General features: G+C 41.0%; 3 protein-coding genes and 2 pseudogenes across 4 annotated transcripts; all 5 read left to right on the top strand.

Moving 5' to 3' along the window:
• The first annotated feature begins 3,478 nt into the window (after positions 1–3,478).
• LOC131219287 (cysteine synthase 2-like) lies at positions 3,479–15,615 on the top strand (annotated as a pseudogene).
• A 6,625-nt stretch (positions 15,616–22,240) lies between these two features.
• On the top strand, positions 22,241–74,235 carry LOC131219283 (SKP1-like protein 1A). Its single transcript, XM_058214351.1, has 3 exons — positions 22,241–22,332; positions 73,609–73,644; positions 73,739–74,235. Exon 3 carries the CDS (start codon positions 73,750–73,752, stop codon positions 74,233–74,235), a length of 486 nt encoding a protein of 161 aa, XP_058070334.1. The 5' UTR covers positions 22,241–22,332; positions 73,609–73,644; positions 73,739–73,749.
• Positions 22,546–29,078, top strand: LOC131219285 (SKP1-like protein 1A; annotated as a pseudogene).
• LOC131219284 (SKP1-like protein 1A) lies at positions 73,505–122,703 on the top strand. Of its 2 annotated transcripts, none has more exons than XM_058214352.1 (2): positions 73,505–73,590; positions 122,083–122,703. In XM_058214352.1, the coding sequence occupies exon 2, from the start codon at positions 122,104–122,106 to the stop codon at positions 122,575–122,577; it is 474 nt and encodes a 157-aa protein (XP_058070335.1). In that variant the 5' UTR covers positions 73,505–73,590; positions 122,083–122,103; the 3' UTR covers positions 122,578–122,703. The 2 variants fall into 2 exon arrangements, with proteins under 2 accessions (XP_058070335.1, XP_058070336.1); XM_058214353.1 differs by having other exon boundaries at positions 73,536–73,568.
• Positions 99,166–99,744, top strand: LOC131219286 (SKP1-like protein 1A). Its single transcript, XM_058214355.1, has 2 exons — positions 99,166–99,619; positions 99,660–99,744. Exon 1 carries the CDS (start codon positions 99,166–99,168, stop codon positions 99,508–99,510), a length of 345 nt encoding a protein of 114 aa, XP_058070338.1. The 3' UTR covers positions 99,511–99,619; positions 99,660–99,744.
• Positions 122,704–141,395: the final 18,692 nt, after the last annotated feature.

Raw genomic sequence — 141,395 nt, 5'->3', positions numbered from 1 at the left:
AAACACAACCTTACTGTTTTGATCTTTTTGTCATTTCTTCCACATTGAGTTGGATTATTGCAAGTAATTGCAATTGGGCATCCAAACACATCCATTTTGTTCTGGTATTATATTTAATGTTCAATGAAAATTGGGCTTCACTCTCCCGAAGCTGGTGAAGCACTAAAAATGAAGAGAGACCAGATTATGATTTTGATCGGGTGGAAGAAGCCTAGTTTGATCATTTTAAGAAAGGGTCTGCGATCTGGAGTGCGTAGGGCACTGTCAACGATAGTTAAATGGTAAATTTTCTAGACCTTAAAACCATTACAATGCTTTTTACACAAAGCTTAATGTACAAAGTACATGTAAGTTCATCTTAGTGCATTTAATTGTGTATAAGTTCATCAAAGTGCATTTAAGTGCATATAAGTGCATATAAGTTCATCTAAGTGCATTTAAGCTTATGTAAATGTAAGTGCATCTAAAATTGAAGTTCTTTGATGTACTTGATGAGCTGAAATGCACTCAAATGAACTTAGATGCACTTAGATGCAATTTGTTCGTTAAGCTTAACCTTCTATACTTTGCATTTGATCCTAATTATAATTTCCATTCCGAAGGAAAATTTTGCAAAGTTAGTCCCTACAGCACAATCCAATTCATTGACAGACACCCAAACACATACAGTCTATGGCAGTTGCAAAAGATGTCATGAACATGTAATCTTTAAAAAGATGAAAATAATAATAATAAAATAACAGAACTATTTTTCATTTTGAAATTCTACTGGAACTTCCTTTAAATCTTAATTCTACCAAACAATGCCTTGACTAATTAAAATGACCAAAAAGTGTTTTTAGATGCCTTGTCAACTTTTTTACTAAAAAATGGTGAAATGGATTGTTGTGAGGCCCGCTTAGTGTGTGCATGACATCCAAACCATCCACTAGGTACAACCCACCGTAATGATTAGTCGAGGAAATAAGGTTGATGCAATCACCAGGTGGGCCACACATGAGTTTGGAGGTTCTTGAGTGGTGTAAATTGTTTTTTTTTTTTTAAATGGTGTGTGACAACTAGTGATTGGATTAGCTTGTTTTTCGGTTTGTATGATCATCATAGTGGGGTGCATCTGTTGGACAGGATAGATGTCACACGCATATCACAAGGACCCACAATGCTCCACTTCATAATTATTTTTTTTAAGTTTTAAAAAATGAAGGTCATTTTGGTCATTTCACCTCCCAAAAGTACTTTTGGGTCATTTCAATTAGTCTAGTCATTGTTTGTAAAATCAGAATTCTTGAGGATTTTGGAGGAAATATTCCTGTCACTCCTAATAATAGGCTCTGATTTCACATAACCATGGATATATATGATTGTTGACTGAAGAGGGGTTGGAACCTTCTACAATTTTAAGAGAATTGATCATATTACAATCTTTCCCGCTCATATGCTACACCCGTAGAAATCAGTACCATGGAAATGGTAGGGCCCACCATGAAGATCATCATTCTCGAAGATCAAGCTGATCCACGCAATAGGTTGGCCATGCCTGTATGTTAATCCAATGGGCCGCCGACGTTGACCCAAGCTATCTATGAGTAATCTGGCCTGAACTTTGAGACTCAACTTGATGGGCCAATGAATCCTAGAGCTCGACACAAAACAAGCCAGCACGAAAAGCTCGGCCCAGATAGGTTTGAAAAAGCTCGGCTTAGGTTGGTTTGAATAGAAGTTCAAAACCAAACCAAAAACAAACCAGGTTTAAACCAGTGCATACCAGCTCGGCTCAGCTCAAAGCTCAGCTTGATTTGGCTTTGTTTGATTCAGCTAGTAGATTGTATGCACACCGTCTCTCATGGTGTGAACTTGAGCTTTGGATATGATTCAATTTTAAGATAAAGTCTTAAAATGATATGTAAAAATGGATAGATAGTATAGAAAATACATATACGTGATGATGTGATAATACATAATACATATACATGAATGCATATTGTTTTGTGGTTTGGTCCACTTGAGCTTTAGATATGATTCAAATTTGGATTGTGTCCTAAAATGTATGTAAAAATGGATGGACAGCATGGATAATACATATACATGACGATAAGTCCACAGTTTACTCAGAAGGCTCAAGCCGGATTTGAATTGGCCGGTAGACCCAAAAGCTTTTTGTTTATTGTCAAAGTTTACTCAATGCACTAAAGCGGGATCTGAATTTGGCTAGTAAGCTCAAAAACTTTTTATTCATTATCATTAACTTATGGAAGATATTAAACTTTAGGTTATATTTTTAGTGTTGATACTTTTGTATTAGTCTTTTTTAATGTTATTTTGTAGTGTTATCTCTCTACAAAAAAAAAAAAAAAAACAGAGTTCATATTATATATATTATTTATTATTTTATTTTATTTAAAAATAAAAAATAAAAAATGACCTGACCTGACATGGTATTTCCACGATCAAATAATGTTTCATTGTGGTCGTTGCCAACAAGTCTATTGCTCCTATTAAGCCCAGCCCTAGTAGAAGTGGGTAGCGACACTAGGTGGACGGTCCATCCGCCCTCCTTAAGGATTCTGGACGGAAAGTGAAGAACTAGGTACTAGCCGAAGATACGGGCTCATGTGTCCAGTGCTCCTATTGAGTAAGAAATTTAGCTCAGTTCGGCTCGGCTCAAACTTGAATATTTGGACCAAACTAAACCAAGCTTGTGGTTGTATATTCTAGACTAAATGAAGCTCAAATTCAAACAGTAGGGATAGGCTCGAAGCTTGGCTCATATAAAGCTCCAACAAAGGTGTCGCATAAATTAGCCAATTTAAACTTGGGTCAAATTCGGTTAGGCTCGGCTTGTGCACAGCTCTAAATTGAATCCAAGCCCAAGTATTGCACGTAATGGGCCCCACTACCTGTGGGCCAGTTTGGCCAGTTGACACTTGACACCCTTGATCCTATGCAAGTGGGCCAGGACAGATTTGGGCCTGGGCTAAACCAACAAGGGCTGGACATATTCATGATTTGGAGAATGATAACTGATTCTGCTGGGCCTGATCACCATTGCGAAGGCCCGATATGATATGCCATCGGTTGGGCTTTATGATGGCTTGTGGGTCAGGGCCCATGCCTAACTATCTAGATGGCAGTCCCGCCTAGTTGGGTTAGATAGTTTGGATGGGCCAGACCTGAGTGCAGGGATTTCACTCATGAGCTGGGATTTGATTGGGCCCATCACCACCTGATCAGCAGGGCTGTATCCGAATCTAGACCCGAGTTAGGGAATCTGTTTCGACATGTCGGGTTTGGAAACGTGTCGGGCTGCAACTTGGGTTGGTTCGGGTTGTTAGGATCCGAATTTATTGTTTTAATCCAGAACCGATTAAATTGGGCCGAGAACTCGGGTACCAAGGACCCGGGTTAGCCTCCTATCTACCAAATGACTAAACTACCATCCGATTTCAAATGACCAAAATACCTTCCCAACCATTAGACCTCTGAAAAGGAGTCCCTGCGCAGAGAGTGAAGTAGCAATGGCGCCTCTGAAAGCCATAGGCGCGGCTGCTGCAGCAATTTCCATGTCTATACTATCCATCTACCTCTGCAAATCTCTCTACAATCTGTCAATGAGAAAATTCCAAAGACCCATCTCAAAAACAAAAGTTAGAAAAGGCCTGATTGACTCCATCGGCAATACCCCTTTGATCAGAATTAATAGCCTTTCAGATGCCACTGGCTGTGAAGTAAGTTTTCTTTTCAAAAAATAATAAAAAGAAAAGAAAAGAAAAAATCAGTTTTTTTATATCTTTCTTTTTTTTCCCTTCAATGGATTCTGAAATTTCATGGGCTGTCGCTTAATTCAATACCCACAAGAAGAAAATTGGAAAAATAGAGTTTGGTTGTTGGATTAACACTGAATTTCTGTGTATGTTCTTTCAGATTCTGGCAAAAGCCGAGTTCTTAAATCCCGGAGGCAGCATGAAAGATAGAGTGGCAGTTGAAATCATAGAAGGTGTAAATAACCCATTTCAGTTTTTTCATTAATTTTTTTTTTTTTTTTTGGAGATTTCCCCTTTTTTTTAAAGCCATTATAAGCAATGGTAAATGTGTTTGGATGCACTATCGAATTGAATTGTGATTTATTAGTATTGTAAAGTGGAAATAACCAAATTGTAATACATATATGTATTGAGACAAGCTTTGATATTCTGGCAGAGCGTGATGCTCCATACGCTTGGACGCATGCACAAACCATGGAGCCCGGTGCCTAAACTTTAGACATTGAAATAGTGGGCCCATCATAGATGGATCTTAAGGCAAAAATTACACTCAAACGTAGGATTCGAGAAGTCTGATTGGTTGACATCCAATGAATGGTTAAAGGAGAAAATAGTCAATGGTTTAAATCCAATCAATGCAATCGAGATTGCATGATCATTCTGATTTTGGGAATATGCCTTGGGCAGTTTAATTTGATTTACATGTTTGTCATGTGCACAATGTTTGTGTGCATGCGTATGGCAGACTCGGCCAGATTATTGAGTAATTCTTCATATGTAATGTCTTTTATTTGGTGTTTATTTTTTATATTGCTACCGTAATAGATACCAGAATTCTATGATAAAAATTCTAAATGGTGTGTTTGGATGTGGGATTAGACTGAATGCAATTATTGGCACATGAATGCATTGACTCTAGATACTGTACTGCTGGTAAGACAGGGACTATATATCTCCGAGCTTGACTTCGACCTACGATGATGTTAGCTGGGCTTTTTGTGGTATATGCTGGGTCAGATGAGGGTTTGGGTCTAGGTGGTATTAATGGATTGGGAAATGTATAAGTGTGGCCCACCTTTTGGCTTTGGTGTGTGGTTCTCTTAAACAATTCTTTCGTGGCTCAAGAGGATAGAGCCCGCCCCCCAACCAAATCAGTGGCTTAGAGGTTAGCATGCTAAGATTCAGATCTCCCACTTGCAGTTTGCAAATGATACTCTTACTTTGCAAGGCAGACATGAGGCAAGTTGATACTCTTCATAAGAATCAATATCCAAAAAAGTGAGCTTTTGGGGATCCATCTGAATGATGAAGAGGTGGCATCTTCTGGCAAGTTGGCCAAGCACTCATGGGATGCGGTGGTGGAAAGAATGATGTAAAACTGTCAGATAGGAAGAGCCATTATCTACCTATGGGGAGAAGGATTACTTTAATCAAGGTGGCCTTGGCTAGCATGCCTTATGTCACCCTTTCAATGCCCAATGAGTGTTACCAATGCTATGTTGCTATGAAAGGCTAAGAGCCAAGAAAAGAACTCAAATTTCTTGGTCCAAGTTGATGAGGAAGGTGAGGAGTTGAATGCGTTTCAAGGTCAAGTGGCAATGGAGGCCAAGCTAATTGAATGTGAATTCATGTACTTGGATGTACACATCAACGGGGAGCCTACTCAAGCTTTGGTAGAGACAAGGGAAATCCATACTCCATCTCATGAGAGGAGGCAAAATGACTTGGTCTGACATTGGGGAAGGGCTTGGTCAAGGTAAAGGTAGTTAACTTAGAGGCCAGGGCATGGAATTGGGCATGATCTTCTTGAGGGAGTGAAAGGCAATTCTAGTGGTGAGCATTATCCGTGCATGGTCCCTATGTTGTGCATGGGAAAGGCCCAAATTGGGACAACTTCGGCCTTACAGTTGATCAAGGGTGGCAAGGAGGATAAGACAACCCATTTGGCTGTGGAAGATCAAGGCAGCTCACTTGATTGTAATAGGAATGGGTTGGTGCATGACACAATGGAAGGAACCTAATTGGATTGGCTCATGAAGGTAGGATGACCCATTGTGGGGGTTCAATGACCCAACATGGAAGAACAACGATGAGAGGTCAATGCAATAGGTGGGGGAGATCATCACGTCATGTATCGGACATTTGCAGGAGGCTAAATTAGGGACTTTGCCAATTTTTGGAACTTTCGTATGCTAGAGGCTATGTACATAGCTTGTAGAGACCTCTAAAGTAGGCTAGAAGTATGTAGAGAAGTGTATTGTTCTCTGGAAATTCTGAACTTCTCTAATGGAGTCTTGTAAAAAGGGTTGTGTAATCATCTAGAGAAGTCCTAGACTATTTGTTGAGTTGGATGATTGCCACACGTCACATGCTAGCTATTCATGTAAAGTAGCTAGAAGGTTCATCTTATACCAATTAATTGGGTTGGCTGCATGAATATGGTTATGCCATTCCACTATATCAAGGGCCATACCTTCAGTAACCTAGCCTGACCTTCACTCTATAGCGAGAAGGTTCCTATCCATATATAAGTAAGGGTCCTCATTTATAACCAAACTCAAAAATATTAAAAAGTTTTAAGTTGGAGCTCTTGAGTAATCGAAGCATTCTTCACTTCCAGTCACTCTTGTGTGCTCTCACTTGGGTAGTGGGCTGCCTTGTTCCCAAAGGGAGTGTGTACAAGTGTCGCAAGGTCTACACTCAGGGAAGCATTTAGGCCGTGACACCTGGCTACACCGGCCTTTTGTGGTTTGTATGATGTAACTAATGTATCGGCTATTGGGTTTCTATCTTTTGTTTATGAGTCTTTTGATGTTTAATAATTAATAATTAAGAAGTTCTGAATGCTTTGACAATCTAGATTTTAGGTCATTGTTAAAAGTGTCTCAATTTTGGTGGAGAAATACATGTATATTAAGGGACCAATTTAGAATGATTGGAGTGAATTGCACTGATTTTGATCCCATATAAGTTGAAGGAATTGAGTTTTAGTGCCTTGATCTGTACCCGCAACATGTCTGATAAAATCTGCCACCATTGTTGGGCAAGAAGAGCTCCATTCCTTTTGAGTACCTATGAGCCCTCTTTTGGATGCCAAGGCTACTATCCTTAGGCCTTCAAAAGAGCCACCAAATTTGAGTTCTCATTTTCTCCTCACTGCCTGAAAGATAGTTTCTCCACCTCTTTTCCCTAAAGAGTTGCGAATCTTGTGAATCTTGTATGGGATCTTAAGCACGGTATAATGGGGATGTTCCTCAACAAACTTGATGAGGATTCTCCTATAGAGAAGAAGATAAGCCTACCCCTGAGGCCCGAGCCCATTGCTTTAATGTCTGTTGTAGGGCCCATTTGTTATTTGAAATGGTTTTTGCACAGTTGTTATACACCACCAAAATGGATTTAATTCAATCAGTGTCAGTTCATATATATAGTAGCCATCCGAGACCTACAATTGGATATGAAAGTGTAAGGTAGTTCCTGTATTTCTTTTTAAGAAGCCCATACATGCACTTTGTGCATCAATGGATGGAATTTTTTTATTAAAACATATTTGTTATGTAAGAGCCTTGGTTGGTTAGATTGCATTCCTGATTTCCAATTGTAGGATCTATAAATATTTCTTCCACGGGTTGCTTCCTGCAAAAATGCTTTTGACATTTATCTATATTTTGTGGCGAGACTCTTACATGTTATTAGTTAACTTTTGGCATGCTAGAGAGAGGCACGCCACCTTTCGTTGGCATTGTTGTGGGTTTCCATGGGAGAAGCCATTCGAATCCTCTTCTCCTATGTCTGTGAGGTCCTAGCTGCTCATCAGGTGGGCCCTACAATGCATGTGTCGTGGCTCGAAAGTCAGGCTGGTCAGTTCACTAGGCAAACTGCCAAATGTGGACCACTGATTAAACTTTTTTTTAGGGTAACGAAAGTTTTATTTAAAAAATAAAAAATAAAAAATAAAAAAGAAGAGGAAGCAAGGAGTCATCCCAAATACAAAGAAGTACCTTGAGAATCCCTAAAAACAGCCCCATGGTTGATCTCAAAGACCTTAGATGCACAAGCCCATTTAAGCACAAGATGCTTTGGCTTTGAGAAAAATAACATGAGGACATGTTTGTCTCGGAAAGTATGATTGTTGGGTTCAAGCCACACTGCCAAAACACTACAAGCATAGATAACCACCAAATGATTAGACTCCTTTTGCTGACCTCCCTCCCTCCATGCCAGGTCCCTAAAGATTGTGGCATCACCACATCCGGACCACAAAGCTCGATCCATAATGATGGACAATGCCTATAAGACAAGTGAAGTCTTCACTCTCATCTCGGTCAATTTTTTGTGGAACATTGGAGCCTAAACCACGTCCTCACCTGAAATAGATACATATCGAGATATGGGGCTATCTCCCTCAACTATGTCATCTCCATACCTAAATCACACAGATTTTTTATTTTTATTTTTTGAAAGATGAAATTTTTATTGATAGAAAACAAAAGGGAACAAAAAACTAAAACTAAAACTAAAACAGGAAAAGAACAAGAGAAAGCAGAAACTAAAAAAGAACACAAAACTACTCTACAACAAATGCAATCCCCCATAGAACCGAAGTTAAGGCGCCCAATCTTTGAAGAAAATTACAACTCTCAAAAAAAAAAAAAAACCCGTTGCAGAAACCAAAGTATTTCAGAAGCATTGATTATTTCTTTTAGCCCAAACTGCCCATAGGACAGCCATGAGGACAATTCACTACTGTTTTTTTTTCCCCAAAACTCCTCCTGAGTCTGCCTGCCAACCATAGAACAAGTCATCTATCGAGATCGGCATCACCCAGGAAATACCCACCAACCTTAGAATACTCCACTAGATGTTGGAAGTAAAAAAGGCAGTGTATGAATAGGTGATCGACAGATTCCTCTGCCTGAAGACAAAGGAAACATGCATTCGGTTTATGCATTCCTCTTATCCTCAAATTGTCAACTGTTAGAATTCTTTTTCATCCCACGAGCCAACCAAACGCCACAACCTTAGGAGGCACTCCATAGAACCATACTGAACTGGTGTGGCAGCCTGAGGAGAAAGATGAAGCTGAGAGAGACTTGTAAAAAGATCACACCAAAAATAGAGGAGGCACTCCGTAAAATCATATCGAACCGGTCTGGTAGCATGAGGAGAAAACTAAAGCTAAGAGAGACTTGTAAAAAGATCGCACTGAAACAACCTTAAACCCGTCAGTGACCAACGAAGAGTCTTCCAGAGCCGAAGATATAGGCAAGGTTACCCCCCGCAAATTGGAAAGGAGGGAAGTAAACTCCTCTAGCTCAAAATCTTAAAAAAAAAAAAAAAAAATTCTATGGAAGGGAGGAATCTAGATTCCTTGAACTCCATCGAGACAGAAACAGTCTGACTAGAGAGTTTGGGTCTGAACATAATGCAAACAACGCTAGATAAGATTCAGCTAGAGTACGATCACCACTCCAAATATCCAGCCAAAATCTGATTTTGGAACCCTTACCCAATGAAAAAGAAATTCTTTCAAACATAGCCGGGGCGGATCTAGCTATTCCTCTCCACAAGAATGACGCACAGTAAATGGAGGAATTCCTAGTCCACCACCGAAGACTAGAGCAACCATATTTCACAGATATAATTTAATGCCACGGGCTATCTTCTTCATTCCCAAACCTCCAAACCCATTTGCCCAACAGGGCTTCATTAACCATAAGGAGGTCCTTGATGTTAGCTCCCCCTTCCTCATAAGAATCACACGGATATGACCTTCCCCCCACCACCGATCTATCCAAAACCAAACTTTGGAACAAGTTGGTCAATTTTTTAACCATCCATTTTTTTAGATGGCCCACCTAACGATTGGACTTGCTGATTTTCAGGCAAGAGCTGATAGATGGTGGGGCCTATGAGGTAAACGACCTGGATCTTGCTAGCATGTGTTGGCACACGAGGGGACAGGTAGATTCAGATTGCTTAATCATCACATTTCACACTGAATGAGTCCTTTTTTGTCTTCCATTTCGGCGATCGAATTATTGTTTTTCAGCCATTGTGCATATCACTTTCACGTATTTTATCATGGAAGGTATTACGTTTTGCATGTACAAGATGTTGAAGAAGCTTACATGCTGCACTATTGAAGTGGCATGGTGGAGACCCTATGTTCATATGTTGTTCTTGGTTTTCTTAGCTTTCCAGCACGTTACTCTATATAGGCTTTGGAGTCTGCAAGTCATGTTCGAGGTGTAGTGACTGAGGGGAGCACTGGAAGCACTGCCATTAGCCTTGCTACGGTGGCTCCTGCTTATGGATGCAAATGTCATGTAGTTATACCCGATGATGCTGCCATTGAGAAGGTATGTATAAATCTATTCTCATTCTAATGTCTCTCATGGCCATGATTCCATTCTGGGCCTCTTTTTTTTCTTTTCTTTTTTTTGCTTGAGGTAATATCAAGAGGTATCATGCAATGTTTGTGCAGAAAATTTTTCCACTACTGTTTATTTTTCCTGTTTGTGCATGCAGGCCCATGCTTCGGTGATCCAAAATTTGATGTAATGGGTCTCATTGTGGATGGGCCATGTGCCAACATTCCCCCAGAGTGGAAAATTCCTAACCATTCGATAGGTGGTCAACAAATGTCCCGTTGAAAAAGAAAATACGTCAAAGGTTCACAGTCAACTAAAAAGAGGCCAAATATTCTATAGTTAGGATCTTGTAATCTTGAGGATTTTTGGTGCATGGATCATGATGAGGCCTATCATATCAATGGTTTGGATCACTAAATCATGGGCCCCACTTGTATGACTGAAACTTTAATGGTATTGTTGAAACTTTACGCGCAAGCCTTGCATCGTCATCGTCTTAGCCTCTATCTTAACAGCTTGGGGTTGACTAACCTCATCATCATCATCATCATCATCATCATCATCATCTAGGATGTTACTTCTAATAATCAATACTAGTGGGCAATGTTGTCAAAATCATTATAGTGTGGCAAATCATATAGGGATTGAATTGTATCAAATTGCAAATTTTAAGGTTTTTTTGTAATTTTCTTAAAAATTGAAAAAATATGAAAAATATAAACAAGTAGATAAAAATTTAAAACTCATTAATTATCCTTTTGCCATTAATATTTCACCAAGCAATACCATGTCATGATAGTGTTAAAGGATTCTTATCTTTCCTTCTTTTTTTTTTCTTTTTTTTTTGGTCTTTCAAGAAATTTCCTTTAATAATTTATATTCTTGTTACCTTTCTCGAATGTAGAATCACATTGGAAAAGCGGCATTTGATACTGTAGACCAACAAAAAAAAAAAAAAGATATTTTGATTTCTAAACATCATCCCACAAAATGTGTAACTCAACATATGATTGTAACCATTCATAAAAACATTCCAAATAAGTCATACATCAAGTTGACTAGTTAAGAAGTAAGAAATCATATAAAAAAAAGTTTCATGATTTAACGTTGAAGACGATATATATAATTTAATCTCTTATAAAGAACAGATAAAATAATTTATCTTTTATAAATGATTCTTAAAGTCCCACCAATTTAAAAAAATGAAATGAAAGCCAAGTGAAGCTTAAAATAGAAGAGGACAAGTATAATTTGAATCGTAAATCAGGATTTGAATAATAAATCATAGAATAGTAGGATTCATATAAAAAGGGATTTAAGGTGGGATTTAACTGTTTTTCTTAAGATTCGGCTCACATCGCATATTGTAAATCGTAAAACGTGGGATTTTGACAACACTGCTGGTCGATTTCTTCTCCTGCTCAAATTGCATATTATAAATCAGAAAACGTAGGATTTTGACCACACTGCTGGTCGATTTCTTCTTATCCTTCCCTTTCTCCTTCTCTTTGTACTTCTCCTTCTTCTCTTTTAACTTATAAATGCTTTCTTTGCCACAATTAATGCATCCAAGCTGGCATCTTTCATTGTGAAACAAATAGTTCATCCACTGTGTTCTTTTTAAGATAATCCTGGTTAATGGATACTTGTCTTTTCGAGAAATGGCACATTTGCTGCATTATGTTGAAGATGGAGATGTATAAAGGGCAGCGATCTCAGCTTCATGGAACTTTAGAATGTTCTATTGTGCTATTAATTGGCCCAAGCTGTATATATGGGGCCTACCTTTTGTGATCTGACCCGTTCATATTTTGGCCCCTTGGTGGATGGGTGATAACCAGAAGTGTCCTCCATAAGATGGTCTAAGCCATCCAATTGGACAGCCCTCGTGGGTTAAATGTGGACCATTGATTTGCCCATAGAGGTTTTGACATATAGCACCCTAACGTTTTGTCCGGAAACCAAAAAAAGGTTCCATTTTGTGTTTTTCCAAATATCACCTTTCATTTTCCAAATACAGTATTAAAATAAAAAAATAAATAAATAAATAAATAACCTGCTTGTCAAAAATATTTTAGACAAAAACCTAACCATGGTTAGCTAATTTTTTTTAAAGAAATAACAACATTACCCCTCTCCCAAAGCTAACCCCAACCTCTCTTCTCGCTCTCCTCTCAAACCCTAAGCCTAACGCTATCCCCTCCCAACTCAAGGGCAAAAAGGTCTTTTTCTGTGGTTAACTATCAACAATATGCCTATGACATGATTCTGTCACGTTTTCTCGATGATGTTGTGGTCTGAAAATGGATAACAGGAGGGATTATCCGGGAAAACAAATAGGGGAGGGTGTTATTTGTCTTTGGGCATAATGGGTGGATGCTATATGTCAAAACCCCTTGTCCATATTCACTTCTTGCTGGGATCATCTGACGGGGGAGATATTGGGGCATGGTCTGTTGAATGATGGGGCCTAACAGAGGAATGGCTTAGGCTACCCTAAGGTGGACCCCACCTTTACCATTGCTGGTCTACAGTAACTCTTTATTCACTCTATTTACTTCTTCTCTGTTACTTTGATTGCCACCCTCTCAATTTCAAATACTCGAAGCTCTTGGAGCTACTGTAGAAAGAGTAAGACCCATTTCAATTACACACAGAGATCACTTTGTCAATATTGCAAGGAGAAGGGCATCTGAGTTTATCAAATTAGCATCAAGACAGCGAGAAGCCGAATGCTCGGAACATATCAACGGTCATGTTTCGGAAAAAGGAGACCACCCATGTGCTAAAGATTGTAAAGGTAGTTTCTTTGCTGATCAGTTTGAAAACCTAGCTAACTTCCATGCTCACTATGAAGGCACCGGCCCCGAGATCTGGGAACAAACTGGTTGCTACTTTCACACTTTTGTCGCGGCTGCAGGTACAGGTGGGACCCTCGCAAGTGTTTCGCGGTTTCTCCAGGTTCATTCATTTTCCTTCATTGTATTTTGTTCCAACCATTTGATTGGAATAGTAGAATGTTAATTGTTAAATGCCAAACACAACCATTCATTAGGTGAGCCCATTTGTAAAGACCTAGTTCAATAATCAGTCCAGTCCACGGATTAGGTGGGCCAAATGTGTAATTTGAATGTGGACTGTTGGGTACTCCTTTTCTTTACTGTCCATTTCTTGTACATTTGTGGCCCACTTGATAAGTGAACGGGCCTACCTTTTGATCTACCACACATTTACCATGGGGCATGGTTTTAAGACTGGGACGAGTCTCATGCAATTCATTTGAGTCATCTTGGATTCAATACACCCAGTCATGTTCAATCGCATGTACACACCCCCGCCACCCCTGATTCAGGTGAGTCATGAATCAAACCAACTGGTCTGAGTTGCTAAGTCTAAAAACATGCCGTGGGGCCCACCTAATGAATGGTTTGGATCTTGTCGAAGTGTCAGGTGTTTGTAGTTGGTGTTTTCAAATGGGTGTTTGGAACGTGCTAGTAGCATTCATATTTCAACTTCAAATAAATCATTATTATACATCCCCACAGGAATGGAAACCTAATATCAAGTGCTTCCCAATCAACCCACCCAGTTTGGGTCTCTTCAACAAGGTGACACGAAGGGTGATGTACACACGGGAGGAGGCCAAGGGTCGAAGGTTGAAGAACCCATTCGACACCATAACCGAAGGGATCGGAATCCACAGGCTTACCAAGAATTTCATGATGGCAGAATTGGATGGAGTTTTCAGGGGTACAGACATGGAGGCTGTTGAAATGTCTACGTCAGTTTTCTTTGCCATGGTTAGGGCTCATTTGGCTGCACCAAATATCATGAAATTTCATGATTAATCAGTCTAATTTGGTACAGAGTTTCATTATATTTCATTAAATTTGCAACAACAACCAAACACACCCTAAAAATAATCATAACACCAGTTATAAAGCTATCGGAATCCATGTCATCTTACGGAACAAAAAGCACGGATAAAAATAGCGGCTGTTATTTTTAGAATAACACCTATTGTTTTTAAAACTACAGCCACTACTCACACATATGGCTGTCAGTGGGACAGGTTTGGGTCAGATACTGGTGTAGCAGTATCCATGTCTAAGTGAATCAGATTTGGGTCCCGTCGGGTTTGCATATGGTACCATATATCAGGGTTGTCAATGGGTACCTGATGTACCCAATCCGATTTTAATAGGTCCGAGTGCCATTTATTAGACCCGTTAAGAAATCGGGTTGGATTCGAGTCTCACCTTTTAGACCCAGTTTAAAACTCAGGTCTAGTAAGGTTCGGGTTGGTCCATGTGATGAACCCAGTTAGAGATGGGTCCGGTTCAGGTCCATTTGGTTTTAATATTAAGGATCAGATACTTCAGATATCAGGGTGTCCAGCTATAAATTGACAGCTCTACTTACATAAGGCATCAAATATAATGGTTTCCATCACGGAATGTAATTCCATTTTAAGAAAAAACATGGCTGTTATTTAGAGACTTCTGACTGTTATTCCGGGTGTGTTTGGTTGCACTAAATGCACCTGAATTCATTAAAAATATGAATATATTAAAATAACAATTCAAGGGAATGGCTATCTATGTCCGCCCTCTTGATGGATGCACCTTTCCTCATGTCTCCATTTTCCAGTCACACAACTGAAATTACAATTATACAACTATGAGATCATAATGCCGCCTTTCAAACCTTTCATTGCTGCTCTATCCTTGTAGCCTCAACTGATTTGTTTTTCTTTCATCTGTAATTTGTCACCAGGTTTCTTTTGAGGAATGACGGGCTATTCATCAGGAGTTCTTCAGCCATGAACTGCGTTGGAGCCGTGAGGGTTGCAGAGTCATTAGGCCCCGGGCACACCATCGTGGGATGAGGCATTTGAGTAAGTTCCACAATCCTCAGTGCCTGTCTGACCTTGACTTGACACCAACTGCAATTGGTTTGGAGTTCTTGGGAACTGCTTGAAATGCGGCCACTCAGTTGTTGGTATGGTTCTACACATCTACCAGATCTGACTCAACTCGGCGGAGTTTTCTCAGTTTTGGGCTTTCAATTCCAGCAAGCTGGGATCAGGATTCAGCAATCCAGACCATTGGCCTGTTGGACGCTAGAATGGATGAACCGTGTGGCCCAAAATTCCCCTCAACAGGCCAGCCCCAACATTTCAATTTGTGTCCTGGTAATTGACGATTCTGAAGAGGACTGCAGCAGTGGTCCATGTTCAACTGAAATAGGCGCTAGATCGGCAGCTAGGATCTTTTTGCATGGTTCATCTAGGGTGGGGCAACAAACCAATGGTCTGGATTACTGAACTAAGGGCCCCAGATGTCAGAACTGAAAACCTGAGCATAAGTCTCAGTTTTAGGATCTTATAATTCCTTGTTTGGCACACCCAATATATATACAATTTTGTAACAATGAGATCTGAGTAAAACAGAATGCACCCCAACTATCTTTCACAGGAATTGGATGGCATGGAAAGGTGATCATTAACTTAGTTCATGTGATTGGACCGTACTGTCGTGTTTAGATGTGATATTGAAGGATTGCAATAACTAGTCTGGTAAAGTTGAAAGAGCCAAATTGCGATTTCCTTGCATGGCATTCCCAGACTCCAAATTCTTATTTACTTTCAACTCCGACTTGAAGTCACCAATTTTCAACATTTTCCCTTGATTAAGCTGAACATTTGCAATTATTCAGTTTGTGCATCTGAACGCAATCAATCTCCATTCCAATGGAATTGCAATTATTCAATTCGATAAAGATGGGCTAGCCACAAAAATGCAATTACTATTGTCACAAATCCCACTTGTGATATGTGGAATTTCAGTTGAGAGGAATGATTGTCATGGTAACATCTTGTCGTATCCTCTATAATTTCAGTTGAATGAATTGCGATTGTGTTGGGTTTCTACTCATGGCTTAGTGGTAGACTCACAAGAGTTTCAAGACAAGGTCGTGGGTTTGAGTAGGCATTGTGGTTTGTGTGGGAGTGAGGGTGTGTGCGTTAAAAAAAAGAAGATGAAAGAAAAAAGGAATTGCAATCTTGTTCATAAAACATCCAAATGTCAAATAACCACTTGTTCTTAAAGCTCGAGCTGTTAGAGGATGCACGTGCAACGGTGGAGGCAGGCCTGATTTTCCTAGGCCCCGTGGGAGAATATATTACGGAGGCATATTTGTTGCTCCCAAGATTCAAACACATGACCTTCCACTTTGATACCATATCCAATAATAATGCAGGACAATTAACCACTTACTCTAAAAGCTCAAACTGTTAGAGTATGGCGAATTAATCCATTTATCTCATGGCCCAGGCCCCACATCGCATGGGTTAGGACCTCGGCTGAATCCCCTTCGTGGGCCCCAATTCACATGGGCCGCCCACCCCGAGCATACCCCACTAGAGCCCAGTGTGAAATGCGCATTAATCACCTCTAGTGAGGAGTCCTGTGCCCCTGCATCTCACAGGGGACCTCACTTGAGCCCGGTGTGAAAATGCCCTTGTATTAATCACTCTCGGTGAGGAGTCTCGAACACGAGACCTCCTACTCTGATACCAATTTGATGCAAGACAATTAACCACTTGCTCTAAAAGCTCGAATTGTTAGAGTATGGCGAATTAATCCATTTATCTCATAGCCTAGGCCCCACATCGCATAGGTTAGGACCTCGACCGAACCCCCTTCGTAGGCCCCAATTCACATGGACTGCCCACCCCGAGTGTGTCGCCGCATCTCATGGGTTACCCCACTAGAGCCCAGTGTGAAATGCGCATTAATCATCCCTGATGAAGAGTCTTGAACACGAGACTTCCCCCATGAGCCTCAAATCTCATGGGTCACCCACCCCGAGTGTGCCCCTGCATCCCATAAGCGACCCCACTCGAGCCCAGTGTGAAAATGCCCCTGCATTAAATAATCACTTACTCTAAAAGCTCCAACCATTAGAGGATTGTGTATCCATGTATGTCAAGGGACTTTAACAAATCTTTTGGACTCCACTTTGATGGTCTTGGATGCCAATAAACTGGTCGTCTAGGCTAGCTGTGTTGTTTTTAATACAAACATTTAGATGATAGGGGACTAGAATGTGTTCCCATTAGCATGAGAGTGGCTAATGCATTATGGAGTTTCGGATGTGAGGATTTTAAGAAGCTTTGATGATCAAGCCTGGATTGGCTGATTCAGTACCGACACATTTACTCTTGGTGTGGATGCGGTAGGGAGATGCCATGGTATTTAGAGCGGTGGTGGATCCTATTAGAATTTGATTTTCTCATTCTCAACCTTATATCTTCTAGCTGCGCATAGAGATAAGAACTGTTTGTTGTAATTGCTCCTATAGATAACAATTATTTGTTGTAACTGTTCCTAGAGATAGGGATTAATATCTCTATAGGTTATACACATGATATGGAGAAATACTATCACTGTTTTCTTTCTTTTTCAGATGGTATCATATCACACTATGCTGTGTTCTTCATATGTATATTTTTTTCATGGAACCATTTGTCAATTTTTTAATAAGCATTCTTAGAAAATCTCTTGCATCCCGTATTGCCAGGCATATCTAGAGTGGGAATCAGCAATGAAGGAGCGTTTCAGATACTAAGAATAGAAAGCTTATGCTGTCGAGCTACCATTCTTTTGTGCTGCTGCACGTTTACCACTGAACCGAAATCCATCCATCTCATTGAGATTTTTAACTTCCAAGAACAAAGCATTTGGAAGCAAATATTCATCAGCACTGCCCTCATAGATCTTTTTATCTTTTCTTACCAAAATGATCTCTTCATCTTCCAACGAGAGCTACAATGACCCATTCAATTTTCACTCTTCTTACAAAGAGAGCTACAATGCTCTCTCTACCCCAACCCGAGGGTTTGTGGTCATGTTGCAACACAATGGTCCACGTTTGGCTACTTAATGTCATAACCAAGGATCTTCCCTAGCTATCTACTCAGACACTGTAGCTGTTGTTTGTACTGACGCTCATGAACGGTGTTCACAAGGTAATACTGCACGAGTTTTACCCTGTCTAATGCGACATCATCAACCATTCTACATTACCAAGTTGCAAGTTCTCTGGGATGAGTTGCCCTCCTACCTCATCCTTCCTTTGTGTTCCTGCTCCGCTATGAAAGCTCTTACTGCCCAAGCAAAAATGGCTCATTTGAATCAAAACATAAAATCTGGCTGACTCCAAGACTATCCTAGATGATATCATCTTTGCAGTCTCATTTAAAATTCCCACAGAATCTCTTCTACTGTTTAGTTTAATTGCACATGTAAGCTTCAAGTCAACTTGATATATAATCTTCACTTCAATGTGTATGGCAAAGCCCAACAAGGCTGAACAGCCCCGCATGGTCCAAGATTTCAAAGAGCATGCATCTAATCAAGAACATAGGCAGGGAACTTGACATCATCGGCTCATGGTTTCATAGAAGCCAATGAAGTTGTGGATCCCATCATTATATGTAATCCAATCAGAAGAATGTATGGGCCTTGACCTCTCCAGCAAGAGGCCTGAAAAGTGAGAAATAGATTTTCATCGGTTCAGTGAACTAGAAATTGGATGGTGATTGGAGTTTCTTAGTTAGTGGTACATTCTTTTGGTGGCCCACTCCATGATGATCACCGAGGTTGTAAAATTTCATGTAGTGTGGTGATCGCGATGGTCTGATGAGTGCAATGGATGGTTCTGATTGTTGAAGATGTTTATGGTCTCTTTCTACTATTTATTTAGTTGGATTTGAAATTAGTCTAATGTAAGAAATGTTTTAAGGCAGACCCCACATTAGGGATGGGATGCCCACTTTAAAAACCTTCCAGTTTGTGTGTGGGGCCCATCGGGTATTTTTATCTGCCATCCAATCCATTTCAGAAGATAAGGGTGCGGATGCCCAGGTAGATCCTGAAACTTAGGTGGGACACGCCACCTGACATTCTATCCACACCGTCCACCCACTTTTCCATATCATATTAGTCTACCAAACCAAAAATAAGGCAGATCTAAGTCTTAAGTGGACCACACCACAGGAAGCAGGGGTGCTAAGGTTGTCCATCATTGAAACGTTCTTAGGGTCCACCGTGTTGTTTATTTTCCATTCAACCTGTTGATGTAGTCATATACACATGTATGGAGTGAAAAAAGCAAATATCATCTTGATCCAAAACTGTTGTGACGCCCAAGAATTTTTCAACAGTAGAAATTATATCCCCACTTTGTGGTCTATTTGAGCCCCGGATCTTCATTATTTTTAAGGCTATGATATAAAATGATATGTAAAAATGGATGGACAATGTGGATAAAATTCATACATCATGTTGGCCCCTCAATGGCTGATGCAGGGATGAACGTGATGAGGATAACTACTCGGAATCCACGGAGCTTCTCTGGACTCATCACAAAGACCTCTCAAATCCACGAGGAAAGAAAGCAGAAAATAGAAATAAATTCTAATAAATTCGAAATTGATTAATTGATGAATAAAAATGAGTTCACAACCTTTAAATAGGGATACCAATCAATGGGAAAGAAATCAGAATCAAACTGCAACTCAAACTCCTAGAATCTGCAACTTACTATAAATAGTAAACTTACTATTTATAGACGGTCATGATGTCTACTAGTGCGCAAGGTTTTCGGCCAAAAATAGTAAGTGTCCTATTTGGCTTCACCAAACCGTTCTCCTAATTATTTTAAGCTCTTTTCACGTTGGGCGCAACTCCTAAAGCCCGACGGATGAAGAGTTATAATCAAACTAAAACTTACTATTTATAGTAAAAACGAAATTAAAACAGGGAAACGACTGTCGATCCAGGGGTTTTTCGCAATTCCGATCTGTGCAACCTAGCGTAGCAGGGTTGGTTGGCTAAAGTAGCTCGTTCTACCCCCAAATTATATATTTTACATCGGATAACTCATTCCAGATTGTGAGATACGCCCGATCTAAGGTCCGACAGTCTGGATCACTTCTGTCGTCGACCAGGCCTTTTCTGATCCATCTTGGCCATGAAACTGTCCACGACCTGCTCTACATCAGTGGCCCTCAAAGCCTCCTCATGTCCGGTGTTCCAACAGGCGTGCAGCTGACGCTGCTTGGACACAAATTTCCTGCGCTGGGAACCTATTGAGGCCCACGGTGATGTTTGTAAGCAATTCACCCCATACATCCGTTTTGTGAGCTCATTTTAGGACATAGACAAAACTAAGCTGGATCCAATACCTAAGTGGGCCTCAACGTCCACATTTGAAATATTCGTGGAGCCAAAGAAGTTTTTAATCAGACTAATTTTTCGACATGTAAACATTATTTTCAACCCAGGGAGGTTTCAACGGTAGGAATTTTCCTACCCACCTTTTTCTTTAATTCGTCCCACTTGAGCCTTGGTTCCTGCTTATAAACAGATGGACAGAGTGGATTTCTCACAAACATCACGGTAGGCCCATTTAGGTTTTCAGCGCAGGAACTACCTAGCAGATTGGCTGGTGTACGAATAGATTAAGTGTAAAATAAACGTTATGGTGGGCCCTACGAATGTTTTAACCATTAGAATAATTGTGCTACTGCCATTTGTGGTTTGGACCACTTGAGATTGGATATAAATCGTTTATAGGCTGATGCTCTAAAATAATCTATCTAAATGGACGAACGGTGTGAACACAGTGCCATGTAACTTTGATCTCGTGTGCCATCACCTACCTCTGGTGCTTTGACGTAACAAATTGTTGTGGGCTCACCATAATGTATGTGTTATATCCACACCATCCATCCATTTTTCAAGATCGTTTAAGAGAATTAGACAAAACACCGAGGCAGATCCAAATTACAAGTGTACCACACCACAGAAAGCAATGGGACAATAAAATAACGCCTACCGTTGAAAACTTTGTGGGCCATAGAAACTTTGGATCAACCTAATATTTGTAATTTCACTTCATCCTCGTGTGTGAGACCTCGTGAACAGGTTCGATTTCAAAAAAGCATCATTGTGGGCCCAAAAAAGTTTCGACGGTGGTATGTCGGTAAGCATGCGTAAACCTCCTGCAAACCGACATCAAACTCCTTTTACTGACGGGATTGCGTCTTACCTGCCCGTCTCTTAAATTGAGTAGCCACCGTGACATGTATGGGCCTTATCACACCATCCATCTATTTTTTTCCTATCATTTTAGTTATTAATTTAAAAATTAATAAAATCCAAGGCTCAAGTGGATAATGATTCTCACCGTTGAAACTTTTGTAGTACCCATCCGATGTTTATTTTTGCTGCTGTAGGTACCTGTCGTGCGAAGACGAGCACAGACACTCCTCGAGCTCCGAGTTGTACCAGCGGTTCAAAGGAGATCAAAGTTACATGGCCCCCACAGTGATGTATTTATTATATCTACACCGTTCATCTATTTTTAGAGATCATTTTAAAGCATTATCCGAAAAATGAATTATATCCAAAGATCATCTGGACCACACCACAAATAGCAGCCGAGATAATCATTTTCTCCGTTAAACAATTCGTAGGGCCCACCATAACGTTTATTTTATATCTAATCTGTTCATAAGGTCACAAAGATCTGAATTAAGGGGAAAAACAAATTTTATATTGACCCAAAACTTCTGACCCCACAAAGGGTTTCAATGGTAGACGTTCAATCCCCCACTGCTTTTTGCAGTGTGGTCCACTTGATAGTTAGATCTGTCTTATTTTTTGTCACAAGCCTTAAGGCGAGCTAGCCAAATGGATGGACGGTTTGGATATAACACATACCTCATGATCAGACCCAAAGAACTTGCTAACGTCAATACAACAGCTATATAGCTGTTGTGAGGTACACTAGCCAATCCGCTTCCTATGGAGACGGCCGGGTAGTAAAATCGACGTTTCCTTGTGTCTTTCTAATACTGTAACAGAGCCTATTAAAAACCCACTGCATCCTACTAATACCGTAAGAGAGCCTATAAAAACCTATCGCATATCCGAAAAGAGAAAAAGAAAGAGAGAATCCAGAGAAAGAGAGAAAGTTGAGTTGAAGTGAGAGAGAGAGAGAGAGAGAGAGAGAGAGAGAGAGAGAGAGATTCAAGTTAGCTGATAAGGTGAGTTTCAAGGTTAGCTCAGGTAAGTTGACTTATGCAGATTCTAATTCTAAATAAATTAGATTTTTATAATTTTCTAGTTAAACTATATGAAAGTTGGTTCAACCTGGTAAGGTTTTTTTTTTTTCTTTTGGGTTAGCTTGTAAGTACACACCCATGTCAGTACACACACTCCATGTTAGCCTCCCCTGATAGGGATCGATACCAAGACCTCAAGTGTTGAAACGAGGTATCTCCACTCAGTCTACCAGTTGAGGAGAACTTATGTCAGTTTTCGAACTGGTCTATATCCATGGCTTTGAAGAAGGTGACCCTGAAGAGCTCGGACGGTGAAGAGTTTGTGATCGATGAGGCGGTGGCCCTCGAATCGCAGACAATATCAAGCACATGATTGAGGATGACTGCACGAACAATGGCATCCCCCTTCCAACATCACTAGCAAGATCCTCTCCATGGTCATTGAGTGTTAGGATATGGAGTTTGAGAAACTATTTAAATAAAATAAATTTAAATTGAGAAAAAGAGAAAACTTATCGATTTATAGAAGTCGAGGCGTGACGTGAGTCACTCGGCTTAAAATCGAATTTGCTCCCCTTGGACAGCGTCCCAAGTGCAATAGGTTTCCAAAGCAATCGACCTCCAGGATACAACGACTATAACCCGGTCCCAGCGGTGCACTCATTGTACACAGGCTTGAACCACTTGTAGTCTTAACCAAAACTAGAAAATACTTAAACAAAATTTTTAAAGAGAAAATCAATTTTCTAATCCATTTTAAAACTTAAAATCAAAAGTCTGTTTATAGACTTTGTGAAGACACCATTAAGGGTGTAAAGACACCCTTTCACAAAGGGTTGTGATTATTGGGTTTAAACCCAATTGGTGCGAACCTTAGGCTTCAAAAGACACAACTTTTCAAAACTAAATATGAAAAGATGCAACCTTTCAGACTTAAGTGAAAAGACACATCCATAGGGCACCTATGGCTACAGTCATAGCCCGTCCCAATGGATATTTTGAAACACTAAATTATTTTAAAATAATTTAAAATAGAACAATCCCACACATGTTTCAAAATTTTTGACATTTCAAGTTAAGATGGAAGAGTTGTGCAATGGTGTCGATGTCACCATAGACTTGAACCGACATTAGACTAAACATGACAGGTCTATAGGAATCAGGTGACACCATAGCCTTGAACCTGATTCCTTTTTATGTAGATCGTAAGTACATGCCACTGACACAACTTTTTTACTATAAGTGATTCTGTGGTTCGGTTCATTTCGGTCATACACCATTACCTAGATTTCATGAGTGCTCTAGAGAATTTGTCTAGATTCTCATAGGAAGTGGCTTTCACCTCCACACCCATATAAGTGAATTTCATCAAGTGTACGCAGCAATTTGGTACACCACTAAATATATGGCTATGCATTCATTAAGAGTTCAAAAATTCATCCTTCTTCATTGCTGCTCGCACTGTACACCATAGAAGGGGCTCATTTACATTAGTGCAATCATCTACCTCATGTCTTGTTGTTTACCCATTGAACCTATCTAATAGAATTTCTACTTGTATAGGTTGGGTTACCAACACTAGTAGCTCATATATTAGGCTCAGCCTCATTCCCTTCGATATATCATTGACAAATCTTTTAGAAGGTTATTCGGTCCGATGATTTATGACCCGTAGGCCTTTTATCTCCACCCGTCATTTATCCATCAGGCTTTCGCCTATTACGAAAAATTAACCATTGTTACCTTCCATAATAGTTAGGCCATGTCTTACTCCCAATGTGGCTGATCATCCTTTCGGACTAGTTACGGATCATCACCTTGATAAGCTATTGCTTAACCAACTAGCTACATAAAAACTAGCCTCTGCTTAGGCGAAATCCTCATTTTGCTCCTCAGTCAAATATTTGGCAGTCAGTTGCAACCTCTTTGGCTATTCATATCTCAAGCGAAAGCATACCGAACTCATTTCTAACCTCTCATAGTAAAAAATTACGACTTCATTAAGCAATAGATACTGAGCATCACTTTTATTACAATAGTTGTCGTGTCACTGGCTCTGAATATAACCAACTTTTTTTTTGCCTTGAATATACTCTTACCATTCAACCAACTTCACTAGCCCAACAATTAACCAACTGGTTGTAAAGTCAATTAAACTTATTGTATCTGTAGTACAAAGAGGCTGGAGTAATCTGTCATGCATAGACATATGACAACTGAAATAGAGTATAACCTTCATATAATTATATTATAATATTATCATGTTATTACATGTTCTCTAACACATGAAAGGTTGGCCAATTTATCAATTAGTGATTAGAATTCAATACAATCAATGGATATTTGGCAACTGAATATGGAGGAAAAATGTCCAAGTTCATTATCAAGTATCTTGATTGACGGATTGAACAATGGGCTCCATAAGTGCATAAGTTTGCTCATTAGATACATTTGTTGATAGTAAAACAACATATTTCATTAAATGAACTTATATTATCATATGAATACCATTCTTAAATGTCCAAATCTAGCCTCTAATGAGAATAGAATATAGCCTAAAAATCTCATTGATCCAACAATCATCTTATGAATTCAGACCGCTACCAATATTCTTTCTACCATTCATTTGATGACTACCAATTTGATCATTAAAACATACAATATGTTTAATTCCAGACACCTTGTCTTAAAAATCTACATGTCAATACAAAACATATGCATATTGATCTATAACATTCAACATATAGTTTTCTTAGTGCAAATCTTTAATTTTATGTCAACCCATTTATCAAATACTTATTAACTAAACTTATACTCCATGGGTTAAGTGATTTATCTAAATACATCCAAGTGCACCCCCACAATTTCATATTTTAGTCTCGATAGATATATCTATGGCCCACTTGATAAATATATTAAGAAAAATCTTTCGTAGGAACTATCATATGAATTGACTAGATAACATTTTTTAGAAAGTATGGTGAATGATGCCAAAAGTGAATGTAACTTGTCTCATAAATTAGGCATGCATACTCGTCATCTTATCAACAACTTTATGTATAAGAGTAATAATATGAACCATTTATAAAAAAGTAGCAATAAGTGTGTTAAACAGTTAAGTAATATGTGCCGACGGTCCATCTATTATTGAACCCAATATTCTATATTAATTTTTACATAATAAAATGTAAGTCAGAATTAATATTAAATTAAGACACATTTACTACTAGTCCACTTGAGAAACTCAAGTCATTATTGCTTCATGGTAAGTAAAACTCTAGAGAGACAAGCATTCATATAATGTGAGTTATCAAATACTTAATATTTAGAAAAATAGCACACATGTAAGATCTAGACCTTTCATCTATTGGGCCCGCAAAAGACAATATTTTAAAAATATACCAGCCCAATCATCCCACATGGGCTAATATAATATTTGTATGAATTTATAACTTTGGAACATTGTAGTGTATCTAAGTACATAACTCCCACAGTTTAAAATCTTTATAAATGAGATCTTTTCCATATATGTACAATTTCTGAGTGTCTATGTATTAAGAATCATACATTGTTTAATGTTTTATATTATAATGGGAAGAATATATTTTGTACATGTAACACATGAATACAAGACTCGAACATTTCAATCATCAATCCACATAGGATGGATCAAAGACCACAAGATACATGCAATGATATAAAATGAATAATGTGCGTTGTCTATAGATACACAGTGATAAGTGGGCCCATGGTATGATAGACTTAGCCATTCAATATAACATACTAATTTATTTCTTACGTGCACTCATTATCATAAAGGTCGTTCATACCAATGGTTAGTCAACGTTATAACTTAATTTTTAGGTCACTGTAAATATAAAGGACCCACTAATGAACTACTCATGTTACAAACATGTGTGCAGTGACACCTTAGTGTATAACCGTCCATTGTACTGCATTTCTAAAGATCAACATCAATATAGTTATTCATTCTATATATGCACATCAATCACTCAAAAATCAACTCCTTAACATGCACTTGATCAAAATGACATATTATATTTATTCTAGCACCAACAATATAGGAGGCCTCATTTTTTTACAATTCAGACCATGCACTCTTGTGCCACCCACCATCAGTCGCCATCAAATATCTTTCCAAAATCTCCTATCATAAAGTAGACAGTAAAACATCCACTTGCAGTCCATAAGTTGAACGTGTAAGATTGTCAATTGAGAGAATATTTTGGTGACACAAATTATACATGGTACGACACATTAGCTGAATAGTCTTGATCATTAAAATTAGGTCTGAATTAGATTATCCAAAATATAGAATTATAGAGTGCATGTGTATGAATGACGGTGTTTTGCTAAAGTACACATAAGAGAATAAACCCACGTGTAATTAGGATAGATGATTCTAATCGACATTAAAAAAAAAAGACACACAAACCCACAACTATCCTTTGTCTTTTTTAAATAAATAAATAAATAAATTCCACCGTGAATATCCAAACAACAACACATGTCCAACCCATAGAGACCAACAAAACTCTTTCATATAAGATCTCTAATTTTATTTTATTTTTAAATTAAAATGGTTATAACTACCTCCCTTCTCCATCTTCTTTCAATTGCTAACAACTGATGGTAACCGTTGCCAACACATAAATGATTTCATTTCACCCAACATATCTTCTTCATCTTTTCATTGTCCTCTTTGCGCCACATCCACCATTATTATTAGAGATTAAAATGAATTCATAATTGGAGATGTAATGTATTGGCCACAACCTAACTCGAATGTTGGATCATACCATGTATAGAACTTTTGGAGGATCATAAGATTGACAAAAGACGTTGTGCTCAAAATAGCAGATAATTGTAAGTGGGGCAACGGATTAAGATCTTGTAAATCATATTCAACAACTTCCATACCACAACATGATTATCCAGACCATTCATCTAACAATTCCTACCATAAATAAGACATATCAATATTTATGATACCGTAGATCACACTATGCCCTAAAAGAGTTAAAAACTACAGGCTGAAAAGAACTTTCAAATGTAATTTCATATGAAAGTTGTGCATGCTGAGGATATTTGATCAGTCAGATTTTTTCCTTTGTGTGTTGCACTTGATGAAGATAGTATTTGTGTATACAATACCATCATTGGTTCGCATGGTTCCCACCATTTATGTTTTAAAGATTCTCTATGAAAGTGGCTCTCCTTTGTTTATGCATGCATGGTGGTTGAAAAAGTTCCTGATACTTGTGTCCTACCCTGATATTTTAGTTTTAAAGGAATCCGGAATCAATCCTCATTATACACAAATGGTGAATAGTAGTAGATACCTACTTGTTGTGGCACCACATATGACTTGATCTTGTTGTGTGTGATAGACTAGCATTGTCAGTGACAAACATAAAAACAATCAATAGGCTATAGTACCAGTGCATAATTTAAGCCTTTTAGATGATTTGCATAGGTGGTCTAGAGAATGTGTACAACAAATATGTGTAAGATCCTAACCATTAGATGGTATATGAGGGTTCCAAATTATATGGGCCATGACTCACAAATCATGTTGGTGTGGTTTCCTTTTAAGCTATTCCAACAAGATAAATGCAACCATAATTTTTAAATAGTTTTTCAAACATATTCGATTTCAAGATTGTTGAGATATGGAGTTTGAAAAACTATTTAAATAAAATAAATTTAAATTGAGAAAAAGAGAAAACTTATCAATTTATAGAAGTCGAGGCGAGACGTGAGTCACTCGGCTTGAAATCGAATTTGCTCCCCTTGGACAGTGTCCCAAGTGCAACAGGTTTCCAGAGCAATCGACCTCCAGGATAGAACGACTGTGCACTCACTGTACACGGGTTCGAACCACTTGTAGTCTTAACCCGAACTAGAAAATACTTAAACAAAATTTTTAAAGAAAAAACCAATTTTCTAATCCATTTTAAAACTTAAAATCAGAAGTCTATTTATAGACTTTGTGAAGACACCCTTAAGGGTATAAAGACACCCTTTCACAAAGGGTTATGGCTATTGGGTTTAAACCCAACTGGTGCGACCCTTAGGCTTCAAAAGACACAACTTTTCAAAACTAAATATGAAAGGATGCAACCTTTCAGACTTAAGTGAAAAGACACATCCATAGGGCACCTATGGCAACAGCCATAGCCCATCCCAATGGATATTTTGAAACACTAAATTATTTTAAAATAATTTAAAATACAACATTGAGTACTGCAAGAAACACGTCGAGGCGGATGCTAGCAAGAAACCCGATGACCGCTCCAGCGACGAGGAGCTCAAGGCCTGGGATGCGGATTTCGTCAAGGTCGATCAAGCGATCCTCTTCGATCTTATCCTGGCAGCGAACTATTTGAACATTAAGAGGTTGCTCGACCTAACTTGCCAGACAGTGGCTGACCAGATAAAGGGAAAGACTCTCAGAGAGATCTACCAGACATTCAACATGAAGCAAGATTTCACTCTTGAGTTAGAGGAAGAGGTCTGACGGGAGAACCAATGGGCTTTTGAGTAAATGAAACCTCTGACCACTGCTTACCATGTGTTGATCATACATATACATGACGGAGGTGGCGGTGGTGGTAAGTACAGAGTCATTAAATTAGTAGGGTTGGCGTCTTTGTAGTTTTTAAGTGTATAGAGGGGTTGGTTGCAAGCAAACTATGGATACTCGCTTCCAACCTCAGATTTGCTTTCTTTCTTTTTTAATCCTTCACATTCTACACTTGTGTTTTGGATCTTGCTTTCTAGTCTTCCATGCTTCAGATTCTTTTGATTTTGATTTTGATTTTTATTTTAAAGAACGTTTAAGAGAGAGAAATAAAAGAGAAGAAAACCACGAAGCTGCGACTCAACCTGATGTATGGGCCAAAAATCTGAAAATCTGAAAACCATAATCTGAAAATTTGAAAAGTTAACTTAGATTTGAGTTGTAAAAAGTAAAATGGAAAGTGAGATCTCAATTAGGTGTTCCGTATACCCAAAGGCTATTGATTGGTGTTATGTGGGCCCATCATGACGTATATGTTTCATCCATGCCGTTTATCCATTTTTTTCAAATCATTTTATGATATGAACCAAAAAAAAGAAAGAAAGAAGGTATATCCAAATCTCAAGTGGACCACACAGGGTTGATCGAACGCCCACCATTAGAAACTTATTGGAGGCACAAATAATTTGAATCAACCTTACATTTGTTTTTTCATTTCATCCACAGTTTTATATGACCAAATAAACATATTCAATGTCAAATAAATATTATCGTGTGTCCTAGTAGGTTTTTAACACTTGACATTTTTACCTGAGATTATTATTTTTATTTTTATTTTTCAAAAGAGAGCTTGAATTTCATTATGAACAAAAAAAGCCCAAGGCTATACAGCTCAAACACTAATTCGGACCAGACCAATAACAAAAAGGAGAAGGCACACCTATCCTAAGGAAAAAAAAAAAGGCAACACCTAAGAGGGACGGCCCTATCTTAGATAACCCAAACCAACTCAATCCAGGACTATATTGCCCTTGATGACAGGGGGAAGGGAAACCCTCGATCTGAAAATCATCTCTGCTTGGGTCTCACTACCCAGCCTGGCTAGCCCGTTCACCACCACGTTAGCTTCCCTCGGCGTGTGAGCTATACGAATGTCCAAGGTTCGCCGAAGCGCCTCTATCCTATGCCTCCAGTACCACAAAGCCCAAGGCCCGCAAGACTCCTTAGCAAGGGCCGCTACCACTGAACTGGAGTCACTGGACACCTCGATTCTCGAGAACCCAAACGCCGCACAGTACTACTCGATGCCATACAAAATTGCCTTGAACTCTACCAAAGTATTGGATCCTCCCCCATACCCAAAAGCAAAAGCGAAAAGGAATGCCCCATTACAATATCTACCCACACCACCACCCCCCGAGGGACCTGGGTTTCCCCTCACCGAACCATCGACATTCACTTTGACCCATCCCCGGGGCGGCCTAAATCATTTCACGATGACTGGCGGGGGTTGGATGGGGAGGGGAATGTTGATACCAAGGGTCTCAAGCGACACGCATGGGAAGAGGCAGGGATTGGGCATCGGGAGGCCTTCAGCTACCAATCTGACCCAGGGCAAGACATTCTCAATAATCGAAGACCCCCTCATCATTTGATTGTCGTAAAGCGCTTTGTTCCTCGCTGTCCACAATTCCCAGGAAATGAGGGGAGGGATGAGGCCTTTAAGCAGGGGAAGAGACCGAGATCTCGGCAGGACGCCCACCATCTAGCGGCAATGGAGGTGGCAGCGGACACACCTAAGAGAGGGACGTTGAAAGTCCTAGAGAAGACTCCCCACACTTGGTTCGCCGCCTAGTTATTTACAAAAAGATGATCCACCATTTCCCGTTGAGGCGAAAGAGGGCAGCAAACACACCTAGGCGCCAAACTGACCCCTTTCCTCTGGACAACCACCTCAACTGGCACAGCACCACGGAGAATCCTCCAGGCTAACAGCAAGACTTTGGGCGGAAGTTTGGCATGCCAAACCCACTTGGCCCAGCTCCTCTCAGCTCTAGGCCTAATAGATTATCAAGCCTTACCCACAGCTAGCTCCCCATCAAACGAATCAACCTAGATGCACCTGTCTTCTGCTAGAGAGGTGCAGAAACCTCCCTTCCTGAGGAGTTCTACCACCTGCTGAGGCAGCATAGCTGAGGCAATAAAGTGGGACTTCCAGCCTGCTTGCCCGATGAACTCGCTGACTAGCGCTGCTTCCTGATTAGGGGGCACGGGACGAAGGTTGTACGCGCCGAGGGGGCCCAACCCCAGCCAATCATCAGCCCAGAACCTGATATTACCTGAGATTTAAATGTCTCATTCTTGATATAAAACTGTATAATAATATATAAAATGGATGAACAGTCTGGACATAACACATGCATCATAGTAGGGCCCACATATATAGCACCAGCCACCTACCTAGTGGCAGCGTTACTAGCCAAACCGCATCCCCAGTGACCGTGCAGCCAGCGTAAACCATGTCCATCCCTTTTGGCGGCTGATTTAGGGTATGAATGAATCAGATTCAAATCTTAAGTGGACCACACCTAAGGCAACATTGATGATTGAATGCCCGCCATTAAAAACTTCTTTACGGATACCGGAATGTTTATTTGCCATCCAACCTCTTGATAAGGTCACAAAGACCTAGATGACGCGGTCACACAAATATTAGCTTGATCCAAAACTTTTGTAGCCCCAGAGAATATTTTAATGGCTGGAGTTCAATCACCAAAGTTTCCTGTGGTGGGTCCACCTGAGATTTGGTTTTGCTATACCCTAAAATGAGTGGGAAAAATAGATGGACGGCTTGGATATAAAACACAGACTTTACTGTGGGGCCATAGTCAGGGATACTCTGAAGGCGCGTCCCTCTGTTCATGGCACGTGTTTGCAACTCGGAGCCATGCATCAGGTGATTCATGTGGTAGTGGTACCCTCCGATGAATGGAAAACATAAATATCGGACTGCTCTAAGCGTTATGTGGACCCATAAGAAGTGTTTCTCTCGTGGTTTAGTCCAGCAATTTGTTTAGGATTTTCTGATGGATTTCTGATACTAATGGATAAGAAGACTAAGGGATGTTTACTTGAATTTAAGATCTAATGAACAATTCCAACTCCCTCGTCAATCTAAGGTTTGTAACTCAGGCAAGTACCGGAATGTGGAAGATTTTTGGAAGCATGGGACAGGTTTACATGCTAAGGCCATTTTATCATTCCACCCAACTTCACGTGTGGACGCATGCTTAGAAAATACACTGATATCAAATTCTATAACAATCAATTATATATAGTAAAATATTTCACAGAACTCATAATATATGAGTTGGATCATCATCCTAACTTAGCTAAATCGAAGCTTTTTCAAGGTCCCGATCGCGAAGTAGAATATCCTTGCGGTATTGGTAGCGCTGAAGTGTCACAAGTGTTTCTCTTGCAATAATGTGGAGATCTCTTAATGGTTATAAGAATATACCATTGGTTGCCTGAATGTATATCAAAATGTAGGCAATATGATAGATTTCGGTCCACATTTCGACTTTTTAAGATGGACCCAAAGTGGTTCCTGTTGGATTAAGGTGGAAAGCTTAGGTGATCGGATGCTATTTGGTTACAGCATCATCTGATGACGGCTACAAAGGTAATTACACATATTTTGCAAATGCTAATGCAGGCGATGATTCGGGTGTATTCCACTTAGAAGATGGTAGTAGATTCTGTCTGTGGAAGGGTAACACCGTGGTGTAATAGTTTTTATATATAATAGTTTTTTTTTTTTTTTATTCTTTATTGATAACTGTATTTGCATTAATATAATTTATTTAAACTTGGGAATCAGATGGTCATAGCATATTATATTCAATTGTTCATATCTTGATTTAAATATTTTGATTAATCGCCCACTATTATGTCCATTGCTAAAACCATAGCAAAAGGTATGGACAGCGAGGGAGATTATGGACAAGTAGAATTATATGATACATGGCCAATTGTTTTGTAACGAGATGTATATGTTTCATCCATGCCGTCCTTCTATTTTTATAGATAATTTTACGCTATGAGCCCAAAAATGAGCCAATCTCAAGTGGACCACATTACAGGAAACAGTGCTGATTGAACATCGACCATTAAAAATATTTTGGGGCCATAGAAGTTTTGGATCAATGTGATATTTGTTTTTTCCATTCATCATCTATGTATGACCTAATCAACAAATTGGATGCCAAATAAACAGTACAGTGGACCTTAGGAAAATGGTGGATATCTGATCACTATTGTTTGTTTTCCTGTGGTGTGGTCCACCTGAGATTCATATCCCTCTCATTTTTGGGATCCCTAAAATGATCTTTAAAAATGGATGAACGGCATGCATGTAAAATGTAGTAGCCAAAATTTTGATTTTGCGACGGTCTTAGTCTGTCGCTAATGGAAAACGTCTAGCGCCCACCTTTTCGGAAATCGTTGTAGTTAAAAAAGTGACGGGATTTAGCGTCGAACCACAATCCGTTGCAAATTAAGATTTTGCAATGGATTTTGCCCCGTCGCAAAGTACCACCCCTAGCGACGGATTTTATTTGTTTTTGTGACGGACCATGGTCCCTCGTAAATTGAATTTTGCCCCCTTTTTTTTTCTTTTCTTTTTATATAGAATACGGTAGTAAATTGTTTTATTGCAGTTTAAGAAGTGTTTTTTAATAGAATTTCAATGCTTTAATTGTATTTATTTGTATCAAAGATTATTTTTGTATCAATTAGTTGAATGCAACGATTTTTGTTTTGTTTTTATATTAATTGAGTGGGAACTATTATTAATATTTTTTGTTTTTGTTTTAATAATGATATTTAAATGCTTTGCAATATCACACAAAAAATCCCACCGTACATCCTTCGTATTTTTGGAAATGAAGTTCGAAAAAATTTATGATAAAAAAAATTGATATTTTGATATATAATTGACATTTCGAAAAAGAAAATTGAGAGGTTTAAAAAATTTTATGATTTTGAAAAAAATAATTGAGAAATTTTAAATAAATAAATAAATAAAACAATTAACAATGTTATAGAAAATTTGAGATTTTGAAATAAAAACTGTTATTTAATAAAATCAAGATTTTGAGAAAAAAATTAAGAAAATTAAATAATTTTGATAATTTTGAAAAAAAATAGTTATCGAAAAAAAAATGATATTTTGAAAAATAAAGTTGAAAAGATTAAAAAAAAATTTGTGAAAATTTTGACAACTTCCAAAAAAGAAAATATTTTGAAAAAGAAATTGAGATTGTCTTTTGAAAAAAAAAATATATTTGAGAAGTTCGAGAAGAAATGAGAAGTTAAGAAAAGAAATATTTTTAAAAAGAAAATGGAGAAGCTCGAAAGAATTGAAATTTTGAAGATTAAAAAATCGAGATTTTGACAAAAAACTAACATTTTAAAAAGGAAAATTGAAAAGTTCAAAAAAATTTATGAATTTGAAAAAAAAAAAATTGAAAATGTTCGAAAAAAATTGACATATTGAAAAAAAAAAAAAAAAAAGTGATTAAAAAAAAACACTGAGATTTTGAGAAACTTTGAAAAAGAAAATTGAAAAGTTGAATTTCTCAGAAACATCACCACGGTCCCTCAGTTGCCTGAAGGCTTTGGCAGGAAATCCGCGTCTTCTGTGAAAGCGTTTTTCAGATGGGACCCACCGTGATCTTTTTCAAGAATCAGCTCGTTTTTCAGATGGGACCCACCGTGATCTTTTTCAAGAATCAGCTGTCCATTCATTTTGTGAGCTTATTTTAGGAGATTAGACTAAAATTAAGCACTATCAATATTCAAGTGGGCAGTAATAAAGGAAAAGTGGTTAGGAAAATTCCTACCGTTAATACCTCCCTGGTTTGACAGGATGTTTACATGCCATCCATACCGTTGATAATGTCATTCCTGTTGGAATCAACTGAAAACACAAATATTAACATGATTAAAAACTTATGTTGGCCCACGAATATTTCAACTGTGGACGTTCAAGTATCACGTTTTCGGTCCACTTGAGTATTGGATACGGTTTATTTTTGGCCTTAAATACTAAAATTAACTTAAAAAACGGATGGACGGGAAGGATTTCTCACAAACATCACAGTGGGCCCCACCTGGGTTCCCAGCGCAGGCGAACACCAAATCTGCGCGTTTGGACGTGCGTTGGGGGAGCGGATTGGCTACTTACCCAGCCATCAGCCAATGGCTAGTAGTCAGTGCTCTGTGGGCCATACCATGATGTATGTGTTTCATCCATTCCGTTCACCCATTCTTTCAAATCATTTTATGATATGAGCCCAAAAATGAGGTTGATCAAAATCTCAAGTGGACTGGACAGTGTTGATTGAACGCACACCCTTAAAAACTTTTTAGGAGCCATAAAAGTTTTAGATCAAGATGATATATATTTTTCCCTTCGTCCAACTCTGTACGACTTAATCAACATGTTAGATGTCAAATAACATTACAGTGGGCCCTAGGAGGTTTTTAATGGTAGGCATTCAATCACTACTGTTTTCCCATGGTGTGGTCCACCTGATATTTAGATCTATCTAAATTTTGGGATCAAGACCTAAAATTATCTTTCAAAATTTATGTACGGTGTGGATAAAACACATACAACATGGTGGGTCCACATAGCACCAACCACTAGCCACCGGCTGGTGGCGGCGTGACTAGCTAGCTAGAATTTTGGAACTGTGACCCCACCTTTTATCCAGCTGTTTTTATGAAACAATACAAACTTTGTTTGGGAACTTATACCTGCTCGTACGGACAGTGAATTTGAGGACGAAAATACCCCTTTTTTCACGAAAACAGATGGGGTACTCCCCCTGCCACCAGCCAATGGTGGATGGTCGGTGGTCTGTGGGCCCCACCATGATGTATGCTTTTCATCCATGTCGTCTGTATATTTTTTCACATCATTTTATGATATGAGACGAAAAATGAGGTATATCCAAATCTCAAGTGTACCACATTACAGGAAACAGTGTTGAATGAGCGTCAACCATTAGAAACCTTTAGGGGGCCCACTGTGATGTTTGTGAGAAATCCTCTCTGTCTAAGTTCATTCATAGGGTCACAAAGACCTAGATGAAGAGGAAAAACAAATTTCATAATGATCCAAAACTTCTGTAACCCCTAAAAGGGTTTCAACGGTAGACGTTCAATTCCCCACTGCCTTTTACAGTGTGGTCCACTTGATAGTTAGATCTATCTTATTTTTCGTCTCAAGCCTTAATATGAGCTCTCCAAATATATGGACGGTTTGGATATAACACAGACCTCATGATGGGACCCACAAAAGCAACACAGCAAAAAAAAAAAAAAAAGAGGGAGAGAGAGACTGCCGCGGCACTGCCGCCTGCACAGTCTGGCTACGGATAAAGCTACGGTTGTAATCCGTAGCAATAGATAACCATAATTTGGCAATCAATCTCGACTGCCGCGATTCACCCCGATCTATGGCTACGGATTATAACCATAGCTATAACCGTATCCCTATGCACTTTTTTTTTTACATGGAGAATTTTATTTTACCTATATTTTTCTCTAACACATATTTATATGAAACGCGTGGAAATGACCGTGAAATGAAACAAAATTGCTAGAATTGACCGTGAAATGCATGGCAATGATCGTGAAGTAAAGCGAATTGACCGTGAAATGCATGGAATTGACCGCGAAGTGAAGGGAATTGACAGTGAAATGTATGGAAATGACCGTGAAGTGAAGGGGAATCACCGTAATTGATCGTGAAATGCATGGAATTGACTATAAAGTGAAGGGAATTGACCATGAGGTGAAAGGGAATCGCCAGAATTGACCATGAAATTGACTGTGAAGTGAAGGGAATTGATTGTGAAATGCATGAAATTGACTGTGAAGTGAAGGAAATTGATCGTGAAATGCATGGAATTCATCATAAAGTGAAGGGAATTGACCGTGAAATGAATTAAGTTGACCGCGAACTGATTGAAATTGACCGTAAAGTGAATGAAATGGATTTTCGACCATCGACTTGATGGAAAACAGTGAAAAATAACTAGGTTGGTTGGCTAAAGTAGCTTCTCCTACCCCAAAATCATATGTGGTGAATCAACATGGAATCGCCGAGGAATGACCGTGAAATGCATGGAAATGACCGTGAAGTGAAGGGAATGGACCGTGAAATGCGTGGAAACGACTGTGAATCAACATGGAATCGCCGGGAATGACCGTGAAATGCATAGAAATGACCATGAAGTGAAGCGAATTGATCATGAAATGTGTGGAAATGACCGTGAAGTGAAGGGAATTGACCATGAAATGCATGGAAATGACCGTGAATCAACACGAAATCGCCGAGAATGACCATGAAATGCATGGAAATGACTGTGTGCATATGTAGTATAATATATAGTAAGGTCCACAAAAAGTGAGGGATTTGAATATACCTGCCGTTTGAAGCTTCTTAGATGGGGGGACCATTTTCGTGGGGACCATTTTTGTCCTTTCTTGGGTTCGCAAAAGTTAAAAATGATGCGCGTGGGGTCTGTGTTCTTGACCGGACAAAGGGAAAATACAAAATGAAGAAAAGGGAGGGTTTTACTGGAAGGTGGATAATCACAAAGGGGGAGAAGTAATCAGAGAATCAGATTTGGTCGGCTAGGATGAAGGAGCAGGGAGAGGAAAGAAGAAAAATTTAGCGAGGGAAACATGAAATTGAGCGGGGCAAACTAGAAATTCAGCAGGGGAAACATGAAATTGAGTGGGGCAAACTAGGAATTCAGTGTGGAAACATGAAATTGAGCAGGGCAAAATAGAAATTCAGCGGGGGAAACATGAAATTGAGCAGGGCAAACTAGGAATTCAGCGGGGGAAACATGAAATTAAGCAGGGTAAAGTAGAAATTCAGTGGGCAAACATGAAATTCAGCGGGGGAAACTTGAATTTGAGCCGGGCAAACTAGAAATTCAGTGAGGTAAAATAGAAATTCAGCGGGGGAAACATAAAATTGAGCAGGGCAAACTAGAAATTCAGTGGGGGAAACATGAAATTGAGCAGGACAAACTAGAAATTCAGCAGGGCAAACATGAAATTCAGCGGGGAAAACTTGAATTTGAGCGGGGCAAACTAGAAATTTAGAGGGGCAAAATAGAAATTCAGCGAGGGAAATATGAAATTGACCAGGACAAACTAAAAATTCAACGAGGGAAACATGAAATTGAGCGGGGCAAACTAGAAATTCAGCAGGGCAAACATGAAATTCAGTGGGGGAAACTTGAATTTGAGCGGGGCAAACTAGAAATTCAGCGGGGCAAGCATGATATTCACCAAGGCAAACTGAATCTATGAGGGAAGGAAAATTTTGAGCCTTTTCAGGGATTGCAGATGCAACCCATATGTGACATTTCACGTCACCCTTCTGATGATAGAAAAATAGCAAATATACAATGTATATAACACAATGTATATAACAAAAAAATGGTACATGAGTGGGACAACAATGTACAATGTATATTCAACAATGTATACAGTACAACATTTCAACAAAATTACTCCCATGCCCTTGACAAATATCATCTACAAACTAGAGACAAGCAATCATATGCTATTGACTTCCTCTAATCGGCGGTGAATTTTTGCATGTCTGTTCCCGCCAAGGTGAGACCGCTATATAAAATGTCGATGTATTTCATTACAAATATACCGTAGTCATAACCATTGTCCTACTTTGGTGCTGATTCATCGACTCTGACGGTCCATTTTTTCCCTTCAAGCGCAGTGCTGTCTCCAGTGACATGGAAGAGAATGGGGAGTGCATCGGTCATCTTCTTCATCGTATGATTGTACTTTATTAATGGATTTGTGCTTAAGCTCCACAATAACTATTTCCCTTTCTCTTAGATATATGACCAGCAAAAACCAATGTGAATTTTCATGGTTTATGGGTGCATACACCTGTCCATGATTCAAAAAATAATATATTAGTAAAAAATGAATAGAACACATAACAGTCATAGATGAAGTTCTAAGATGAGTGCATTACCCGTTCATAACACCAAATTGCTTTGGTGTATGGTTTATCTCACTGCTTAGCAATTGCGTAGGCTGAGTTAGCTCGGCTATTAGCTCGGCCTGTTCTGATGCTGATTTCGATGCCCGGTATGCGATCAAAACATGCAAACACCTCTCAAGCATTGGTTGTTACAGACAGACATGATCAAAGATCAATATATGTAAGAAGCTGAAAAAGTAAAACATATTAAGTATTGTCCAAATTAAACAGTCACCACAAAAAATGTTGGACAGAACTTACAATCCTTAGGATACACTATTGCCAGGTCAATCCGCATCTTCTCAAGGAAATCAATGTATTTATCGATAGCCTAATCAATAGGATAGTACGATTTAGCCATATATTAATATAACAAATAATTACATGCCAATCAATGCATATATAGAATAAATTAGTAATACCTACCATGTTATCAACCCACGCATCCTTCACTCATACCGTACCAAACCATAACCCCGCTCCCGTGACCTTGTTCGCTTCATACCAGTCCTCTACCTCTTTCAATTGATGCACAAATAGTATCCTAAATGGATCCATCTGTAGAGGAAATGGTATCGGAGTAGTGGCAAAAGTTGTCGCAGCCTTGGGTTCGAGAACCAAACCAGGGGTTGTATTAAATGCAGACAGGGACAAGTACAGAGAAACCTTATAAATTGATGGCTTCAGTACTTGTAATGCCCTGAAAATCGAGGGTCGAGCAGGAGCCCAACTCCTGAGTCCTAAAATATCACTTATACAACATATTTGATGATGATTGAATGTTGTCTGTATTAGTGCATTACAAATAAGGGGGATTATACCAAATCAGTATATCATACTCCAGAGGCAGTTAAATAACGAAAGCGGAAGACAGAGAGATGTACATAAGCACATATGGAACGTATAGACCATTGCCGGTCTCTAGAGTATGAATACATTGCCAGGTCAAATAATTACATCTATTAGTTCAAAATACAAAATATCAAAAATAGTCCAACTACAAATGATAAGCCGTGTAGCCCCTGTCGATCAGGACGGTCTAAGTAAACCCGCCTGATAACTACATATTGGAGAACTCCTCCTCGTCGTCGTAGAAGTCAGGCTCCGCCTCATACGTCGTGTCGCCATCTGCAACTAAGACAGAGTATGGTTGGTGTTTAAAACATTGTCCCAAAACATGGGAGTGAGTGATCAACTCAGTGGAGCTATAAGGCAAAGGTTAACATGTTATCAATTCAATCAAGTAGAAATGATAAAGCAGTACAACAATCAAGCCCTAAATACTCTCGTTAATGTAAAGATGTATGATATGATGCATGCCCTCACCTGCACTCCCTCTACGAACTTCATCTCACGGTCGTGGCATGCACCACTTTAGACACATGCTACTTCCTTGCCAAAGCACCATGCAATGCAATGTTATGATCGTGTTAACCAAGTTCTTGCTTAGGTTTATTCATACAGTAGGATTGGGAAGCTAAGGTACCTCCCTTATATTAATTTCCAAACAATGATCCATTGTAGGGTGTCAGTCATAGTAAATCTTATACGATGTTGCGGTTCTAGGTCACTACAAAGGGCTCATCACCTGATCAGTGTAGGCCTAGTATATACTCTAGTTACTACGGAAAGGCATGTAGCCTCAACGCAGTCTCAGAGTATACTCGAGGTCACTACAAAGGGCTAGTCACCTGATCAGTGTAGGCCGACAGTTCGAATACAGTGTCTCATACCACCGTATTCAGCTCACGAGGCGGTGTTGCTCACTGGTCACTTTGGGGAGGCTCGTCGCCCCAGCCTAGGCCGACAGCTCGACCACGGTGTCCCATACCACTATGCCCGGCTCATGAGTCTTAGCGGATCGAGGTACCAAAATTAAACGGGTTTTTCACTGGTGAGTTTGGTACCTTAGATTCAAGCAGTAGCCTCCATACATGGTGAACATACATTGGGCTAATCGGGTTACTTGACAAGCTCGACTGGTACGAGCATACGTCAAGCTGATCGACATGGAGCGCGTAAGCACTTCGCGTGGCCTAACCACTTTCGACTAGCAGCGTATGACTCGGATTCCTCGAACGTGTCTGGTGTGGCGAAACAACCTCGGCCGCTAAACGAGGACCTGTTACCGATTGCATGGACTATACCATAGTCCCAAACACATGCTAAAATGATTCCATTCACATGCGATAGTCAAGTTCATCATGTGATGACCAAACCACATAGAGATCTCATTTGAGCATTTCAACAACTATATAGTGCACATGTTAACATACATAGGCATTTCATCCATAATTCACGCCATAGTAAGATAGGTTACGTAAAGGAAATTATAACTACAGATAAGGGGATCGAGAATCTTATCTCAACACCCCTATATCATACATTTAAACAAGCATTTCCTCATTCAGATATTTTATCAAACACTTAGACTACACCTTTCATCATACATGTATTAGACTAGTTGTTACTTATATCCTGGCAAGCCCTTTTACAAAGGAGTTGCCACATACACAACTAGCATATATCCATAGTTAATAATCATGGCAAGCACAAATCTAAATTTCGTACTCATTTAATCATATCAATAAACACGTGGAATACATTATATTCAACATAGTTCATATATATGTGTAAAGCACGGGAAACATCGTATCTAAGCATGTGATAGCGATCAAGTCAGTCTTAAATCATTAATTGACATTGAAAGCCTTGAAAACTATAACCTAAATGTTTATAGTCCGCACCTCACGCCGGTAGACTCGTAACGAACTCAGTTTAAACACTAAGTCTTTGTCTACGGCACAACTGCAACCTATAGTATGAAATATGTTAGCTATTTCATCTAATACACCGTTTGGAAACCTAAAATAGATTAGGGTTAGGATTTCTTATCTAAGAACGAAACCAGAATTGCCGGTATAGCGACATGGTAGGGGTGTTTCAATACTTAGAGCGGCAGGGAACGATCTCTGTAGCAAAACTCTAACTTCCCTCACACTTTATCTCTCTTTCCTTCTCTTTCTTTTCTCTTCTCTCACCTAGGTTAGCAAATTCCTATGGAGTGAGAGAGAGGGGGTTTTAAGCCTTTATATAGGCCTAGGACTGATGGAAATGGCCCCAGGGCCAAGGTATACTTAGGTTATATCTAAAGGGCGTCTGTTTCAGTCCAACGGAGCACTTTTGGTGTCCTCCCTTCAGCATGCGGTCAGACTTAAGCTCCCTGACATTGGATCTAAGTCAAGCTGAGTTTTCGGTCCGATTAGATTTACAAATCGACCATGGTGGACCAGTTTCAGTTCAACAGTCACCGATACTTGATCAGGGCCACAAGTGCACTGACATGAGTTGGAAATTTTCCCTGATCCGAGGGTGTAATTGGGTTAGATTCTGACGTTCTGAATCCTTAGATTTGGCCTACAAGCAAACGACTCAATTCACTTAAATCTGGGTTCGTTTTCTAAAGATATTCGCGTTTCTCACACACTTCGCTCCGGGCTCAAGTTGTGTGTTTCTGGACACTGTTAGGACTTGATTTCTGAGATGGTTGTTAAGCCCAGTAAAGCGGTCATATTCATATAGTTTTGCATTCATCGGACTTTCGACGTGCGGTCCAAGTCCGATACGGAGTTTCAAGGTGCTCCCGAGAGCAACTGGGTCTAGAGATTGATTCTAGATTCCAGGGTAAAGTAGCGCCAATGATTCTGCACATTTTGGGTCATGCAGATCATATTTAAAGTGATTAGTACTAATTTTACAGGTACTCTAGCGTAGCACTAGGTAATTCTCGTCTAATTTCTAAAGGATTTGGTTCTGAGTGATCTCTGTCTGAGGTGATACTCGGGTCTTTGTACGAATTTTTTCGAGAAGTTACAATCTACCCCCCTTAAAAAAAAATTTCATCCTCAAAATTAGTACCTTCTCCTACTCCTCAAGGATCTGAGCGTAGTTCTTGTAGACTTCGGCTTCAGTTTCCCAAGTAGCCTCTTCCTCAGTGTGATGCATCCACAGTACCTTCACAAGTGGGATAACCTTGTTACGCAATACCTGCCCCTTCCTGTCTAAGATCCACGTCAGTCGCAGGATATATGTAGCGTCCTCACTCAACTGTACCTGCTCCCATCTGATAATGTGAGAAGAATCAGGAATGTATTTCTTCAGCATAGATACATGAAATACGTTGTACACGTCCGCAAGTGGTGTGGGCAGAGCAAGACGATATACCACCACACCCACTTGATCAAGTATTTGAAATGGGCCTATGAATTTCGGCGTAAGGTTCCCCTTCTTGCCAAATCGAAGGACTCCCTTCATAGGAGAAACTTTGAGGAACACATGGTCTCTAACCTCAAACTCAAGCAGTCGCCGCTTCATATCGGCGTAGCTCTTCTGTCTGCTGTGTGCTGCCTGAAGTCGACGTCTGATGATATCGATCTTCTCTGAGGTCGCCTATACTAACTCTGGGCCAATCAGACTCTTCTCACCAACCTCTGCCCAGTAATGCGGTGCTCGACAGGGGCACCCATACAAGGCCTCATAGGGAGTCATGCCAATACTCGCCTGAAAACTGCTGTTATAAGCAAACTCTGCATACGGGAGACAGTCATCCCAACTGTCCTTGAAATCAAGTGCACAAGCTCATAGCATATCTTCCAACACCTGATTCACCTGTTCCATTTGCCCGTCAGTCTGAGTGTGGAACGCGGTACTGAAATTCAGTTTCACACCCATCACTTCCTAGATACGAGTCCAAAAGATAGATGCGAATCGCGTATCTCGGTCCGATACAATCTCCAGGGAAACTCCATGCAGACGCACAATCTCCTTGATGTACAACCTAACCAACTCGTCTGCAGAGTTTGAGACTTTAATCAGGAGGAAGTGGGCCGATTTTGTCAACCGGTCCACAATCACCTAAATAGAGTCATGTCCTTTCCTCGTCTTCGGTATCCCTGAGATAAAATTCATAGAGATGAAATCCCACTTCCATTCAGCTATGGGCATGGGTTGAAGCAGTCCAGGAGGTTGACGGTGTTCAGCCTTGACCTGTTGGCACGTGAGACAATGGGACACATAATCCGCTATATGGGCCTTCATATTGTCCCACCAGTATGATCTCTTCATATCTCGATATATTTTCGTGCTTCCAGGATGCATCACCAATTTCGAACTATGTGCAACCTCGAGAACCTCCTGTCTCAAGTCATGAAGATTTGGGACGCATAAGCGGCCATGGTAAAGTAAGCCCCCATCCGTACCAACTCTCCACTCGGCGTTCTCATCGTCGCTAGCCTGCTCTCGAAGTTTAGACAATCGTCCATCGTCCTTCTGGGCCTCAATGATCTTATCATCAATAAGTGGCTGCACATGAACGTGCGCGACGCTTTTGAACGGCTCCTCCACAGTGAGCTTCTGCTCGAAGTCTCACACGAACTCTACCATACCCTATTCTGCCACTATCAGCGGAGCCACAAACTCTATGGTCTTCTTGTGGCTCAACGTGTCAACCACAAGGTTTTCTTTGCCCGGATGGTAGAAAACCTCAAACTTAAAGTCCTTCAAGGTTTCCATCCATCGCCGCCGCCTCATATTTAGGTCCTGCTGATTGAATATGTATCTGAGGATCTTGTGATCGCAAAAGAGCTCGAACTCCTCTCCGTAGAGGTAATGTCTCCAGGGCTTCAGTGCAAAGATGACGGCTGCCAACTGTAGGTCGTGTGTAGGGTAGTTCTCTTCGTGTTTCCTCAACTGTCTCGAGGCGTAAGCAATCACCCTGTCCTTCTGCATATGGACACAACCCAGACCAACGCGAGACGCGTCGATGTATATAGTATACTTAATCCCTTACTCTGGCAATACTAGCACAGGGACGGACGTTAGCTTGTCCTTCAGCTCCCGAAAAGCTGCTTCCGCCTTCTCATTCCAGGCGAACTTCAGATCCTTCCGTGTCAACTGAGATAGTGGTCTAGCAATCTTAGAGAAGTCTCTAATAAATCGACAATAGTACTCTGTCAGACCAAGAAAGCTCCTCACCTTAGTAACCGAACCAGGTTGCTCTCAGTCCTAAACAGCGGCTACCTTCGTGAGGTCAACTGTTATCCCTTCCTTGGACACCACATGTCCCAGGAACTTGACTTCTTCTTTCCAGAAGTCGCACTTCTTGTATTGTGCGAACAACTGGTTCTTCTGCAGAGTACCCAAGACTGCTCGCAGGTGTTCCTCGTGCTCTTCTCGACTCTTAGAGTATATCAGAATGTCATCTATAAACACGATGACGAATCGGAATAGAAATGGCCGAAACACCTTGTTCATCAGGTCCATAAATACGGCCGGTGCGTTCGTAAGGTCGAACGACATTACGAGAAACTCAGTGTCCAAAACTAGTCCTGAAAGCCATCTTCTGCATGTCATCATCCCTGACGCGCAACTGACGATACCTTAACTATAGATCGATCTTCGAGAAGTATCGTGCCCCCTTCAACTGATCAAACAGATCATCTATCCTGGGCAAAGGATACTTGTTCTTCACCGTCACCTGGTTCAACCTGGGATAATTAATACATAATCGCAGTGAACTATCTTTCTTCTTCACGAACAACACAGGCGCTCCCTAAGGGGACACACTCAGTCGTATGAAACCTGCCTCCAACAAGTCATCAATCTACCTCCTCATTTCCTCCATCTCGCATGGAGGCATGCGATACGTTGGTAGGGAAATGGGTGTTGCACCGGGCGCCAGGTCGATAGTAAAGTCGATCTCTCACTGAGGAGGTAGTCCAAGTATCGCCCTGAACACATCTATGAACTCCTATGCCACTAGCGTGTTCCCCAACGTCGGGCCCAACTCATGCTCTAACAAGGCAATGTAGCAATCAACTCGACAAGGCCAACTAACCTGAACTGGGAAAGTAAAGACCGTGCCCTCAAGTCCGTAGGCTGTCACGACCCTGGTCTCACAATCTATCTCTGCCCTCATCTCGGTGAGCAAATCCATACCAAGGATAATGTCGTAGTGCCACAGCGGGGCGACGATCAGGTCGACACGCACTGTCCTGCTACCTAAGTCTAATGAACACGCATTTAAATTCAAGCAGCTTCATGTATTTCATTTACCAAAATTTGTCACAATACATGAGATGCAGTATTACATGAATCATGACAGAAGATACATGAGAGCTAAGACAATCAAGGCTTCAAACACTAAAACATATTACCAAACTACCACACACTAAGCCTATCGAGGTTACACATAGAAACAAGCAAACAAAGTGAAATAAAAGATGACTACATGTACGACTAGTCGTCAGAATCCGGCGATGGTGGAGGTGCACCCTTGTCCTGTACACAGCACAGGATAGCCCTCAAGGTGCGAGGCACCTTCTTGAAATTTTGTTTCATGAAGGCCTCGTTCTCTTCAAGCTTAGCTCGGGTCTCTCTAAGCTCGACCCGGACCTGACAGACCTCTTGTCGCAGGGCGGCTTGGGTCTCCTCGATTCGAGCCCAGTGGGCTTCTGATGTAGCGCGATCACTGTCATGCTCATGTGTAGTAGGAGGAGAGGCCACATCAGGGCCTTGGGCCTCTACTTCTTCCTCTTCTGGCCCTTCCTCCTCACCTTCGCTGTCTTCCCCATTGCCATCCTCACTACTCCCTTCTTCTTCATTTCCACTTTCTTCCTCACCCTCGCTCTCCTAGATATCCTCACTTTCCCCTTCGACATCAACACTCTCCTCTTCTGTATCGTCACTCTGCTCCCCAAGGCGGGTTCGGCGCTGCCTTTCACCAATCCCCATGTAGTCAAGCGTGCCTGCATTGATAATGTGGATTGGGGCGACGTCATCCATATGGAGTCGGAAGCTATAACGGCGGGCGATCTTGCAAATCAGTCGGCCGAATGGCAGCACAGTGCTTTCCCTATTGGACCTTGCCGCCTTGATTATCTGCGTCAAGATGAGAGTGGGCAGACATACTTTGTCCCCCTTTCCAACTCGAAACAAGAAGTCCACCATGAACCTCATGCAATTGATGCGGTTACTTGATCGGGGATACACGTTATACATGCATATGTTGTGGAGCAGACGGAAGTCATTTGTTATCTTAGTTAAAGCGAAGCCAGTTACTTGCCTCCAGTGCTCGGGCTAGCCATAGAGGAATCGCGTGCGGAGTCTTTTCTCCCGCTTACTAGCTCAATTCTTCTTGCTAGCATGCACCAATCCCTTCTCAACACCCATGACACGAGCAATATCACCCACACTAATCGTAATCTCCTGCATACCCAGAGGAATGGTAAACTGAAGGGGCTTATACATCGAATTTTGAATGAGGGCATAGAAAGTGCGCACAGTGTTTACACTTGCAGGTTCCTTTCCCTCAAATATGGGCCCCCACCCATTTTTCACGAGAAAGTCAATGACTAGGTACATCCCAAACATCTTCTCATCGACGTGTGCTTTAAACACGACCTTGTGATTGCGGAACTTACCTAGACCGATGTTCGGTAGTAGGGATCTATCCAACGGAATCCAAGGATCGAGTTCCTGCTTGGACCTCCATTCTCTCCCGGCACTAGCACTTGCTTCGGCGTCCGCCCTCCTCGCAGGACGACATGGTCGGCTTGGCCCAGCCTCATCCAGGGCCGCTCTTTTCCTCGCCATGAGAGACAAGAGCGTAAAGATGGAGAAGATGGCAGTGACCACTGTAAAGAAAGCCATGAAAACAAGATGGGTTGGTGGGTATTAGAGTTTTGAGAAACATAAAGGGGTTTGTGTTCTTGAATGGGAAGGAAGGAGGGAAATGATGAGAAAAAATGGGAAAAAAGAGGTGTTCTAGAGTTGAGAGGAGATTGAAAGAGGTAGTAGGGTTTAAAGCACTTGGAATGATAAATGGGAGAGTTGTGATGAAGGAGAAAGAGATTTGAAGCTTGGAAGGTGGGTTGGTGTAATGGATTAGAGAGGAAGAAGGATTTGGGAGGTTTGGAAGAGGATATGGAGTAAGGGGGTTGGAGTTTTTTACAAAAACCACCCAAATGAGAGTTTTTAGAGTGGGAGGGGAGGTCCCACACGTGCGTGGGGGTCCATATGATCGGTCGGCTGGTGGGGCCCTGCCGAGCGGGCGGAGGCTCCGCCCGGGCGCTGTGTGTCCAGACGGGGCCCCGCCGATCTGGCGGAGGCTCGGCCCAGGATCTGTGTGGTCGGCGGTGCCTCTGCACGGGGCCGATGTCCACCCCCCCTCAGGGTGCCAGAAATGCGTGGGACCCACCTCGGATCCAACCGGAAGTTGGTGCATGGTCCCCCGCACTCATTCGGTGTACGTTCAAGCTCAACTTACGAGTATTCACGCTTTTGGTGTGCTTTGCACATGGGGTTGACTGAATTTACATCTTTACTCATCAATTAACGGACAAGAGGGAGATTAGGATCATTCTACACGGTTAAAGATGCCTACGGGGTGAACTACGATGATCAGTTTCGATCGAATTCAACGACTGACGAAACTGTGAATCCTATAACCGTTTCTACATTTTATCGCACCCTCCTAAGTGAAAGTACGTCAGGGGGCATCGTGTGACCATAACCTAGGTCCAGTTTAATCTAAATCATGCTCTGATACCAACTTGTAACGCCCTGAAAATCGGGGGTCAAGCAAGAGCCCAACTCCCGAGTCCCAAAACATCACTTATGCAATATATATGATGATGATTGAATGTTGTCTGTATTAGTGCATTGAACATGAGGGCGATTATACCAAATTAGTATATCATACTCCAGAGGCAGTTAAATAATGCAAGCGGAAGACTGAGAGATGTACATAAGCATATATGGAACGTATAGACCATTGCTGGTCTCTAGAGTATGAATACATTGCCAGGTTAAATAATTACATGTATTAGTTCAAAATACAAAATATCAAAGATAGTCCAACTACAAATGATAAGCCTTGTAGTCCCCGTCGATTAGGACGGTCTAAGTAAACCCGCCTGATAACTGCATAGAGGAAAACTCCTCCTCATCATCGTAGAAGTCAGGCTCCGCCTCATACGTCGCGTCGCCATGTGCAACTAAGACAGATTCTGGTTGGTGTTTAAAAAACTGTCCCAGAATATGGGAGTGAGTGATCAACTCAGTGGAGCTATAAGGTAAAGGTTAACATGTTATCAATTCAATAAAATGGAAATGATAAAGCAGTAAAACAATCAAGCCCTAAATACTCTTGTCAATGCAAAGATATATGATATGATGCATGCCCTCACCTGTACTCCCTCTGCGAACTTCATCTCACAGTCGCAGCATGCACCACTCCAGACACATGCTACTTCCTCGCCAAAGTACCATGCAATGCAATGTTATGATCGTGTTAACCAAGTTCTTAGGTTTATTCATACAGCAGGATTGAGAAGCTAAGGTACCTCCCTTATATCAATTCCCAAACAATGATCCATTCTAGGGTCGTCAGTCCTAATAAATCTCATACGATGTTGCGGTTCTAGGTCACTACAAAGGGCTCATCACCTGATCAGTGTAGGCCTAGTTTATACTCTAGTTACTACGAAATGGCTCGTCGCCTCAATGCAGTTTAAGAGTATACTCGAGGTCACTACAAAGGGCTTTTCACCTGATCAGTGTAGGCCGACAGCTAGAATACAGTGTCTCATACCACCGTATTCGGCTCACGAGGCGGTGTTGCTCATTGGTCACTACGAGGAGGCTCATCGCACCAGCATAGGCCGACAGCTCGACTAGTGTCCCATACCACCATGCCCGGCTCATGAGTCTTAGCGGATCGAGGTACCAAAGTTAAACGGATTTTCCACTGGTGAGTTTGATACCTTAGATTCAAGCAGTAGCATCCATACATAGTGAGTATATATCGGGCCAATCGGGTTACTTGACAAGCTTGACTGGTACGAGCATACGTCGATCCGATCGACATGGAGCGCATAAGCACTCCGCGTGGCTTAACCACTGTCGACTAGCAGTGTACGACTCGGATTCCTCGAACGTGTCTAGTGTGGCGAAACAACCTCGGTCGCCAAACCAGGACCAGTTACCAATTGCATGGACTATACCATAGTCCCAAACACACGCCAAAATGATATGCAATATATAAAATGATGAATGTATGTTGTCTGTATTAGTGCATAAAACATGGTATAGATTAAGCCAAACTGCAAACATAATCCAGGGACAAGTGAAATATGCAAGCGGAAGACTGAAGAAACATATATATATATATATATATATATATATATATATATATATTGTAAGACCTGTGTCCTAGTCCGTACCGTTCCGTTGGCTTCCGCGGTCCTTCCGATCAAATTCCAGCAACCTTCGCACCGTATTCGACGTTTACGCACGATCCTAAGGCAGGTCCCGCACACCGACGTCGGCTCGATCAGAAACCTATGTCTTGGAGACCGCGTCATCGCCGCGGTTCCAACGCTGTGACTTGCGCACCGAACCGATACCCAAGCAAGAAGATGTCGATCTGCGTTTATTCTGAAGAAACACCGCACGTTGCGGATTTCGAGGGAATCTCTACAATTAGTCCCATCAATCAACCATAAATGCAACCATACCTCAAGTACTACAACCCATTCTCTCCTTTTTCAAAAGTCCACCCTCTTTCCACCTCACCATTCCTCTTTTTCCTATTTTCAACAACAACCATACCCCTTTTACAAATTTTCAACCCAACCCATCACCCATCACACCTCACCCATCCATATCATCTCTCTCTCTCTCTCATTTCTTAAATCTTCCAAGCAACTAAGAACCCCTCTCACATTCAAGCTTCCCTCTCCCTCCCAAGTGTGGTCCACCTTCTCATCTTCCATCTACACCCTCTCATCTCTCATCCACACCATTAATCTCCCATCATCCACCGTCCAAGGCAAAGGCAAGGAGCATTTGAGGCCAAGGGAGCAAGGAGGAGGCTTAAAGGTGGGTGATCCACCGTTGAAATCTTGATCTTTAGGGCCCACTTGTTGTGGACCCATTTTGATGTATGTGTTGTATCAATGGAGGGCCCATAGTGGCGGGGTCCCTCCTCTCTATCTCACCGTATATTTCTCTCTCTCTCTTTTGTTGTGATGGTGTGGATCCCACCAATATGTGTTATATATACCCCGTCCATCGGCATCAGACGGTGTGGCCCACCCTATTGCAGGTGATGATCCACACCATCCACTGTTTGGATGGGCCCAATGCATCTTTTATATATATATATATATATATATATATATATATATGTTATATCTTATATAATATATATAATATAATATGTATTATATAATATATATAATATGTTTATGTATATATATATAATATAATATATATATTATATGTATATATGTTGGTGGGCCACATCTACGTGGGACCCACCACAATAATATGTTTATGTATGCCGTCCAGCGTCCCTGGACGTTGGACGTTGGCACACAGACAGTGAAGTGTTAACTGGCATAGCTGTGTGCTTTAAAAAAAAAAGAAAAAAAAAGAGAGAAAGAAGTGGTGGGCCTCTCATGCAAGCCCCACTTTGATGTATAAGTCAAATCCAAGCCGTCCATCCTCTTCCTTAGATCATTTTAGGCATTGAGCCGAAAGTTGAGATCAATCTGACAATCATACGGGCCATACCATAGGGAATAGTAGTGTATACCATTAAAACACACCTTGAAGCTTCTATTCGCCCAAAACGGGGCGCATATTAGACTCTTTTGGTCGATCTTGGACCAAGGAATCCAATGGCTGGTGTGGATCTTGCTGATGTGGGCCCCGTCTGTGAAAAACCGCAGAAAAATGATGTTTTTTTTTTAAAAAAAAAACAAATCATAGCAGCGCCGCTGCTGCTGCTACTGACAGCAGGCGGTGGCAGCGCTTGCGCTGGCCGCTGACGGACGGACGGGCTAGGGCTCACGGCCCCAGTTGTGGGCCCCACCTTGATGCGTTTCGATGATCAACACTATGCATTTAATGGGTCCCTTCGGACCAGGTGACCACCCCAAAGATCAGCCGTATACGGAACTCCGGTTGCCCACACCATTTAAAATCATGTGAAGGCATGCTGAAACATATAAAACTAGTTGGTGGGGCCTACCTGAGTTTTGGATGTCGCTGAAACTTGGTATGGACCGTCAGTCAGGTGGGACTCACATAATGAGTGGGCTAGATTTGTGTACCACATTTCGGTGGGCCCCACATCCACCCCCAAGGTCCAATGACCTTATAAACAGGTTGAACGCCAAATAACGTCATGGTGGGCTCCTGCCCACGTGACCAGCCAACAGGTTGGCGGCAAATAAATATTTCAGTGGGCCTTACCCCCTGGCCCACATGACCTTATGTACAGGTTGGATGTGAATGAACGTTATGGTGGGTCCTGGCCCACATGGCCTTATGTACAGGTTGGATGTAAACAAATATTACACGTGGGCCCAGGAGGGTGGAAAATAAATATTACAGCGGTTCCTACCCTGGTCCACATGACCTCATGAACAGTTGGTTGGAAAATAAACATTATGTTAGGCCCTAGATTGCTTGGAAAATAAACATTATTGTGGGCCTTGGTCTGAATGACCTTATCAATGGGTTGGATGGGAAATAAACATTATGGTAGGCCCCACATGGGACCCACTTATGTATGTATTGTAAACCATACCCTCCATCAGAGTGGGCTCCATCATGATGCATGTGTTTCCTCCAACTGTCCAACCCTTTTAGAGATAATTTAAGGCCCATTGTTGAAGCCCACCTTAATTTGTATAAGGCCCATATTATGAGGCCCATTGTGATGTACGCAAACCCCATGTGACTAGACCCATCTTGATGCATTTGTGGCCTGTCATTGAGGCCCACCTTGATATGTATATACGAGACCCATGTATGAGGCCCATTTGATGTACTGGAGGCCCACGGGTTAAGGCCCAAAAGGACGTACATAAGGCTCAATGTAGTGTAATTCCACCATGGCATGTGTGTTGATTTTGTAACGGGCCACGCCTTGGGAGCAATGCTGGTTTGACGTCCACATTGAATGGATAATGTTGGTTAAATGTCCGCATTATAACTCTCCCTAAGGCCCACTGGTAGGCCCATACTTGTGGTAAGTAGGCTGTCTAGGCCCATCTCCATTATACACAGAACCCATCTCTTTATACATGTTTAGTATAGATCCATGATTCATGATCATTTGCATCATATGTATGCCTGATGTGAGGAGTGATCGATCATAGCATATGCCTTCGGGCGGACTGTTTATGGGCTCCTTGATAGACGGAGTTGCCCCATATAAGTGCATGGTACACGCAGGACTGTTGCATGACTAATAGTGTGATTCATGCACTTGCATTTGTGTGATTGTAGTTACTGTATGCCCTAGCGACATCAGGGCCATAACCTCCACAGACACATCGTGGATGGCAGGATTGGATACCGAAAATAGTTGATTCTAGTATACGGGCGTCATAGATGTCCCTGGGTAAAAATCTCTAAACCCGATGGTACTAGAGGATGACTCCAACGTCGAGACCGAGTGGATATATGAGCGCATGAGGGTCGAATACCAGGAGGCCGCGTCTCCCACTGTGTCGTGGTCGATTGGAAAGGAGTGTGGCCTTACTCGCCCGAGAGTAGGGGGCAATACTAGGTTGAGTTTGACCAGCTCGCGAATGGGTCCGCTATCGACGTGCCGGATAGGTATTGGCAGACTACTGGCCAGGCGGATAATGAGGTTTCTTACGCTCCCTTGGACTGTGCGGCTAGAAGAGCGACAGTGCCATTTGGAGTGTATTGAACCCCGGTGATTATCCAGAATGAGAACCGTATTGATACATGATGAGGATTGGCATGCTTGAGTTGCATCTCGCATCGCATGGCCGTATTATGGCCGATAGCATTCATATCTTGCACCGCATAGCCTTGGTACGGCTGATTGCATTCATGTACTCATCACCATGATTCCACATTACTCTAACCTTGCATTTTGAGCACGCTTATATTGCGCACATACTTACACCACCCTCTAAGCTTTCTATAAGCTTATACACGATTGATGCGTGCAGGCGACGCTAGGACGTAGTCGCAGCCATAGTCTCTCCGTAGTTGGAGCGTGCAGCCGAGCTTCTGGAGTTTTGTTTCTTTCGTTACATTGTATTTCCCCTTTCAGACGCATTATACTCAAAAGTTTTTAATCATAGTGGATTTTGTAATGGTGTTCTTGTGATTATTGTTCGTGGGTTATGTTTTTGGTTATGCTCATTATGAACCAGACTGATGATTATAAATCCTCCTTGTATTATCCCAGGATCGGAACCTGGTGAATGGGTGCCGGGAGCCGAGAATGGGGTTCTACGGAGGCTGTCGGTGCCGGATTCGGCGATCGGGAATTTTGTGAGCCCGGTTTCCGAGTTCGAGGCGTGATATATATATATATATATATATATATATATATATATATATATATATATATATATGTCCCTAAGATATGTATGCTCTGCCAGGTCGTAATTACAAGTGTTTGTTTCAAAATACAAGTATCAAAATGAAATACACCATTATAACAATAATCCTGAATCCCCGTAGCTCAGGACATGGCTCACATGAACCCACCTGAGAACTGCATAAAGGAGAACGCCTCCTTGTCATCCTCATACTCCTGCTCTGCCTCGTGAGTCGCATCATCATTTGCATCTAAGACAGAGTCTGGTTGGTGTTTAAACACCTTCCCAAAACGTGAGAGTGAGTGATCAAGTCAATGGAACTATACAGTAAAAGTTAATATGTTATCAATTCAATCAAGCAGTAACGATAAAACAATATAATCAAACATATCCTAATTACTCTTGTTAATACAAGGATGTATGTTGAAATGATGCATGCCCTCGCCTGCACTCCCTCAGCGTCTTCATCTTATGGTACGCATGACAACCTCCCGCAGTGCTCCACAACACCAAGGCACATGCAATGCGGTGCATGAACATGATTACCAAGTTGTTATTAGTCCATTTCATACAGCAGGATTGGGAAGCTAAGGTACCTTCCTTATATCAATTCCCAAACGGTGATCCATTCTAGGGTCGTCAGTCCTAGACAATCTCATACGATAGTATGGTTCTAGGTCGCTGCAAAGGGCTCGTCACCAATCAATGCATGCCTATCATACCTTAGTTGCTACAATAAGGCTCGTCGCCTCAATGCAGTATCAAGGTATGCTCGAGGTCACTACAAAGGGCTCGTCACCAATCAGTGTAGGCCGACAGCACGAATATAGTGTCCCATACCACCATAATCGGCTCACGAGTCTGGATTGCTCACTGGTCACTACGGGGAGGCTCGTCACCCTAGCGTAGGCCTACAGCTCGACCATGGTGTCCCATACCACCATGCCTGGCTCATGAGTCTTAGCAAATTGAGGTACCATAGTTAATGGGATTGCACTGGTAAGTTTGGTACCCTAGATTCAAACAGTAGTGTCCATACATTGTGAACATCCACCGGGACAATCAGGTTACTTGACGGGCTCGACTAGCACGAGCGCACGTTGAGTTGAACGACATGAAGTGCGGAAACACTCCGTGTGGCCAAACCACTGCCGACAACCCTAATACGACTAGGTTTCGCCAAACACGTCCTACGTGACGAAAGCGACCTTAGCCATGAACTCAAAGCTTGTTACCGATTCCCTATACTATTTCATAGTCCCAAACACATTCAATTATAACAGATACTGATACAAGCAATTCAGAACAATAATGAATCAACAATTCCAATCATACAAGCATGTGAGCATTTGATGGATTTCAACTTAACATGAATTCACACATAAGTAGTGTCTAAGTTAAGCAGACAAAGAATGTAAGTTGCATGGAGGAAATCATACACATCATTAAGATAGTTGAGAATCTCTTCTTAATGCCCATAAAAAGTACAATATATTACACACTTATTCATTCAGATATTTCTACAAACACTTAGACTACATATTCCAACATACATGACGTATGTGGTGATAGCACATATTAGGACAAGTCCTTTCGCCAAGGAGTTGTTACACATACAACTAGCAACACATGACAATTAATCATGGCAAACACATGTTCATATTTCATATGTATACGATACTTTCTACATATACATGGAATACATAAATCTCAATATAGTTCTTATATATCAGAAACGCAATACAAACATCGCATTTGGCATGTGAAATTGCACCCACAACAATAATAAACCATTAACCGACATTGAAAGCCTTGAAAACCATAACCTATACGAATATAGTCCGCACCTTAAACCAGAAATTATGCAACAGATTCGATTTAGACGATAAGTCTTCGTCAATGGCGAATAGGTAACCTAAGGCATGAATTAGATTAGCTACATCAACACTTAAACTATTCTAAGTTCTAAAACAGGTTAGGGTTTAATTGACTTACCTAAAAATGAGATTAGAATCGCCGGAATAATGATTCAGATGCGATGGATTAGGTACGCAAGGTAATTGGAAAGAATTCCAAGATGATTCACCAACTTCTCTCTCACTTCCTCTCTCTTTTCCTCTCTCTCTCTTAGCTAGGGTCTGAAAAATTCGTATGGAATTTGAGAGTGAGGGTTTAAGGTCTTTATATAGGCCTAAAATTGATGAAATTAGCCACAGGGCCAAGGTATACTTAGGTTATAACCAAATATGGGCCGTTCCGGTCCAACGGAGCACTTCTGGTGGTCCATTTTTCACATGCGGTCGGACTTAAGCTCCCTGACCATGGATCTAGGTCAGGCTGAGTTTTCGTACCGATCGAATTTACAGATCAGCCGTGGCGGACCAGTTTCAGTTCAGCGGTCACGGTCACTCGATCAGGGCCACAAGTACATTGACATGTGTGGGACATTTCTCTTGATCCGAGGGTGTATTTAGGTCAGTTTCTGATGGTCTGAATCCTTATATTTGGTCCGCAAGCGACACGACTCAGATTTCTTAAATTTGAATTTTATTTCTAAATAGTTTCACGTTTCTCACACTCTTCACTCCGGGCTCAAGTTGTACATTTTTAGACACAGTTTGGACTTGATTTCTGAGGGGATTGTCAAGTCCAGTAATGCGATCATAACTGTATAGTTTCGGGGTAATCGGACTTTCGACGTACGTCCAGGTCCGATACAGAGTTTCAAGATGCTCCTAAGAGCAACCGGGTTTAAGGATAGATTCTAGATTTCAGGGTAATGTAGCGTCAATGATGCTGCACATTTTGGGTATTGCAGATCATATTTAAAGTGATTAGTGCTAATTTTATAAACACTCTAGTTTAACACTTGCTAATATTAACCTAATTTCTAAAGGATTTGGTCTTGGGTGATTTCTGCCTGAGGTGGTACTCGGGTCCTTGTACGGATTTTTCCAAGACGTTACACATGCAATAGTCAAGTACAACATGTAATGAACAAACCACATAGAGATCTCATTTGAGCATTTCAACAACCATATAGTGCACATGTTAACATACATAGGCATTTCATCCATAATTCATGCTATGGTAACATAGGTTACGTAAAGAAAATTATAACTATAGATAAGGGGATCGAGAATCCTATCTCAACACCCCTATATCATACATTTAAACAAGCATTTTCTCATTCAGACATTTTATCAGACACTTAGACTACACCTTTCATCATACATGTATTAGATTAGTTGTAACTTATATCCTGGCAAGCCCTTTTACAAAGGATTTGCCACATACACGGCAAGCATATATCCATAGTTAATAATCATGGCAAGCATAAATCAAAATTCCGTACTCATTTAATCATATCAACAAACATGTGGAATACACTATATTCAACATAGTTCATATATATGTGTAAAGCGCGGGAAACATCGTATCTAAGCATGTAATAGCGATCAAGTCAGTCATAAATCATTAACTGACATTGAAAGCCTTGAAAACTATAACCTAAACGTTTATAGTCCACACCTCACGCCGGTAGACTCATAACGAACTCAGTTTAAACACTAAGTCTTTGTCTACAGCACAACTGCAACCTACAATATGAAATAGGTTAGCTATTTCATCTAATACACCGTTTAGAAACCTAAAACAGATTAAGGTTAGGATTTCTTACCTAAGAACGAAACCAGAATCGCCGGTATAGCGACACGGTAGCGGTGTTTCAATACTTAGAGCGGCAGAGAACGATCTCTGTAGCAAAACCCTAACTTTCCTCACACTTTCTCTCTCTTTCCTTTTCTTTCTTTTATCTTCTCTCACCTAGGTTAGCAAATTCGTATGGAGTGAGAGAGGGGGTTTTAAGCCTTTATATAGGCTCAGGACTGATGGAAATGGCTCCAGGGCCAAGGTATACTTAGGTTTTATCTAAAGGGCGTCTGTTTCAGTCCAACGGAGCACTTCTGGTGTCCTCTCTTCAACATGCGGTCGGACTTAAGCTCCCTGACATTGGATCTAGGTCAAGCTGAGTTTTCGATCCGATCAGATTTACAAACGACCGTGGCGGACCAGCTTCAGTTCAACGGTCACCGATGCTCCATCAGGGCCATAAGTGTACTGACATGAGTTGGAAATTTTTCCTGATCCAAGGGTGTAATTAGGTCAGATTCTGACGGTCTGAATCCTTAGATTTGGCCTGCAAGTGAACGACTCAATTCACTTAAATCTGGGTTCGTTTTCTAAAGATATTCGTGTTTCTCACACACTTCACTCCGGGCTCAAGTTGTGCATTTCTGGACACTGTTAGGACTTGATTTTCAAGATGATTGTCAAGCCCAGTAAAGCGGTCATATTCATATAGTTTCGCGTTCATCAGACTTTCGACGTGCGGTCCAGGTCCGATACGGAGTTTCAAGGTGCTCCTGAGAGCAACCGGGTCTAGAGATTGATTCTAGATTTCAGGATAAAGTAGCGCCAATGATTCTGCACTTTTTGGGTCTTGCAGATCATTTTTAAAGTGATTAGTGCTAATTTTACAGGTACTCTAGCGTAGCACTAGGTAATTCTCATCTAATTTCTAAAGGATTTGGTCCTGAGTGATTTCTGCCTGAGGTGATACTCGGGTCTTTGTACGGATTTTTTCGAGACGTTACAATCCTTTTGGGTCTCCTCTGATAGACGGGATGAGAAGTAGATGCATCTAATACATCACTCTTGGCGATACCAAACGAGTACTGTAACATCCTGGATTTTCACTGTTTTGGATTTCTAAAAATCCTTGAAATTTTTTGTTATTAATTAACTTATAATATCACTTAATGACCATTAGCACTCAATGCTAGTTTATACAGTGGTGATACTAGTAAAGAACCGCACAAGTCTGATTAATCAGCCGTAGGAAGCCAATGAATCCGCCCGATCACTTGAACATCAAGTGTAGCCCCATGATTTACTCGCATAGGACCCAAATTTAACCCACCCATCGCTAACTAATCAAGACAAGCATAACTAAGTTAAAGATCTAACCGAAGCCAAGTCAGATATGGTCTGGATCTTAGCTAATTGACCAAATCAACCCCGTTGCTCTTTTAGCCTAAAACCGACGGTTTAGAGTAATCATGACCAAATCTCTACTTTCACTAGTTAGAAATAGGCAACAGTATGAACATAGTTAATCCAAACCCTAATCATTGCCCACGAGAAATCTCAGTACCTAATTTATTTTAGAAATGTCCCGATTTTCCGAACAAGTTCTAGACCGCTCGTTGGTGGTCCAAAACCATAGAATAATATTTGTCTTATTGGGCTTGACATCCATCGCGGAAGTCAGGTATGAATACTATCCAGAACCGCTCAACTTGAACCAAAGGACGAGTGCATGAGAAGTGCAAATACCCTAAAAGAATGAACTGAAACTTAAGTGAATTGGGTCATCCACTCTTATGCAAAGTTGAGGATTTTGGACCGTCGGTTTACGACCAAACTTTACCCGTGGAGTAAGGATATTTCCCTACTCATATCCGTATAGCCGCGGCCCCGATCAACTATCGGTGACCATTGAACAGACTTCTAATGATATATGTCGATCGGCGCATCCAAATGGCAGGCCGATCATATACATACGTAGATCATCATTAGGGCCAACTATTCAACGATGGGTGTCGACTCCTACGCCCCATAGTGGGCCCTAGAGCTTAGAAAGACCCTTCTATAGGTCTAGTATAGAAAAAACCTAGCCCTTGGGCCATTTACACCAAATCTAGTATTATAAAAGGGCCTCATTTGGGCACCCCCTCCCCCCATACGATTTTGCCCTAGAGAAAAGAAATAGAGAAAGAGAGAAAGAGAGAAGAGAGAAAAGGGAGAAAGAAGAAAGGAAGAAGAGAGGAAGGGAGAGTGAAGAAGGGAGAGAGTGTTTATGTGGGTGAGGGAAATCTTGTTGCTTGTAGGGTTGGTATTTCCTCAACCAAACCGGTGGCTACTACAAAACCTTCATCAAACGCACCCATGCCAAGAAGTGGAGGTAAGAATGGTATATTCTCCCTTTAATAGAGCAACCTAGTGTAGATTTCTAGGCATTAATGTTGTCTTTTTTTATTTTGATTTAGGAATTGGCGGTTTACCCAAATCCCCAAACCCTAAGATCTCAAAGAATGGAAATCTCCTCTTAAGGTGCGGACTATTATTCTTAGGTGGCTTAGCACCAATTTTAGTATGAATCTAATGATTATGCTTGATTGGGTGATGTATTGAATAATCTAGAGAAAACCTAGGAAAGACCTCACCTTTGATTCTCTCAATCAACATGGAATGCTACGTAATGTTTGTTGTTTTTCACATGATTGGGTATGTGTTTAATGAATGTATGTTTATTGTTGCGTGATTCTTGTTGGTGGTCCCTTATAGCTTATATGTTACTTTAAACCTTGTTGTATGTATGTGCTTGCTTAAGTCCCCAATGTATGGTATGCTAGTATTAGTCCTTATTGTATGTTCATGCTATGAAGGATTTATAGATCTTAGCTTCCTCACTAACCCACACAACACCCATGTACTTTATTTCATAATATTTTTAGTACTTGCAATTATAGAAAATCTAGATTCCTATGTTGATGTATGAATGCATGACCTTATTTGAGTTTAGATGGTAAACCATGGATTATGGAAATGTTACTGAATGTCGTTAAATCCCTAGGTTGGTCAGAAATTAAGGAGAGTAAGGATGGTCCCGTTGGTAGGACTATCCTGAGGCTAAACTCGTGGATTTGGGCGAGTGCGAATGGGCGACAGTAGTTGGACTACATGGGTCGCTTGTACTTGATGTCGTCCGTCATGTACTCACTTAGACCCACACGGTCTAGCCCAAGTACTGACCAATCATGCCCGTTAACCATATTTGCCCATGTCTGTATGGAACCTGGAACACCCTTCAACCATTGGAGCCCATTGACAACCATTTAAAATTAATCCACTGCCTCGAGAGCCGAGCATGGTAGAGTGAGACACTGTGTCCGAACTGTCAGCCTACGCTGGGGTGACGAGCCTCCCCGTAGTGACCGCGAGCGATCCCACATTTCAGCACCCCCATGTGCTTGAGGTCGGGGATAGGGAAACCCGACGGGATCAAGGATTGCGGGATCTCGGCATCACGCGTTGGGGAGCCTTGGCCTCGCAACCAGTTAGGACATTGATACATGGGGTGTATTAGATTCCCAACCTGTTGGATGAATGGACTTAACTAATAACTCGACTAACATGATCATATTGCATCGCACTAGCTAGGGTGGCGACTCAGCAGTCGAGGTCGCTCTGAGAGAGAGTTGGTCATACGCGATCGTTAGATGGAGTCGGTCGAGGGAGTGTTGTGGTGAGGGCATGCATCATATCATCCGTCATGCATGCGTATTAATAAGATTATTTAGTTATTTATGAATGATTGTTTTTCATTAAATTTATAATATAACTGATGCTTGTTACAACTTAAGACTGATAGCACCTACTGAGTTGATCACTCACTCCTACTCTGGAACGGTGTTTTAAAACACCAACCAGACTCTCATGTAGATGCAGGTGATGCTGAGTATGAGGAGCTCGGTGATGCGAGCCTCGAGGAGGAGGACGAGTTCTCCTTCTTTCAGTTGATGAGTGGGTCTTCATCGGCTCAGTAGATGGGACGTTGGATCACTAAGTAGTAGACTCAGTTTTATTCTTTTGGACATATTATTCTTTTGTGATTTTGTTGGGCAACGCCTGGTGCAACCCATGCATATTTTTGGACCTGTATATATATACTTGATCTCTTTCATTTCAGTAAACACGTGTGGTTGTGCTTTATATTCCAGGAAATTCCAAGCTGCGTATTTAAACCTGATTAATCGTACTTTAATAAGAAAATCGATTATAAGTGATACCCAGGAACTTGGGAGTTGAGTGTATGCACGACCCCCCGATTTTCAGGGTGTTACAAGTGCACATCGAATTCCCTATGCATAAAGCGTTCTTTCTCTTTAATATCATTTTCTTTCCCTCTCTTCAACTCCTCACCCTCCTCCTACATCATACAATCTTCTTTCTCCTTATTAAACTCCTCTCTCCTTCGCTAACTTTTCCTTCTCTTCAAAAAACAAATCCTTCTCCCCTTTCAATGCTCATTTTTCTTTCAATAACGCCTCCCCCTCATCAACCCTCGCTTCTTTTCTTCTTAACTCTTCCTTCTCTTTCCTCAATTCTTCTCTCTCCTTCTTCAATTCCTCTCTCTCCTTCTTCAACTCTTCCTTCTTAACTTGGAATTCCTCCATAAGCCCCCCCCCCTCCCTCCACGCCTTTCTAAACATCTTTGCCCTCTTCGTTTGATTCATTTTCCTCCTCATGATCATTCTCATTACCCTCTTCCTCATCTTCCTGAGTCTCAGTGAGCTACAAAATGTAACGATGGATGTGTAAGAGGAATGATACCTTTATAAAAGTAGAAAAAATATAGTTCATTTTTCATAACATCTTATCTGGAAACTTTCACGGATCGAGTGAACCACATCCGTTTCCCATTCTCATAGGGTCAGTTCTAATTTCATTATTACTGATGTTTGCAAAAGAACAAAGAGTATTGTTAAATAAAAAAGCGTATACCTGTTAGAATTAAGTAAAGTAAATGTCAGAGAAATATATTAACTTACAGCTTTATTTTCGAGAATAACATGTATTTTGTTGTACCACCAACTCTTCTAGTCTCGATATTGAATGAAGCGTGGAATTTGATGGAGAACATACAAAACAACACACTCTTGCAAGGTCGGTAGTATCTCCACTGCCCCTATCTGTTATAATGAAATTGCACCAGGTTAAAAATCTTTAATTGAATATAGAGGATAAACATATAAAAAATAAAAAGGTGTTCTTACTTGCAGAGGAAGGAGGCAACCATATACAGTGTACTGAGGGGCACTTGATGCGGCAACGCCAGATTCTATTCCTTGCGACATTGTATAGTATCCCAAACTACCCCAAGGATAGCTATAGAAATCATCTAGCGAGTCCACCAGGTGAATATAATCAATGTTGCACATGGTTTTCGGTTCAGTTCCCCTGAGAAAGAACTCTACAACCAGGAGTAAGGCAACCTTCACGACATCCTCATGCTTATTGGTGTCAACTAATCTATCAAACACGTCCATTAGGTCCTTCTTTAATACTGGATATTGCTTGAAGTACTTGTCTCTTAATGTACTCATAGTGCAACAATTTTTCGGTATAGTAAGATCTCCAGTCTTACGGCCCGTAATGAGGGCGAAGTCCATCTCGGTAAACTGCACTCGTCTCCTCTTGATCTCAAATACTAGATCACCATTATATCGTTGAAAAAGAAGGTGAAATAAAGCCCCTAAAAATCTAAAGGATGTAACATGTAATAGAAATGCAAAAGAGGATTGGCTAAACAAATTTAGCTGATTATCGTGCTTTTCCAATCCACCCTTCACCTTCTCAAACCATTATTTCAGTGTACACCTACAAGTTAGGTTGGGGATTATAGCAGAATATTTGTCACCTGCAAAGATGAAATTGAAAAACATATCAAACATAAAATTCACAACATAAATATAGTGTACAAAATTAGAAATAATTGAAAATAGTGTAACATTTCATAAATTTGAACAAGGTTCATATGAAATAGAGAGAGAAATTAAGCGAGGATATACCAGAAATTGTGCAATACAAACTATCAAAATAAGTGAGGCAAACGTGAAATTGAGCAAGGCAAACTAGATATTCAGCGGGTGACACTAGAAAAACAGCAGGGCAAACTAAAAATTCAGGGGGGCAAACTGTAAAATTGAGCGGGATAAATATGAAATTCAGCGGGGCAAACATGAAATTCAGCGGGGCGAACTGAAAATTCATTGGGACAAACATGAAATTCAGCGGAGGAAACTTCAATTTGAGTGGGGCAAACTAGAAATTCAGCGGGGCAAACTTGAATTTGAGCGGGGCAAACTAAAAATTCAGCGGGGAAAGTTGAATTTGAGCGAGCAAACTAGAAATTCAATGGGGCAAAATTGAAATTCAGTGAGGGAAACATGAAATTGAGCGGGGCAAACTAGAAATTCAGCGGGGCAAACATAAAATTCAGCAGGGGGAACTTGAATTTGAGTTGGGCAAACTAGAAATTCAGCGAGGCAAACTTGAATTTCAGCGAGGGAAACTTGAATTTAAGCGGGGTAAACTAGAAATTCAGTGGGGCAAACAAGAAATTGAGCGAGGGAAACTTGAATTTGAGCGGGGCAAACTATAAAATCAGCGAGGCAAACTAAGAAATCAGCGAGGCAAACATAAAATTGAGTGGGGGAAACATGAAATTCAGCGGGGCAAACTAGAAAATCAGCGGTGCAAACTTAACAGATAATTTCATGGATTGAGCCCAAAAATCTAAATGTATCCAATGTTCAAATGGACCACACCACATGAAAATTTTGAATTGAACTTCTCATGTTTATCATTTCTTAGGGGCCACAAAAGTTTTGGATTAAGCTTATAATTGTGTTTTCTATTAATCCATGTCTATATGATCTTATGAATAGGTTTGATAACAAATAAACATCACTGTTGGGCCCACTATGGTTTCAACGGTGGAAATCATTATGCCTATTGTTTCCCGTGGTATGATCCACTTGATCTTTTGATATGCTTCAATTTGGGGCTAAACCACTAAAATTAGATGGAAGAATGGATGGACACCGTGGATATACTACATACATTCAATGTGGGCCCATTTGAGTTTACTTAGTACAATGAGAGCGTACTGACTAACTCAGTACGCAATCCGATTATGCTTGCTACGCCCCACAATAATGCTTTATTTGTAATACATCATGTTCATCGGATTATGTATACACCAAAACCCCATATGTGGGAGGGAACTTAGACTTTGAATGGGGCAAACCTGAAATTGAACGGGGGAAACATTAAATTCAGCGGGGAAAACATGAAATTGATTGGGGCAAACTTGATTTTTAGCGAGGGAAACATGAAATTCAGCAGGGCAAATCATGAAATTCAACAGGGGAAACATGAAATTCGGTAGGAAAAACTGCAAATTGAGCAGGGCAAACATGAAATTCAGTGGGGAAACAGAAAATTCAGTGGGAAAAACTGAAAAATGAGCGGGACAAACATGAAATTCAGCGGGGAAAACATGAAATTTAGCGGGGCAAACTATGAATTCAGCAGGGCAACCTAGAAAATCAGCGGGGCAAACATGAAACTGAGTGGACAAACTAGAAAATCAGCGGGGGAAACATGAAATTGAGGGGGGAAACATGAAATCGGTCGGGCAAACTCGAAAATCAGCGGGGCAAACTAGAAAATCATTATGCTCACTGTTTCCAGTGGTATGATCCAGTTGATATTTTGGTATGCTTCAATTTGGGGCTTAACCCCTTAAATTAGATGGAAAAACCGATGGACGGCGTAGATATATTACAGGAAACGGATTGGCTACTCCCCCGCCACCAGCCAATAGTTGGTGTTCGGTGCTCTGTGGGCCCCATCATGATGTATGTGTTTCATCCATGCCATCCATCTAATTTTATAGATCATTTTATGATATTATACAAAAAATGAGGTATATCCTGATCTCAATTGGACCACATTACAGGAAACAGTGTTTAATGAACATCGACCATTAAAAACTTTTTGGGGGCCATAAAAGTATTGGATCAAGATGATCTTTGTTTTTAGCCTTCATCGGGTCTTTATGACCTAATAAACAGATTGGATTTCAGATAAACAGTACAGTGGGCCTCAGGAGGATTTAAATGATGGATATCCAATCACTATTGTTTTCCTGTAGTGTGGTACATCTAAGATTTATATCCCTCTTATTTTTAGGATAAAGCCCTAAAATGATCTTTAAAAATGGATGAACGGAATGGATGAAACACATACATCATGGTGGGGCCCACAGAGCACCGACCACCAGCCACGGGGCTGGTGTCAGGGGGAGTAGCCAATCCGTTTCCTATACTACATACATTCAATGTAGGCCCGACTGAGTTTAAAATATATCCGTGGTGCGTGCTTTCTTCACTGGACCGACCATTTTCAGAAGATGTAAGGGGGAATAGCCAATCCGTTTCCTATACTACATACATTCAATGTAGGGTCAACTAAGTTTAAAATATACCTGTGGTGCGTGCTTTCTTCACTGGACCAACTACTTTTAGAAAAATACAAAATGCTAATAAGGGGGGCCCATAATTTGAGTTTTTTTGGTCTTTCTCATGGAAATAGTGTGAGGAAAGGGGGTGAAAGCAACAACAGTTAAAGCAGTAGCGAAAAGGGAGAGGAAAAGCAAACAGTGGAAAGGGAGAGGAAAAGCCACAGCAGTGAAAAGGAGGGGTATTTTCGTCCTGAAATTCGGTCTCCGCACGTGCAGGTCTAAGTTCCCAAACTAAGTTTGTTGTGTTTCATAAAAACAGCCGGATAAAAGGTGGGGTCCACAGTCCCAAATTTCTCCCAGACAAACCGCGTCCTGCGTTGGTAGGGTTCTGACGAACCTCGTATATAAGCAGCTGTATGGAAGGAAAGAAATAAAAACCTTAACCCTAGCAGCAACAACAGAGGGATGGAGGCGGCTGATCTCGAAAGGTTTGCAGATTTTGGGTTTTTCTCTTCTTTTATTCTTTCCGTTTTGGAATTGTAGGGTTTGGATTTGCAGATTTTAGGGTTTTCTCTTCTTTCATTCTTTCCGTTTTGGAATTGTAGGGTTTGGATTTGCAAATTTTAGGGTTTTCTCTTCTTTCATTCTTTCCGTTTTGGAATTGTAGGGTTTGGATTTATCGCTCTCTTCTTTAAATGTAGAGATGAGATTCTTATGACGACTCATCCACCGTCGGCATGGCGTATTTATGTGGCAATCCGTGCCGTCCAAATCGCTGCCCTCATTTCGGATAAATCATGGCCTAAATAGCACGATGAATGGATGATAGTAACCATCTGATTTATCCTATTGAATTTGGACCTCTCACTTTTCTGCTTTTATCCATCCGTTGGTATTTTACTTATGGGATGGTTGGGATCTATCGATCGGTGTGAGTTTCGCCCTATGGTCCGTACACGACGTGCCCCATAATTGTAATGGTTTGGATCTCGGTTTCCGTACATGTGTTCCACATGTAAGGAGGATGAGTGAAAATGGTGATGAACTACCATTGTAGTCGTGTCCATGTTGGGATCTGTAGATAGGAACCTCCACATACAGGCATGCTTTCCCCAGGAGATGCGTCGCATGTGTAGGATACTCAGCCGTGAAAAAGATGGGCCACACCATGAAGATCAGCTGATGCTAAAATCAGGTCGATCCACTCATTGGGTGAGACACCATGTTGAAATCAGTGGGATCAAAGTGTACAGGTGGGGCCCATCGAAATCAGTAGGAAGTGTATGGATAAAGTTGCACAGGTGGGGCCCACCAGCGACTGTATCAGCTTGGTTTTCAGGCTGCACCTTTTGCTCAGATCGGATCTCCTGCACATGAGATGTTTTTGTGAGAGAGATAGTGTTGTATGTGAAAATAAAATTCACTTTGACGGGCTGTATGTAATCATCTCGTGGTGTCAGTTTTCGCCTTACATGCCATGTATCAGCTTCTGGCTATCCCTGTGTATAAGTGAGCATGTAGACATATTGTATTTCAAACTTTTCAGATACCGCCCCTTCTTTCCTGCCAACATGTCATGTTTGTTTACATCCGAGCGGTATGAAACATGGCCAAAGCAATGAATTTTAGCAGGACAACTAACCACTAATAGAGCGTGGCCGCCTCACATGGGCTGCCCACCTCGAGGGCTACACTTTACACAAGCCACCCCACTCGAGTTCAGTGTGAAAATGTCCCTGCATTAATCACCCCTATAATACCACTTTTGGTGTAGGATAACTAACCAATTGCTCTAAAAGCTTGAACTTATAGAACGTGACGAATCAATCCCTTTATCTCATAGCTCAGGTCAAGCCTTCGTTCGAACCCTTAATGATTGACGTTCATTCAACATTGTTTCCTGTAATGTGGTCCACTTGAGATTGGTATAGACCTTATTTTTCGTCTCATACCATAAAATGATCTTGAAAAATAGATGGACGGAATGGACGAAACACATACATCATGGTGGGGCCCACAGAGCACTGACCACCCACCATTGGCAGGTGGCAGGGGGAGTAGGCAATCCATTTCTGAGTGACCATGGTGATGTACAGGCCTTATCCACATCGTCCAGCCATTGGCTGATGGCTGGTGGTAAGTGCTTGGAGCTCGGTGAGGGTGAGGCAGTATAACGTCCTAGATTTTCGCTATTTTGAATTTCCAAAAACCCTTGAAAATTTTCAATATGACTAGCCTACGTTGTTGCTTATTAGCTTTTGACGCTCGAAGTGAGCCTATAAACGGATAATACCAGTAAAGAACTACACAAATCCAATCAATCAACCGTAGGAAGCCAACAAATCTGGCCGATCACTTAAACATCGAGGTTAGCCTCGGGATTTGTTCACGTAGGGTCCAAATCTAGCCGACTTATTACTGACTAATCGAGACAACCGTAACTAAATAAAGATCTACTCAAAGCCGAGACAAGTAGGGGTCAGATCTTAATTAATAAACCAAATCAATCCAGTTACTCCTTTAGCCTAAAAACCAACCGTTTAGGGTTATTAAGACCGAATCGCCGTTTCTGCTAATTATAAATAGGCTACACTATGAATGTAGTTAATCTAAACCTTAATAATTACGCATAAGAAATCTTGATGCCTAATTCATTTCAGAAATGCTCTGATTTTCCGAACAAGTTTCAGACCGCTGGTTAGTGGGCCACTAATTTAGAAACTATACAATAATGTCCGTCTCGCTGGGCTTGACGTCCATCACGGGTGGAGAACCAATATAGTACTCAGAACTGCGCAACTTGGGACAGAGGCCAAGTGCTTGAAATGCGCAAATACCTTAGGTTGAAGCATGAAACTTAAGTAAATAGACTTTTCGGTCCTTCACGAAATTGTGACTTTCTGACCGTTAGATCACAATCAAACTCAAGGTATAAGTTAAGGATATTTCTCTGCTCATATCTGTATAGTCGCAGCTCCGATCGATCACCGACGACCGTCCATTGTAAGTGGGGCCCCCACGGTTGATTGAAGAGTCTGATTGCCACCCAATTCTGACAAACTATAGATCTTATAGTGGGACACCTTTCTCGGATGAGCCAGTGGGCCCCCAGAAAGACCCTATAAGTGGGAAACAACCTCTCTTAGGGTTAATATAATGGATAAAGGGCCAATAGGGTCATTTGCACTACTTCTGGCATTGTATAAGGGCTTTATTTGGGCACCCCCTTCTCCTATACGAATTTCATACCTTAGCTTGGGTGAGAGAGAGAGAGAGAGAGAGAGAGAGAGAGAGAGAGAGAGAGAGAGCTTGGAAGAGTGAGGGTTTGTGCACATTCACTCTCCCATTCCTCTCTATAGCCAAATTGCCACTCTCATATCTTTTAGAGAGTTCTCTAGGTGGCGATTGGAGGTAAGAAATAGAATATACTCTCTAATATAGTCTTTTGGATTAGGTTTTTTAGTCCTTACAATGGTTTGTGTGATTGTTTAGGCTTTGGTAGATTTTCTCTATAACCCTAATCCTAGGAGCGCTTTGAATCGGACAAATCATTGCAAAGGTGCGGACCATTATTTCTAGGTTATCGCTTATCGACCCTTGAGGGTTTCAGTTAATGATTAAATGCTTATACATGAATTTGTGCATGCGAATATGTTGACATTTTGATTTTTCTTCTATAATATATGTTATTGGTCGGATATAGATGCTTACATGTTTGATAAAAGGACTAGGTAATTGAATGTGTTGTTTTATGGATGCTCATATGCTTGATTGAATGCCTAACTGAATGTGTTATTTTATTGATGCCCACATGTTTGATAAAGCACCCAAGTAGGTGTGTTGCTTCTATTGATGCTCACATGTTCGACGAAATGCTTGAGTGATTGTGTAGTAGAACCTATGCTATAGTTGTGTGATGTAATGTTTAGTCCATAACGATACTTAGGATTTTTATGATGTTGGGTCAGTTGGCTAACCACCTGAACTAAATGAGTGGTCTAGGATAAGGCGGCCACCCTAAGCTTGTTCGATCGACTCAGGTTGAACACGGATGACCAACAATAGCTGGACTACACGGGCTGTTTGCACCCAGTGCTGGTTGTGTCGTGGTTCTCTCAGGTCAATCAAATTAGTCCACTAGTTGACTAATCATGAAATGGAATCTAGGATACCCCATTCACAATGGATATGTCCATTCATAACTGTTAGTGCGATACGATCCCACTAAGACTCGTGAGTCGGACATAGTGGTATGAGACACCGTGTCCGAGCTGTCGGCCTACACTGGGGTGACGAGCCTTCCTGTAGTGACCAGTGAGCAACTAAAACTCATTAGTCGGGCATGGTGGTATGGGACACCGTGTCCGAGTTGTCGGCCTATGCTGGGGTGACGAGCCTCCCTATAGTAACCAGTGAGCGTTAATGGAGGTGATAAATCATTGTTCGAATGGCCCTCATTAAATTACCTGGCCGATGGTTTCGTACCAGAGTACCATTCGAATGACTCGGGCGTGAATGGAATTGGGTGACGAGCAATTTCCTTTGTGTTTTTGGTTATATGTGATAAGCTCGCACCTCAAAACTGAGTAATCATACTCGGTTTGGGTAACGACCCATACCGGTTTGATCCTCATACATTTAAGTATCATACCGTACCTTTGAAATTATTGATTTGTGAGATAAACGGGTCACACCGAAATTTGGATTAAGGGACACTGATAAGGAGTCGTTACATGCGGCAACGAGCCACGTGATTCGGATAAGGACTCATGATATAACGTCGATATCCTAACTTCTCCAATATGCTGGATGAATTGAACTTAATAATTACTCAGCTAACATGATCATTCATCACATTGCATTAGCTTAGAATGTGGCGAAACAAAAGTTGAAGTCGCATGTTGAGAAAGTGTTGTCATTTGTGAACCAGGTGCTCGGAGTAGCGTGTGAGAGTGTTGTTTGGAAAGGGCATGCGTCATTTTATATCTTCATATGTATATTTAACAAGAGTATTTAGGTATTATTTGATTTTTTGTTTATTATTAACTGCGCTGATTATGTCAATAACATGTGTAACTTAGAACTAATGGAACCACTATGTTAGCTACTCACTCCTACCTGGGACGGTGTTTTAAAACACCAACCAGGCATATTATTGATGCAAGATTTATCGAGGCCTCCGACGGGTAGGCTTAGATCGGCTTGCGCCACCATCGTTATGTTCTGGTAGATTTGGAATAAACTGAAAACTTTACACTTTAACCATCTTAGGTATGTATATTGTGGCTTGTATAATCCTCATTAGGGCGGACACCACTTTTCAAGTGTACTTTGACTGTTTGTCCTATATTTATTAATCTTTGTTATATCTGCCTCGCTTTGGTTCTACTAAGTTGAATTGTGCAACTCTTATTATCTGTTTGCGGAATGAATGTGAATCTGAATGAGGTCACATGTGTATTCTCATTAGGTTAACACCCGGAAACTTAGGTGCCAATTTTCGAGGCATTACAGCCAAATTTTTGCATCAACAATATATATTATATCCTAACCGTCTGCCCATTTGATGAGCTTATCATCAGAGCAGAAAAATAATACAGATTCAAAGATCAAGTCGACCACGAGCTTATCATCTAACATTGAAACCCTATTGGGGTAATAGGAGTTTTGGATCAATGATATTTGTTACTACCTTATGAATATAACATTACGAATAGATTAAATATAAAATAAACGTTACGGTGGCCCTACTAATGTTTTAACCATTAGAATAATTGTCGTAATGCCATTTGTGGTTTGGTCCACTTGAGCTTTGGATATAAATAGTTTATACGCTAATGCTCTAAACTAATTTATCTAAGTGTACGAACGGTGTGAATATATGGTGTGAATAGGGCCCACTGTTGAAAACTTTGTGGGTCATAGAAACTTTCGATCAACCTAATATTTGTAATTACCCTTCATCACCGTGTGTGAGACCTCGTAAACAGGTTGGATTTTGAAAAAGCATCATGGTGGGCCCTAGAAAAATTTCAACCGCGTTATTTTTGTAGCCATTCGTAAACCTGCAAACCGACATACAACTCCTTTTAATGACGGGATTACGTCTCTAAAATTGAGTAGGCACCTTGATGTATGGGCCTTATCCACACCGTTCATTTATTTTTTTCGCAGCATTTTAGTAATTGATATAAAATATAATAAGATCCAAGGTTCAAGTGCACTACACCACAGGAAGCATCCGTGATCATGATTCTCATCATTGAAACTTTTCTAGTACGCATCGTTGATATTTATTTTTCATCCAAACCTATTCATAAAGTTACATAGACTTGGATGAAAAGAAAACACAAATACAAGCTCCATCTAAATCTTCTGGTAAGAGTTTAATCCAAGCCCTTCGTAGGAAGTTCTTGCCCAACTAGTTTGGGTGGGGCCCACCGTGATGTTTGTTAGAAATCCAACCCGTCCATCCATTTTTTGAGATCATTTTAGAAGATGAGACCTAAAATTAAGAGGATCCAAATCTCAAGTGGGCCATACGAGATGAATCAGTGGGGAAAGAATTCCTACCATTGGAACCTTCCCAGAATCCACCTTGATGTTTATATTCCATCCAAACCGTTTATAAGGTCATTTTCACTTGAGATGAAGTGAAAAAAATTAAGAAATTAAACTGATACAAAACTTTTGTGGCCATATAAATGTTTCAATGGTGGTCACTAAATCCCCACTGTTTCCTCTCGTGTGGCCCACTTGAGTTTTTGATCCTCTTCATTTTTTATCGCATGTCCTAAAATGAACTCGAAAAATGGATGGGCGAAGTGTCTTTCTAACAAACATCGCAGTAGCCCCACACAGAATCCTGTGCAGGAACTTTCTGCGAAAGGCTTTCCCAGGAGATCCGCGTCATTCTTATACCCTAAAAACCTTAAGAGCTTATAAAAACTCACTGCCTACTATTTTCGGAAAGAAAGAAAGAATATGGAGAAAGTGAGAAAGTTGAGTTGAAGAGAGAGAAAGAGAGATTCAAGTTAGCTCAAGGTTAGCTGCTCAGGTGAGTTTCAAGGTTAGCTCAGGTAAGTTGACTTATGCAGATTCTAATTATAAATAAATTAGATTTTTATAATTTTCTAGTTAAACTGGATGAATCATTCAGTTGACTCATGAGTTGTGGTTAATTTCTATATGAAAATTGGTTCAACCGGTTAAGTTGAGGAATCTATTGAACTGCTTATATGTTGAACTTATGTCAGATTTCGTACTGGTCCATATCCATATCTTATAGGAAGGTGACCCTGAAGAGCTCGGATGGCAAAGAGTTCGTGATCGATGAGGCGGTGGCCCTCGAATCGCAGACAATCAAGGACATGATCGAGGATTACTGCACGGACAACAGCATCCTCCTCCTCAACGTCACTAGCAAGATCCTCTCCAAGGTCATTGAGTACTGCAAGAAGCACGTTGAGGCGGATGCCAGCAATGACCACTCCAGCGACGAGGAGCTCAAGGCCTGGGATGCGGATTTCATCAAGGTCGATCAGGCGACCCTCTTTGATCTTATCAAGGCAGCGAAATATTTGAACATTCAGAGGTTGCTCCACCTGACTTGCAGGACATTGGCTGACCTGATGAAGGGAAAGACTCCTGAGGAGATCCGCCGGACATTCAACATAAAGAATGATTTCACCCCTGAGGAAGAGAGCCAATGGGCTTTTGAGTAAATGAAACCTCTAACCACCGCTTACCATGTGTTGATTATAAGTAGGGTTAGCGTCTTTGTAGTTTTTAAGTTTTCATAGGGGTTGGTTGCAGGCAGACTATGGATACTCGCTTCCAACCTCAGATTTGCGTTCTTTCCTTTTTAATCCTTTGTATTCTACACTTGTGGTTTGGACCTTGCTTTCTAGTCTTCCATGCTAAGGATTCTTTTGATTTTTTTTATATATATTTTTTTGAAGAACGTAAAAGAGAGAAATAATTAAAGGAGAAAAAGACGACAAAGCTGCGATTCAACTTGATGTATAGGCCAAAAATCTGAAAATCTGAAAATCATAATATGAAAATCTGAAAAGGTAACTTATGTTTGAGTTTTAAAAGGTAAAATGGAAAGTGAAATCTGACATAGAGCTGTCGCTGACAGTTTCACGGCCAAGATGGATCAGAAAAGGCCCCGTCGACGACAAAAGTGATCCAAACCATCAGATCTGAGATCGGGCGTATCCCGCTTTGTAGCAGGAGAGGCGGAGGCTCAAGGGCCACTGAGGGGCTACTGTGATGTATGAATTATATCTACACTGTCCATCCACTTTTTTATATCATTTTAGTGTATGAGCAAAAAATAAGGCAGATCTAAGAATCAAGTGGACCACACCACATGAAGCAGTGGTGCTAATGATGCCCATCATTGAAACCATGTTAGGGTCCATCATTTTGTTTATTTTCCATCCAACCATATAGACCGGCATGAAGTGAAAAAAAGCAAATATCATCTTGTTACAAAACTGTTTTGGCCCCCAAGAAATTTTCAACGGTAGGGATTAAATTGCCACTTTGTGGTCTATTTGAGCCTTGGATCTAGGTTATTTGTGGGGTAATGATATAAAAATGATATGTAAAAATGGATGGACGCTGTGGATAAAATCCATACATCATATAGGCCTCTCAATGGCTGGAGGGTTTTCACAAAAAGTTTAGATGGATGTTTATCATAAATCCACCCTGTTTGTCCGTTTTCTGAGATCATTTCAGGACATTCTACGGAAAATTAGTGGATACAAAACTCAGGTGGGCCGCATGAGAGGAACAGTTGTGATTCAGTGACCTCCATTGAAACATTTTTAAGGTCAAAGAAGTTTCTTATCATGCTAATTCCCAGTGGGAATGATCTTATAAACTGTTTGGATGGCATATAAAAATCAAGGTGTGTTTTTTGGATCCTTATCATAAAAATCTTATATCCAACCCGTCCATCCATTTAGCAGGCTCATGTTAGGATATATGGACAAACTGAGCTGAATCCAGTAATCAAGTGGGCGCTAATATTGCGGTATGTATTACATGGAAACATCATTTTGGATCGAAGGAGGTTTCAACGGTAGGAATTTTTCTACCCACCTTTTCCTTCAGTGCTGCCCACTTGATTCTTGGATCCTGTATACTTTTTGTTCTCATGTCTTAAAATTTCTTGGATCCTCTATACTTTTTGTTCTCATGTTTTAAAATGATCTTAGATGGAAGGAGTGGATTTCTCACAAACATCATTGGCCCTCACACACCACCGAAACTTTCCGGTGTGTTTACACCACTAAGTATTGTGGGTCTCATCATCAGATATATATTATATCCCAACCGTCTGCCCATTTGATAAGCTTGTCGTCAGGCTTGAGCAGAAAAATAAGATATATCCAAAGATCAAGTGGACCACACTGCAAAAAGTAGGGGGATTGAGCATGTACCATTGAAACCTTTTTGGGTTACAGAAGTTTTGGATCAAAATATGATATTTGTTATTCCTCTTCATCCAGGTCCGTATGACCTTGTGAATAGATTGGATGGAAAATAAATGTTATGGTGGCCCCTACCAGACGAATGTTTTTACCTTAGAATAATTGTCCCATTGACAATTGTGGTATGGTCCACTTGAGCTTTTGATATGACTCGTTTATACATAAACGTTAATGCTCTAAAATGATCTATTTGAACGGATGAACGGTGTGGATATAATAAACACGTCATTGTGGGCCATGTAACTTTGATCTCCATTGATCCATCAAACCGCATAATGCTAGTTTGGGCCCACGTTAATGTTTGTGAGAAATCCACACCGTCCATCTATTATGGGAGTTCATTTTATAAAATGCTACCAAAAACGAGGCGGATCCAAAATTCCAAACCTGAGAGAAAATCGGAGAAAGAGTTTTCTAACTTTGAAACCTCCCTGGGATCTACCTTAATATTTATATTCCATCCAAACCCTTTATAAGGTCATTCCCACTAGGATGAAGTGAAGACACTGAAAAAATTACCTAATATGATACTTTGTGGCCATACAATGTTTCAAACGGTGGTCACTGAATCTACACTGTTTCCTCTCATACAGCCCACTTGAGTTTTGGATGCACTTTTTTCTTTTCTTTTTTTTCTCATTTCTTAAAATAATCTCTCAAATCGGATGTACGGTGTGGATTTATCACAAACATGACAGTGTGACCCAGTACGAAAGGCTTTTGCAGGAAATCCTCGTCCGAAGGGGATTGCCCGGTGTTCCACCACGGACCTGCCAGTGTGTTTACGTAGCAAACTGCTGTGGGCCCAATATAATATATATGTTATATCCACACCGTCCATCCATTTTTTGAGATCAATTTAGTGCATTAAACAAAAACTGAGGCAGATCCAGATAAAAGGTGGACCACACCACAGAAAGAAGTGGGGACAATAAGACCTACCGTTGAAAACTTTGTGGGCCAAAGCAACTTGGAATCAAGCTAATATTTATAATTTCCCTTCATCCTCGTCTATGAGACCTCGTTAACAGGTTGGATTGCAAAAAAGCACAATGGTGGGCCCTATAAAATTTCAACGGTGTTATGTGGGTGGCCATGCGCAAACTCCCCGCAAACGCGACATTGCACATGGATTTACTGCGAAAGCCTCTAACAAGATTATAAGTGGGGTCCACTGTGATGTTTGAGAGAAATTAAACCCGTCCATCCGTTTTTTTAGCTCATTTTAGACGAAAAATAAGGTAGATCCAAAACTCAAGTAGCTACAAGAGAGGAAATAGTGGGGATTTAGCGAGCACGGTTGAAATATTCATATGGCCACGAAAGTCTCATATTAGTCTAATTTTTCGATGTTTTCGCTTCAGCACAGTGAAAATGACTTTAAAAACGGTTTGGATGGCATATAAACATTAAGGTAGAGCATAGGAAGGTTTCAATGGTAGAAATTCCTTTCCCCATTATTTAATCTTGTATGGCCCAGTTGAATTTCGATACTCCTCATTTTTGATCGCATGTATTAAAATGAGCTCGAAAAATATATGGACGGGTTGGATTTTTCATAAACACAACGATATACCCCATCTTGCATCCCATCACTGGAACTTCCTACCAAAGGCTTTACCAGTAAATCCACGTCCGACATCAGCTTTGAGTGACCAGGAAACGGATTGGCTACTCCCCCTGCCACCAGCCCGGTGGCTGATGGTCAGTGCTCTATGGGCCCACAATGATGTATTTATTTAATCCATCCTGTTAATCCATTTTTACATATCATTTTAGGGCTTGATATAAAAAATGAGAGGGATATAAATCTCAAGTGGACCACTGCAACGTGCTGGGAAATTCCATACAAGTCAGAACGCGTTGACCAACCTATCTAGAATTAATAGACTTAGGACATTCGTGACCTGGTTACCACCCCCGACCATGCAAGTCCACAAGCGAGACTAGATCAAACCATCGACCACACTAGAGATTTACACCAATGGCCGAAATCCTCCTAAGGGTGACCTGACACGCCATTTCGATTGTAAGACTGACATCATCATCCCGTTGGGCCTAAGATCCTAGAGGGGCATGCATCCTTGTGGGCTTGATGCCCATCGCGAGTATTAAGTCAGGACAATGCTCGGAAACCGCCCAACTTAAGCCTGCCAGCCAAGTGCATGACAAAGTGCAAGTGACCAGCAAAAGGGGTCAACACCTCATTCGGTTGTGAAATCGAGGCGGACCGTCGGATGTTGGCCAGATTTGGAACATCCGTCAAGATTATTATCTTGGCCAGTTCCATATAGTCTGGTGTCCAACTGGCAAAGGGACATCGTTAAATCGAAATGGGGCCCTCAGGTCCCATTTAGGTGCCTGATCACTGGCCCACAATATATCATGGCCTATCCGTTACCAAAATCCATAGCCCTAGACACAGATTGCCTTGTAGGCCTCCCCTCATGACCCTACTGACCAAAACTGGCTCATATAGGGTTAGTATGAGAGCACAAGTGCCACTAGGGCCATTTGCACCAAGACTGGAGTTATAAATACTCCATTTTCTCACACCCATCTCCCTTACACAAATTTGCTAGCTAACCTAGGGCATTTCTAAGAGAGAAAGCAAAGGAAAGAGAAAAGGAAGTAGGGAGAGTTTAGATCCAACCAAGGGACACTGATTTCCTCTTCTTTAGGAGGACTCTGTGCTGCAACCGGGACTTCGCTCGGGTTCCTTAGAACCACGAAAAGGTGAGATCCGACCCTCGACCCATACCCTAGACTGTCGAAGCTTCTCTTTCCAAATTTTCTTATAGACTACGTTTATTGTACAGATCCTTACGCCTTACATCGAACTCTACCTTTGAAACTGCTGAAAGAGGAAGAATCGCCGCAAAGGTACAAACTATTAACCCTAGGCTACCTTTTATCGATCCCTGAGAGTCCAGATAACGATCATGGGCCGCGATCTGTGCTTAAAAACTTGCCATGCTGCTTTATTTGAAATGATTTGCAAATGATCTATTTTATGAAAATTATTGTAGTCCAAGTGTTCGATGAAATGCCTAATCATTCATGTTCTAGTTTTCGTTGTTAATTGTACGTTTGATGAAATGCTTAAGTAAAGTTAACATAACATACGCTACTCATGTGTTAAACTGTTATGATTTTATCAATGTGTAACTCAGCTGATGCTCAGGTGTTCAATGAAATGCCTAAGTGAAGTTAGGACGCTGAATGCTACGCATGTGTTAATTGTTAAGATTATATAGAAATGTGTAGTTCCACTAATGCTCATGTATTTGATGAAATGCCTGTGTGAACTCAAAAATAATAACATGCAATCGTAACGTGGCGATTACTGAGTCACAGAGACTAATGATTTCTCACCCACCTCGGGAATGTCAACTAACCACTTGAATTAATAAACGGCTCGGTCCAAACCGACCGCATTTGGCTTATCCGATTGACTCGGGTTGAACTTGGAAGATCGACAGTAGCTGGACTACATGACACGCTTGTACCAATGTCGGTTGAGCCGAAGTACCCTAGGTCAGCCGAACTAGCTTGAAAGTCGACAAATTGTTTGAAGACCTTAGATTAAGTAATCTTGAAAGGAACATAGAGTACTCACGTTACTACTGGATGAGTCTACTTTGAACCGCAACCCAAAAAGGAATTTGCGAGACTCATGAGCCGAGCATGGTGGTATGGGACATCATGTCCGAACTGTCGGCTTACGTTGGGGTGACGAGCCTCCCCGTAGTGACCATTGAGCAATCGAGGAAGTTGTGAGTCAGATATTCCTAACCACAGTAATATTACGACCGTCTCGCGTGTGCATATGAGTGACGACTCTTATGTAGATCACGAACGCCCTTCGCTCATCGATGAGCTGTCTAATCCCATGCATCCGGATTATGTCATCCGGGTCCATAGTGATTGCTCGGGCCGGTTGGTCGAGCTAGTGTTAGCTTCTTATCGATGGGGGAAATATCGTGTGGGTTATGAACCTGATACCAGATTTTGAGATGCAGGCAAGGAGTGTTTCCGCCACTCCGAGTCCGCAAACTAATTGAGATTAAGATATGATGAGGGCACTTTGGTTTCCTAACCCACGGGGTGAATGGAATTGACGAGATGCTTGACTCCTGAATAGAATTTCTTGCATTGCACCTGTTAGGAAAATGTCCATGTCACGACTTTATATTTCTTAGATTTATAAATATTCATTTGAAATTGTTGTTTCCTTTGATATCCTTACCTATACTGATTGGATTGATAACATGCGTAACTCATTGTTAATGGTACCACTGAGTTGATCACTCACTCCTACTCTGGAACGGTGTTTTAAAACACCAACAAGATAACCCCTTAGATGTAGGTACCACTGTGGCAGACACAATCAACGACGCATATTTAGACCAGGAGGCGGAATTCTCGTACTTCCAGGTCTTCGACGGGCCAACTTAGCCTACGTGTTACCCATGTTCCTTTGATATCCATGTTGGGCCTGGATACCCCATTCTTTTGAACATATTCTTTTGAGCACTTTAGTTGTATATTTCGTCTTCCTTTGACATCTATGTTGGGCCTGGATACCCCATCCTTTTGGACATATTCTTTTGAGCACTTTAATTGTATATTGGGCCTGGTTGTATGCATGTAGCCCGACTCGATGTATTTTGTTTTGAGAATCTTAGACGTATTCCTTTGAAAGCCTTAGATGCATATCTTTGATAATTCTAGTTTAGTCAACTCCGAGCATTTTAAGTCCATAACTCGTTTACATGAGATCACTTGACACGTGATCGTCCCATGACAAGTTCTCAATCGCGCTCCCTGCCCAATGAGGCGAGATTAATACCCGGAACCTTGGGAGTCGAGGAGTACTCAACTCTTGAAATTTTGGGATGTTACAACCACACCATAGGAAAACAATAGTGATTGGATATACACCATTAAAATCCTCCTAGCGGCCACTGTAGTGTTTATTTGACATCCAATGTATTTATTAGGTCATACAAACCCAGATGAAGGGAAAACACAAATATCATCTTGATCCAAAACTTTTATGGCCCTGTTGGAGCATAAAAATCATGAAGAAAGATTGAAGATCAGAAATCAAACATGGAGTGAAAAAATGAGAAAGAAGCAAAGTGATTTGTTTGACACTTACACGGGTCGCGCAACCAGTAGTAGTTGCGCGGGTTGCACAACAGTAGCAGTGGTTGCGTGGAGGGCGCAATTAGCCTAATATGTTCGCAACAGGAGTCATCCATTTCACGGATCATGCAACTGAATTCACCATCGCGATCGCGCAATCAGGAGTAGATGACAATTTTGATGAATGGCCAGATCTGGTGCAAAGTGGGTCCCATGGCACAAAGATCAATGGTTGGCACGTGTGGAGGCCTATAAATACCCCACTCCCCCTCTCATTTGGGATGGGAGAAGAATTCTGGAAGAGGAGCAGAGCTCTGAGAGAAGACCGAAGGTGGAGTGAAGAAGGAGATCGGTTGCGCGGGCCGTGCAACCCACTAATTGGTTGCGCAGATCGCACAACCAGGTCACTATGTGGCCAGTTCTAGAAGGGATCAAGATGCTGCTAAAATTGCTATAGTTGTCCAGTTCGACCTTCATTGCTCTAAGCTCTCCATTTTACGTAAAGGACAAGCTCAAAAGGGGAGGGAGGAGTTAGTTTATGCGACGTTCCTCCTAGGGAGATGACCGAACCAACTGTCGAAATGTTGTCAAATTTGAGATTTAATATAATTTCAATTTATGTATTGCAAATGATCTATCTTGGAATCAAGGGATACTAGAAGGATGTAAATGAACTCAGTATTAATAATATAGTGATTATTCTATATATTCTTTTTGTTACATTCAAATAAAATAATTCCCCCAAATCCAAAGCATTTGTTTCTTGTTTAAAACAAAATGACGACTCTGCTGGGGAGTTCTTATTTTTTCGATACTAACATTGAGAGTATTATAGAATTTTCATTGTAGTTTGGCGTCTTCTGACGACAAAATGGCGACTCTTAGTGGGAACATCCCCCCCTTCATATCTAAGATAGATTATTCGATTATTCAAGTACTAACTATAATTGCATTTTATAATTGAAGGTTTCTGAATCCAACTACGAATTACAAACAATGACAATTTCTGTAAGGAAAGTGAATTTCCGTTTCACTCCAACCGGATTCGTGATAGAATACGCACCGAACCAACCTCCAGAGTACATGACTCAACTTCCTACAAGCAAAAACAACCTGACTCGAGCGATAGCTAGGGTTGTATCTGCTTTGCCTCAATCACTAGAAGGGGATAAGGGCTGGACTGTCTTGATGTCTCGTAGGACGAGAGCACGGAATGTAAGAAGCCCTAGGATGAATCTGCCTTTGCCAAGAGTTAGAGGGCCGATAACGCGTAATGCAACTAGGAGGAATCCTGAACTCGCTCCTCTTGCGATATATCCCAAGCGAGTAGTTCCACAGTTAACGTCGCACGACTTCCCAGCTTTGGTCGCCCCAAGGGTCAGATGGACGAAAGAGCAGAAAGGTAAGGCATTACTAGCAAGTTCACCAATGTCTGTATTGCCCCAATTGATCAACAATAATGGAAGCATAGAGAAGTCGAATGAAACTCCGCCCTCTCCTCTTTTTATAAGTCCTATTAGGTCAACATACTCCCGCCCCACTCCAACTATAGCTTCGTCGAAGAGTGGAGAAGCCACAGTACATATGGCCGGAACAAACCAGGAAAGTATGCCGATTACGGAGGATCGCATGAATGAGATGACAGAAGCACAAAGAACACTGATGGAAGAGTGTAAAAACTTCAGAGAGCCTTAGCGACCCTTGCACATAATGTAGCCCAGATAGCGGCTCCCCTGATGATGAGCACAATGAATGGACAAGAAAAGCAACCCAAAGGCTTTCAACCATAGGGGGCAGGATCACTGGGGTCTATTGCAACAGTAAGAACCATGGCACCAGATGAGGTGAGACAAGTCGTCGAAGAAGTTGTCAGAGTAGAGAGAGAGCGTGAGAATACTGGACGTTTCAGATACCAAACGCCGTATCCAAGAGAGGTGGAAGATATCCCATTCCCAGCCAACTTTAAACATCCAGATTTTTAGAAGTTCAATGGAGAAGGATCGCCAGAGGAACACTTAATGCACTTCATTACTAGCATGAGAAATTTTTCTACGATACCTCAGTATTACTTACGATTGTTCGGATCATCCCTGATAAACAAAGCATTCCGATGGTAATCCAGCCTAACCCTGGGGTCGATACGTACCTGGGAACAAATGCAGGACAGCTTCATGTCAAACTTCTTCTCTTCAGAGTGTGATGTTAGTATTACGGAATTGGCTTCTGTGCGGCAGAGAGAAGGAGAACCGGTAGAAAAGTTTATAGACAGATGGAAGACATTGGGAGCCTCGTGTACGTAGTTGTTGGAAGAAAAGGAATAGGTTAAGATGTGTCTGAACTCTATGAAAATGGAAATTGCGTTTGGACTCACCAGCACCGATATCGAAACTTTCCATGACCTAGCCACTAAGGGTCATGCTTTAGAGTTGATGATTCGGAATATGTCAGCGTTTTATTCTGAGACACTCAGGAGGACACCCAATAGGATGACTGCGAATACTATTGATCGTGAAAAGAAAAGCAAAGACACAAGAGATTCGAGAGATAAAAGGCCAGAACTGAAAGAAGAATGAAATCAATCAAGGAATAGATACAGTGGAAAAAGGCCCAGAATACTCAATTCTCATGAGGGATTCGCATTCGATAGGGAAGATGTCATTCCTATGATGAATCAACTGCTAAAAGCCGGTATGATAGAATTACCAGAACCCAAACGCCCTTAAGACGTGACAAGAACCAGAGAGAGATTTTTGCCACTATCATTGCCTAGTGGGACATCCGACGGAGAATTGTTATACATTGAAATGTATAATAGAACGAATGATAGATAAGGGTGAAATAATAATTGGAAAAGAAAACAAGAAAGGTACGATGGCAACGGTGAATATGCTTATGATCCGAAAAAAGGCTCGAGAAATGAAAGAGAAAGAAGACCGTAAGACGACAAAGAAGGTAGCGGTGATTACGTTATGATCGAGAAAGAAGATAACAAGCCCTGTGAAGCAGAAATCAAGGATTATACAAAAAGAAGTCAATGGAAGGCAGAGCGATGGTGATGAGAAAGAAAAGAAGAGTGAGACGACGAAAGTAACTTATGATGCAATAAGTCATTTGAAGGGCATACCGGCTCGATTAAGTGTCTATGATGTGCTTAAGTTGTCAGAGGAATTTTGACAGAACTTGGTCCAAGCATTGTCCAATCATGATGTCAAAGAAACCTTATTGGCAGAGATGGAACGCGAAGAGCATGATGAGCAAGAAAACTGCCTACCAGTCGTTTCCTTCTCTAATGATGATTTGATCTACGAGGCAGAGCATAACAGGCCGTTAATGATAGAAAAACATATCCGTGGGAAGAAGGTTATGTGGATTATAATAGATAATCGCTCTGCGGTGAACCTCTTACCACTCTCGATGTTGAGCAAACAAGGTTATTGTCGTTTTGATCTCCACCCTAGTGGAATGATGATACAAGGCTTCAATCAAGATGGGCAGCGTGCACTTAGTCAAATTACAGTGACGTTAGAGATAGGAGAGTCGACTACTGATGTCATGTGTCATGTTATAAATGCAGTGACAACGTACAATCTTCTCCTATGAAGGTCATGGATACATCAATACAACATTGTACCTTCTACCCTGCATCAATGCTTCAAATACTGTAAAGGTGGGATACAGTATAAAGTAATGGCCGATGCGAAGCCCTATACAGAAGCCGAGTCCTTCTTCGCAGACGCCAGTTATTATAAAGGGTTTGCTAAAGAAGAAAGGAAGAATGATGAAAACAAAGTCCTAAAGGTCATTCAAGTAAAAGTGGTGAAAGAAGAAACAAAACAGGCAGAATCATCCAGAACTACAGAAGCAAAGAAGAAATTCTATTTTGTGCTAAAACATCTGAGACAACCAGGGCAACCGCCATTAACCCTGTTATTACCTGAACAGTTGAAGATTTTGCAATCCAATTATATAGTGCCATTACCGTATGTTGAAAGAAGTAAGTCATTTGCGGCCGCTCTAGGAAGATTTCAGGTCAAGGCAAATGCAAAATACCCAGAACCAATAGAATTTTACGCCTCAGTGGAAGCGAAGTCAGGAGAAGAGACTAAGAATAATGTGTACTGCGGTAGGTTGACATCGCAAGATCTCAAAAAAATAGCCCGGCAAGCAAGAAGATCATGAGAAACATGGGTTTTAATTACGAAGAACCCACTGGTTTGAATCATGAGAGAGGAATTTAAACCCCTATTGGGGTCGGTCAAGAAAAGCAAAGAAAATTTAAAGTATTAGGGGCAGAGTTATCGGTGAATATGATTACAACTGAACGGTTATCGGAAGAGGATCCTAAAATAGTCGAGCATCCTGAAATGGCTCTGACGCAGATGAAAGACGGGGGGCAGCCAACGATAGACAGTTTGTGAGAGATAAATCTGGGTACAGAGGAAGAATTGAGGAACACATTTATCAGCGTCGGTCTTTCTGAACAGGAGTCTGGGAAATACGTCTAGTTTCTCAAGAAAAATAAGGATGTCTTCGCTTGGACATATGCAGAGATGCCAAGTTTGGAGCCTTCCATAGCAATGCACTGATTAAATATCTCCAGAGAGAAAAGGCCGGTCAAGCAAGGGCAAAGGCGATTTCATTCGGACCTGGTTCCCCTGATAGAAGAAGAACTGAATAAGTTGATAAAAGTTGGGTTTATCAGGGAGGTCAAATGTCTAAAGTGGATATCAAACATTGTTCCGTGAAAAAGAAAAACGGACAAGTCAGGGTGTGCGTTAACTTCAGAGATCTGAATGAGGTCTATCCAAAAGATGATTTTCCTCTCCCGATAACAGAATTGCTGATAGACAATACAACTTAGTATGCTACCATGTCCTTCATAGATGGTTATGTACGGTATAATTATATTAGAATGACACCTGAAGATGAAGAAGCAATAGTGTTCAGAACTTCGTTGGGTTTTTATTATTATAAAGTTATGTCATTTGGTGTCAAAAATGCCGGGGCGACATATCGGAGGGCAATGCAGAATATCTTCCAAAACATGATGCACATGCAAGTTGAATGTTACGTCAACGACTTGGTAGTTAGGTCGGGAGATCACCAGGAGCATCGCGATCATTTGGCATCAATTTTTCGTCAACTAAAAAAGAAATAGCTAAAGATGAATCCAGTTAAATGTGCATTTGGGGTATCTTCAGGTAAATTTCTCAATTTTGTTGTCCGGCATAGGGGCATTGAAATCGATCCAGGGAAAGTTAAAGCCATTCAAAATATGCCACCACCAAAGACATTAAAAGAATTGAAAAGTTTGCAAGGAAAGCTAGTGTACATTCACCGTTTCATTTCAAATCTGGCAATGAGATGTCAGCCATTTTCCCATTTGATGAAGAAACATACAGAGTTTGTGTGGGACCATGCCTGTCAGAATGCGTTTGACTTGATAAAGGAATTACTGAAACAACCACCGGTATTGACAGCCCCAGTAAAAGGAAAGCCGCTTATTTTGTATATATCTGCAGCAGAACATTCTTTAGGAGCTTTGTTGGCACAAGTGAATGAATATGGGAAAGAAACTGCTCTTTATTATTTAAGCTGAACTCTGATGGGCGCGGAATGCAACTACTCTCTAATTGAGAAAAAATGTCTGGCGCTGATATTTGCAGTATAGAAATTGAGACATTATTGTCTCTTCCATGACATAACTTTGATCTCAAGAGCAGATCCGATAACGTTTTTGATGACAAGGTCGATGTTGTCTGGGAGATTGGCCAAATGGATGTTGTTACTTTCAGAGTATACTATTACCTATGAGCCGGCAAAAGCGGTAAAAGGGCAAGTAGTGGCGGACTTCCTTACAATGCACCCTGTAGCAGAATGTGAAACCATCAGTGATGACTTTCCAGATGAACAGGTTATGTTGGCTGAGTCATAAAGCCCATGACAGATGTATTTTGATAGTGCTTCTCAAGCGTCAAGAGCAGGGGCAGGAGTGATATTCATTACTCCTCAAGGTGACTTACTACCTTACTCCTTCACGTTGGGAATTACATGTACAAACCATGAGGCTGAATATAGAGCCCTCATTATTGGAATGGAAATGGCTCAAGAAATAAAGATAAAAATGCTGCATATCTTCGAAAATTCTAAATTGATTATAAATCAATTGACGACTGAATTCGAGATAAGAAAGTAAGAACTTTTACCATACTGCCGAAAAGCACAACAGTTGCTAGAACAGTTCTGCCATGTCCAAATCAAGCACGTACCGCGATCTGAAAACGTGAGAGCTGATGTTTTGGCCAGCCTGGCAACTGCTCTATCCTGCCCGAATCGAAGCCCTCTCCAATTAACTATAGAAGAAACGAGATTTTTACCAACCTCAGAGGTCATCGAAGAAATCGTTGAAACACTTTTTGTATCGTATTTAGAGATAACAACAGATGATTGCGTCAGCCTTTCATAGATTATCTCAAATATGATATTTTGCCAGAAGATGCAGTGCAGAGACAACAAATCAAGCAAAGGTCGGGTGGATTCATCATATGTAGCGAAGTGTTGTATCGAAAATCTTACAATGGAATGCTGCTACATTACTTAGATGAAAAAGAAGCAGGTCGGATGTTGCACAAGGCACACTTTGGGGAATGTGGAGCGTATCAAGCTAACTGAAATTTGTTCCATCGGATACATCGAATGGGGTATTATTGGCCTACCATGTTCAAAGACGCGATAGAATATGCGAAGCGGTGTCATGAATGTCAGATTCATGGAGATGTTATACACATTCCCCCAGAAGACCTACATCAGTCGGTCGCCTCTTAGCCCTTCTCTGCTTGGGGACTTGACGTCATTGGTCCTATAAATCTGCCTTCGTCCAGAGAAAAATAGTATATCTTGGCAGCGACAGATTATTTCTCCAAATGGGCAGAAGCAATTGCACTGCACAGTGTCAATGAGAAAGATATGGTTAATTTCATACGACACGCAATAATATACCGCCATGGTATCCCAAAGAAAATTGTCATAGATAATGGCACTCCCTTAAAAAACAGAGGCATGGAAAAACTATGTCAAAAATTTAACATTCATCATTTGTTTTCAACACCTTACTATCCACCGGCCAATAGTTTAGCACAGGCGTTTAATAAAACCATAGTCACGATACTGAAAAAAATAGTGACAGGAAACAAGTGAGATTGGGATGAAAGGTTATAAGAAGCATTGTGGGTATACAGAACTACTTACCGGACAACAACAAAAGCAACACCGTATTCGCTAATCTATGGGGTAAAAGCAGTGATCCCGATTGAAATACAAGTAGCGTCACTCAGAGTGTCAGTGCATTAGTCTATTATAGAAGATGAAAATGCAAAAATAAGGCTGAAGGAGCTGGATTTACTTGCTAAAAAATGCTTGGCAGTCCAGCAGCGATTGCAATCATATCAAGCAAGGATATCGGCTGCCTTCGATAAACGAGTCAAATACCGCTCTTTCAAAAAAGGGGATATGGTACTGATGTTGAAAAGACCTATAGTAGTCACTCACAGGACAGGGGGCAAATTCGAGCCCAAATGGGACGGGCCATATATAATAAAAGAAGTGTACTCCAATGGAGCATACAGAGTCATGGATCAAGATGGACAAGGTATCAGTATACCGATCAATGCTCGCTTTATCAAAAGATATCGTCCCTGAAGATACTACCGATTTTGATCTAGAATATTATCAGAATAATGATTCTGTCTCAAAAGGGGGAAAGGATAAACAAGACCATGGCTATGTATTGTCAGATGAATAAATAAAGAAGAAATTTGCAAGACTATCAAGATTATGTACCAACAAGTGTTACGAAAAAAGTGACCAGTGTTATCATCATCATGCGAGCTCTACAAAATTCTGTTGAAATTGGTATTGTCACCGAGCTGATATATTTTGAACAACACATATGAGTCAGAGATGTCTATCATCCTTGCGACTACGATGGCCACCTACTATTATCTGTTAAGGCAGCCTAGCCAAGCCCTAAAATGACCAACTACACTTAAGGCCTATCACTTTTGCCATTCGGGCATCAGTGAGAAGCCTGGCAACTGCTCTGTCCTGTAATGTGGTCCACTTGAGATTGGTATATACCTTATTTTTTGTCTCATACCATAAAATGATCTTGAAAAATAGATGGACAGAATGGATGAAACACATACATCATGGTGGGGCCCACAGAGCACTTTGGTAGGTGGCAGGGGGAGTAGCCAATCCATTTTTGAGTGACCACCGTGATGTACGAGCCTTATCCACATTGACCAATCATTGGCTGATGGCTGGTGGTAAGTGCTCGGAGCTCTGTGAGGGTGAGCCGGTGTAACGTCCTAGATTTTCACTATGTTAAATTTTCAAAAACCCTTGAAAATCTTCAATATGACTAGCCTACGTTGTTGCTTATTGGCCCTTGATGCTTGAAGCGAGCCTATACATGGGTAGTACCAGTAAAGGACCATACAAATACAATCAATCAACTGTAGGAAGCCAACAAATCCACACGACCACTTAAATATCGAGCTTAGGCTCGGGATTTGTTCACGTAGGGTCCAAATCTAGCCGACCTATCACTGACTAATTGAGACAACCATAACTAAATAAAGATCTACTCAAAACCGAGACAAGTAGGGGTCAGATCTTAATTAATAAACCAAATCAATACAGTTACTCCTTTAGCTTAAAAACCAACCGTTTAGGGTTATTAAGACTGAATTTTCATTTTCGCTAATTATAAATAGGCCACATTATGAACTTAGTTAATCTAAACTCTAATAATTACGCATAAGAAATCTTGATACCTAATTTATTCTAGAAATGCTCCGATTTTCTGAACAAGTTTTAGACCGCTCGTTAGTGGGCTACTAGTTCAGAAACTATACAATAATGTCTGTCTCGCTGGGCTTGACGTCCATCGTGGGTGGAGAACTAATATAGTATCCAGAACTGCGCAACTTGGGCCAGGGGCCAAGTGCTTGAAATGCGCAAATACCCTAGGCTGAAGCCTGAAACTTAAGTAAATAGACTTTTAGCTTTTTCGCGAAGTTGTGGCTTTTTAACCGTTATATCACAATCAAATTCAAGGTATGAGTTAAGGATATTTCTCTGCGCATATCCGTATAGTCGTAGCGCCGATCGATCACCGACAACCGTCCATCGTAAGTAGGGCCCCCACGGTTGATCGAAGAGTCTGATTGCTACCTGATTCTGATAAACTATAGATCCTATAGTGAGACACCTTTCTCCTGATGTGGATGAGCCCATGGGCCCCCGAAAAGACCCTATAAGTGGGAAACAACATCCCTTAGGGTTAATATAATGGATAAAGGGCCAATAGGGCCATTTGCACCACTTCTAGTACTATATAAGGGCCTCATTTGGGCACCCCCTTCTCCCATAAGAACTTCATACCATAGCTTGGGTGAGGGAGAAGAGAAAGAGGAGAGAGAGATCGAGTGGAAGCTCAGAAGAGTGAGGGTTTGTGCATATTCACTCTCCTATCCCTCTCTATAGCCATATTGCCACTCTCAATTCCTTTATAGAGTTCTCTTGGTAGGGATTGGAGGTAAGAAATAGAATCTACTTTCTAATATGGTCTTTTGGGTTAGGTTTTCTAGTCCTTACAATGGTTTGTGTGATTGTTTAGGCTTTGGTAGATTTTCTTTATAACCCTAATCCTAGGAACACTTTGAATCAGGCAAATCATTACAGAGGTGTGGACCATTATCTCTAGGTTATCGTTTATCAACCCTTGAGGGTCTCAGTTAATGATTAAAAGCTTATAGATGAATTTATGCATGCTAATATGTTAACATTTTAATTTTTCTTCTATAATATATATTATTGGTTGGATATGGATGCTTACATGTTTGATAAAAGGTCTAGGTAATTGAATGTGTTGTTTTATGGATGCTCATATGCTTGATTGAATGCCCAACTGAATGTGTTATTTTATTGATGCCCACATGTTTGATAAAACACCTAAGTAGATGTGTTGGTTCTATTCATGCTCACATGTTCGATGAAATGCTTGAGTGATTGTGTAGTAGAACCCATGCTATAGTTGTGTGATGTAATGTTTAGTCCATAATGATACTTAGGATTTCTATGATGTTGGGTCAGTTGGCTAACTACCCGAACTAAAGGAGTGGTCTAAGTTAAGGTGGCCATCCTAAGTTTGTTCGATCGACCCAAGTTGAACATAGATGACCGACAGTAGCTGAACTACCTAAGCTGTTTGCACCCAGTGCTGGTTGTTTTGTGGTTCTCTCAGGTCAGTCAAATTAGTCTACTAGCCGACTGATCATGTATGTTCACAATGTATGACACGACTAAATGGAATCTAAGATACCCCTTTCACAATGAATGTGTTCATTCATAATCGTTAGTGCGATATAATTGCACTAAGACTCATGAGTCAGGCATGGTGGTATAGGACATCGTGTCCTAATTGTCAGCCTACACCGGGGTGACGAGCCTCCCCGTAGTGACCAATGAGTAACTAAGACTCATGAGTCGGGCATGATGGTATGAGATACCGTGTCCGAGCTATCGACTTATGCTGGGGTGACGAGCCTCCCTATAGTAACCAGTGAGCGTTAATGGAGGTAATAAATCATTGTTCGAATGACCCCTGTCAAATTACCCGGCCGATGATTTCGTACCAGAGTACCGTTCGAACGACTCGGACGTGAATGGAATTGGGTGATAAGCCATTTCCTTTATGTGTTTTTGGTTATATGTGACCTGCCCGTACCTCAGAACTGAGTTATCATACTCAGTTGGGTGACGACCCATACCGGGTTGATCCTCATACATTTAGGTATCATGCTGTACCTTTGAAATTATTGATTTATGAGATAAATGGGTGACACCTAAATCTGGATCAAGGAACACTGGTAAGGAGCCGCTACATGCAGTAACGAGCCACGTGATCCGAATAAGGACTTGCGATATAACGTCGGTATCCTATCTTCGTCAATATGCTAGATGAATTGAACTTAATAATTACTCGGCTAACATGATCATTCATCGCATCACATTATATTAGAATGTGGTAAAACAGACGTTGAAGTCACATGTTGAGGAAGTGTTATCATTTGCAAACTAGGTGCTCGGAGTCGCATGTGAGGGAGTATTGTTTGGAAAGGGCATGCATCATGTCATATCTTTATATGCACATTAGAGTATTTATGTATTATTTAATTTCTTGTTTATCATTAACTGCACTAATTGTGTCGATAGCATGTGTAACTTAGAAATAATGAAACAACTGAGTTAGCTACTCACTCCCACCTGGGACGGTGTTTTAAAACACCAACCAAACATATTATTAATGCCGGTTCTATCAAGACCTCCGACGAGTAGGCTTAGATCGACTTGCGTCATCACCGTTATATTCGGGTAGATTTGGAATAAAATAAAAACTTTACACTTTAACCATCTTGGGTATATATATTGTAGCTTGTATAATCCTCGTTAAGGCGGACACCACTTTTCAATTGTACTTTGACTGTTTGCCCTATATTTATTAATCTTTGTTATATCTGCCTCGCTTTGGTTCCACTAAGTTGAATTGCGCAACTCTGATTATCCGTGTGTGGAATGAATGTGAATCAGTGCGAGGGCGTGTGCATGTGAGGTAGCGTGGCTGTAGAGGCGCTAGTAGCGCACTTTGCACTTCGCACGACAGTCAGAAAAAAGGTAGTTTTTTGACAGCTAGAATTGGCATAATGGGAGTTAATTCCCTGGACCATAACCCCCAGCCACAAAAGCCTATATAAACAGGGCCTAGATGGGTTTCCAAACCATCACTCAACCCACTCCAGCAGACCCATACGAACTGAGCTATAGCCACTCCTCTCCTATACTCCAGTGACTCCAGCAACAACAATAAGGTTGAACCATTACTTGAAGAACAAACCAACGGTGTGGTGTAGAACGGTTCAATTGAACCAATAGCTGAAGAACTAGAAGAATAGACCCGTGTAGTGGTCTTCCTCAGAAATCTTCTTCTCTCCTTTCTTTTTGGGAATTTTCTTTCTTCTTTATTTCTGTCAGACTGTGTAACAGAGTTCTAGTAGTGGGCTTTCGTGTTTGTTGAATGCGGACCCACATCAGGTTCGTCGTATCCTAGAAGTGGTTTGCCTGTAACCTTTCAACATACTTAATCCACTAGAATAGGGACAAATAATGCTTTAAGGACAGCATCCCAGACGTGCTTCAGCCAATCCTTATTTTAGATCAGCTTTGATATTTCGGTTTTCATATTTTTACAGAAAAAATCTATTCTGTAATAAATTTTCCAACAATCTTAAAGCGTTATTTTTTGGACTAATGGAAGCCGATTGTGTATTGTCAATCAAGTTGATGAATCAGGACTTGATTCGTCTTGACCGGTTCGATGGAACCAATTTTACAAGGTGGTAAGACAAGCTCAAGTTTCTTCTAATAGCTCTGAAGATCTATTACATCCTAAATCCAAAATTATAGCCATTGCCTGAATCAACTGACGAAGACACGCCTGAACAAATCGCCGCCCGCATCAAACGAGCTGAAGACAAACTTTTTTGTCGTGGACAAATTCTAAATGCGCTCTCTGAACGTCTGTACGATCTGTACACACAAACTTTATCAGCGAAAGAGATATGGATTGCTTTTGGGTTCAAGTACAAGGCTGAAGAAGAATGCACCAATAATTTTCTCATTGCCAGGTATTTCGACTATATCATGGTAGATAACAAACCGTTGCTACCCCAAATCTAAGAACTGCAGCTAATAGTAAACAAAATCAAAGCCATAAAAATTGATCTTCCTGAATCATTCCAAGTCGGAACTATAATCGCTAAATTGCTACCAATGTGGAAAGACTATAGAAAGAAGTTGCTGCATAAGACTGAGGACTACACACTAGAACAAATACAGAAACATCTCAGAATTGAGGAAGAATCCCGCAATCGCGACAAAAAGAATGACAACCGGAATGCCTCGTCCAAAGTACATGCAGTAGAGAACACTAATAACAAGAATCCCGAGAAGGACGATTCCCTGAAACCCAATAAAGGAAAATTCAAGAAAAATGTCCAAAAGAAGAACGAAAGTTCAAAGGCCCATGCCATGTCTATAGGAAAAACGGGCACTATATTCGAGTATGCTGATATCGCAAGTCTAAAAAAGAGGCAAGTGCAGTAGAAGAAGGCGATATTGTGGCCATGATCACTCAAGTGAATACTATCCAAGGAAAGGTTCCCGGTTGGTGGTATGATACTGCCATTACCGTACATAAGTACTACGACAGATTAGCCTTCAAAACCTATGAGGAGTTAACTAATGGTTAAGAAGTCTAAATAGATAATGAAGTCCGATTGAAGGTTATTGGCAAAGGAACTGTCGAACTAATATTCACCTCTGGAAAGAAAGTGATTCTGACAAATGTCATACAAATCCCAGACATGAGGCGAAACTTAGTTTCTAGGGACCTTCTGGGTAAACCAGGAATAATGGTGGTGTACGACTCAGGAAAACTGATTCTATCTAAAAATGAGAACTTTGTCGGAAAGGGATATGAGTGTAACGGTATGGTCAAGTTTTCTCTGAATGAAAGTAGCACTTCTGTGTATATGGTTGAATCCGTTGGACTATGACATGATAAACTAGCCCATATAGGGATATACTACCTTGAAGTTCATGGCTAAGAATGGTTTAATCTCATACACAAATAATGAAACCGATAAATGTGAAGTATGCATACAATATAAAATGATGAAAAAACCTTTTCTAAGTGTTGAAAGATCGTCTTAAGTATTGGATTTTGTGCACAATAATATCAGTGAGTTAAACGACATTCTTACTCGTGGAGGCAAAAGGTATTTCATAACCTTTATTGATGATTGCTCTAGATATGTGTATTTGTACGTATGAAGGAGTAAAGATGAAGCATTGAACATGTTTAAAGTATATAAGGCAGAAGTAGAAAATCAACTAAATAAGAAGATAAAAATTTTCCGTAGCGATAGAGGAGGAGAATACTTCTCTAATGAGTTCGATAACTTCTGTGAAGAACATGGACTAATAATCAATGTACTGCGCCATATACACCTCAACAAAATGGAATAGCTGAAAGAAAGAATAGAACATTAGTAGAATGGTCAACTTAATGCTAATCAGAACAAGGTTGCCACTGAGTCTATGAGATGAGGTACTGCTTGCAGCGTGTCATATACTAAACAGAATTTTGTTAAAAAAATATATAACATCTATATATGAAACATGGAGAGGACGAAAACCTAACCTAGGATATCTAAAAGTGTGGGGGTGTCTTGCATATTGCAGAACCCTTGATCCAAAAAGAACTAAGTTAGGACCCAAAGCTATCATGTGCACCTTCATGGGGTATGCAAAAAATAATAAAGCTTATAGACTTCTAGATCTAGAGTCTAATACTATAATAGAATCAAGAGACGTTGAGTTCTTTGAGAACTCACTATCCTCGGAGTTAAAGGATAATGAAGTCCAAACTCCTGATAGAGAACCAGATAGTATTGCTCCACAAATAATGGAAGCTCCTATTGAACATTGTAGGAGTCAAAGGACAAGAAGAGAGAAAAGTCTAAGAGATAACTATATAGACTCTCAGCGCATCTTTTTCCATCTTGTAGAATGAGATAGAGAAAATGTTATAAGAAAAATACTTATAGTAATAAGTATAGAAGATGATCCTAAAACATATAAAGAGGATGTATCCTCTAGAGACTCAGCTTTCTAGAAAGAAGCTATAAACGATGAAATGGAATCTATAATGTCAAATTAAACATGGGAACTGATAAACTTACCTCCATGTTCTATACCCATAGGTTGTAAGTGGGTATTTAGGAAAAAATATCACACTGATGGGACTATCCAAACCTTTAACGCTCGACTAGTAGCTAAGGATTTTAAACAAAAAGAAGGGATAGATTATTTTAACACATACTCTCTTGTAGCTAGGATAACATTCATTAGGATATTATTTGTGCTAAATTCCATACATCATCTTCACATCCACCAAATGGATGTTAAGACCGCATTTTTGAGTGGTGACCTTAATGAGGAGGTATACATGGAAAAACCTGAAAGATTCGTTCTACCAAAAAATGAAAATAAAGTGTGTAGATTAATCAAATCTTTGTATGGATTAAAACAAGCACCAAAACAATGGCATGAGAAGTTTGATTCTAAAATAATATTTCATGGTTTCATGCATAGTATAGCTGATAAATGTATATATTCTAAAGTAGATGGTAACTATATGATTATTATTTGTTTGTATATTGATGACATGTTAATAATAAGTAATAAAATGGAGGGTGTGACTAAAATAAAGAGATTTTTATCTTCTGTATTCAAAATGAGGGATCTTAGACAAGTTGATACTATCCTAGGTATCAAAGTTAAAAAAATTATGGGGGTTATGCTTTGTGTCAATCTCATTATATTGAGAAGATACTAAATAAGTTTAACCATTTAAATATAAAAGAAGTAAAAATCCCATTTAATTTAAGTATCAAGCTAAAAGAGAATAACGGAAGAATAGTTACACAATTGAAATTTGCGGGTGCTATAGGGAGTCTTATGTATGTTATGCAATGCACAAGACCTGATATTGCATATGCTGTGAGTAAACTTAGTAGGTTTACTAGTAACACCAATACTAAACACTGGAATGCAATCAGTAGAGTCATTGGTTACTTAAAAGCAACCAAAGACTTAAGACTATTTTATTCAGAGTTTCCTTCTGTATTGGAAGGATATATCGATACGAGCTGGATATCAAGTGCAGGGGACAACAAGTCTACTACAGGGTGGGTATTTATCCTAGGAGGTGTACTTGTATCTTAGGGATCTAAGAAACAGACCTGTATAATGCACTCAACTATGAAGTCTGAATTTATAGCCCTGACTGCAACAGGTAAAGAGGCTGAGTGGCTAAAGGATCTTCTATTAGAAATCCCTTTCTGTATAAAGCCTATATCGACTATGTCACATATAATGGTAAGACTAGACATATAAGTCTTCGACATGATTATGTCAGACAGTTGATTCGAGATGGAATCATTGCTATTTTCTATGTGAAATCAAGCAATAACCTGACAGACCCTTTTACTAAACCTCTACCGAGAGAGGTAGTAAAGGCTACATCTAGAAGGATGGGGTTGAAACTCTTCAACCAAAGTTCCACAGTGATGATAACCCAACTTAAAGTCTAAAAATCTCTAATTTCGGGTTTAATGGGTAAAAACAAGTCACTGATATATGGAAAGTCTTTCAGTACTAAGTTATATAAGACCTCATCCATAATAGATAAGTGTTAAGCGTTACGTAAGAGGGTTGAGTCTTAGAACTCTTAATCAAAATCCAGTCTAAAGGACAAGTGTCTTATAGTAACGGAAACACTGGAAGGATTTCACGTATATGAACGTAGAGATGATGCCGTCTCTCATGAGAGTTAGGAGTTTTCTCTCGGGATCATTCATGAATTAGGATAAGTACATGGTCATTAATTGTGCTGAGCAAGATTGTGGGAACTCTAAATAACACATAACAAATATGTGTGTGGTTTTTTTAACTCTGTTATTTGAGAATAATTGGTTCAACGCTTCGACTATCAGTCATTTCGATAGAGTTTTGAGATACTTACACTAAGAGAAGATTAAAATCAAAAGAAATATTTCTTTATGCATATAAGCTGATTGTTCTGGCAGAAATGTTTTATCCAGAAAAATATATTTTTAAAAAAATCAGTTGATTTTTTAAAATATATTTTAAAATAAAATATAATATAATATATTAAAAAGTTTTGTAAAAAAAATTTTGGGAGTTTTTGAGAATAGTCCCACATGGGAAAGGGAAGAGAAGTTTTCTTGGTTTATATGAAAACAATGGAGTACCTTATTATTTGCCCACATAGTCTATGGACCATGGGACTTGCGCATTGGAACACCTGCGCGCTCGCGCTTGCGCTAGGTCTCAGTCACGATCACGGTCATAGGCTCGGTGCGAGGGCGTAGGCATGTGAGGCAATGTGGTTGCAGAGGCTCTAATGACATACTTTGCACTTCGCACGATAGTCAGAAAATGACTAGTTTTCCGACAATTAGAATTGGCTTAATGGGAGTTAATTCCCTGGACCATAACCCCCAGCCACAAAAGCCTATATAAACAGGGCCTAGATGGGTTTCCAAACCATCACTCAACCCACTCCAGTAGACCCATACAAACTGAGCTATAACCACTCCTCTCCTATACTCCAGTGACTCCAGCAACAACAGCAAGGTTGAACCATTGCTTGAAGAACAGACCAACGGTGTGGTCTAGAACGGTTCAACTAAACCAATAGCTGAAGAACTAGAAAAACAAACCAGTGTAGTGGTCTTACTTAGAAATTTTCTTCTCTCCTTTCTTTTTGGGATTTTTCTTTTTTCTCTATTTCTGCCAGACTATGTAACAGAGTTCCAGTAGTGGGCTTTCGTGTTTGCTGAACGCAGACCCACATCAGGCTCGTTATCTTAGAAGTGGTTTGCCTGTAACCTTTCAACATACTCAATCCACTTGAGTAGGGGCAAAAACGCTTTAAGGATAGCGTTCCAGACGTACTTTAGCCTGTCCTTATTTTAGATCAGCTTTGATATTTCAATTTTCATATTTTTACAGAAAAAATCTGTTCTGTAATAAATTTTCCAACAGTGGTTAATTTCTATATGAAAATTGGTTCAACCTATTAAGTTGAGGAATCTATTGAACTACTTATATGTTGAAGTTATGTCAGATTTCGAACTGGTCCATATCCGTGGCTTCGAAGAAGGTGACCCTGAAGAGCTCAGACGGTGAGGAGTTCGTGATCGATGAGGTGGTGGCCCTCGAATCGCAGACGATCAAGCACATGATCGAGGATGACTGCTCAGACAACGGCATCCCCCTCACATGATCGAGGATGACTGCTCAGACAACGGCATCCCCCTCCCCAACATCACCAGCAAGATCCTCTCCAATGTCATTGAGCACTGCAAGAAGCATGTCGAGGTGGATGCCAACAAGAAACCCAATGACCGCTCCAGGGACGAGGAGCTCAAGGCCTGGGATGCGGATTTCGTTAAGGTCGATCAAGCGATCCTCTTCGATCTTATCCTGGCAGCAAACTATTTGAACATTAAGAGGTTGCTCGATCTGACTTGCCAAACAGTGGCTGACTTGATAAAGGGAAAGACTCCCGAAGAGATCTGCCAAACATTCAACATCAAGAATGATTTCATTCAACATCAAGAATGATTTCACTCCTGAGGAAGAAAAAGAGGTCCGATGGGAGAACCAATGGGCTTTTGAGTAAATGAAACCTCTGACCACTACTTACCATGTGTTGATCATACATATACATGATGTAGGTGGCGGTGGTGGTACGTACAGAGTCATCAAATTAGTAGGGTTGGCGTCTTTGTAGTTTTTAAGTGTATAGAGGGGTTGGTTGCAGGCAGACTATGGATACTTGCTTCCAACCTCATATTTGCTTTCTTTCCTTTTTAAGCGTTTGCATTCTACACTTGTATTTTGGACCTTGATTTCTAGTCTTCCATGCATGCTTCGGATTCTTTTGATTTTATTTTAAATTTTTTTTTTTTTAAAGAACATAAAAGAGAAAGAAATAATTAAAGGAGAAGAAGACGACAAAGCTGCAATTCAACCTGATGCATGGGCCAAAAATCTGAAAATCTGAAAATCATAATATGAAAATCTGAAAAGTTAACTTATGTTTGAGTTGTAAAAGGTAAAATGGAAAGTGAGATCTTATATAGAGTAGTCGCCGACAGTTTCATGGCCAAGATGGATCAGAAAAGGCCCGGTCGTTGACAAAAGTGATCTGAACCATCAGATCTTAATTCGGCGTATCCCTCAAGTAGTTATCCTTGAGGAATACGGTGATTGACCTCGTCCGTTTTGTAGCTTGGGTGAGACGGAGGCTCCAAGGGCCACTGAGGGGCTACTGTGATGTATGAATTATACCTACACCGTCCATCCACTTTTTTTTATATCATTTTAGGATACTGAACAGAAAATAAGGCAGATCTAAGTATCAAGTGGACCACACCAAGAAATTTTCATAGGAATTAAATCGCTACTTTGTGGTCTATTTGAGCCTTGCATCTAGGTTATTTGTGGGGTCATGATATAAAAATGATATGTAAAAATGGATGGACGATGCGGATAAAATCCATACATTATTTTGCAAATGCTAATGCAGGCGATGATTCGGGTGTGTTCCACTTGGAGGATGGTAGTATCAATACATTTACTTCAAGCATTTCTTAACAGATTCTGCTTCAATGTGCCTAACACTTTACCTAGCGTAACAGTTTTGATAGATAATCACATAAGATATTTACTTGTTTTTAGGATACTTGCTTCTTTCTTCTCTTTTTTTCTTTTTCATTTAATGATAATTGTATTTGCATTCATATAATTTATTTAAACGATGGAATTAGATGGTAATAGCATATTATATTCAATTGTTAATAGCTCGATTTAAATATTTTGATTAATCGAGCGGGGCCCACCGTTATGTGCATGTGACATCCCCTTGCTAAAACCATAGCAAAAAGTATGGGCAATGAGGGAGATCCTAGACAAGTGGAATTATATGATACATGGCCAATTGTTTGGTAATGAGGAGCAATGATTTGTTCAGTCCCACTGTGGATTGAGCACTCAATCAACCAATACAAGGAAACTTTTCGGTTGAACACATTGATGTGTCTCTATTCCTAACTACATGTCTTAATGCCTCAAATAAAAGTTGCTAAGATTTATTATCCAGGAAATATCTGATGCATAGTCAATCCATGATGGGATACAACAGATCAATGGTCTGGATTATCAAACATGGACACTCCTGACCTGATTTTTTTAAATTGCTCCAATTTGGATAGTCTCTCTATGGCCCTACAATGCTCACAGGGCACTATAAATTGTAGTATCCTAGTTGCATTGGGACACCTAGATAGTATAATCCATTGATCTAGACTGTTCAGTGGGTCCAACTTATATTTCATGAGCAACCATGAAATCACACTGGTTTGACAAATATGAACCATTTGATCAATTACAAAAACAACATGCCTACTAAATAGCTTGATCCATTTATTAGTTAGAGGAACCATCATGGATTGCTCATTACACTAAAGAATCTATTTTGTTAGGCAAGCGTTGCCCTCCTATCCATGGCTTAGAAAAAAGGATGACTAGGGAAAATAAAGGCCAAATAAAGGATGTTAGTGCAGGATCCACAATCAAAAGGAATGAAATACTTGGCATACTCATTCAAAAAATCTTGTATGGCTTCTTCTTCTTCTTTCAGATATTGTATGGTGAACTTAGCAAATCATAATTCTAAAACTCGCTGACTCGTCTTGAAATTCAGCCATGTCAACTTGACTTGGCGAGATTTTTATTTTTATTTGTAATAAAGAATTTTATTAAGAAAGTCAAAAGGCAGAAAAAAATACAGATGACCACCTGCACCATTCCCTGATATACATTAGTACCCTAAAGAGGTCAGCCCAAAGGGGCCCATTACCATTCTAAAACTGTGATTGTTCTTCTCAGCTCAAAGAGTCCATAGGCTAGCAAGTAAAGCCAATGGCCATTTTCACTTCTCCTACTGAGGACACCTTCATGCCAAGCAGGGAACTATATCACCTAAGGGATGACCCATTACCATTCTAAAACTGTGATTGTTCTTCTCAGCTCAAAGAGTCCAAAGGCTAGCAAGTAAAGCCAATGGCCATTTTGACTTCTCCTACTGAGGACACCTTCATGCCAAGCAGGGAACTACATCACCTAAGGGATTTTAAAGATGTCCAAAATGCCTTCTCACACTCCCCTAACAAAATGGCAATGGATGAACAGATGATCCATCGTTTCCGTATCTTTCATGCATAGGAAACACACATTAGGAAGCATCGTAGACCGCTTTCTTAAGTTACTAATAGTGAGCACTCATTTCCTACCAACAAGCCAAGTGAAAGCTGTTACCTTAGGTGGGGCTTCATAGGACCAAACAGGGTCGGCGTGGCAGCATTGCCCATCAAACAACGCCCTGAATATCAAACCTTTTTTTAAGAAGCGCCTTGGATATCAAACCATAGATTTCACAGAAGTATATCTGAATCTTTCCTTCAGCCAAAATTGCAAGTCAACCACCTCAGTCTCATAAAGATTGCACCAACAAGGTGAGGCATGAATTCCACTAACACTTAAGCCAGAGAAGCATTGGGCTATTAAAACATCCGAAGAAGGGGAAAGGCCAGCGAGGTTAGGAAGCACCGATCTCAATGAAGACTCCCCAAGCCATATATCGTCCTAAAACCATATTTCCTTTATAATGAATTGTATGGATTGCAATTCAGATCAATTGAACATCCAAACAGATGTTAACTTTCACTACCACTTCATGATAAAGCGAGATTGAGCCTAAAGGCATTAGAAGAAGGTTTGAAGCTTGTATCAAGTTTCTTAACCAATCCCAATGCATCTTCTACATTCCAACAAATAGAAAAGAAGTCTGAGCACATGTCTTGGAATTTTTACTAAATAACGCCGGACCGAGACTGAGATCAACATCTCAGCCTAGAGCTTCTCTGGCTATCAATAAAAGCTCAGTATTGCAGCAGTCGAATGTGAGGCCAATAGCTGCTGATGCATCTGGAAATCTGAAACGAGTGAATAGCTTGAAAAACCAGTGATCTTTGGTGCTCAAACAATGATCTTTAAGCACCGAAGATCATTTGTTGGCCATTACATAGTTCTTTAAGTGTGCAAAGTAGATCCAAGACCCTGTAATTTGGGATCCCCACCAGAGGAAGTGACATGAATCCACGTCCGTGTTATTGATTTCAGATATATCTATGTAGCAAGCGCTACGAAAAGCAACTTCAATCCCCTACCTACCCCAGTTCATCCCTTCCCCTGGATAATGACCATTTAAGCACTTCTTGAAGCGCAGAGTAGATCCAACACCCGATAATTTGGGATTTAGCTTGTGGTTTGTTGTGACAATGGGTCATCCAAACAGGGTATGAGGAAACCTTCAGTGCATGTTTGGTTCGAGGAACTGAATTGCAATAACCCAATTCAATACAATGGGAATGGCCAAAGTGGCACGGGCAACACTCCATTCTCAAGTCCGACTTAAAACACATGGAATTGCAAATAGGGGATAAGGTTGTCATTTTTAGTTGAACTGGTGCAACTCCAATATGGTCATTTCTTCTACATTGGATTGTTGCAGTTCCTTTGAGCATCCAAATATGCCCTTATTGGTATGATCTTTTTGTCATTTCTTCCACATTGAGTTGGATTATTGCAAGGCTATTGGGCATCCAAACACATCCTTTTTGTTCTGAAATTGTGTTAAATGTTCAACAGAAACTGGAAAAAAAATGGGTCTCTTCACTTTCAGAGAGCTGACAAAGCTCTAAGAATCCATCCAGTGTGCCCCACCTAGGAAAGGAGAGACCATGTTTTGATCAGGCGGAAGAATAGAAGCCTAGTTTGATCATTTTAAGAAAGGGTATGTGATCTGGGGCGCGTAGGGTGCTGTTAGCTGTAGTAGAAGTATATATTTTCTAGAGCTTGAATCCAAAACAAAGCTCTTTACACTAAGCTTAGCATACAAAGCGCATGTAAGTTCATCCAAGCGCATGTAAGTGCATACAAGTTCATCTAAGTGCATTTAAGCTTATTTTAAATCTAGTGCCTCTAAATGCATGTTAAATACACTCAAATGAACTTAGACACACTTAGAGGCACATAAACAAATTTAGATGCAATTCATACGTTAAGCTTAAGCTATTATGCTTTGTAATCGATCCTAATTCTAATTTCCGTTCCAAAGGAAACCATTGATCCTAATTCTAATTTCCGTTCCGAAGGAAACCATCGTAATTTTGCAAAGTTGGTCCCTACAGGAACACATCCAATTCATTGACGGACACCCAAAAGCATACATTGTATGGCGGTTGAAAAAAAAATGGCACGAACACAATTTCACTAAAAATTCTATGAAATTGGGAATAACCAAAAGTAGACTAAGGGGTCATTTGGATACATGTAATCTTAAAAAGAATGGAAAGAAAACCTTTCTTGAAAATTGAATGTAAAAAAAAAAACTATTTTTCATTTCGAAATTGTATTGCAACTTCCCTTAAATCTTAATTCTACCAAATAATGCCTTGACTAATTGAAAGTTCTAAAAAGTATTTTTAATGCTTAAATGACCAAAATGCTTGTCTACATTTTTCCTAAAAAGTGGTGAAATAGATTATTGTGATTCCTACTTAGTGTGTGTATGACATCCAACCCATCCACTAGCTACAACCTGCCATTATTATTTGTCGAAAAAATAAGGCGGATGCCATTGCCAGGTGGCCCACACATGAGTTTGGAGGTTTTTGAGTGGTGTAAATTGTTTTTTGATGGTGCGGGATACCCGGTGATTGAATTACCTTGCTTTTTGGTTTGTATAATCATCATAGTTGGGTGCACCTGTTGGACAGATGGATGTCATATACATATCACAAGGGCCCCACCAAAAACATATCCAAGTGAGCCAGGACTGATTTGGGCCTGGGTTAAATCAACAAGGGCTAGACCTATTCATGATTTGGGGGAATGAAAACTGACTGTGCTGGGCCTGATCACCAGTGCAAAGGCCCGATATATAGACCGTCGGCTAGGCTTTGTGTTGCTTGGTGGGTTAGGGCCCATGCCCAACTATCTAGATGGTGGTCCCGCCTAGTTGGGTTAGATAGTTTTGATGGGCTTTGATTGGGCCTATCACCACCCCATTAGTAGGGCTATATCCGAATCTAGACCCGAGTAAGGGAATCTGTTTGGTCACGTTGGGTTCCGATATGTGTCGGGCGACAACTTGGGTGGTTCGGGTTGTCAGAATCCGAATTTAGTGCTTTATTCTAGATCCGATTAAATTGGGCCGAGAACTCGGGTACCAAGGACCCAGATAGGCCTCTATCTACCAAATGACTAAACTACCCTCCGATTTCAAATGACCAAAATACCTTCACAACTTAAAATAGAACTCTTCGAAGGAGTCACTGCGCAGAGAATGAAGCAGAAATGGTGCCTTTGAAAGCCATAGGAGCGGCTGCTGCAGCAATTTCCATGTCTATACTATCCATCTTCCTCTGCAAATCTCTCTACAATCTATCAATGAGAAAACTCCAAAGACCCATCTCAAAAGCCAAAGCTAGAAAAGGCCTGATTGACTGCATCGGCAATACCCCTTTGATCAGAATCAATAGCCTTTCAGATGCCACTGGTTGTGAAGTAAGTTCTCTTTTCCAAAAAAAAAAAAAAAAAACCAATTTTTTATATCATTTTCTTCCTTCAATGGATTTTGAAATTTCATGGGCTGTCGTTGGTTGTTGGATTAACACTGAATTTCTGTGTATGTTCTTTCAGATTCTGGCAAAAGCCGAGTTCTTAAATCCCGGAGGCAGAGTGAAAGATAGGGTGGCAGTTAAAATCATAGAAGAGGTGAATAACCCATTTCATCTTTTTCATTAATTAATTAATTTATTTATTTTTTTGGAGATTTTCCTTTAAAAAAAAAATTTTAATTTAATTTTTTAAAGCCATTATAAGCAATGGTAAGTGTGTCTATCGAATTGAATTGTGTTTTATTAGTATTGTAAAGTGGAAATAACCAAATTGTTATACATATATTTATTGAGACTATCTTTGATATTATGGCAGATTGTGATGCTCCATACACTTGCACGCATGCACAAACTGTGGAGCCTTTATATATGTACCTAAACTTTAGACATCGAAATAGTGGGCCCATCATAGATGGATCTTAAGGCACAATTTACTTTCAAACGTATGATTCTAGAAGTCTGATTTGTTGACATCTAATGAATGGTTAAAGGAGAAAATGGTCCATGGTTTAAATCTAATCAACGCAATCAAGATTGCATGATCATTCTGATTTTGGTAATATGCCTTGGGCAGTTTAATTTGATTTACATGTTTGTCATGTGTACAATGTTTGTGTGCATGCATATGGAGAACTAGACTCGGCCAGATTAGGTACTCCTCATATGTAATGTCTTTTATTTGGTGTTTATTTTTATATTTCTACCCTAATAAATACTAGAATTCTATGATCAAAATTCTAACTGGTGTGTTTGGATGTGGTATCAGATTGAATGCAATTATTGGCACAAGAATGCATTGACTCTAGATACCATGCTAGTAAGACAGACTATCTCCAAGCTTGACTTCGACCTACGATGATGTTAGCTTGGGGTTTTTGCAGTATATAATGGGCCAGATGGGGGTTTGGGTCTAGGTGGCATGGATGGATTGGGGAATGTATAATGCAGCCGACTTTTTGGCTCTAGTGAGTGGTTCTCTTAAATAGTTCTTTCGTAGCTCAAGAGGATTAAGGCAATGTGACCCACCCACTTGATAAGTGAACGGGCCTACCTTTTAAGCTAACACACATTTACCATGGGCATGGTTTTAAGACTGGGATGAGTCTGATGCAATTTGTCTTAGTCAACTTGGATTTGATACACCCAATCATGTTTGATCACAAGTACACACCCCCACCACCCCTGACTCAGGTGAGTCATGAATCGAACCAGCTGGTCTGAGTTGCCAAGTCTAAAAACATGCCGTGGGACCCATCTGATGAATGGCTCGGATCCCATCCAAGTATCCAGTGTTTGCAGTTGGTGTTTTCATATGGGTGTTTAGAACGTGCTAGTAGCATACATATTTCAACTTCAAATAAATCATTGTTGTACATCCCCACAAGAACTTAATCCTAATATCAACTGCTTCCTGATCGACCCACCCGGTTCGGGTCTCTTCAACAAGGTGACACGAGAGGTGATGTATGCACGGGAGGAGGCCGAGGGTCAGAGGTTGAAAAACCCGTTTTGCACCATAACCGAAGGGATTGGAATCAACAAGCTAACCAAGAATTTCATAATGGTGGAAATGGATTGGAGCCTTCAAGGGTACAGACATGGAGGCTGTTGAAATGTCTAGGTCAGTTTTCTTTGCCATGGTTAAGGCTCACTTGGCTGCGCCAAATATCATGAAATTTCATGATTAGTCAGTCTAATTTGGTACAAAGTTTCGTTATATTTCATTAAATTTGGGAAGAAAGAAGAAGAAGAAGGGCAGCAGTTGTTGTCGCCGCAACCGCAGCAACGTCGTAGCCCAAAAAGAAGAAGAAGAAGAAAGAGCTGATGGAAGAAGGCGAAAATAGGAAAGGGAAAGGAAAAGCGGTTGTAACTAGACAGGATGAGGAAGAAGGCGACCCGAGGAAAGGAATATCAAATGAAATCAGAAAGGACATCGAAGAAGGTGAATGGATGTAGGCCCCGCGCAGGAAAGGAAAGGGCTAGAGACAGAAGGAAAATAGAAGAGGGAAGTACGCCTCTCTTCCTACTCTGTATGTGAAAGGATACCCAGAGGGTTGGGCTCCTATCAACCTTTCCAGAGTCTTCGGACGGGCGGGTGCGGCGATGGATGTGGTGTTGCCCAGAGACAGAACCACTGGCTGCTACAAGGGATTTGCTCTGGTGAGGATGAGTAGCGAAGAGGAGCTAGCAAGGGCAATGGAGATGCTACATGGCGAAAGTTTCGGGGGAAGGAAGATGTTGGTCCAACGGGCGCGTTTTGGCCCTATTTCAGAAAATCTTCCCCCTCCAACGTGTCAGATCAGGCGCCTTCTATGAGCCGATCTTCTGAGGGTCCTCGTCCGAAAACGGACCTTTCCTTTAGAGAGGTGTTGCTCAACTCCTCTCGAGCTTTAGCGTCCCTTCAGCCCCATACTTCGATGATCGATGGACATAGACAAGATCATATCACAACAAGGCCAAAGTTGAACGGTGAGGTTGATAAGAGCTCCCCGACCGATATTCGAATCTCTCAAGATCGTTTCAAGAGATCTAAGCAAAACCTTTAGAATTCACTCATCATAACTACCAAGAAAGGGGCTTCAATTTCTCAGGTGCGCAGGTGGATCGCCAACTGCTGTGGCATCCAAGCTGGAAAATACTCGATCAAGCCCATCGGATACGAGGAGCTGTGGATCAATGTCACTCCGGACCTGAACCTGGACATCTTTCTAATCGCAGGCATCCTCCATACAGACGATCCGATGGCAAAGATTTAGAAATGGGAAGACTTCTCCATATTTGGCAAAGAAAACGTCTAGATCCTCATCTAGGGGATCCCTCTGGAGCTATGGTTTGACGAATTTTTCATTGAAGCTACATCAGTTTTGGGACATCTCCTCGAGCTAGATCCAAAAACTAAGATTGGTGAAGAGATGGCTGTGATTAGAGCTCGGATTCGTAGAAGCAAAGGGGATCCTCTACCCTCCCAAATCCGTGTCCAGGTGGAAGATCGCGAGATTGTGCTGCCCGTTTAGCGAGAGGCGAATGGTGAGCTGTAACCTCTGGCGAACGAAGGAGTCTACCAACTACGAGCTTCAAAGATCGGCTAGAGAAGAAGGAGCAAGCGCTCGATGCTCCCACGGAGCACACATTAACCCCCACCATACTCCAGCGCCACCCCATCGAGCGGACGGCTCAGATCGACATCACAGCCTGGCACGTGTCGAACACTCTGTAACGGGCATCGCAGATCCACATATCAGATCGACACATGGCAATCAACTTCCAGCAGACGATCCAGATCCTAGTCGGAGGTTACCGTGTGGCGAGCATCTAGAAGCACGTGACACAGACTCCCAGCAATGTCTGTCACGTGGCGAGCATCCATACGTGGGTGATGATCTCGCCTATCTCCGTGCAACTCGCACCCCATCCCATGCAGAGAGTAATTACTCGAGCGGCTCCTCTCAGTCGGAGCACGTGACATACCTCCCCTCGACTGCAGAGCTCTCTCTCGTTCTACCTTGATGGGCGACACATGTCCCCTCGACTGTCGCCCCCCAAGGGGAGAGACGTTTGCCCCTTCGTACGCTGCGTCACTCCTCGATGACAGAGCTTCTCTCTCCCAGCGAGTGACACATGTTCCTTTACCTGATATCACGCTGGCCAACATTAATAGTTGCGGCTGTATCAATCTCGAGACGTCCTCGTGGATGGAGGAGATGTCGACACGTCACTAATCTACTTATTTGAATTCGGGCGATGCAAATAAGTTTTAAAACCGTTAATCGCGATCGCCACGTGGTTGCTTCAGCCTAGCTGTGGTTGGCTTGGTCGAGCCACGTGCCAGCACTTGCCAGCTAAATGTTGCCTCGTGCGGCTCAAACCGTAGGGACGGAGGCTTGGAATACCTCAACCTACCCATTCCCAATCCAATAAGCGTAGTCGAGCCTCATCCTTCACCTTCTCTCCCATCCCACATCCATTTCTCTCCTCGACCTCTCGCCTAGACAACATACCAAGAAGCCCTACTTCCTACAGCCAACTCATCCCACCCCCTAACCGAGCCCATCTCCTTACCCTATTTGGGGAATGAAGTTATGGACCTCGAGAACGGGTCATGGACTTCGAAGAATCCCTCTACCCCTACCACCCCCTGTTCATCCAATCCCTCATTTTCCTGATCCATGCCTGGCGACGTTCTAACTAGCATCTTCCAGGCGGAAGCGGAAAAAGATATCATTGATGCAGAACCCCTCCAGGTGCGGCCTGGCTCCCCTTTAGTTCAGTTGCAGGAAGGTGAGAGGGACAAGGAAGACGCTCTGTTCAGAAAGCGTTTGATTGCTTCAATCCAAAAAAAGAAGTGGATCCGTGACGCTATAGGCCATGTGGGTTGAGCCATTGATCTATCTTTTGGGGATTACCCAAAAGATTTCATCGCCCTCTTCCAATGCGTGGAAGCCCGAGGCAGACCCCTCCCTTTGCTGCGAACGCCCACCTAAACTTTAGACATCGAAATAGTGGGCCCATCATAGATGCATCTTAAGGCACAAATTACACTCAAACGTATGATTCTAGAAGTCTGATTGGTTGACATCTAATGAATGGTTAAAGGAGAAAATGGTCCATGGTTTAAATCCAATCAACGCAATCAAGATTGCATGATCATTCTGATTTTGGTAATATGCCTTGGGCAGTTTAATTTGATTTACATGTTTGTCATGTGTACAATGTTTGTGCGCATGCATATGGAGAAGTAGACTCGGCCAGACTCCTCATATGTAATGTCTTTTATTTGGTGTTTATTTTTATATTTCTACCCTAATAAATACTAGAATTCTATGATCAAAATTCTAACTGGTGTGTTTGGATGTGGTATCAGATTGAATGCAATTATTGGCACAAGAATGCATTGACTCTAGATACCATGCTAGTAAGACAGACTATCTCCAAGCTTGACTTCGACCTACGATGATGTTAGCTTGGGGTTTTTGCAGTATATGCTGGGCCAGATGGGGGTTTGGGTCTAGGTGGTATGGATGGATTGGGGAATGTATAATGCAGCCCACTTTTTGGCTCTGGTAAGTGGTTCTCTTAAATAGTTCTTTCGTAGCTCAAGAGGATTAAGGCAATGTGACCCGCCCACTTGATAAGTGAACGGGCCTACCTTTTGAGCTAACACACATTTACCATGGGGCATGGTTTTAAGACTGGGACGAGTCTGATGCAATTTGTCTTAGTCAACTTGGATTTGATACACCCGATCATGTTCGATCACAAGTACACACCCCCACCACCCCTGACTCAGGTGAGTCATGAATTGAACCAGCTAGTCTGAGTTGCCAAGTCTAAAAACATGCCGTGGGACCCACCTGATGAATGGCTCGGATCCCATCCAAGTATCCAGTGTTTGCAGTTGCTGTTTTCATATGGGTGTTTAGAACGTGCTAGTAGCATACATATTTCAACTTCAAATAAATCATTGTTATACATCCCCACAAGAACTGAATCCTAATATCAACAGTTTCCTGATCGACCCACCCGGTTCGGGTCTCTTCAACAAGGTGACACGAGAGGTGATGTATGCATGGGAGGAGGCCAAGGGTCAGAGATTGAAAAACCCATTTTACACCATAACTGAAGGGATTGGAATCAACAGGCTAACCAAGAATTTCATAATGGTGGAAATGGATTGGAGCCTTCAGGGGTACAGACATGGAGGCTGTTGAAATGTCTAGGTCAGTTTTCTTTGCCATGGTTAGGGCTCACTTGGCTGCGCCAAATATCATGAAATTTCATGATTAGTCAGTCTAATTTGGTACAAAGTTTCGTTATATTTCATTAAATTTGCAACAACCAAACACACCCTAAAGATAGTTATAACACCAGTTATAAAGCTATTGGAATCCATGTCATCTTACGGAACAAAAAGCATGGATAAAAATAGCAGCTGTTATTTTAAAACAACACCTATTGTTTTTAAAACTACAGCCACTACTTACACGTCTGTTAGTGGGACGGGTTTGCGTCAGATACTGGTGTAGCAGTATCCATATGTAAGTGATTCAGATTTGGGTGCCGTCGGGTTTGAATACAGTACCATATATCAGGGCTGTCAATGGGTACCTGATGTACCCAATCTGATTTTAATGGGTCTGAGTGCCATTTATTAGACCCATTAAGAAATCGGGTTGGATTTGAGTCTCACCATTTAGACACAGTTTAAAACTCGGTTCTAGTGGGGTTCGGGTTGGTCCATGTGATTAACCCAGTTAGAGACAGGTCCAGTTCAGGTCCATTTAGTTTTAATAGTAAGTATAAGATACTTCAGATATCAGGGTGTCCAGGTATGCATTGATAGCTCTACTTACACAAGGCATTCAAATATAATGGTTTCCATCACGGAATTAATTCCATCTTAAAAAGAAAAAGAAAAAGGTTATTATTTTGAGACTTCTAACTGTTATTCCGGGTGTGTTTGGTTGCACCAAACGCACCTGAATTCATTAAAAATATGAATATATTAAATTAACAATTCAAGGGATTGGCTATGCCCACCCTCTTGATAGATGCGCTTTTCCTCATGTCTCCATTTTCCAGTCACACAACTGAAAATACGATTATACAACTATGAGATCATAATGCCACCTTTCAAACCTATCATTGCTGCGCTATCCTTGTAGCCTCAACTGATTTGTTTTTCTTTCATCTGTGACTTGTCACCAGGTTTTTTTTGAGGAATGACGGGCTATTCGTTGGGAGTTCTTCAGCCATGAACTGCGTCGGAGCCGTGAGGGTTGCAGAGTCATTGGGCCCCGGGCACACCATCGTGACAATCCTGTGCGACAATGGGATGAGGCATTTGAGTAAGTTCCACAATCCTCAGTGCCTGTCTGACCTTGACTTGACACCAATTGCAATTGGTTTGGAGTTCTTGGGAATTGCTTGAAATGCGGCTGCTCAGTTGTTGGTATGGTTCTACATATCTACTAGAGCTGAGTCAACTTGGCGGAGTTTTCTCAGTTTTGGGCTTTCAATTCCAACAAGTTGGGATCAGGATTCGGCAATCCAGACCATTGGCCTATTGGACCCTAGAATGGATGAACTGTGTGGCCCAAAATTTCCCTCAACAGGCCAGCCCCAACATTTCAATTTGTGTCCTAGTAATTGACGATTCAGAAGAGGACTGCAGCAGTGGTCCATGTTCAACTGAAATAGGCCCTAGATTGGCAGCTAGGATCTTTTTGCATGGTTCATCTAGGGTGGGGCAACAAACCAATGGTCTGGATTACTGAACTAAGGGCCCCAGATGTCAGAACTGAAAACCTGAGCATAAGTCTCAATTTTGGGATCTTATAATTCCTTGTTTGGCACACCCAGTATACAATTTTGTAACAATGAGATCTGAGTAAAACAGAATGCATCCCAACTATCTTTCGCAGGAATTAGATGGCATGGCAAGGTGATCATTAACTTAGTTCATGTGATTGGACCGTACTGTCGTGTTTAGATGCGATATTGAATTGGATTGCAATAACTAGTCTGGTAAAGTTGAAAGAACCAAATTGCGATTTCCTTGCTTGGCATTCCCAGACTCCAAATTCTGATTTACTTTCAACTCCGACCTGAAGTCATTAATTTTCAACATTTTCGCTTGATTAAGCTGAATATTTGCAATTATTCAGTTTGTGCATCTGAACGCAACCAATATCCAATCCAATGGGATTGCAATTATTCAATTCCATAAAGATGGGCTAGCCACAAAAATGCAATTACTATTGTCACAAATCCCACTTGTGATATGTGGAATTTCAGTTAAGAGGTATGGTTGTCATGGTAACATCTTGCCGTAACCTCTATAATTTCAGTTGAATGAATTTCAATCTGGTTGGGTTTCTACTCATGGCTTATTGGTAGACTCACAAGAGTTTCAACACAAGGTCGTGGGTTTGAGTAGGCATTGTGGTGTGTGTGTGTGTGGGAGTGAGGGTGTGTTCATTAAAAAGACAAAAAAAAAAAGGAATTGCAATCTTGTTCATAAAACATCCAAATGTCAAATAACCACTTGCTCTAAAAGCTTGAGCTGTTAGAGGATGCACGTGCAAGGGTGAGGCAGGCCTGATTTTCCTGGCCCCTGTGGAAGAATATATTATGAAGGCATATTTGCTACTCTCGAGATTCAAACACATGACCTTCCACTCTAATACCATATCCAATAATCACTTACTCTAAAAGCCCGAGCCATTAGAGGATTGTGTATCCATGTATGTCAAGGGACTTTAACAGATCATTTGGACTCCACTTTGATGATCTTGATGCCAATAATCCGGTCATCAAGGCTAGCTGTGTTATTTTAAATACAAACATTTAGATGATAGGGGACTAGCATGTGTGATGCAGGACATGAAATTTAAATATGATGTGCGAGATTTCAGGCTTAAGATCACGTTAGTTCAGAAATAATTACACAAATTCCATATCCCACATGAAAGTCGAAACCATTCAATTAAGGGGAATCTATGTGGGTCTAGGCCTACACATGTTAGGGCTGGATCTATTAAAATTATAACCAAACGATGCTCAAAGATAAGTAATAATTATCTACAAATGCACAACAATCAGTCCCTAATCCAAGGGATTCACCAATTTCAATTCAAGGAACCCTAGGGTGAAAAAAGGGGCAAATAAATTAAGGATAATGCAATCTAGAGTTAGGGTTTATGAAAAATTGGTATGAGAGAGTAAAATAAGAAGAAAACCTGAACAGAAAGACAGTTCCCTCGCGCGGACAGCAACAATGGCCCAGACCCACGTGCATGTGATCACGGCCCCACGTGTGTGGGGCCCACTATTCAGAAAAAGTCCACCTTGGCCTTGGTCGGCCAGGGATGGACTCCAAAACCTCCAAATCTCAGCTCGATCCGATGCACAGTTTGTTTGTGGTGCTCCGCCGAAGTTTCAGCCCTCCTGTAGGGCCAGATTCTGAAATTCTATTGTGGGGTGGAGAATTGCTGCAATAGATGATTGATTCAAAGTGTAGATGATGAGGTGAGATGAGAAGAAGGGATGGTAGAGGATTGGTAGTAGAGATGGCGATGGATGAGAGCGAATCGGGATAGATGTGGCTTCGCACCACGGTAGTTAACCCTTCGATGAAGGGAGGGCTTCGCACCCAATTAGGCTTCACAACTCAGAGAGTAGGAAAATACAGAATTTTTATTAATCTTCAATGAATCAAAAGAGCTACAAGAGGTGCCTATTTATAAGAAAACCCTATACCTCAAAACTCGCATCATGTGTGCAACCTATTACTTGGCGATGAAGTAAACTAAAATAAAAATCAAACAAAAAAATCTAAAGCATTCTTGATGTTCTAAATAATATCAATAAGCAAGACCTAAAATATGAAATCAATCCAACTAGTAGGCCACAATCATGAGATCCTATGATGGGCTTTTCTTGGCTATCGAGTTCACTCTCTTGAACCAAAATTTCGTTTTTTAACTAGGAGGCCCTCTCTGGACGTCGTCATTGAGCTAGATCGATGGTGAGGCCCTCATTCTTCATACGTACATGGGTGAGGGGGTGGCGTGCATGCGCGTGTGCACATGATGTCCCCATCAATTCTCCCCGGCTGCGAAGATTTCGCCACTGGCGAAATAAAACTGCTAAACCACTACGAGATGTAAGGATCAAGTCTCTGAAGCTCCTCCTCAGCGAGTCACGTATTGGCTGAAGCTGGACGTGACTTCCATTTGACGAAGAACTTCTGAAACCTGCCGTCTGACGTTGAAACTATCTGATGGTCCAGGATATCCTCTATTTCTTCTCTAGGTGTGTGAAAGTTAGGTATGGTAGGTAGAGGCTGGGAAGAAAGGTCGGGAAGAATAGGTATAGGAGGTAGAGGCTGGAAAAATGGGTCGGGACGGTTAGGTATGGGGGTTAGAGGCTGAGAAAATGTATCAGGACGGATAGGTATGGGATGTAGAGGCTAAAAAAATGGGTCGGGAGGGGACCATGGATCAAGGGAAAGGTCTGGAGAATTAGGATGGTTAGGCGAAAGGCTGGACAATACATCAATGGCCCATTGAAATGCAACTAGATCCCCCACATTGAATGTGGAACTAATTCTCATGGAGGGTGGAAGATTTGCCACATACGCATTGAGACCGTTTCGTTTTATAATTTTGAATGGTCCAGCGTTATGCACGTGTAATTTTCGAACGGCTCCCTGAGGGTACCGCTCTGGCCTGATGCAGATCATCACAGATTCCCTTACATTGAGTTTCTTGAAATGTTTATGTTGGTCTGCAGAAAGTGAGTAATGTTCATTACTAGTTATGATCTCTTGCCTAATCTCTTGATGCAACGAGTGAACGTGATTTGCAAAACACTCTGCAGACTCTGACAGCCCATGGGACAATGATATAGGGACAAGATCAATAGGTTTCCCCGGTTTATAAACAGTAACGACTTCATAAGGACTGAGACCTGTGGACCTATCGACAAAACTATTAAACGCAAACTCGGCTATAGGTATTACGGTGTCACATGTTCTGGTGTGCTCTATATCCCTCCTAGGGGGGGATTCATCCGGTAGATCATCAGGAATGATATCACGAAACCCATCCACTACCGGAATGGCCTCAGTGGGTAACTCTACACTAGCCTCTGGTGCACTCTCTCTAGCCACGAGGCTGCACATGTTGTACCCATCAAAATACTGGTCTTGATGTCCCTCATGGGGTGAGGGTATGGGTGCATGCCCATGACTGATTCCTTGGCCACCTCCATTCATTGGTCTATCCTCCTGGCCACTTGCCTGAGATTGGTCATCTTCCCTAATGGTGGGGTTTGTCCTGAGGGAGGCCTCTATTTGGTCAAGGCATTGATCTATGCTTCGTTCCAAGCACTTACCCCAAGACTCAATCTGTTGGGACAACTTGTTTAGTGACTCTAACGGTTGTTCCATGTTTAGTGTAGGGTGCTAGCCAAAACCATAACCCGTGCATGTGGGTGTACAACTTACTAACTCAACCTAAGGACTTTCTACGACGACTATATGGGACTAAATGATCCTACGAGACTCTATATGAGGGGACTATGCAATGTTACTCCAGCAATATAGTTAATAAAATAAGGGACTATAGACTCCTAAAAGCTACATGTGATGGACAAAATGCATGACGGACTCAAACAAACTAACCCTAAACAAATAATGTATTCCCCTATAAGAACCCCAAGCTTTGATACCAAATTTGATGCAGGACATGAAATTTAAATATGATGTGCGAGATTTCAGGCTTAAGCTCACATTAGTTCAGAAACAATTACACAAATTTGATATCCCACATGATAGTCGAAACCATTCAATTAAGGGGAATCTATGCGGGTCCAGGCCTACACATGTTAGGGCTGAATCTATTAAAATTATAACCAAACGATGCTCAAAGATAAGCAATAATCATCCACACATGCACAACAATCAGTCCCTAATCTAAGGGATTCACCAATTTCAATTCAAAGAACCCTAGGGTGAAAAAAGGGGCAAATAAATTAAGGATAATGCAATCTAGAGTTAGGGTTTATGAAAAACTGGTATGAGAGGGTAAAATAAGAAGAAAACTTGAACTGAAAAACAGTTCCCTCGCGCGGACAGCATCAATGGCCAGACCCACGTGCATGTGATCACGGCCCCACGTGTGTGGAGCTCACTATTCAGAAAAAGTCCACCTTGGCCCTGGTCGGCCAAGGATGAACTCCAAAACCCCCAAATCTCAGCTCGATCCGATGCACAGTTTGTTTGTGGTGCTCCGCCGAAGTTTCAACCCTCCTGTAGGGCCAGATTATGAAATTTTGTTGTGGGGAGGAGAATTGCTGCAATAGATGATTGATTCGAAGTGTAGATGATGGGGTGAGATGAGAAGAAGGGATGGTAGAAGATTGGTAGTAGAGATGGCGATGGATGAGAGCGAATCGGGATAGATGTGACTTCGCACCACGGTAGTTGACCCTTCGATGAAGGGAGGGCTTCGCACCCAATTAAGCTTTACAACTCAGAGAGTAGGAAAACACAGAATTTTTATTAATCTTCAATGAATCAAAAGAGCTACAAGAGGTGCCTATTTATAGGAAAACCCTATACCCCAAAACTCGCGTCATGTGCGCAACCTATTACTTGGCGATGAAGTAAACTAAAATAAAAACCAAACAAAGAAATCTAAAGCGTTCATGATGTTCTAAATAATATCAATAAGCAAGACCTAAAATATGAAATCAATCCAACTAGTGGGCCACGATCATGAGATCCTATGATGGGCTTTTCTTGGCTATTGGGTTCACTCTCATGAACCAAAACTTCATCTTCTAACTAGGAGGCCCTCGCTGGACGTCGTCATCGAGCCAGATTGATGGTGAGGCCCTCATTCTTCATACGTACGTGGGTGAGGGGGTGGCATGCGTGCGCGTGTGGATGCGGTAGGGAGAAGCCATGTTATTTAGAGTGGTGGTGGATCCTGTTAGAATTTGATTTTCTCATTCTCAACCTTATATCTTCTAGCTGCACAAATAGATAAGAACTGTTTGTTGTAATTGCTCCTATAGATAACAATTATTTCCTGTAACTGTTCCTAGAGATAGGGATTAATATCTCTATAGGTTGTACACATGATATAGAGAAATACTATCACTGTTTTCTTTCTTTTTCAGATGGTATCATATCACACTTTGCTGTGTTCTTCATATGTATATTTTTTTCATGGAACCATCTGTCAATTTTCTATAAGCATTCTTAGAAAATCTCTTGTCATCCCATATTACCTGAGGCATATCTAGAGTGGGAATCAGCAATGAAGGAGCTTTTCAGATACTAAGAATAGAAAGCTTATGCTGTCAAGCTTTGACTGCAAAGTGTCCTCAATCGCCACTACCTGCAGCAATGGGATCTTGATTTTGTTGGTGTAGAGAGATTAGGGGTCATGTCTTTGGTTGATTTTCTGTTTGGGTAGCTCACTTTGGATGCCTCAGCATGTGTTTCTTCTCTATTCTTTGCTTTTTTAACTCTTAACATGAGCAGTGACCTGCTCTCGGTAGAATATAAAGAACAAGTACATTGATTTGTAAAATTAAAGATAATGTATATATACCCACTTTGTGAAGAGAATGGAGATCTCATGAACTCTTATTGGCTGAAGATATGGGACCCAGTCCTTAAATGATGGGACCCACTGGTTACTGCACAGGTCCTAAATCTGGAAACGGGTGGTTTTAATTGTTTTGTCAGTCCTCAACTCTTCAACGTAGTATTTTTGTTACATTGCATTGCTATTTATCATTTTTGTATGTATGTTACCCATGTTAAAATCTGAAACTCTCAGATCGTATGACTGAATTGTTGAAATTTTATAGGGACATAAGGACTGTCGAATGTTGCCAAAATGACGAGGGGAATGTCGTGAGACTAATGATCACATTAGGAGAGATTTTGTTGTATTTTCTGTTATTCCTTGTAATGGGGTTCCTGATACCCTTTTATAGACTTCAATCCACTACCCCAACAGTCAATCATCAACTCTCCCAAGGTGCAACGGTCTTCATTTGGGAAATGTTAATCCCCTTCATAATCTCATAAGCTCAGTTGGCCACTCAGAACAGAGGCCACTGCTGCACAAGAGCCAGAATATATAAACATCAGGTATTCAAACCTTCCACTGTTTTAACCTTAATTTGTAGCTGACTGTAGTTCAGATCACAGCTTAGATTATTATCAGATTACACAGCTAGTTTATAGCAGTTTTCAGCACTAGTTCAGAGTTTATTTAACTCTCGTCTCATAGCAGATTCAACTCTCTTCATGACAGATTGATGTTGTTTCTTAATCATAGATTCTTGCTGTATTTGAACTACAGGTACTGCTATGTTTTAGCTGCTATACTGCTGTCCATCCCATTTAATTAGCAACTGCTCGTTGAATATAACAAACAACTATCTATTATTAATCTATTCATAATTCATCTTCTTTTTGTAACTTTTATTTTACATTTAATCTATTCTTTGTGACCTTATGAATAGATTAAATGTAAAATAAAAGTTATGGTGAGCCCTACCAATGTTTAACCATAGGAATAATTGTCCGCGATTTGTGGTTTGGTCCTCTTGAGCTTTGGATATAAATCGTTTATAGGCTAATGCTCTAAAATAATCTATCTAAATGGACGAACGGGTAATGTGAATATAGGGTCATGTAACTTTGATCTCATTTCAACCGGAAGCGGACACTGGGAAATTGGATTGAGTACTGAGTTAGGATCTTATGGTACTGAGTAAACTCTGTTGGGCCCACCGTGAATGCATGTAGTTTATCCACACCAACCCTTCATTTTTCCAAGAGCCTTTTAGGGGTTCAATCCAAAATTAATGCATATATAAAGCTCAAGTTGACCATACCACAGGAAAAAGTGGAGCTATTGATTTCCACCGTTGAAAACTTTCTAAGGTCCCTAGTGATGTTTATTTGTCATCCAACCTGTTCATAAGATCAGACAGACATGGATGAAGGGAAAACACAAATATCAGCTTGATCTAAAACTTCGGTTGCCCCCAAGAATTCTTCAATGGTAGATATTCAATTCACACACACTGTTTCCAATGGTGTGGTCCACTTGAGGTTAGGATATGCTCCATTTTTGGGATAAAGCCCTAAAATTATGTGTTAAAAGAGATGAACTGAGTGGATACAATGCATGAATGGCAGTGGGGTCCTCAGAGTTTACTCAGTACGCAATCCGCTTCCACTGCGTGGTGGTGGGACGCCGATTTCCTGCCAAAGCCTTTCAAACGAAGTTCCAGGGCAAGGATGGGCCCACAGATTCATTTGAGAAATCCACCCCGTCCATCCGTTTTGCGAGATAATTTTAGGATGTGCGACCAAAATTGAGGTTTATCCAACACTCAAGTAGGTCACACCAGAGAAAAAATTGGGGAAAAAAATTACTACCGTTGAAACCTTCTTGGGCTCCAACTTGATGTTTATACGCTATCTGAACTTTTATGGCCGTAAAAAACGATAGCCTGAAACAAAACTTTTATGGCCATAAGAATGCTTCAACGGTGCTCACTGAATTCCCACTACTTCCTCTAGTGTGTCAACCTTGAGTGTTGGATACATCTAATTTTTGTTATAACATCATAAAATTAGCTTGAAAAATGGATAGACAGGGTGGATTTCTTAAAAACATATCTGTAGGTCCCACCCAGCATCCTTTCGCAGAATCTTCTGCGAAAGGCTTTCCTAGGAAATGGAGCATTGGACAATATTAGAGCATTGGACAAAACACCCAAGCATATCCAAATTACAAGTGAACCACTGCATAAAGCACAAGGACAATAAGGCCTACCGGTGAAAACTTTGTGGGCCATAGAAACTTTGGATCAACCTAATATTTGTAATTTCCCTTCATCCTCGTGTGTGAGACCTCGTGAACAGGTTCGATTTCAAAAAAGCATCATGGTGGGCCCTAGAAAAATTTCGGTAGCCATGCGTAAACCTGCAAACCGACATCCAACACCTTTTACAGACGGGATTGCATCTTACCCGCCCGTCTCTAAGATTGAGTAGCCACCTTGATGTATGGGCCTTATCCACACCGTCCATCTATTTTTTCGCATCATTTTACTTTTGAGTATTAAAAATAATAAGATCCAAGGCTCAAGTGGACCACACCACAGGAAGCATCCATGATCATGATTATCACCGTTAAAACTTTTCTAGTACCCATCGTGATGTTTATTTTTCATCCAAACTTATTCATAAAGTTACATTGACCTGGATGAAAAGAAAACACAAATACAAGCTCCATCCGAATCTTCTGTGGCCCCAAGAAGTTTTCAACGGTAAGGGTCTAATCCCCATCGTGTAGTCCACATCTGTCTTGGATCTATCTCAATTTTGGGCTTATACTCTAAAATGATACGAAAAACTGTATGGACGGTGTAGATATGGCCCCATACATCACAATGTCTACTCAAAGCTCCTAACCGTTCCGTAATGGAGACAGGGCGGGGTAGTACGCAATCATCGTTTCCTTGTGTCTTTCTAATACGTAACAGAGCCTATAAAAACCCACTGCATCCTACTAATACCGTAAGAGAGCCTATAAAAACCTACTGCATATCCGAAAAGAAAGAAAGAAAGAAAGAAAGAATCCTGAGAAAGAGAGATTCAAGTTAGTTCAAGGTTAGCTGATCAGGTGATCGAGTTTCAAGGTTAGCTCAGGTAAGTTAGACTTATATGCAGATTCTAATTCTAAATAAATTAGATTATTATAATTTTCTAGTTAAACTATATGAAAGTTGGTTCAACCTGTTAATTTGAGGACTCTATTAAACTGCTTATATGTTGAACTTATGTCAGATTTCGAACTGGTCTATATCCATGGCTTCGAAGAAGGTGACCCTGAAGAGCTCGGACGGTGAAGAGTTCCTGATCGATGAGGCGGTAGCCCTCAAATCGCAGACAATTAAGCATATGATCGAGGATGACTGCACGGACAACGGCATCCCCCTCCCCAACGTCACTAGCAAGATCCTCTCCAAGGTCATTGAGTACTGCAAGAAGCATGTCGAGGCGGATGTCAGCAAGAAACCCGATGACCGCTCCAGCGATGAGGAGCTCAAGGCCTGGGATGCGGATTTCGTCAAGGTCGATCAAGAGATCCTCTTCGATCTTATCCTAGCAGCAAATTATTTGAACATTAAGAGGTTGCTGGACCTGACTTGCCAAACAATGGCTGATATGATAAAAGGAAAGACTCCTGAAGAGATCCGCCAAATATTCAACATAAAGAATGATTTCACCCCTGAGGAAGAGGAAGAGGTCCGACGGGAGAACCAATGGGCTTTTGAGTAAATGAAACCCTTTGACCACCGCTTACCATGTTTTGATCATACATATACATGACGGAGGTGACGGTGGTGGTAAGTACAGAGTCATTAAATTAGTAGGGTTGGCGTCTTTGTAGTTTTTAAGTGTATGGATACTCGCTTCCAACCTCAGATTTGCTTTCTTTCCTTTTTAATCCTTTTCATTCTACACTTGTGTTTTGGACCTTAGCTTTCTAGTTTTCCATGCTTAGGATTCTTTTGATTTTGATTTTTGATTTTTTATATTTTTAAGAACGCGTAAGAGAGAGAAATAAAAGAGAAGAAAACCACAAAGCTGTGATTCAACCTAATGTATGGGCCAAAATTCTGAAATTCTGATAACCATAATCTGAAAATCTGAAAAGTTAACTTAGGTTTGAGTTGTAAAAGGTAAAATGGAAAGTGAGATCTCAATTAGGTGTTCCATATACCCAATGGCTGTTGATTGGTGTTATGTGGGCCATCATGACATATATGTTTCATCCATGCCGTTTATCTATTTTTTCAAATCATTTTATGATACGAACAAAAAAAAAAAAAAAAAAAAAAGGTAGATCCAAATCTCAAGTGAACCACGTAGGCTTGCCCACCATTAGAAAGTACTTACTGGGGGCATAAATAATTTGAATCAACCATATATTTGTTTTTTTCCTTTCATCCACAGTTTTATATAACCTAATAAACACATTCAATGTCAAATAAATATTATCGTGTGTCCTAGTTTTTACCTGATCAGATTTAATTATTTAAATCTGTCTCATTCTCAGTATAAAAGCGTATAATAATCTATAAAACGGATGAACGGTATGAATATAACACATGCATCATTGTATAACCCACAGAGCACCAGCCACCTAGCTAGTGGCAGTGCAGCCAGCGTACAACATGTCCATCCCTTTTGACGGCTGATTTAGGGTATAAATGAATAGATTCAAATCTTAAGTGGACCCCACCTAAGGCAACATTGATGATTGAATGCCCGCCATTAAAAACTTCTTCAGGGATACCGGAATGTTTATTTGCCATCCAACCTCTTGATAAGGTCACAAAGACCTAGATGACGGGGTCACACAAATATCAGCTTGATCCAAAATTTTTGTGGTCCCAGAGAATATTTTAATGGCTGGAGTTCAATCACCAAAGTTTCCTGTGGTGGGTCCACCTGAGATTTAGTTTTGCTACACCCTAAAATGAGTGGGAAAAATAGATGGACGGCGTGGATATAAAATACATACTTTATGGTGGGCCCATAGTCAGGAATACTCTGAAGGCGCGTCCCTCCGTTCATGGCACGTGTTTGCCACTCGGAGCCATGCATCAGGTGGTTCATGTGGTGGTGGTAGCCTCCGATGAATGGAAAACACAAATATCGGTCCGCTCTAAGAGTTATGTGGACCCATATATAAGAAGGTTTCAACGGAATGCACCGTTTCCTGTGTAATGTCTCACTTGAATTTTGAATGTGACTTACTCCTGAGGTGACATCTAACGTGAGCCAGAGAAACAGATATGCAGTGTGGATATAACATAGCCATCAAGGTAGGCCCCACAGAGCTTAGTGTTTGCTGGCGGCGAGCGAGCATCCCGTACAGCTCCGTAGAGCCGAAGTTTTATTCTTCAAGGAGATGGCGAAGAGGGATAGGAGGCTAAGGAAGGAGATGTGAGGGATAACTTAGAGAGATTAAAGGAGAATAGAAATGTGTGGTCAAAACTTCCCACTGAAATCTGATCATCACTATTCTAATGTGTCTATCTTTGGTTGATTGCATTCGTGCCAAAGCATTTTGCCTTACTTGGTAGGCCGCCGTGATAAAGATGGTGGACTGCAATGCTCATCCTCCATCGCATCAAGTCCCAATGATTCTTTGTAGTCCTCAATTTACCAGACAACAATGTTTACAGGCTACATCTCTCGTGCTTTAGTCCAGCAATTTGTTTAGGATTTTCTAATGGATGGGGGATACTGATGGATAAGAAGACTTAGGGATGTTTTCTATTGAATTTAAGATCCCATGAACAAATCCAAGTCCCTCGTCAATCTAAGGTTTGTAACTCAGGCAAGTACCGGAATGTGGAAGATTTTTGGAAGAACGGGCTTTACATGCTAAGGCCATTTTATCATTGCACTGAACTTAATTCAATGTGTGGACGCATGCTTAGAAAATACACTGATATCAAATTCTATAACAATCGATTATATATAGTAAAATATTTCACAGAACTCATAATATATGAGTTGGATCCTCATCCTAACTTAGCTAAATCGAAGCTTTTTCAAGGTCCCGAAGTAGAATATCCTTGCGGTGCTGGTAGTGCTGATGTGTCACAAGTCTTTCTCGTGCAATAATGTGGGGATCTCTTAATGGTTATAAGAATATACCATTGGTTGCCTGAATGTATATCAAAATGTAGGCAATATTATAGATTTCGGTCCAAATTTCGACTTTTTAAGATGGACCCAAGTGGTTCCTGTTGGATTAAGGTGGAAAGCCTAGGTGATCGGATGCTTTTTGGTTACAGCATCATTTGATGACGGCTACAAAGGTAATTACATATATTTTGCAAGTGCCAGTGCAGGCGGTGAATCGAGTGTATTCCACTTAGAGGATGGTAGTAGATTCTTGCTCTGGAAGGGTAACACCGTACCTGGTGTAATAGTTTTTATATATAATTGCTTTTTATTTTTTTTCCATTTAATGATAACTCTCGTAGATTTGAGTCGGCTTAATCCGAGACTTGTACCATTACGACTGCACCATTTTCGCGGTTCTAACACCGCATCCTGCATACTAATTCGATACCCTTGCCAGGAGATGTAGGCCAGTGTTCAGTTCAAGAAAAACGACGTGCGTTGTAAAACTTAAGAGAATTTCTGCGACATGTTACCTCAATCAATCAATCAATCCCATCAAGGGTCAAGTACACCATCACCTCACACTCATCCCCAAGCAACCCCATAAGTCAAAAAGTTCTTACACACCCCATACCTTTCTTACACAACCTACCCCTAAAGTCAACAATCTCTTACACACCCATCACTCACCACATCCATCACTCCATCACCCATCCCTCTCTCTCTCCTTACAACCCTCTCTCTCTCATTTCTCAAGCTCCATTCCAAGCAACCAAAAACACCACACGTCCAAGCTTCCCAAGCTCTCATGGAGGAGCTTTAATGTGGCCCACTTCCCACCCTCTCATCTCCCATCTCAACCATCCAAACTCCATCTCCTTCATTAGGATCGAAGCTAAGGAGCAAAGGAAGCCAAGGGAGCAAGAAGAAGATGGTGGGTGATCTCGGATCTTCATCTCTTTAATTTTTGTGATGTAAGGGCCCACTTATGGTGGGACCCACCTTGATGTAGGCTTTGTATCAAAGAGGGGCCCATAGTGGTGGGGCCCCTCCATCCTCTCCGTTCTCTCTCTCTCTCTCTCTCCATTTTTTTTGTGTATGATGGCCTGTGGCCCACTTGATGCATGACCTTATCCACGCCATCCATTGATGTGGACCCCATTGTTTTCATGAGTGGTACATGCCATGGGCAAAACACAAATATCAGGCTAATCCAAAATAGGTGGGCCATGTGGGACCCACCTTGATGAGGTGTACATCCACACCGTCCATCCAGGCGGACGCTGGATGTAATTGATGGAGGGTGTGGCTATCAGTGGGTGCACTAACGTGGGGAGTGGTAGCAATGGAGTGTGGACTGACGTGGGTGCACTAACAGTGAAGTGTGTGCAGATGGTGGGGTCCATGGGACCCACCCACGTCGTCCATCCATTTTGGTGGGCCACGCCACACGCATGTGGTGCATCCACCCAGATCCATGACTCACATGGTAGGCTGAGTGAAAGATACCTCATTTCAAAGTTGAGGTCTTGGCACGATTCCCTAGTGCAGGTGGCTACAGTGGAGTGTGGACTGACGGTGGGGTCAATGGGACCCATCCACGCCGTCCATCCATTTGGAGTGGGCCACACCATCACATACGTGTGGTGTCCACCGTCCTTGGACGATGGAACCCACCTCACATGTGGGGCCCTCCTTGATGCATATGACTGTCCCCTGGACGTTGATTTATTATATAATATATATATATATATATATATATATATATATATATATATATATATATATATATATATATATAGATATATACACAATATTAAATCAGCTTTCCCACGTGGGGAACCACCTGTTATGATATTGTATATGTAATATAATATATATATAAGATTATATATATATATATATATATATATATATATATATATATATATATAATCCTATATATGTAGCTGTGATATTTATATAATATATAATATATATTTTATATGTAGATACATAAAAGCTGCACAGTAGCATCCTTACATATATAACATATATATATATATATATATATATATATATATATATATATATATATATATTATATATATATATGTTTTGGGTATAGGACCCACCTCTGTTGTTCTTTAAAGCATCCTTAGCTGCATGTACCACAAATATATGGCTGCCCTGTGACCTGCTACTGTACACGGCAGCAAGCTCCGTGGGTCCCACCTCTTCCATCCACGTCGTCTATTTATGAGACCCACCATGATGCTTGTGTCGTATACAAATTGTCCAACCATTTGTGAGATCATTTTCAGGCATGATTAAAAGAATGGGTAAGATCTAAAGCTCAAGTGGAGCCCACCATTTAAATAGTGGACAGCGCCGTCCACCGTTGAAAATTCTAAGGACCACAGTGGTTCCCACTCAAACTGATATTTGGTCTTCACTTCATCTATCCCTATGTTAACTTATGAATAGGTCGGGTCTCAAAAATGCATAAGGGTGGGCCCGATTGACATAAGCCCATTAGTAAGGCCCATTTGATTCGGCCCATCTAAGTTGGCCCATTCAAATCGTCCCATTCGATCAGCTCGATGTGATGTATGTGAGGCCCATGGGCGAGGCCCAATGTAATGTATTCAAGGCCCATGGGCGTGGCCCATTATGATACACTTGAGGCCCTCGTATGAAGCCCAATGCGATGTATGTGAGGCCCAATGTGATACATGTGCAGCCACCGTGTTGCGTAAAAATCCCTTATTTGGCCCACTCCTTGGGAGCAATCTTGGTTAGATGTCCACATTGAGGGGCAATGATGGTTAGACGTCCTCATTGTGGCCTTCCCTGAGGCCTTGTTAGGCCCATTCTCTTCATGGGTTAACCCAAACAAGTAGGCCCCATTCACCGTAGACGGATGACTCCGTGCTATCAGATTTGATATAACCACGGCTGAATGCCGATCTTTATACTATGGTTGATCGACTGATCATCTATGGACCCCGCTTTGTTTATCTGCTCATTATGGGTGCCGATTATCTAGGCCGACACCGATTATAGACCCTATTATCAGTGCCGATTATCGACCCTGATTACCAGTGCATATTATCGATGCTGATTATCGGTGCGATTGTCGATCAGATTTGCCGATTCCAATTATCGATCGATTCCATTGTCATGGTGATTGCCGATTAGCGATCGAGGCTATTTATTCATGACCAATTGCCAATTCCGATTGACCTGACCAATTTACCGATTCCGATTATTGACCGATTCTGATTGTCGTGGCCGATTACCTATTAGCGATCGAGGGCGATTATCGTGGTCGATTGTTGATTTTCAATTGACGTTACCGATTTGCTGATTTTGATTACTGATTGATTCCGATTGTCATGACCAATTTGCCGATTCTGATTGTCGTAGCCGATTGCCTATTAGTGATCAAGGCCGATTATCGTGACCGATTGTCAATTTTCGATTGACATGACCGATTTGCCGATTTCGATTGTCGTGGCGATTGCCTATTAACGATTGAGGCCGATTATCATGACTGATTTGCCGATTCCGATCATTGATCGATTCCGATTGACGTGACTGATTTGTCGATTCCGATTGTCAAGGCCGAGTATCGAGGCCGATTCCGAGTGTCGATTCCAACTGTTGAGGCCGATTTCGATTGTCGAGGCCCATTGTGATGTATTCGAGGCCCATGGGACATGACTCATTGTGATATATTTTTGGCCCATATGGTGAGGCTGACTTTATGTGTATTAGGCCCGTGAGAGCAGGCCATTGCGATGTATATTAGACCCGTGAGATGTGACTCACTTGATGTATATGTGGCCTATGAGTGAGGCCCATCGTGATGTGCATTAAACTCTTGAGTGAGGCCCATGGTGTTGTATATTTGGCCCTAGTGTGAGGCCATGAGTCCACTATATGTTAGGCTCTATATGGGCCATTCCTTGGGGCCAATGTTGGTTAAATGTCCACATTATCGAGGTTGATTGTCGATGCCGGTTATTGATACCGATTATGAGTATGTGATGGCATAGCATCATGATACATGCCCATACGCATCATCTACATGTTTGTTATGAGACGTGGTTGACCATTGCATATGTCATTTGACAAGTTGTTATGAGACACCCTGATAGGTGGAGGTTATCTCATGTGAGCGCACGATATGCACAGGATTGATGCATGACTGAATTGTATGACTCATGCATCTTGCATTGTGTTGTGATTACTGCACGCCCCAGCAACATCAGGGTTGTAGCCTCCACAGGCATATCGTGGATAGCTAGATGGGACATTAAAAATATGTTATTAGCATCGAGCTGTCATAGATGGCCTTGGGTGAAAATCCCTAAACCCTCTTGATACCATAGGACGCCCTAACGTCGAGACCAAGTGGATGTACATGAGCGCCTGAGTGCCGAATACCAGGAGGACACGTCTCCCACTGTGTCGTGGTCGGTTGGGAGGGAGTAGGCATAGCTAGGCTGAGTTTGACCGGCTTGAGGAATGGGTCCGCTATCAAGTAGTCGGGCCTGATATTGACATACCACTGTCAAAGTGGATAGTGAGGTCTCTTCCACTTACCCGGTTGTGCGCTTGATGGGGCGGCGGGTGGCGTGGAGTGTAGTAGACCCCGGGGATGATCCCAGAAAGGAACTATACTGATATGTGGACTTATTGAGTATGAGTTGCATACTCATGCATTCGTTTCATTCACTATCCACTCGGGCTGGTGGTGCGCAACTAATTGTTATGTATCTTCGCATGGCCAGGATTTCTGTTAGGCATGTGACTAACCTGAGATCAGGAGTTCACCACATTGAGTCTAACTATCCAAATTTAGGTATGGGACTGGTTTGGATAGAAGTCCCTTGTGATGGACCCCATAGCCTGCGATACTATATACTATCATCCCGACTTCACTCCAGGTTAGTCATTTCATTCGCACCGCATTTACAATACTTAGCATTTTGGGTTGCCATGTTTTTGCATTGATATGGCCATTAGTGCTCATGCCTTGCATTGCATAGCCTTTGTACGACTGATGGCACTCATAGACTTATCAGTATATTTTCGCTTATTTTGATATTTTATGATTTATGGCATTGTATCCTCGACATCTAATATTTGGCTTGCTTTGACTCATCATTTTCATAACTGATTTGCATTGTGCACCCTGATATTGTATGACTCATGGACTTGTCAGTACTTTCACTTACTCTGATATTGCTTACTTGGCACTTACCTTGTGCACACACTTTCACCACTCACTAAGTTTTCTATAAGCTTATGCACGATAGATGCGTACAGGTGGCATTAGGTTACAATAGCATTGAACTTGGAGCATGCAGCGGACTTATGGAGCTTTGATTTTTGACATATGTATTTCCCTTTCAGCACTGTATTCAACTGTTTATATTAGTGGATATGTGATGATGATGTTGCCTTTGTGACTTGGGTAAACTTGTGGTTATGCTTATTATGAGTTAAATGTACATTGAAAAATCCTCCTTGTAGGATCCCAGGATCGGAATCTGGCGTATATGTTGAGAGCCAAGAATGGGGTACTACGGAGGCTGTTGGCACCGGGTTAGGCAATCAAGATTCTTATGAATCCGATTTCCGGGTTTGGGGCATGATAGAAGTTGGTATCAGAGCATAACTTAGGAATACGTGAGGATAACATCACATATCTGCTGATAGCTACCTTATACTATATGATTGTTGCAAACTTAGAATGATTAGATCCCTGAATTTGAATAACTTAGAAACTTTCTGATGTAGCTCTTTATAATGTGTGCATTTGAGAGTTCCCCAGGATGATAGGCCCTTATTCCTTCCTATAGGACATGAAACCCAAGCGAGTGACCTGAACGACTTCAATTTCCCCGCCTGAGATTCCTGTTACTCACCAGAGACTTCTGCACCCTCATCTGAGTCTAGCACAGCACCGACCATGTTTGTAAGTGCAGACCAGCTGCAGCAGATGTTACAAGCAATGACCGCCATTCTTTAGAGAGGAGGCTGGAAGAGGCAGGCCCACTCTGGTAGTTTTCAGCAGCTTCGACGGCCACAAAGGCACAGGAATTGTGCATCCTTCTTAACATTTGCACCACCTATACGTCAGTCCTCAAGTGTATGCTTTAGATGTGGTGAGGTGGGGCACCGCTTGTGGGAGTGCCCCCACCCTCGGCAGCTCCTGACACCCAAACCGTTCTCTGGTACTTGCTTTGGGTGCGGTGGGATAGGGCATCACAGGAGCGAGTGTCCCAGTCCTCAGCAGCAGCAGCGACGACATATCTGCCACCGAGACCACAGTAGCGGTAGCAAGAAGATCCTCAGACATCAGGGGGGGTCATCGACGATTCGTGTGACTTGGCCCCTGCACCGTCTTCCTAGATTATTCATAAATGAGGCTTCTTGGGAGTTAAAGCTTGAGATTCGTGGGCGTTATCCATATCTCTTAGGTGTTTGATTATGTTGGTATGTTGTGTTCTGATTATATATATAGTGGTGTGGTTTTCCCTCCCTGGGTAAGCTATGTATTGGTTATGTTGTGGTTTAAATTTCGAGGACGAAATTTTTATTTTGGAGGGGAGAGCTGTAAGTCCCGTATCACAACCCGAACCATTCCGTAGGCTTCCGCAGTCTTCCCGGTCGAATTCCGGCAACCTGCGATCTGTGATCAACGTTTGCGCGCGACCCTAAGTCATATCTTATATTCCAGAGTCAGCTTAATCCGAGACTTGTACCATTGCGACCGCACCATCGCCGCGGTTCCAACGCCGCGTCTTACATATCGATCCGATACCCTGGCTAGGAGATGTGTGCCCGCGTTCAGTTCGAGGAAAACGACGCGCGTTACAAAATCCAAGAGAATCTCTATGACATGTCACCTCAATCAATCAATCAATCCCATCAAGGGTCAAGTACACCATCACCTCACACTCATCCCCAAGCAACCCCATAAGTCAAAAAGTTCTTACACACCCCATACATTTCTTACACAACCTACCCCTAAAGTCAACAATCTCTTACACACTCATCACTCACCACATTCATCACTCCATCACCCATCCCTCTCTCTCTCTCCTTACAACCCTCTCTCTCTCTCTCATTTCTCAAGCTCCATTCCAAGTAACTGAAAACACCACACGTCCAAGCTTCCCATGCTCTCATGGAGGAGCTTTAATGTGGCCCACTTCTCATCCTCTCATCTCCCATCTCAACCATCCAAACTCCATCTCCTCCGTTAGGATCGAAGCTAAGGAGCAAAGGAAGCCAAGGGAGCAAGAAGAAGATGGTGGGTGATCTCGGATCTTCATCTCTTTAATTTTTATGATGTAAGGGCCCACTTATGGTGGGACCCACCTTGATGTAGGCTTTGTATCAAAGAGAGGCCTATAGTGGTGAGGCCCCTCCATCCTCTCCATTCTCTCTCTCCCTCTCTCTCTCTATTGTTTTTTTTTGTGTATGATGGCCTGTAGCCCACTTGATGCATGACCTTATCCACGCCATCCATTGATGTGGACCCCACTGTTTTCATGGGTGGTATGTGCCATAGGCAAAACACAAATATCAGGCTAATCCAAAACAGGTGGGCCATGTGGGACCCACCTTGATGAGGTGTACATCCACACCGTCCGTCCAGGCGGATGCACCAGTGGAGGGTGCAACTAACAGTGAAGTGTTAACTGTCAGTGGGTGCACTGACATGAGGAGTGGTAACAACGAAGTGTGGACTGACGTGGGTGCACTAATAGTGAAGTGTGTGTAGACGGTGGGGTCCATGGGACCCACCCACGTCATCCATCCATTTTGGTGGGCCACGCCACACGCATGTGGTGCATCCATCGTCCAAGGACAGTGGGACCCAGATCCATGGCTCACGTGGTAGGCTAAGTGAAAGATACCTCGTTTTAAAGCTGAGGTCTTGGCATGATTCCCTAGTGCAGGTGGCTATGGTGGAGTGTGGACTGACGGTGGGGTCCATGGGACCCATCCACGCCGTCCATCCATTTGGAGTGGTCCACATCATCACGTATGTGTGGTGTCCATCGTCCTTGGACGGTGGAACCCACCTCACGTGTGGGGCCCTCCTTAATGCACATGACTGTCCAGGCCATGGATGGCCTGGATGATTTATTATATAATATAATATATATATATATATATATATATATATATATATATATATATATATATATATAATACTATATCTGGTAGGTTCCCACGTGGGGACCCACCTGCTATGATATTGTATATGTAATATAATATATACATAATCCTATATATGTAGCTGTGATATTTATATAATATATAATATATATTTTATATGTAGATACATACTATATATGTATGTAATATATATATATATATATATATATATATATATATATATATATATATATATCCATAATATATATAATATATATATTTTATTTACATACATAAGGGTGGGCCGTACGTGGGACCCACCTCTGTTGTTCTTTAAAGCATCCTTAGCTGCATGTACCACAAATATATGGCTGCCCTGTGACCTGCTACTGTACACGGCAGCAAGCTCCGTGGGTCCCACCTCTTCCATCCACGTCGTCTATTTATGGGACCCACCATGATGCTTGTGTCATATAAAAATCATCCAACCATTTGTGAGATCATTTTCAGGCATGATTAAAAGAATGGGTAAGATCTAAAGCTCAAGTGGAGCCCACCATTTAAATAGTGGACAGCGCCGTCCACCGTTGAAAATTCTAAGGACCACAGTGGTTCCCACTCAAACTGATATTTGGTCTTCACTTCATCTATCCCTATGTTAACTTATGAATAGGTCGGGTCTCAAAAATGCATAAGGGTGGGCCCGATTGACATAAGCCCATTAGTAAGGCCCATTTGATTCGGCCCATCTAAGTTGGCCCATTCAAATCGTCCCATTCGATCGGCCCGATGCGATGTATGTGAGGCCCATGGGCGAGGCCCAATGTGATGTATTAAAGGCCCATGGGCGTGGCCCATTGTGATACACTTGAGGCCCTCGTATGAAGCCCAATGCGATGTATGTAAGGCCCAATGTGATGCATGTGTAGCCACCGCGTTGCGTATAAATCCCTTATGTGGGCCACTCGTTGGGAGCAATGTTGGTTAGATGTCCACATTGAGGGGCAATGATGGTTAGACGTCCTCATTGTGACCTTCCCTTAGGCCTTGTTAGGCCCATTCTCTTAGTGGGTTAACCCTAATCAGTGGGCCCCATTCACCAGAGACGGATGGGTCCGTGCTATCAGATTTGATATAACCACGGCTGAGTGCTGATCTTTATACTATGGTTGATCGACTGATCATCTATGGACCCCGCTTTGTTTATCTACTGATTATCGGTGCCGATTATCAACCCTGATTATTGGTGCCGATTATCGATGCTGATTATCGGTGTCGATTGTCGTGACCAATTTGCCGATTCTGATTATCGATCGATTCTGATTGTCATGGCTGATTGCCGATTAACGATCGAGGCCGTTTACCATAACCGATTATTGATTTCTGATTGACGTGACCGATTTGCCGATTTCGATTATCGATCGATTCTGATTGTCGTGGCCGATTGCCGATTCCGATTGACTTGACCGATTGCCGATTAGCGATCGAGGCCATTTATCATGACCGATTGACTTGACCGATTGTCGATTAGCGATCGAGGCCGATTGTCGTGACCGATTGTCGATTAGTGATCGAGGCCGATTATCGTGACCGATTGCCGATTTTTTATTGTCGTGATCGATTTGCCGATTTCGATTATCGATCGATTCTGATTAATTTGACCGATTGCCAATTAGCGATCGAGGCCGATTATCGTGATCGATTGACCGATTCCGATTGTCGTGGCCGATTGCCGATTAGCGATTGCGACCGATTTTTGATTGACGTGACCGATTTACCTATTTCGATTGTTGAGGCCGAGTATTGAGGCCGATTCCGAGTGTCGATTTCAATTGTTGAGGCTGATTCCGATTGTCGAAGCTCATTTTGATATATTTAAGGCCAATGGGACGTGGCCCATTATGATATATTTTTGGCCCATATGGTGAGGCCCGACTTGATGTATATTAGGCTCGTGGGGCGGCCCATTGCGATGTATATTAGACCCGTGAGATGCGACCCACTTGATGTATATGTGGCCCATGAGTGAGGCCCATCATGATGTATATTAAGCTCTTGAGTGAGGCTCATGGTGTTGTATATTTGGCCCTGGTGTGAGGCCATAGTCCACTATATGTTAGGCTCTATATGGGTCATTCCTTGGGGGCAATGTTGGTTAAATGTCCACATTGTCGAGGTTGATTGTCGATGCTAGTTATTGATACCGATTATGAGTATGTGACCGCATAGCATCATGATACATGCCCATACGCATCATCTGCATGTTTGTTATGAGATGTGGTTGACCATTGCATATGCCATTGGGCAGATTGTTATGAGACTCCCTGATAGGCGGAGGTTATCTCACATGAGCGCACGGTATGCGCAGGATTGATGCATGACTGGATTGTATGACTCATGCATCTTGCATTGTGTGTTGTGATTACTGTACGCCCTAGCGACATCAAGGTCGTAGCCTCCACAGGCATATTGTGGATGGCCAGATGGGACACCGAAAATGTTTGGTTCGAGCATCGGGCTGCCATAGATGGCCCTGGGTGAAAATCCCTAAAACCCTCTTGGTACCAAAGGATGCCTCAACGTCGAGACCTAGTGGATGTACATGAGCGCGCGAGTGCCAAATACTAGGAGGCAGTGTCTCTCACTGTGTCCTGGTCGGTTGGGAGGGGGTGTGGCCTTACTCACTCGAGGGAGTAGGCATAGCTAGGCTGAGTTTGACCAGCTCGAGGAATGGGTCCGCTATCGACGAGCCGGGTAGGTATTGGCAGACTACTGGCCAGGCGGATAGTGAGGTCTCTTCCACTTACCCAGTTGTGCGCTTGATGGGGCGGCAGGTGGCGTGGAGTGTACTAGACCCCGGTGATGATCCTATAAAGGAACAGTACTGATATGTGGACTTATTGAGTAGGAGTTGCATACTTATGCATTCGTTTCATTCACTATCCACTCAGGCTGGTGGTGCACAACAATTGTTGTGTACCTTCGCATGGCCAGGATTTCAGTTAGGCGCGCGACTAACCTGAGATTAGGAGTTCACCACATTAAGTCTGACTATCCAATAGGTATGGGACTGGTTTGGATAGAAGTCCTTTGTGATAGATCCCATAGCCTGCGATACTAAGTACTATCATCCCAACTTCACTCTAGCTTGGTCATTTCATTTGCACCGTATATTACATTGAATCTACAATACTTAGCATTTTGGGTTGCCATGTTTCTGCATTGATATGGCCATTAGTACTCATGCCTTGCATCGCATAACCTTGGTACGGCTGATGACACTCATAGACTTATCAGTATATTTTCGCTTATTTCGATATTGTATTATATCCTCGGCATCTAATATTTGGCTCGCTGTGACTCCTCATTTGTGTAACTGATTTGCATTGTGTACTCTGATATTGTATTTCCGCTTACTTGATATTGCTTACTTGGCACTTACCTTGTGCACACACTTTCACCACTCACTAAGCTTTCTATAAGCTTATGCACGATAGATGCATGCAGGTGGCGTCAGGTTGCAAAAGCATTGAGCTTGGAGCATGTAGCGGACTTATGGAGCTTTGATTTTTGACATATGCATTTCCCTTTCAGCACTGTTTCAACTGTTTATATTAGTGGATATGTAATGATGATGTTGCCTTTGTGACTTGGGTAAACTTGTGGTTATGCTTATTATGAGTTAAATGTACATTGAAAAATCCTCCTTGTAGGATCCCATGATCGAAATTTGGCGTATGAACGCTGAGAGCAGAGAATGGGGTACTAATGCAGGCGATGATTCGGGTGTATTCTAGCGATGATTCGGGTGTATTCCACTTAGAAGATGGTAGTAGATTCTGTCTGTAGAAGGGTAACACCGTGGTGTAATAGTTTTTATATATAATAGTTTTTTTTTTCCTTTGATGATAACTGTATTTGCATTAATATAATTTATTTAAACTTGGGAATCAGATGGTCATAGCATATTATATTCAATTGTTCATATCTTGATTTAATATTTTGATTAATCGACGTCTATCATGCCACTTGCTAAAACCATAGCAAAAGGTATGGACAGTGAGGGATATTCTGAACAAGTAGAATTATATGATACATGGCCAATTGTTTTGTAACGAGATGTATATGTTTCATCCATGCCGTCCATCTATTTTTATAGATAATTTTATGGTATGAGCCCAAAAATGAGGTATATCCCAATCTCAAGTGGACCACATTATAGGAAACAGTGTTGATTGAACATCGACCATTAAAAACATTTTGGGGCCATAAAAGTTTTGGATCAAGGTGATCTTTGTTTTTTTACCTTCATCTATGTATGTATGACCTAATAAACAAATTGGATGCCAAATAAACAGTACAGCGGACCTTAGGAGAATGATGGATATTCGATCACTATTGTTTGTTTTCCTGTGGTGTGGTCCACCTGAGATTTATATCCCTCTCATTTTTCGAATCCCTAAAATGATCTCATGCCAAAATTTCGATTTTGCGACCGTCTTTGTCTGTCGCTAATGGAAAATGTCTGGCACCCAACTTTTTTTCGGAAATTGTCGCGGTTAGAAGTGGCGGGATTTAGCGTCAGACCATAATCATCCGCAAATTAAGATTTTGCGATGGATTTTGGCCCATCGCAGAGTACCGCCACTAGTGACAGATTTTATTTGTTTTTACAACGGACCATGGTCCCTCGTAAATTGAATTTTGCCCTTTTATCCTCTTTTTATATAGAATATAGTAGTAAATTGTTTTATTGCAGTTTAAGAAGTGTGTTTTTAAAAGAATTTCAGTGCTTTAATTGTATTTATTTGCATCAAAGATTATTTTTGTATCAATTAGTTGAATGCAACGATTTTTATTTTGTTTTTATATCAATTGAGTGGGAACTATTATTAATATTTTTTGTTTTTGTTTTAATACTGATAATTAAATGCTTTGCAATCACACAAAAAATCCCGCTATACATCCTTCGTCATGGAAATGAAGTTCGAAAAAAATTATGATAAAAAAGAATTGATATTTTGATATATAATTGACATTTTGAAAAAGACAATTGAGAGGTTTAAAAAATTGTATGATTTTGAAAAAAAAAAATTGAGAAATTTATTCTTAAAATAAAAAAATAATTAACAATGTTTGAGAAAAATTGAGATTTTGAAATAAAAACTGTGATTTAATAAAATCAAGATTTTGAAAAACAATTAAGAAAATTAAATAATTTTGAAAAAAAATAGTTATAAATTTTTTTTAAAAAAAAGATATTTTGAAAAATAAAATTGAAAAGATTAAAAAATTTTGTGAAAAATTTGACAAATTCGAAAAAAGAAAATATTTTGAAAAAAAAATTGGGATTATCTTTTGAAAAAAAAAACAAGAAGATGTTATTAATTTGTCCATTTAGCTTGTCCTTGGGACAATCTAAGCCACATATCGTAATTCGAGGCCATCTATACCGTAGAATCAGATGGGTGAATAGACCCATCTTCTTCAGTAGTGAATAGGCGAGCCACTGGATCTAGAGCGTTAATCTTCGGCTTCGTGAAGGTTCCATATCGTGTAAACCATCAGATCTTGAGGGCTCACACTTCTGCACTTCTTAACAGTGGTATCAGAGCATCAAGGCGGATCTCCAATTTAATATTTTCATCACGAAAGGTAAGTGGCTCTCTTTTTTTTAAACGGTGGATGTAATGTCATTTTCCTTTCTCGTTTTTTAGGCCATAGAGGCTTCTTCTCGAGGATGTATTATTATCTTCTAACTCGGCCCATTGGGTGACTGCTATGGACAAATAAATCACTTCCATGGAGAAGAATAAAGTCTGGAAACTTGTAAATCTGTCTTCCAATCGCAAAGCGATATGTAATAAGTGGGTACTAAAAATAAAAAAGAAAGACAGATAGTATAATGGACAAGTATAAAGCACGATTAGTTGCTAAAGGTTTCACACAGAATGAAGACATTGATTACGATGAGACTTTCTCACCTGTTGCAAAGTTCTCCTCAATCCACATGATCTTATCCATCGTCGTAAGTTTAAACTTAGAGTTATATCAAATGGATGTAAAAATCACATTCTTAAATGGTGACTTGGATGAAGAGATATACATGCAACAACCCATGGGTTATGTGGACAAAAAACATCTAAAGAAAGTCTACAAGTTGTTGAAATCTATTTATAGGCTGAAGCAATCTTCAAGACAGTGGTACATGAGGTTCCACTTAGCCATCACTACTTTTGGATTCACGATGAGTGAAGAAGATCATTGTATATACATGCAATGATCTGGAGGATCCTTTTTGATACTATCTCTATATGTACACGATATCCTACTGGCTGGTAATGACATGCAATTATTGGTATTGACTAAAAATTCTTGAACTTTGAGATGAAAGACTTCGGTGAAGTCAACTTTATTCTTGGGGTAAAAAACATCAGGGATCGCCCTAAGAAATTTTTAGGCTCATCTCAAGCCACCTATATACAAAAGATCTTAGAGCGGTTCAGGATGAAAAATTCAAAAGCCGTTAAAACCCCTATGGATAAAGCTACGAAGCTAGACAGAAAATCGTATCCCCAAATTAAAGCCGAGAAATTGACTACGTCCTCAGTACCATATGCAAGCGCAGTAGGGAACTTAATATATGTTATGCTTTACACCAAACCGGATATTAACTATACAGTTGGCATAGTCAGCCATTATCAGAGTAACCTAGGACAGTCTCATTGACAAGCCGTCAAACGTATATTCCGCTATCTTAAAGGAACAAAAGACCTAATGTTATGTTATGAAGGCATGAGTCTCGAACTCAAAAGATATTCTGATGCTGCTTGGGGTAATGACGCTGACAAGGGAAAGTTTACTTTAGGATATGTCTTCTTACTTGGAGGGGGAGCTATCTCATGGTCGAGTAAGAAACAGACATCCACAACTCTTTCATCTATGGAGGTTGAGTACATTGCATGTTGTGCTGCAGTTCAGAGTGTGTATGGGTTCGTAGATTTCTACTGGGTTTGCGCATTGTACCAAATGTTCATCAGCATATATCGCTGAAGATAGACAATATTCCTGTCATTGACTTGGCAAAGGACCCTAAACACCACCAGAAGTCTAAGCATATTAAGATCAAGTATCATTACGTTCGTATGATCAAGTGAGGGATAAGAAAGTCGCCCTCAGCTACATTCTTACTTAGGAGATGATGGCTGATCTCATGACGAAACCTATAGCCAGAGATCTATTTCAAGTTCACGTTAGGCAGATGGGATTGAGGAAAGCTTGAGTGATATGCTTGTATTTAGGACCTTTAATCTTTCATTGATGAATAACACATTTCATTTATTCAGTATTAAGTACTAATATAAACTAGGTAAGTAGATCATTAACATTTTCCAAGATATCATGTAAGATTTCTATTTTTGTCGGCAGGCCGGTCACCCACTCACATGGGTTGACCAACTTGAATGTATAAGAGACGTACATTTAGAGCGATATTTATACATAGAGGTATGGACTTATTTGTATTGTGAATAATAATGGATGAGAATATGAGTGAGTCGTATCCGCCTACAATCTTAAAAGATTGAAGATGAGACTGATAAAGTCGAATAACATAATCACAATATTCCTTTTCATGCGATTAATGTTATGGCTTGAATTGATATCTAGGTTGTGAGGTTATTAGATGAGTCATACCTCATGTAGAATGACCTGCGTATTGTAGACCCGATATACACCTAGTATTATCTACTTTATGATGTGGATTGTAGCCATGTGCTGGGATTTTTTACCTACAGATTGCTTTGAATCGATCTAATCATTGTAACGTATGAGTAGACAGTCCCGTAGGTGACTCTTTATGTCCTTAGCTACCATCCTCTTGTGTATAAGAGGATGAGATTGAGTGTCGCTACTTTAGTATACTATGGCGAAAGGTCCTTGATTGGTCAGATTCAATTACGCTAGGAAAGCGGCTTGATTGATTCCAAATTATGCATCTGCTTGGGGAAGATCTCGTGACAGCTACACCAAGTTTCTAAAACTATAAATACGCACTTGGAGACTTATCCACCGGCAGTATCGAGTTGTTTTTATTAGACTTTTGCAAACAATATTTTTTATTAAAAGTGCACACACACACAGAAACATATATATATATATATATATATATATGTATGTATGTATGTATGTATGTATGTATTGCTCATGAATGAATGTCATTGTCCTGCATAATCGAGTTTTCAGAATGACTCGATAAGTTAGATAAGTGTATATGTTGGCCGAGTACT

The sequence above is a fragment of the Magnolia sinica genome, chromosome 11, assembly GCF_029962835.1.
Source record: "Magnolia sinica isolate HGM2019 chromosome 11, MsV1, whole genome shotgun sequence".
Taxonomy (NCBI): Eukaryota; Viridiplantae; Streptophyta; class Magnoliopsida; order Magnoliales; family Magnoliaceae; genus Magnolia; species Magnolia sinica.
The sequence above is the reverse complement of the archived record's forward strand: the minus strand, read 5'-3'. Positions and strand labels throughout refer to the sequence as shown.

What these genes read in the sequence shown, in the direction of transcription:
- LOC131219283 (XM_058214351.1), top strand. Translation starts at nt 73,750, where the DNA reads ATGTTGAACTTATGTCAGATTTCGTACTGGTCCATATCCATATCTTAT.
- LOC131219286 (XM_058214355.1), top strand. Translation starts at nt 99,166, where the DNA reads ATGATCGAGGATGACTGCTCAGACAACGGCATCCCCCTCCCCAACATC.
- LOC131219284 (XM_058214352.1), top strand. Translation starts at nt 122,104, where the DNA reads ATGGCTTCGAAGAAGGTGACCCTGAAGAGCTCGGACGGTGAAGAGTTC.